A 144,179-nucleotide genomic window follows, 5' to 3' on the forward strand; every position below is an offset into this window, starting at 1 on the left:
TTTACTTACTGAGGTATATTTGAAGATACATATACAATGCCCTGCTGACAACAGAAACTTCTTATTATTCCACAGTGTATTTTGATAAGAATACTGCACTCAACTATTGAAACTTAAATCTATAAAGGTGTAATGGCAAGTGTGGACATACCATTATCTATCTTACAGCAGGTCTGTAAATATCTGATGTTTCACTTTCATGAAGTTATGTGAGTTTGAGATCTTGTAACAAAAATAATTTAAATACAAGTTAATTCAACCTCTGTGATGCTTTTGAAAAGGCTCAGAAACTCATGTTCATATGTGAACAACTTAAATTACTGCAATTACAATGTACTTAAATGTTGGTACACCATACCAGTACATAAGCCTTGACAACATTTATTACTTGTTACCACATGATTCCAATGACTAAGTTTAACACAATTCAGATGACTTCCTGTAGACATATTTACTTTATTTATTGTACATTTTCTTGCTGTAATTCAGGGAAGATGAATTAATAAGAATATAAAGTACAGTTTAAAGCAAATTGTTGGAGGGTAAAAGTATTAACAGTAAAAACTGCAATCATATAGAAAACTATAATCAAATATTTGAGGTTCAATGGCCAAAAACGTTTTCCTTAGTAGGCAATAATAAAAAGGAAGAAAGAATATGTAAACTCTGTAAGATTCAAACAAAAAAAAGGAAGTTACCAGAAAGGTGTTAGAGAGTACAAATCCGTTGACTGTCAATAAAATGATTGCTAAAATCAAGGTAATATGAACATTCAGATGATGAGAGAACTGATGAGTAAGCATGACAAACCTGACTGATAACATATATTTTGGTAAAATAAAGATAATGCAAACTTTTAAATAACATGATGAGTAAACACAAAAAAACTGATTAATAACATGGCATTTCAAACATGAAGTAGTAATGAAGACATAAAATGATTTAAAAAAAGAAAGCGTAGAAGCACAATTAATCATAAGGAGAGAGCAGTCAGGGAAAGATCCAAATTGAGATAAGAAATGGAGGGAATACTAAAGATTGATTGTTAACATATGTAATCACCCAACATTTGTGAGGTAGTTGGTTGAGAGTGAAATTCAAGGTTGGCAAAAGGAAAGTCAATGAAAGTTTGTACAAAAAAAATAGCAGTTGACAAACACATCTTAGGGAGACAACTGTAAGTAAAACTGCAAGTAATTTCAGTTAATTGTGGGGCGCAGTTAAATTAATGATGGATTTTTACATTAATTTATTAATGAAGTGGCAATGGTAAGCATCTCCTGTATTTATTTATGCATCATAGGAGCTGTAACTGAGTATGTCCACATACAGTGTTGAATGATGTTTGCTATAAACTGGAAAAATTAATGTACACTATAGTTTAAGAACAATGGATGCAGAAAGAGTGTATTCTGAAATTATATCATTATTGGACTACCGCTTGACATTTGTTTTAATTCTTTGCTAGTTGGTTCTTTTGGAAATACTGTTCCATCTGAGATCTGCAAATGAAAGCATCATCTTGGACAAATGTTTTAGTCATGGCAAATTTCCTGATTTCTCTTTGGTTAAACTGTTTATCTAAAGTAGTATACCTATTTCTCCCTCTCTCATACGTGAGGGAAGATCTGCTTTCTCTTTAATTTTAGTCACATATCAGTCACCCTCTGATCATTCTGTCTCTCCTTTCCTGAAAGAGAAACTAAATTTCTCTAGTTCTCCTTGCTGTATTTTATGTTGCACTAGTTTTACCGATTACAGTAAGTGATCATTGATTACTGGCTGACTGATTATAATCTAACAGCCAATGTACTATTTCTTGTCATGGGAAAGACTCCAGTTATTCTTTCTTTCCATAACAGTCTGTAAAGTCATCAATCTAATGAGTCTTTTTGTTGATGATACTGACAGCCTGTCTTTCCATTCACATACTTCCTGTTGCAAATGGAAAGAATTCTGTTCTGGTTCTGAAAGAGCAAGATAAAAAATTTATTCCTGAGTGCAGTTTTCACTTTTAATGACAGTGTACTATTAAGGAAAAAATCATCCCGTTTAAACATAATATTGCTTCTGAATAATAACGAATAATATTCCATTTGTATTGTACAACTGACTATAGCTTTTACTTCAGTAACATCCACATTCAGCCTTTAAGGAGACTGCAGCTTTTTGTCATGGTGAAACAGTGCTGCAGTATCTTCCAGGGAAAGTAAAAAAAAATTCTTTTTTATTTTCTTTTACTTAAGGCATGACCAACTTTTTCATGAACAAGAGCACGATTTCTGTTTGTTTCTCTTGCAATCATCTGATCTGCTTCCTTGTACAGCAGCTTCTTTGTTTCTTGAATTTTTTGTGAGCAAATATCTTCTTTGTAGCTAGTAATCTCATCTAGACTCTCACACATCTTCTTAGTACAAGTGGACAGTGCTTGTACCCTGTGTAAGGAGAAACTGCGTGAGCAAAGAAACTTCTAGTTTTTGGTACTATATTTGTAAATATCAAGTAAGAAATAGTTATTATTATAAATATTTTCTTCCACAAAGTTTCGTATGAATATGTGAACATAAAACAAATTTATACTAAATAAGGAGCAGTAAGAGCAGAGTTTACACATAGGTATGTAAATTAAAAACTGAATTCAATTTTTACCTTCAAATTTTTCAAGCACCTTCATGAGTATATGAAAAGACCAAAAAGGGAATAAAATGAAATAAAGATAAGTATGCAGCTGACATTCAAATTTCAGAGTACTATTAATGAGATGTAAATAACTAGGAAATCCAAACTGAGAGCTGGGTTTGAAAGAAATCAAAATGTTTACATTGAGAGAAAAATGAGCAAAGTAGAGTAAGTAAAGACTATATTGAGAATACATATACTGATATTAAGACAGGAAAGACTACAGTGTGTTAACAGCAATGGGTAAGTAGTAAACAAAGGACAAAAGAGTGGACACTGAAAAGAGAAATAAATTACTATAAGTAAATGTGCCATCTGCTCACTCGTGCTATGAAATACATGCAACGCCAGTCATGCTGCCATGTTTGGCTTGGTGTCATTGTCATGAACACTTACACCACTGCCAATGATAAGCAAGCATCCCCTCTGCAGATCTTAAGTTCAAATATTGAACCACAGGGTCGCTTTGTGTGTTTGCCATTTTGTAACACTTACAGACTTTCATAGTGGTCAGGGCTTTTCATCAGAGGAATAGTCATTGTATCAAAGATTAACTGAATTATAAACCTTTGTATCTATATATATTTTGACATTCAAATCTACTATTAGCAACTACAGCAAACAATGTTATGTATTTTCAGTATTACTTTTACTATTTGATCCAATAATGGAAAATCCAGGATAGAATGTAAAAATATTATGAGAAGGAAAGTAGCTACTCACCATACAGTGGAGATTAGTGTGTTTTGTCATAGGTGCACTTAGTAAGTGCAAACATCACAGAGATACTTACACAACTCAAGTGCAAATGCTACAAGAACAACATTCTGCATCAGTATGTGGTTTACTGTTAAAATTTCAAGAGTGTATGTTCCTAAATCCGTTAATCAATATGTTACTTCCTCCAATGTATATTTCACAAAAGGAAAATGAAGGCTAGATCTGAATGCATATGAAGGCTTAGTAACAACAGTTCTTCCCATGCATCTTTAATGACTTGTGCAAGAAAGTGAAGAACTGGCATTGGTACGCAAAGTACCCTCCATCACACTACATAAGGTGATTTGTGGAGAACTGATGTAGATGTAGATACATGCAAAACAGTTGAAAATAATACATTCAGTGGAAAACCTGTTGATAAATATAAATGGGAAATGACTGCCTGTAATTAAAAGGACAAGTGTAAAAGTGCCACAAAGAAAGAGGGTGACAAAATGATTTCCTGATAATAAGCAAATGATATTAAAAAAAGTTATTGCCAGACTAAGATAGACGTTCATCCTGGAATTCAGTTCCATCAGTTAAATAACCATTTTAAATGTACTGAGTGTGAAAAGGAACACAAACAAAAATGGAGACAAAACTGAAAACAACAACTCTAAGAGTGAAAATTCTTAGTATCCTCCCTACACAAAAAAGTGAGCTGATATGCATTCATCTTCAGATTCATGAGACATTGGCTGAGTCAGGGGGCACTGGCAAGTGGCACAGATCTAGTGGTGATCATCTGCCGAGAATGGAAATTGAGTGCAAGCCATGGTTGCCAGCTGCTTCTGGTTGGTCATGTGGAGCCCTTGAAGTAATAGACAAAAAGAAAATGTGACGATGTTTCAATGACTGGTTTTGAAAACAATTTTAATATGGTGATTTTTAGTTAGTGTTCTGTAAGAATTCGTTTACTGAGCAGAGCTCTCTCTCATTCTATGGAGGTCTTTTAATACATGTGGGAACAAACTCTATTCACAGCAGCAGCGAGGAATAAACTGTAAGAGAAACATGGAATCAGAGTGGGTTGACAAAGACTGTGTACATAGTATCCAATCTAATACTATTAAGTAGTATTATTTATTTACATTAACTGTATAAATACTGGTATTGAGAAATATTGTGACAAGCTTGATGTGGTATTAATTGAGCCAAGTAATTCTTTAAATTATAAACATGTGAGAAAAGATGGTCTACACTTTAATAGGTTAGGTTCTATGAATTTCAGTAAAATGTTTGTAGACATCTGACAAATACAGAAAAGCAAGGGAAAATGACACTTCCTGATGGATCAATAAAACCAAGATGCAAACTGAAAAAAGGCTTGAATTCAAAAGAAAGGACACTCTTTCAATCAAAGTAAACAAAAAAACAAAAAAAGAAAAATTCTCCACTGATGCAATGGAATAGCAAAGGCTTAACATCTAAACCTCAGAACATTTAACTCTCAAAATAACCCGCTTACCTGAACACTGGTTAACGCGAGATTGTATAAAAGTTTGAAATAGTATTAATAATTTACAAGTAGCTTGCAGCATGTGTGAGGCTCCTTCATTCTTACTGTTGCCTAAGTATGTTATAAAGTAGGAGATGATTTTAATTGTATAAACAGTGAAACTGTGGGTGAATTTCTCTGAAGAGTTAAGTGGTATGAATGCAGTGATTGCAGCAGTCTGCAGAATTTATGAAAGTGTTGCCACAAAACTGTTCTCAGTTAAATTCCAAAGTCATGTCGCAAATTCAGAAAGGAAGTAAGAAAAAAATTGTAACTGTAGTAGACTTCAACTTATATATCATCAATATAGGAAAGACAGATTGCTAGTTACTGTAAGGAAGACACATCAAATTTCAGACAGGCACATTAAAAAGACACTCACATATAGCTTTCGGTGAAAGCCTTCATTAGTAAAAGAGAGACAGACACTCAACATTCACACACGCACACAAGCAAGCACACCTCAAGCACACACAACCAAGATCTACATTTCAGGCCGGAGTGCAACATCCCTACATTTCAGGCCGGAGTGCAACATCACATGGGATGCAAGCAGCAATCTGGAGGGGGTGGGGAAGGGATAATAGTGTGCAGGTGGGGAGAAAGATGAGCACTGTCTGGTGGAGTGTACAGCGAACAGACTGCCAAAAGGTGCAGTGTCAGGAGGTTGTGGGGCAGGGAGGTGGGGCAAAAAGGAACAAAAAAGAAGAGTAGACAAAGACAGGCAGATGCAATGGCAGAAGACTGCGAATAAACAGGGTGGGAGATGAGAAAGGGGAGGAGATGATTGGGCAGACAGGGTGGAAACTGTTGGTTGGAGAGTGTGGGGACAGTTGTTACCGTAGGTTGAGGCCGGGATCATTACAGTAGTGGAGAATGTGTTGTAAGCATAGCTCCCACCTGTGCAGTTCAGAAAAGCTGGTGGTGGAGGGAAAGATCCAGATGGCTCAGGCAGTGAAACAACCATTGAAATCAAACATGTTACATTCTGCTGCATGTTGTGCCATAGGGTGGCCTACTTTGCTCTTGGCCTCAATTTGGTGGTAGCTGTTCGTCCTAGTGGACAACTGGTTGGTAGTCATACCAATATAAAAATCTTAAATATGTTAGTCAAAAGCAGCAAACTGACAAAATTTTATGACCTAATTCAGAAATCTAGTTTTATATTAAACATTTTTGGTGGTACTAGACAAAATAGTATATCAGTAACCTGAACTGATAATGTTATTATGACGTATCAGTATGAAAATGCAAATAAGTACTGTTTAGACCTAGGTGTTTCTGATTACTTGGCTCTATTTATTGACTTCCTGATAGCAAATGAGCTAAGGCCTTGAAAAATGTACACAAAAGAATTTCAACAAATGTAATATGGATTTTTTTTCAATAAACTAAGTGTTGTAAGCTCTAGTGCTAAAAGAAGACAGCTCAATAATGAGATCAAATCCAAGAATGATTTCATTATGTTTGTTAAGCACTATAAAACCACAGTTAGATTACTTGTACTGGCAGTGGGAAAAGTGTCAAATAATACAGTTACCCATTAAACATAGCAATATGACGAAAGTGCTGGGTTTTGTTGTTCAGTCATAATTAGGACTCAAAGTTAATAGTCAAGAGATTTTGAAAACTGGATTTGAAAATATTTCAGCAAATCTGGTTCAGATGTCAAATTGTTTCAATGAATTCTTCTTAAATGTAAAAACGATCAAATGTATGTATGGTAGCTATTGTAATGTTGCACAAATACAATATCAGAACTCCCATCAACCAACTTTTAATTCACTTCCGAATAAAGGAAGATACATAGACACTGAATGAGTCTGTACAAAAATGTGAAATCAGGGAGTACATTAAGGCACAGTCTAACAGTGAAGTACACATTAGTCATATAAACATTAGAGTGGCCGAGAGCCTAGGGCGGTGGCTTATATACTGCTATTTTGCACATGGTGCAGCACTTGCTGCACTGCCTATGCCTGTGTGAGGCAGCCTCTTTAAGCTGGCCATGGAGGCCTGTGCTATTCAATTATGCTCACTCACTGTGCAGGGTTACAACATTCCTTCCATATTCGCGAAAACTTTACCGTGGAGATGTCCATGTCTTCATTAGAAAAGGATGCTGTTGGAATAGGCGTCTTGCCGTCACAGGGGAATATGGTCTGAAATGGTGCAGGTATGAACAGGTGTGGTGCCCACTTCCCTATGAGAGACTGTCAGGAAACACAGTGATGGAGATGCCATATCCATGTCCACATCTGGGCAAGCACTCGGCAATGGAGGCAGCAGAGATGAAAGTGGCCTGGCACCAAATACTCTGTCTGGTGGTGGCGGCACCCGGAACAAAGATGACATAGGAGCTGAAGGGCGTGTGGACTGTGCCAAAGGGACAGTGGAGGTGGCCATATGGGCAGTGAGGTCTTTGGAGCTTGGTCAGTCTTGCATAGGCAGAGCTGGTCATAAGTGTCGTAACACCGAGCCATCGGAGGTGTGCACAGTGCAGAGGCAACTGTCTTGTCACGGATGGACAACTACTGGTATCAACTTTGTGTGTGTGTGTGTGTGTGTGTGTGTGTGTGTGTGTGTTTGAGGTTTACGGGCGCTAAACAGCGTATCAACTTGGGTCGCTGGCCAAACCCAAGGGCTCAGACAGTGGAGCCCGGATGGAACTGTTACAAGGAGGGCACCAGTGGGTATCCCGGTGTTGGTCAGAGCAAATGAAGCAGTGTATGGGACTAGCGGCCATGAAGCAGCTCCATCAGGCTATGGTCACCAACAGAAGAAGCTTAAGAAACTATCAAGAACTTCCTTGGGAAAAGAATGCACCTTGTATTTTTTCATCTGAGTTTGGAAAGTACAGACCAGCTGCTCTGCCCCAACATTGGACAGAAGATGAAACACAGGGATCATAACATGCTGGATGCCAATCTTTGCAGAAAAATCATTAAAATCCCAAGACACAAGTTGTGGGCAATTATCCATCAGAAGCCTATATGGTAATCCTTGGCGAGGGCTGTTGAGTGTATCCACCATGGATGTGGGCGGGCAATGAACCACATAAGGAAATTTTGAGAAAGCGCCAACTGCAACAAGCCAAAAGTAGTTAAGTAAGGCACCTACAAAATTAGCATGAATACACTCCCAGAGTTGCTGGGTGGTGGCCCATTGGGAAAGAGGCCCAAGGCACTGCTTGATGTGCAGTGCACTGTTGGCAGGCTCACACAACACGCATGATCTCATTGCCAACACACAGCTTAAACACATGTCGGCAAGCCAGCAATTTTGTATGAGAAACACCCTGATGGTCCAGTTGGAGAATGAACAAGATGTCCTGCTGTAATGCGGATGGGATAAAAATCCTGGATGCTGGCTCTTCAGTAGCCAACAGTAGCACCATTAAGCAGTGGTAGAGAGCATTATAATTATGAAAGGGATCCAGCACTTGGCCCAGTGGTTTATCTGGCCAGCCAGTGGACAAAATGAAAAACCTGACGAAAGACAGTATCAGCCATTACAGTTGCCAAAATCCAAGAACTGGATTTAAGCAATTTAGAAAAGATATATGTATGATGCAAAATGGCAATTGACCCTAAATAACAGAAAATGTGAAGTTATCCACATGAGCACTAAAAGAAATCCATTAAACTTTGGTTACATGATTTATCAGTCAAATTTAAAGGCCCTAAATTCAACTAAATACCTAAGAATTACAATTACAAACAACTAAATTGGAAGGAACAAACAGGAAATTCTGTAGGGAACACTAACCAAAGACTGTGTTTTATTGGCAGAACACTTAGGAAATGTAACAGATCTACTAAGGAGACTGGTTACACTAAGCTTGTCCATCCTCTTTTAGAATACTGCTGCGCAGTGTAGATCCTTACCAGATAAGATTGACAGAGTACATAAAAAAAATTCAAAGAAGGGCAGCATGTTTTGTATTATTGCAAAATAGGTAAGAGAGTGTCACTGAAATCATACAGGATTTGGGATGAACATCATTAAAACAAAAGTGTTTATTGTTGCGGAGGAATCTTTTCACGAAATTCCATTTACCAACTTTCTCCTCCAAATGCAAAAATATTTTGTTGATGCCAACCTACATAGGGAAAAGTGACCACCACGAGGAAATATCAGAAATCAGAGCCCTTACAGAAAGATATAGGGGTTTGTTCTTTCCACGTGCTATACAAGATTGGAAAAACAGAGAATTGTGAAGGTGGTTCGATGAGCCCTCTGCCAGGCACTTAAATGTGGTTTGCAGAGCATCCATGTAGATGTAGATGGTAATGGGAAAACCATCCATAGCGTTTTGGGCTTCAGTGTATAAATGAACACACAATGGTTTATTCTGATCAAAGGCAGGGCAGCGGCCAATCGGTAACCATGAAAGAACACCCACATCAGTGTGTTTTGTTGTGGGGCAGACATGAATCTTGTAATTATAGCATGACGAAAACAGAGCCCAGCATTGCAGGTGATGGCCATTTGGTCCAGAACAGATGCCGGAGGATGAAAAAGAAAATCCAGAGGATTATGATTAGTAATCAAATGAACTTTAGAACTGTATAGGAAATATGAAACTTTTTTAGTGCACACACAATAACAAGGACTTCCTTTTCTATCTGTGAATAGTGCTGTGGCACCTGATTCAGGGTTTTGGAAGCTTATGCATCAGGACATTTGGATCTGTCTGCATATTTTGTGCATGAGAATGGTCCCACGGCCATACTGGTAGGTGTCTGTGGGCAAACCAAGAAGTTGGCCTGTTTGGAATGTCACCAAATAAGGAGACGGGTGTAATTTTGACTTCAGCAGGGTAAACACATGCTTGCAGTTGGGCAATCAGTGAAAAGGAACATCTTTACGTAAGATAGCATGAAGGGGATGAGCCACTGTGACCACATCAGGAAGAAATCTGTGGCAGTATGCAATCTTTCTAAGAAAGATCTGCAACTCTTTAACATTGGTAGGACATGGCAGAGCCATAAAGACTTGACACCAGCCACGTGAGACTTCTATACAAATACAGATGATATGGCTTAAAAACTTGCGATTTGTCCAAGTTACATCAACAAAGCAGACTGCAGCACCATGAACAAAATACAATGGCTCTGCAAGTGTTCATCTATTGAGCAACTGGAGACCACAATATCATCCAGGTAGTTAATGCACCCCAGCACACAATGCTCCAAAAATCAATGGAAAATAGCAGGGCTGCTAGCTACACTGAATGGCAGGTGTTGTTATTGGTATAGTCCAAAAGGGGTATTCACTATGAGGATATGTTTGAACTCATCATCCAGAACCACCTGCAAGTAAGTTTCTGACAAGTCTATTTTGGAAAACTACTGGCCCCCAGAAAGCTGCACTAAGAGTTCATCCTGATGGGGTAAAGGATAGGTATCAATAATAGACTGTGAATTTACAGACTTTTTAAAATCTCCACAGAAGCAAAGGTTGCTGTTAGGTTTTGTGACAATTACTGATGTAGTAGACCATCCACTAGAGGAGACAGGCAAGACAACACTAAAGGCCATAAGTCAATCAAATTCTGCTTTGACTTGCTCCTGTAAAGTTATTGGGATTAGGTGGGCATGAAAAAAACAGAGGCATGCCATTGGTTTCATTGTGATGTGAGCCTTGATATCAGTAGCACACCCTTAACCTTCTGAAAACAGTGAGGAACATTCCAAACAGTGTGTGTTCTGTTGAATGTGCATACAGAGTGTTGGTATGCTAGTTGATCTGTTGCCAGATGCACTTTGTCAGAAAAATAAAATCCAAAAGTTTTGAAGGCATCTAACACAAACAACTTATCAGTGTTGCCATCATCCATGAATGGAAAGATCAAAGGCTGAACAAATGCTTTATACACAACAGGAGTTGGAAACTGTCCCAATATGTATTTGTCATTCGTTGTAACTTACTAACTGATGAGAATGAGGGGTCAATGCTAGTGATCAAAGATCCGTATAGGTTTGAGAATTTAAAAAAGCCACTGCCACAGCTGTGTCTATTTGTGTTTTTAACATCTTGTCCATAACACATACTCCAATATAAAGTTTGTTTGGAGCTACAATCACCTGTAAAACAGTGATCACATCCATGTCCATGTCTTACGATGGAAGTTTCAAACAGAAGCAATATGCCCCATTTCTTTACAATGGTTGCACATCACCTAATATTTTGGACATGTTAATGATGAACATGGGAGAGGAGCACATGGCTACTGCTGCTATGATGCTGACTATTCCTGCTGTTTAGCACAGCACACTCCCAGGCATTGTGAAGGCCGTGGTTGCACGGCCACAATGTCATCTTCCTCCCTTGAGCTGACTGACTGCGGCTGAGGAGGAGAGGCAATGGCAGCTACTTCACACCAAGATTCTATCTGATTTCTAGCTTTCCTAGATACCTCAGAAGACTGGGCATTATTCAAAGCCTCTAAGAGAGAGATTTTCACAGTGTCAAGTGCATTCACAAACTTATCATCAGGGGCCAAGCATATTACAGCATCATGAACACTGAATCAGCATGTGAGTCCTGGTGAGTTTCAGTAACAAACTAGCACTGATGGCTAAGCTCGTGAAGTTCCACTGCCGAAGCTCCGTACAACTGTTGTGGCCATTTTGACTATGGTAGAACTCGATGTGAGCAGCAATAACATGAGTACGTTTGCAGTGGTAAGTAGAGAGCAACTGACTCATTTCATCAAAAGAGGGTCTGGCAGGTTTCTGAAAGGAGCTAGCTAACACAAAAGGTGATTAATAATCCATGACAGAAAGAAAGCCTAGCACACACTGGGGTCAGCGATACCAAAAGCTTGAACATGTTGCAGAAGGCATTTTTCATATGCATCCCAAACTTCCATGGAATCATTATACAGAGGAAACAGTGTTACAAAGAGAGCCTGCTGCTGGTTGGTGAGAGCTCACTGCTTTCAACAAGGGATTGAAGAATTTCTTCCAACAACCTATTGGCATGAGTGAACCGTGAAATGAAACATGCAGAGTAGAATACTGCACTCATCACTACAGATACTGTAACATTACACAAACACAATATCAGAATTGCCACCAACCGACTTTCAATTCACTTCGACATAAAGGAAAATACTTACGACGCTGAGTGATGTAGTAATCAGTACAAATAAATGAAATCAAGATATATAGTAATGCACAGTCTAATAATTAAGTACTCATTAGTCACATAAACATTACACTGGCTGAGGACCCAGTGTGCCAGCTTGTATACTGTTGTTTTGCATACAGCACAGCGCTTGCTGCACATCCTGTGCTGATGTCAGGTGACCTCTTTAGGCCAGCCATGGAGGCATGTGCTATTTAAAGATGCGTGCACTCACTGTATGGAGTTACAACAGCAGCCTATCAGGACAAGGCAAATTTCATAAGCTTGGATAAAAGTCAGGACACATCTCCTAAATATTTTAGGGAAAAAAGGGTGAAATGGAGTAAGACATTCATACACTGCACCAATTATGCCCATTGTCACCGGACACTAGCACAGGATGACAGACCAAAACAATTAGTTGCAAACTGTTGTAAAGTTGTGAGGGAGAAGACTATGTATCAACTTAACTGTGAAATAAGTGTAACACAAAAACGCCGTGTGTTAAAATAATGACAGTGTCTGTTCAATAGTGTCACACGTACCGTATTATTCTGCAGGAACTGTGTGGTAAGGTTTTTACTGCTCATAGATGTTCAATAGTAAACTATTGTGGCAGTATGCTCACATTTGCCTGCAAGCTATTGATGAGGCTTATCTAAATTTACCAGTATTGAACTGGCCATATTAACTGCATAATATTGAGGAGTTGTGAAAAGTGAAAATAAAGAACTGTGAAACGCAACTGTGCAACTGCTGGCTACATCATTTACAGTAGTCAGTGTTGAACTTCCACCCTCCATTTCTCCGCCAGTGTAACAATATGTCGACACCAAGGACTATCAATGAAGAAATAAAGCAGGTGAACATCACACTATCAAGCCTGGAAGAAAAGTGGGTCAATTGGGATAAAGCAAAATGCAGAAGTGAGGAGCAGTCTGCAGATGGAATGGCACTTATGGTGCAAATGCTGCAGCAGCTGCTCCATAAGGAAATGCAGGGAAGTTGTCAAGAGAAGCAGGAAAGTTGTAAGGAAAAACAGCAGATAGTGGCAGGAAATGAGAGCAGCAAGATAGATGACTGTAGCAAAGAGATAATGAAGAAAGCTGAAGAAACTAATGAAAGGGTGGATATGGTCACTAAACGTTCAAAATAAGAAAAGAAGGAAGGGGGTTAAAATCCTTAGCGATTGGCAAGAAACATGCTGAAATGAGGGAGGAAGTGCAGCAGAAAATAGATAATAAACTGAAGAAAATGTGAAACAAATAAGTGTTGGAGATGCCCATGTGAAGTGGGAGAAGATGAGAAAGAACCTAGAGAAATTAAAGGATGGTTGCAGGAGCAAACTATGAATGTGGGAAACAGAAATTTAATAGTGAAAAAGAGTTGAGCGAACTTAATCAAGATGGAAATGTGGTAAACACATGCAGAGAATGTTTATATGGGGCTGTCTCTGCCATGTGCTGTGGTGGAAGAAATATTTTAAATAAATACATTAATAATATATTTGTATCAAATGAAGAACTACACCCTGTGATATTTTTGAGATGTTTGCAGGATTATATCTCAAAAGGATGGCCAGAAAATAGTACAATTAATTATGTAAGGAATCTTTTAACTGGAGACAGTGTATCATGATAGTGTGAAATCAGGGAAAGGTGTGCAACTTCTAAGGAATGTGGTGAATTGCTTTTTGAGAAATATTGGTCCAACAAGAAGCAAAGAAAGGTTAAATCTGATATCAAAAGAGTGGATTTCAAGAAAATAGCTAGTTACAGTATGGGAGGAAATTCCATGAGAGAATATTTGGAATGGCATGCCAATGTGATAGGTAATCATTGGCATGATAATAATGAGAGGAAAGGGAAGATTAAGAGGCAGAGGCCAATGAAGTTATTATCCTTTTTATAAAGAAAGAAGAGACATAAATAGAAAGAATTATTATGTTGAAAGATGTGATGAGAGAAATGAGGAAAACTAAAGGCAGCATCAAAAAGGCCTGCCACGATGCTGGTCCAAGAAGAGGGCCCCCATCTCAAAAGTATATCTGAGTAATGAAAATGCTAAAGGACAAAGAGAATTTAGTAACGGAAGACAATGTAAATAGTAAATATATTATACAAAATAGTAACACTGTGTATATGAATTAAAATAAAGTAAACAGCCAGGTAGCATATATACACTAGATGAAAATATATTGATATACGGAATGAAGAAAAATAGGACTAGATAAATTAGAAGCTATTGGTTCAGTTGAAGAAGACGAAAACAAATAACTGAAAATAATGGAGTGTAAGGAAGAACTAATATATCTTGATAATTTGGAGGAAACATAAAGAGTAAGAAAACTTCTAATTCAAGAAATCTTAGAAGAAGAAGAAGAAGAAGAAGAAGAAGAAGAAAGAAGAAGAAGAGCCTGTTTAACCTGCAATTGAAGAGGAAATAAATGGAAAAGAAGAAGTACTTCTTTTGGACACTGGCAGTGAATTGTCAGTACTGTTGTTGGTATTATTTGATATCATGAGAGAAGAAAGGAAATTACTGGTCCTGCCTACAACTGCAGTGAGAATTGAATGGGCAACAAGTAAGTTAACCACACTAGTAAAGTATCAAGTATTGGAAACTGTTGTAGTATAAGAATAATGGAATTCTTTGTGCTATCAGAACTAAATGTAAACACAATTTTAGTTGTGCATTTTGTGAAGAAATATTTTGTAAATATAGATTATGGCTGTAATGTTGCGACTTCAGTGAAAGCATCTCATTATGTATGTAAGGTTTTTCAGAAGAGAGATTGAGAAGAATAATGAACTGAAAAAATTAAAAATTAAAGAAGGCTGGAGAAGATATATAGTGAAAATTTAATCAGTTGGGTCTTGAGGTATGTGGTTCAGAAACCAATAAATAGAAAATAAAATTACTAAGTTTCAAAAGTTCAAACTATTACTGTGGTCCAAACACAAAAGCTGTCAGACACCTTGCTGAAGTATCAAGAACTATTTTCTCGCAAGCATTGGAAGGTAATAAATATAGAGTGTAATATCGAAGTGTGACTGACCATAATCCATATAGATTAAAAACTTATATTGTGTCATTGACCAGAAAAAAATGGTACTGAGGAGGAGCTGCAGAGAATGTTAAATTGGAATACTACAGAAAGTGCATAGAGTCTATATAACAGTTCTACTGTCATTGTATGTAAGGAGGATGGAAGTGCTAGGGTAGTCTAGATGCCACAAGACTTAACCAGATACAGACTCAAGCCAATCTGAAAACATGTATAAGACTTTGCAGAAGCTTACTGAGGCTGGATTTGTGACTAGTTTTGACTCAACTTGTTGATACTGAAATATTCAAGCTTTTGCAACACATGGTTGCTTCATCAGGAAAGAGGGAAGGAGAGGGAAAGAAGAAAGGATGTGGGTTTTAAGGGAGAGGGTAAGGAGTCATTCCAATCGAGGGAGTGGAAAGACTTACCTTAGGGGGAATAAAGGACAGGTATACACTCGCGCGCACACACACACACACACACATCCATCTGCACACATACAGACACAGGCAGACACATGTAAATCCAAAGAGGTTGGACAGAGATGTCAGTCGAGGTGGCGGAAGTACAGAGGAAAAGATGTGAGGTACGAGAGGTGGCAACTTGAAATTAGCGGAGGTTGAGGCCTGGTGGGTAATGGGAAGAGAGAATATATTGAAGGGCAAGTTCCCATCTCCAGAGTTCTGATAGGTTGGTGTCAGTGGGAAGTAATCAGATAACCCAGACGGTGTAACACTGTGCCAAGATGTGCTGGCCGTGCACCAAAGCATGTGATCCTCATTACCAACAAACACTGTCTGCCAGTGTCCGTTCACGCGAATGGGCAGTTTGTTGCTGGTCATTCCCACACAGAAGGCTTCACAGTGTAGGCATGTCAGTTGGTATATCACATGGGTGCTTTCACATATGGCTCAGCCTTTGATTGTGTACACCTTCCGGGTTACAAGACTGGAGTAGGTGGTGGTGGGAGGGTGCATGGGACAGGTTTTACACCGGGGGCAGTTACAAGAGTAGGAGCCAGAAGGTAGGGAAGGTGGTTTGGGGATTTCATAGGGGTGAACCAAGAAGTTACGAAGGTTAGGTGGACAGCGGAAAGACACTCTTGGTGGAGTGGGGAGGATTTCATGAAGGATGGATCTCATTTCAGGGCAGGATTTGAGCAAGTCGTATCCCTGCTGGAGTGCCACATTCAGAGTCTGATTCAGTCCTGGAAAGTATCCTGTCACAAGTGGGGCCCTTTTGGGGTTCTTCTGTGAGAGGTTCTGGGTTTGAGGGGATGAGGAAGTGGCTCTAGCTGTTTGCTTCTGTATTAGGTTAGGAGGGTAGTTGCAGGATGCGAAAGCTGTTTTCAGGTTATTGGTGTAATGGTTCAGAGATTCAGGACTGGAGCAGATTCGTTTGCCATGAAGACCTAAGCTGTAGGGAAGGGACCATTTGATATGAAATGGGTGGCAGCTGTCATAATGGAGGTACTGTTGCTTGTTAGTGGGTTTGATGTGGACGGATGTATGAAGCTGGCCATTGGACAGATGGAGGTCAACATTGAGGAAAGTGGCATGGGATTTGGAGTAAGACAAGGTGAATCTGATGGAACCAAAGGAGTTGAGGTTGGAGAGGACATTCTGGAGTTCTTCTTCACTGTGAGTCCAGATCATGAAGATGTCATCAATAAATCTGTACCAAACTTTGGGTTGGAAGGCTTGGGTAACCAAGAAGGCTTCCTCTAAGCGACCTATAAAAAGGTTGGCGTACAAGGGGGCCATCCTGGTACCCATGGCTGTTCCCTTTAACTGTTGGTGTGTCTGACCTTCAAAAGTGAAGAAGTTGTGGGTTAGGATGAAGCTGGCTAAGGTAATGAGGAAAGAGGTTTTAGGTAGGGTAGCAGTTGATCGGTGTGAAAGGAAATGCTCCATCGCAGTGAGGCCCTGGACGTGTGGGATATTTGTGTATAAGGAAGTGGCATCAATGGTTACAAGGCTGGTTTCCAGGGATAACAGACTGGGTAAGGATTCCAGGCGTTTGAGAAAGTAGTTGGCGTCTTTGATGAAGAATGGGAGACTGCATATAATGGGTTGAAGGTGTTGATCTGCGTAGGCAAAGATACATTCTGTGGGGCTTTGTAACCAGCTACAATGGGGCAGCCGGATGTTTGGGTATGTCCATTTTTGGAGGTAGGTAGAAGGTAGGGGTGCGGGGTGTCGGTGGGGTCAGGAGGTTGATGGAGTCAGGTGTAAGGTTTTGTAGGGGGCCTAAGGTTCTGAGGATTCCTTGAAGCTCCGCCTGGACATCAGGAATGGGATTACCTTGGTAAACTTTGTATGTAGCGTTGTCTGAAAGCTGACACAGTCCCTCAGCCACATACTCCCAACGATCAAGTACCACGGTCATGGAACCCTTGCAGCCGGAAGAATGACGATGGATCGGTCAGCCTTCAGATCAGGCCTTTGGATAGGACAGAGGTTTCGGGTTGGGAGAGAGGTTTAGAGGAAAGGTTAACTACTGAATTATGGTGTTGAAGTTCCAGATTGTGTTGATTAGAATTTTGAGGTTTTGGGGGAGGGGAGCTGGAAGTGAGAGATTGAGTAAATGGGAAATGAATTAAAATCCATGGAGAAGAAATTAAAACTTTGAGGTTCGCCGATGACATTGTAATTCTGTCAGCGACAGCAAAGACCTGAAAGAGCAGCTGAATGGAATGGATAGTGTCGTGAAAGGAGGATATAAGATAAACATCAACAAAAGCAAAATGAGGATAATGGAATGTATTCGAATTAAATCGGGTGATGCTGAGGGTATTAGATTAGGAATTGAGACGCTTAAAGTAGTAAATGAGTTTTGCTATTTGGGGAGCAAAATAACTAATGATGGTCGAAGTAGAGAGGATATAAAATGTCGACTGGCAATGGCAAGGAAAGAAACGAAGAAGAGAAATTTGTTAACATTAAGTAAAGATTTAAGTGCCAGGAATTCTTTTATTGAAGTATTTGTATGGAGTGTAGCCATGTATGTAAGTGAAACGTGGACAATAAATAGTTTAAACAAAAAGAGAATAGAAGCTTTTGAAATGTGGTGCTACAGAAGGATGCTGAAGATTAGATGGGTAGATCACATAACTAATGAGGAGGTATTGAATAGAATTGGGGAGAAGAGAAATTAGTGGAACAACTTGACTAGAAGGGATTGATTGGTAGGTCATATTCTGAGGCATCAAGGGATCACCTATTTAGTATTGGAGGGCAGCGTGGAGGGTAAAAATCGTAGAGGGGGACCAAGAGATGAATACACTAAGCAAATTCAGAAGGATGTAGGTTGCAGTAGGTACTGGGAGGTAAAGAAGCTTGCACAGGATAGAGTAGCATGGAGAGCTGCATCAAATAGTGTCTGGGCTGAAGACCACAACAACAACAACCAGGAATCTATCACAACCCATATGACCTACATGTTCCTTCCATTTTCTCCTATTTTCCTTTACTTTTTCATTTAGGTTATATATGCCTAAATCTTTCCTTATAACTGCATTTCTTTTTCACTCTTCCCTGGTATAACCTTTCACTCTTCTTAGAAATCTCATTTCTTGAGCCTGTGTTCTACCTTCTTGGCATCTTGTTGCTGCCCATGCTTCCCTTCCACTAGTAAGGGTTGGAACTGCTAATGTTTTATAAAACTTCAGTTGCATTTCTTTCCTGACTTCATTCTGCAAACTTTTTATGATGGTTCCACATATAATAACATAATAATAATTCTTAACTGCATATTTCAATAGATGTAAGCTGTCAATACCACACATGAAAGTTAAGACCTTCTGTGGGTATCTTTCATTGACACATTGACTTTCTGAGTGCCCTGCACAGAGCTGAGTGTATGCAATGTACGGCAGACAAGGCAATTATTATGCTATCACAAGTCCATTGTGGAGTCCATATTTCTCGTGGGCTCCAGGTCAGAGGGGGTGCAATGCCATACTGATATGTGGCCTCACACTGGCAAGTTCTTTGTAAATTTGACTTGATATCTTGGTTCCCACAAGCTATGTGGTTTGCAGCAGTGACCAACCTAATTTGTGTCAGGGTACAACACAGAATTCACCATTTGGTTACTACACTAGCCACACTTTGCACTTCTAGGCCTGCCCCATCATTTTCTTTCCATAATTTTTCTTTCGAAGATTCAGTTTATAGATTCACAATGTTGAAGTATGTGTGCACTTAATTCAGTTTTCTTTTTTGTCGGTGTGATGCCATTTAGGCATACTTCTGTTTTCATTGTGGACCTTCTCCATATGATTCAAATGGTTCAAATGGCTCTGAACACTATGGGACTCAACATCTTAGGTCATAAGTCCCCTAGAACTTAGAACTACTTAAGCCTAACTAACCTAAGGACATCACACACACCCATGCCCAAGGCAGGATTCGAACCTGTGACCGTAGCAGCCCCGCGGTTCCGGACTGCAGTGCCAGAACCGCACGGCCACCGCGGCCGGCCTTCTCCATATCCTTACATCCAATGCTTCTAATTGTTTTCCATTTCTCAAGAGCGTGCCCTGGCTTAAAGCACTTCTAATGAATTTCTTGATAAATTTCTTCCTTATTTCTATATTAAGATTTTCTTTTTAATATAAATTATTTTTGTTTCTGAAGTCTTGTTTGAACAGGATAAGTATCAGAGTCCACTGACTTCCTTTAGATGTCTAGTTCTTATTTTAATACTGCTCTCCCTTTGCCTGTGTAATTTATGTGTCACCACTGTTTACCTTTCTTTGTGCTTATACTCAAATTATGGTGATCAAGAGCATCAGTCAAAATTCATTGGTAAACTGTCAACCATACTTGACAATACCTTTAGAAAACAAAAACATTTGGGGCATACTACACTACAGAAACTGTAAACAGGAATCTGGTTACCACAGTCTCCCATGAAAAATGTTGTGAGGTAAGTTCAAACGCAAAGAGTGTAGTAAATTTTACATAGCAGATCTGCAACATGGAGATAGGTGCTGTCAATTGCAGAAAATAGACTCCATATTTGCACAGCACAGGTTAGATGCCAAATACAAATATTCCATAAATGTGCAAATTTGCACTCAGATTAGAGAGGACATATACTTTCAGGGCTCCAAATATTGGCAATTAAAAACCAATGGAATAACCATGCAAAGGTGCTATTGTGCAACCAAGCAGATTTTAATATCTTGCATTTCTAGAAGAACAGACATTCCTGACAATCGACAGCCGTACGAAATTCATTCAAATTCTGCTTTCTCATCGCTTCTAAATACTGATGGAACAGCTTAAGGCAATCAATCAATCAATCAATCAAATTTTATTATCACGTAACATGCCTTATACAATCAAGTATTGCGACATAGGTGACTTGTCAGTTTTTATACTACATACAAACTAATAAACTTAATTTTAGGTTATAATACATGTGTTGCTATACAGGTATTTTACACATTTGTCATAATAAAGTATTTTACACATTTGTCATAATACATACTGTGGTGATCTATACAATTATTTTTACATGGTTATCATTCAAGAATACTTCTACCGTATAGTAGCATTTATTTTTTAGATATGTTTCCAAGTCTCCTTCAGTATATTTTAGAGGTGGGTCACATTTCTCCTTCCAGATAGTATTTGTAAATTTCATGCCCATATAATGTGGAGTTTTTTCATATAGTGTTAGTCTATGGGTAGGTAACATGTAACTTGCTCTATGCCTGGTCTCATACTGATGCAAGAAGCAGTTGCCTTCAAAAAGTTGTGGGTTTCTTTTTGTGAATATGAGAAGCTCATATATATATAAGCTAGGTATGGACATTAGATCTAGTTTCTCAAATATAGGTTTGCAGTGTTGTCTCCTTTTTGCTCCTACCATGGCTCGGATTATCTTTTTTTGTAGCCTAAAGGCTTTGAGCAGATTTGTTTTCTCAGACCCCCAAAAAATTATACTATACCTTATGACTGATACAAAATATGCATAATATACAGTTTTCTTTACAGCTAAATCAGTAATGCTATATAGGACATTCATGGCATATACGAGACTGTTTAGTCGACTTAGTATGCTGTCTACATGGTAACTCCACAGCATATTCTTATTCACTAGTACCCCAAGGAATTTGACACAGTTTGCAGTGTCCAATTTTTTGTCTTTGTATGTTATTTCATTTATACATTGAGCCGATTGTTTTGTGGTGAAATGAACAATTTCTGTTTTTGTAAGATTTAATTTCAAGCTGTTATTTTTGACCCATTTCTCCACTTCTCCCAAGTGTTTGCTCAATACGATGGATTAAGTCTTTATCAGTTTTGCAGCATACTATTGCTGTTGAGTCATCTGCGTAGAGGATGGTATCGGACTGAACCTGGCATGGCATATCATTAATATAATACAAAAATAGTAGAGGCCCTAATATAGAACCTTGCGGTACGCCTAACTGAGTGTGTTTCCAGCCAGAGACTAATTTTTTGTTACTGTTGTTTACAAGTACTCTTTGTTTCCTGTTTGCCAAGTATGACGACATCCAATTAAGAGATTTTCCTTGAAAACCATAGTTTGTCAGTTTTTGGAGAAGCAGGTCATGATTTACCGTATCAAAAGCTTTGGTAAGATCACAGAAGATGCCCGATACACACAGTCTATCGTCAAGACATCTGCTAACTTTTGTGACCAGTTCGTTTATTGCCCGAGTTGTGCTGCAGCCTTTCCTGGGTTGATTCCATCCCTGCCACTCAGTATTGCTTAGCTATATAACATGTACCAAAAATAAAAATACTACCCTCAAATACTGTGAAAGTATCTGAAACAACCCTTATTCTCTGTTGTGTGGTAAATCACAGCCTACTGTCAACATTGGCTTCAGCTGCCAGATGCTGTGTGTGTGTGTGTGTGTGTGTGTGTGTGTGTGTGTGTGTGTGTGTGTATGTGTATGTATGTCAAAGGCCTTGTTTGCCGAAACCTATTTTGTGATAGCTGTTCTTTTTGTTGTGCCCACCTGCGACACAGAATATCTGCTATATGGTGAGTAGCAACTATCCTTTTCATAATATTCTTAAAATAATATTTAGTAGAATGGCCCAACAGATCACTTTCACAAGTCAAACCATGAAAATTTCCCTGATATTCTTCATGTACCACCCACTGTCACCTTCATTGCCTTGCTAATCTCTGTAACATCTTGTCAAACAACATGTCATACCCAGGCCTTTATCTTCAGACTAACATTCATACACTTCAATTCTTCCTCTTCAAAACCTACACCATGTACCCAGCCATTACCAATTACTGTACCCTTGCCAGTGGTGGATCCTAAAACATCAAATGTAGGGCAATATTGTTTACAAACTAACATATGTTTACTGTACAGTTTTTAATATAGGAATCAACACCACTAAAGTGGTTGAGCAAATGGATGAACATAAGGGAAGTGTTTGCCCTGAGGACACCAAGTAACCAGTTGATGAACATGCTCTACCACAACTCCAGGTATCTGAGTGCCTGCTGCAATATGTCAGCCATTATGTGCCTTTCGCCCGGCACTAGTTACGTGGGACTCTGCAGATGGGAAACTGCTCTAACAGGGTGTATAAGTGGGCAAGGAAAAAAATTCCCGGATTTCCTGGTTAAAAATACACTTTCTCCCAGGTGAAAACACCTTTAAGTGACAATATCTTCCCTCGGAAATGTAAAACATATCAGTCCTTTGAATGGTTATGGTTTTATACATGGGTGTAGAATTTCCCAGCACTTTGCAAAACGAAAACTCAGGGAAAAAAATATGTTTTGGAAAAATCTTTGATGTGCAGCAACCTATACACTGCATATTTTTGTGTTACACAAGTATAAATTCAAATACAACCAAACACTGCATGTTACTTTCCGAACCACTGAAATCGAGATTGCGATCTGCTTTTGTAAGCCAGTCATAGCTCATGTCACGTGATCTTGCCACCCGATAGCAACATCACTGTTTAAATTAATATACAGTGTTGCTACACAAAAAGCAAAGCTTTCACATGTAATGCTTTTTTTTTTTTTTTTTTTTTTTTTTTTTGTGCTGCACTTTATGATATATCACACACATGCGCCAGGAACATTTTTAAAACGACATAAATGTCAGATCTTTTGGGTTCAAAATTCATGTAAATGGCTCGTCTTCAAAGAGTTGGTTTTGAAATGAGAGTCAAACGTTCTGTGATTTAAGAAATTCATCATACATTCTTTTACATAGTTCATCTTGAGTAAAAGGAAATTTACTTTGAAAGTAACGTTTTTCAAACCACCATTCACAATATTTTCCCACGACCTCTTACAAATAGGTTCATTTCAGCAGTCGCCAGAGAGTGCCAGATAACAGGCGCCATTGTGTTTGCACAGCTACGATGATGTAGAAAGCCCATAAATTCGTATGTGTAAAACATTACAAGATCTTCCGTTATGTCATAAAACAAACAAGACACCTGACATACTCCAAGAGCATCGGAACATATTAAAATGTTCAAAGTTAAAGTGGATACTTAAAGTGCATATTTGTATGTCCAATTCCCAATGAAGTAGGCCTCAACATGATATTAAGCTTTTCAGTGTGTTTTACGGGATTTAAATTTTCTTGGAGTACCAGTACTGTATTATTTCATAATTCATTCTTTATAATGGCATAATGACATACTTTCTAGAAGATGAAAACGTGCACTTGAAATGCAGCGAACTGTTGAAACTAGCCAATTGTGTGGAATTAAACACTTTGTTTCAAATACATTGACTGCCTCAGTCGAAAAGATTAATAAAAGTCAAATTTCTTTAGTGAACTGACAAAAATAATTTCATTGTCCTGCAAGGCGATTAATGCTTGACTGTCAGAAAGGTGGAAATAAAATAAAATCTGAAACCACTAATAGCTTTCTGCATAGGCTAATCAGAATGGACATTAAACAACCACATAAAAAAAATGGGTTGCTTGAGGGATTAAAGTATCTTGTGAAAGGAAAATAAAATCTGTTGGAAAGAATATGTAGAGATCTTGCATTAGTTGCACACTAAAAAGCTGCTCAAAATTACTCAGAAAAATTATAACAAAATAAAAGGACATACATACTGAGCTGTACCGTGTCAATAGATCGCAATACGTCTTCCACATGACATCTTTGCCTCGAGTGGAGGGTGTTCCATTGTGACGTAAGTAAGTGGCAGTGTAAGGTGTGAGTTGGACAGTGGCTGGCAGGAAGGGCTCTTTAGTCACGGCATGTTGTGATTTGAGCCATATGATTTCTCTGTCGGATGACTGAACTTCAGTATTCTGCTTGGGGCCCCGTGTCCAAGAATAAGTTTCCATCCTGGCAGCTGTAGAGGACACAAGGCAGGCGAAGATATTCCTACTGTGGAAACCCGCAGTTGTGGAGCCTTAGACAAGAGGGAAACGTGCCATCTTAGAACTACGGTGAGGTACCTTACTTCTGTTGAGTGAATTTGGGGATGTGTGAGCTTTGCAAAACGTTTATTTCTACTGTCTTTCCCAGCGTGCCACCATCTGCTTATGTGTCTTACCTGCCTTCACGGCTATTAGACTCTAAAAATACCAGCTCAATCTTTATCCATGGTTAAGCCCCAGTTGTGAGTATGTTGATTGTGAGTTCAAGAGGCCAGCACATGTTTGTACAATCTGCCTATTACACCAGTGTAAATTTGTGATTTTCCATAATTAAGACATACTGAGTTTTACTGTCTGCTAATGGGTGCAGCCAGTTGGCGACGAGAATAAGGAAGTTGTTTCGTAGCATGGAAGCTAAATTGGTTAGCCTGCTCGAGTACATGCAAAAGTTGCTTCAGCTCTTGGCGGACAAACTTCGTGTGCAGGAGGCCACCATACTCCAGGAACTGGCAATCCCTGCACTCGAAGCCGCATGCCGCGCTCCATTGTTTTCTCCTTTCTGTGACACTATAGAGGACTGAGACACATATTTGCATTGACTGAAGCAACATTTCAAGTCATGGATGATTCATTGCAATGCTTGTTGTTGCTGCCTTGAGCATCACTGGACAAGTTTTCTTCTCCACCAAAAACTGGCGCCTCTGTCTGATCCAGTAGCCCTCACCTTTCAGAAGGTATATATGACTAATTATTATTCCCAGTGGTACTACGTGGTTGCCTCCAGACTAGAATTTCCTCAATACCATAAACAGCTGGGACAGTCATACAATTCATGGATCACTGACTTGCAAGGATTCAGCCAAAAATGTGATTTTACTTGCACCAATCAAGCATGTAAGGCTTTCTATGCTGACTCATTGATTTGTGATGTAGTGGTTCAACTAGCACTTGACTCGGAGGTTTGCACAGTAGCAATGAAGCTGGATAACGTGTTGTTAGAGGACAACTTGCCCATTGCTCATTCGTTCGGAACTGCACAGGCAGCTAATGAAAGGCTCATAACAAGGCCGCAAGTGGAGGCAGTTCACACACTTCCACAAGTGCCACCCCAGTGTCAAAACATAGGATGACTGAGAGACTGAAGCAATGTTGTGATCTGTCTTTGTCCGATGTCTCTACAACTTTTAACCTCCAGTCACTCCTCAATGACAGCTACGGGAGCCACTCCCTTCGTACCCACAGTATTTTTCCTCTCACTCTAGAGCAGACCGTCCAGATTGCTGGGGGTCCTGTACACGCAGTGGCAAGGAGGGGCACCTCCATTCAGTATGTCGCATTAGCATGACTTGCCTCCATCAGCACCACAACCACACCAGTTCATGGTACATGTGCTGCAGACAGTAGCCCCCAAAGCGACCCCTTCATGCAGAAATTGTTTCTCACATTTTTTATGTCCCACCAGGATGTTCATTTTCAGTTGAACACTGAGGCCACCGTCTCTTTGATCAATCAGGCAACTACGTCTGACTGGTTCACCATCATGCAATTTGGTGGCCTATGGAGATGGTGCAATTCCTCTTTGCAATTAGTTCTCGACTGTGGCACTTACAAACATGTTACTTGGCTATTGATATTCTTTGTTGTTGCACATTTGTTACTAACAACATTTTTGGCCTTGACACCTTCACTGCTTTGGATTATCTACCTTGTATGAAGTCAAGGTAGTCTCCACTGCTGTCCCTTTCCAGGAACTGGATGACCTCTGCATGCCCTTTTTAGCTCTTTTTCAACTGGGTTTCGGATGTGCTTGAATTTCAGGAGCACGTCACCTTGTGGCCAGATGCCAAGCCTTCTTTTTACTGCACCAAACTGATTCCAATGGTCTTGCAGGCTGCCGTGAAGCAGAAACTCGATCGTCTACAGGCAGATGGGGTTATCAAACCTGTCAAATCTAGAGTATGAGCCACACCCCTAGTCATCATCTGGAAGCCTAATGGGTCTCTTCGCTTGTGTGAGGATTTCAAGATGACCATAAATGCTGAATTACAGGCAGAAACCTACTCTATTGCTCAGCAAGAAGGTCTCCTCACCAAACTGGCTGGGGGAAAATATTTTTCCAAGATAAATCTCACTGACACATATCTCCTGCTATCCTTAGATGAGGTATATCAAAACACCGTCATCCTTAACACGCTGTTCGGGTTGTACAAGTACATGCAACTTCCTGTTGTCATTTCCTCGGCCCCTGCAATATTCCAGCAACTCCTGGAACAATTGATATAGCATAGTCCAGTTTCTGTCAATTGCCTGAATGACATTATTGCCAAAGGATCCTCCCACCAGGAGCATTTGGAAAACCTCCGCACCCTGTGATGTTTAGAGAAGTGCAGCCAGGAGTGGAGTACTTGGGGCATTGGCTTTCTAAAGAGAGAATCCAGCCTATTAATCAAAATGCTGCTGCCATCACTTCTTTACCTAGCCTGACAAACTTACGTGAATTACAAGCATCTTTGGGCAAGCTCAACTATTAGGCTAAATTCTTACCCCAGCTGGTCCACACAGCACAACCTCACAGTCAGTAGCGTAAAAAGGGGGTCCCTTATACCTGAACCCCTGCCTGTGACCAAGCTTTTGTCAAATTGATGAAATCTGCACCCTGCCTCACACCCTTTTCTCCCAATCACCCATTGGTTATAGCAGCCGATGCGTGCACATATGGTATCGGAGCAGTCTTGGCAGACAAGAATGAGGATGGTTCCGAACAGCCTATAGCATTCTCATACAAGATCCTGATGCCAGCAAAGCACAACCATTCCCAGATTGAAAAGGAGGTCTTGTCAACAATGATCGCAGCTAAGAAATTACATGTCTACCCTTTGGGACACAATTCTCTCTAATTACAGTGAATTGTGATTTATTTTCAAAGAATATTCTTAAGAATTTATTTTATTTACTAGCGATTCATCAAGAACATTAACTCATTTAATCACACTGTGTAAGCATGGAAGTAGTTGCCAGGGAGTAACTGATGAAATCATAACTAAATTCCTTTTAACAAATGGGAATTATATTCACTTTAATAGTACCTAAAAGCATTTTTTTTAAAAGAAACAGATTTAAAATTATAATCAGAAAGCACCCTCTAAACATCAAAGTTACAATTTATTCAGAGGCAGAAAAAAACCAAGTTTTGACTGTATGAGCTTTCGAGCAGAGAACCTTGCCGCTCCCTTTTGACACGGCTGTAGTTACAACCACTCACAACAGCCTCTGAAAGACTACACTGGTGCAAATCTACAACACACCAGATAACTTTAAACTAAGAGTTTTAAAAATTTACACAAGCACACAAACTATGCACCCCCTGCAGGGGGGCTGGAAATGGTACAAAACCCTAACAATTAAAATATTAACCTTGCCAGTGAAGGTGCAACTTCATTTTAACTTCTAAGAAAAGTCTTACGGTGCAAGGGTGACAACTTTATATACTAAAATGATCATTTAAATAAAAGCCAATGAAATGCAATCTTACATAAAATTCTACAAGGTTGGCCAAACAATATTAAGATGCTCTACAGTACACAGATACTGCCTCTCAAGATCATAGGCAATGATATCAAAGTTTCCAAAGATCAAAACATATTTCAGGTATTAGGCCATTACAATCCAAGCAATAAATATGTTAACACACCAAATCTGATAAACATGACAGAGGCAGCCACTAACGTACAGTAGATTGATAGGGAGATTACCGAACCACCCGAACCGCAGGTTGGTCTAACCTGCCCCAGCTCCACAAGGGAAAAATGGACCACCCAATTTATAAACAACCGCCTTCCTGCAGGTGGGCAAACGGAGAAGAATGGTGGGACGACCCCAAAGGAAACCAGCTGGTGACCTAACCAAGTAAACAAGTAGAATTTAACAAGTGTAAATCAAACAACATATCACCAATCACTTAACTTCTAATAAACTAAGATTTCTTGAGAAGATCTGGCGTAGCACCCCCAAAACGCTCTCCCGAACCATCCGCTGCCAGCCGCTTCAACGGATGCAGGAAGGCACGTGAATCGCCCATCTCATGACATCGCAGCTCGTACCGGCCAGACTGATGTCATGGGTTCACTCCTGTTGCTCTCGTGTCCACCACGAAGTCACTACCCCTCGCTACACGCCGTGGACTCATGTGGCGACCTCACATGCGCTGACGCTCAAGACGTACAAGTCATTGTGTGTCGCAGTGCAAGACCAACCAACCGATCGATCCAACCACCAATGACCACTGCGTGAGCAAACTCAAGCAGACTGGCAGCCTAACGCGCAGACTCAGATGCAGGAACTAAGCCCTGACCGGGTGATCACTCACTGAGTTCTCTTACTAGTGGAGTGGAAAAACTCATTCTGCCGGCTTTAAAGGTTGATCCGAATGACAGACATACTAGCACTCCAAACGACAGACAAACACTAACTGTATAACAAATGTGGACGAGAGACAGATTAGCAAGCTGGGAACGAGAGACTGAGCCAGACTGACCGACTGGCGAGCTCATAGCACCCCTTAAATGCACGTGAACAGGCAACCTTTCCCCTTCCCACCAGAGGGAGACACCAAAGCAGTGACTGCAACAGCAGCACCACCGCCAGAAATGGAGGGCGACTGCTTCATGCTCGCGCTGTGGCGCGCTCTTCAAAACAGCAATTTTTACTAAGGCTCATACAGATCACAAGTCATTGATGGCATTATTCAGATCATATTCCAACCTCCGAGAATGAACATCTCAATACCTCCAGTGCTGAGCGTTGTTCCTCAGAGCCTGCAATTATGCTATTTGGTACAAGCCGACAGCACAGCATTCTAATACTGATGCATTGTCCCATGAACTGGCTGGCCCGGACCATGATTTCAACCAACGGGTGGTTGTCCGCTTCCACACTGATGTCTAACAGTTTTCCCCTTACAGCCTTGTGTGTTGTCACTGCAATGTGCCAGGACCCTACCCTGCGACACGTCCTTCACTATGTAGTGCAAGGCTGGTCCCATTATTTCACTCGTTGGTTGACAACAGGGCTCCACTCTTGGAAATGGCTTTCTCACTGATTCTCAGTTGTGGATGATGTTAACCTTTTGGATACTGAGACAGATGCACATCGATTGGTTATTCTGGCAGAACTGCTTCGTCGGATATGGCGTTTGCTCCACAGGGGTCATTAGGGCGTGTCCTGCATGAAGATGCTGGCACGCCACCATGTGTACTGGCCCTGGATCAAAGGCGACATCAAACAGGTGTGGAGCATGCTTCCAACACCAGGCAGCACCCCGTCAGTCCTTTGCCCTCTGGCCTGCTTCTCACCTCCCTTGGAACCGCTTTCATCTTGATTTTGCAGGCTCATTCTTTTGTTCTATGTGGTTGCTCTTATGGATGCTTATTGAAAGTAGCCCTATGTCATATGCTGGCATCCACCATGGCCTAGGCACCCTTCCTGCCTCAGCCCAAGCTTTGGACATAAAAGGTTCACCTCACACATTGGTCTTTCACAATGTCCACAATTCACAGCCTCTGCCTTCATGGACTTCTGTGCTGCCAATGGAGTCAATCGTATCTGTAGTCCTCCGTTCCACCCTTCCTCCAATGGTGAAGCTGAAAGTCTGGTCTGGACTTTCAAGCAACAAATAAAGAAGGCTATTGAATCTTCCACCATTACGGCGACCCTTACTTTCTTTTTGAGCACTTATTGCACCACACTGATTAACAATCACAGCCCCGTGAAGCTCCTCCACGGTCGCCAGCCTTGGATCTTGCTTCATCTGCTGACACTATTGCTGTCAGAACCTCACTCACATCCCTCCTGCCATTACACCCTGGGCACGACAGTGTGGATACGCTCCTATGGGAGTGCTGAGGCTTGGACGCCAGCAACTGTAGTGTCCACTCATGGGCGACGAGTTATATTGGTCAAAACGCAGGAGGGGCTCGTGTGCCATTACCACAACCAACTACAGCCTCGGACACGAGCATCCCCTCAGAAGCCACCTTTTCCAGTGCCTATTAGTGCCGTTGGATTACAATGGCCAAAACCTCGGGTGGCTATGGTGGTTGTCCCATTGTTGCCCCAGCCCTCCCCACCTGTGGATCTGTGGTTCCCCTTGGCATACCCATCTCTGGCTCTGTTCTGATGGACACTGCTGACCATACTTCCTCCCCACAGCCTACAGTCAACCAGATCACACCTTGGTTCCAGCTCCAACAGCACTGTCTGGGTTGTGTCCATCCATGCGTACTGGTTCTGCGGGAGGGGGTCTGGTATCAGGCTGAGCAGAAGTTGAATGCCAACTGGAGCAAATGGCCCTCAATGGATAATAGAGGGCACTGTCACCACAGCACCCCCCTCAACTAGTGTGCCACTGTCTCACCACATGTATGCACTGGTCAATAGTGCCCCTTGCGGCTGGCATAAATAGCACCACACCTCAACTGCTCAGTTAGTTGTGTACTTCAACTGACTGTGTTCATTACTATCTCCACTGCACTACTTACTACTCGCCGGAGATTTCGCTTTGGTATTGGTCTTCCTCTTTGATCTCAATTTGGATAGTAACTTGTACTTGACCTGTTGATCACAATGTGCTGAAAGTTCATTGACGTTGTTGCTGCCTGTGCATTACTTGCTCTTGCTGCGTAGAATCTGCCATTCAGTCAGCCTTGTTACTTGACTTCATTGTGGGTTTTAGTCCCATCCGCAGGTGGTCTTCCCACCTTGTGTCATCATTGCTTATCTCCTGTTTTTCTGACTGGTATACAGCTACTCGTGGAGACAGCAGCCATTGTTTTAGTAGGTTTTCATTCCTTTGGTCAGAAGTGTTGTGGAATGTTCTGTGATACCAAGAAATTGTAAATCAATAAACAGGCTATCAGAAAGGTATGATAAGATGAATTGCTAAATTGTCTGAGAAACAAATTCTTCTTCTTGTAGCTGTAATTTTAAAGCATAAACAACATATAAAATTTTTGCATCGTTCTTCTGTCACATAAGCTTGTGCTAAAAAAAATTTCTGTGTCCTAATAATTACATGATATTGTGTTATGGAATTAAGTAATTGATTCTCAAGAAACTGTGTCAAATTTCTTTGCCTCTGTGATGTGAATTTTGAAAGTCTTTGCTTCCGTAACCGTGATAGTTAAGTGCAAGGCTCATTTGTTACCTTCTAATGTAGATATTTTCATAACCATATAAAACATTTTGGGTTTCCTATGTTTTTAACAATACAATGTGGGTCAGTGTGGCAGATTATTTGTCTTACTTGAATGAAAAGTAAATACTGCAGCACATGTTTGAGGATGTGCACAATTATGAAAATTGATCACTTTTGAGACTTGCTGTTGTTGTTGTTCTTAATGTGTTTTTTAAATTAATTGTTGAAAGCTTACAAGTAAATTTTTGTTAATTGGCTTGATTGATCTTTTAAGTATACATTGTTCAATAAATATTTTGGTCATAAATGATGGTCAACCCTTACTTGGGCATAGTCCTGCCCCTCCTAGACAACCCCTACACAACAGCTGTGTACCATTTTGGTAGCATGACCTGTTTGTCTTTGGATGTAGGGGATTTGTGCGGTATTGGAAATAATTCATGCAATCTTTTTTGTGCATAATTGATTTTATAATTAGGTGAGGATTTTGCTCTTTTTGGGTTTCGGTGTTGCAGATCCATTTCCTTCCAAATGGAGCCTTCATCTGCGACTGTGGTGGGGTGTTTGGATAATGGGGACATTTTTTGAGTTATCAGCATGATTGCGGGTGGTGGCGGGTGGTGGCGGGTGTTCTGGTGCAGGTAACAGTGGAGCTGGTTGTGCACGTAAGCATCACCATGCAACATTGGACTGCCTTCCTAACCAAGCTCAAAGAAATCTTGAACTTTTTAAAAAATAGTGTTCCTTCATGTCATCACATTTACCATGTGAAGATTCAAATTTCACGCTTGCTGCGGAGGATAATGACCTTACCATGGTTGCCACCAATCCCAAATTTCAATGTGTTATCAAGCATGAAAACTGGTTTGAGTAACTTAGGGTGGGGAGGCAACCAGGTTGGTGGGGAGAAAGATTCTGAGGTTGTCGAAAGGAAGGTAGTTCTTCTGGGACCTGGAAGTCAGGAGGCTGAGGATGCACAAGTGCCCTTTGCTAAGTTACCTAATCCATTTTTGCAGATTTTTTGTGAGGTAGAATGATTCAGTGTTGATACCCAAGAGGAACTAGTTGAGTTTTTATGATTTATTTTGATGTTAGTGGAGCACATAATCATTTTCTAGCTATCATGGGAAACTGTTTTTGGGTTACTATACCTGTTATGTCAAGGGTCCTTGGTGGAGTAATTGGGGAGGCCCTTGCCAACAGGGGGCCTGTAAAGGAATTGCATGTGCGCATACTCAGAGAGCGTCTAATGGCCACAGTTAAAAGTGCCCTTCTTAATGAATATTTCTACCATGCTCAGGATACTAACAAGAGTTTGGATAAGTATGCCTGGGAGGTGTGTGCTGCAGCTGTAGCCTTTGATTTACAACTCCCTGAGCAGGAAATTATTGCCAATATCCTGCAAGGCATGAAGCCAGAGGATCGGTCTAGGGTTTTGTTTGCAGAGTGCCCAAGGACTTCCTACAATTTGGATGATATTTTCATGCTTGTGGAGGGAGTTTAGTAAGTGGATCAGAGAAGAGGAGGAGCCAGGGCAGTTGTTTTAACACAAGTGGACTCCAGTCCGGAGGTTCCCTCTTTTAATAAAAAACACATTATTAGAGGAAATTGCTACCGTTGTGGTCAGCCTGGCCGTCTTGCCTGACAGTGCCAGGTTGATGTTAAACGTGCTCTGAACAGATGATGCCAGGAGTGCAGACAACAGGGGGGGTTTCTCCATCATGTCTACTCACTATAAGGCACTGAAAGCTGTAGCTACTAATCCTCTTCCATTTTTATTGTTTATTAATGATTACTTGATTCAGATTCCTTGAGGACCCAGCACTGGTACATTAGGTATCGCCACATTTGTAAGTTTGCAGATTTGCATTCAGTGGGTTTGTCTTGCAGGGCTGTTAATGGTGAAGACTTTCCTGTATTGGGGTGTATATGAGTCTTTTGTCATGTTGGTGGGTCTTCCTGACCTGTAAAGGTTTTGGTCACAAAGGATCTGAATGCTGATCATTTATTAGGTTGTGATTTTGTTGGTAAAACAGGGCTTGTGTTGAATAATGCATTTGAGAGGTTCTACTTTGATTTCTGTACAGAGGTGGAGTTCACTTTGTGTCATCATTCTGGGTGAGTTGTGTTGTGTAGCAACCATAGTAGTGTGACCAAGGGGGAGAAGGAGGGGAATTTTGATATGGGGCATTTGGAATCTGTACAATCTCATGCTCTCCTTAAGATGTTGTGTGACTTCCATGAGTTTCTAACCAATGGTGTTACCAGCCATGAGAGTATCAGATTTTGTTGTCTGATCAGGATCCAGTTAGGCAGACACCTTATCTATTGTCGCCTCCTACATCAAAAATATTGCAGGATTTGGTGAATAAGATGCTCACAGAAGTCGTTATATGGCTGCCCGTATCGCCATATGTCTCACCAATATTCCTAGTTCTGAAAAATAATGGAGAGGGCTTCAGGGCAGTTCATGATTACAAATCCAAGCCAGCCACCTCCTTTTGCACTGGTCGGAACCTGTATTAATTGAATCTGTTTCCATTTGGGTTGCTGGAAAATCTTAAGTTCAAATGCATCTACAATTATCTGGATGATCTTGTTATTTATAGTCCCAACTTTGATGATCCTATTCAGCACTTGCATTTGGTTTTGAAAAGTTTGAAAGGAGTTGGCCTCACTGTGAAGCCAACAAATGTCACTCTAGCTTGACGGGAGATTTCCTTTCTTGGACATTTGGTTTCAGCAGGCAGTGTTAGAACAGATCATTTATAGCTCTCATCCTCCCAAAACTAAGAAAAAGGGTAGTGCAGTTCATTGGGATGACCAACTATTTCAGGAAATTCGTACCCAGGTTCACCAAATCAGTGGCTCTACTGAATCTTTTGCGCAAGAAAGGAGAGTCCTTTGCATGGACAGAGAGTTAGCAAGCTGGCTTTGACTCTCTTAAGGTTGCCTCAAGTAATGCTTCCACTTTGGCAATACTTGATTTTAACTTGCTCTTCATCATTCAGACAGATGCCTCCAACTCTGGGGTGGTTGCTATTTTTCTTCAGGAGCAAGAAGGTGAGCGAAGGCCATTGGAGTATATTTCCCTATGTTTATTGGTGTCAGAGAGAAAATATTCTACTTATGAATTGGACAAGCTTGCTGTTCTTTTTGCCTTTGAGAAGTTTAAACACTATTTCAAACACTGAGAGTTTACACTAGAGACTGATAATCAGGCTCTCAATTGTGGTCTGGCCCATCCTCATAAAACTGGATACACTGCACAATGGGCAGTCAGAATAAGTGCCTTTCAAATCAATGTGCAGCATGTAAAAGGGTGTTGTAGCTGTTGCCCTGAATGACATGTCTGAGGAGAAAGAAGAAGGAGGATGATCTCTACCTACTGCTGAGCTGGTGGAGCAGCAGGTTAATTTTGTTCTTACCAATATTCCTGCAGTACTTGGTGATTTGGTTGGGCATTAAGAAGAGGGTTATCAGGGGACAGTTAGTGTCTGGTCAGTTGGTTCCCAGGTACAAGTTGAGGAGAAACATATTGCATACAGCCTTATTAGAAGTCAGACGGGCAAAGCCTGTGGTGCTTCAGTGGAACATTAATATAGATATGCAATGGGCATCATAGTGTGGGTCAGAGGCAGGAGGCAAAGATCTGCCTTCTAGCTGTGTTGATATTTGTGGAACTTAGGTACTATCATAGTGCAGTGCTAGGAGACAACCCAGCTCTTTATAAAACTATCCACTAAATCTCGGTATCCCTTTCGTACATTGTAATGAGATTTTAGGAGGATGGTTGCTCAGTGTCAGGAATGTCAGATGGCCAAACTGAATCCTGATGGGCAAAGGAGACTACTTCAATGAACCTGAGCCATGACGCCCATGAAATGCCTCTTTATCGATTATGTCAAGCCTTTGCCTCATACACAGGGCGGGTATCAATATATTTTTGTTGTTGTGATGGGTTTGCCAGGTTCTGCTGGTTGTTGCGAAGTAGGGGTATTATGGCTGCACAGGGTATTAACCATCTCAGTGGAATTTTTGCATGGTTTGGTCCCTCCTGATTTCTGATTAGTGATTATGCTCCTATTTTACTTCTAGGGAGTTTCACAACTTTTAATTCCACTCCGGGGTTAAGTGTGTCACCACTATGCCCTATTATGCCTAGCCATCATTTGCAGAATGGGTCAATCATGATTTGAAATCCTTGTTTGTTGGCCTCCACTCTGAGGTTCAAACTAGTTCAGACCGTACCTAACTCTGGTTAAATTTTGCTTTCAATACTGCTAGGCATGAGACCCATTAGACTACTCCCACTTCGCTTACATTATCTTATCTCATTAATTCTCCCTTGGCCAACCTGTGGTGCATACAAGATCTGTTGCCTGACAACCCCACCACCGAGTATCAAGGATGCCTCACGAAGGGCCAAGGCTAACATTCAGCACGCCAATAGTAGGGATGTGCCGCAGTTCAACACGAGGCCCATCCGGATAGAATTCTAGTCAGGGATGTTGTCTTTGTCAAAAATGTTGGAGGCAGGGAGTCATGAAATAGGGTACCTAGTAAGTTGTCTCCGCATTTTCTGGGATCATAAGAGTGTCAGAAGTTCCCACTCCAGCCACACTAATGGTCAAAAAGGAGGACAATGGAGACGAATTCAGGGCCCAACTGAGTCAAGTCAAATGAGGTCAGAAATAGTTGAAGGTTTGTAAACATTCACAGTGAGTTTCAGTTTAAGGGGGTGTTGTCAATTGGTCACATTACATCTTCCACATGCCATCTTTGGCTCTAGTGGGGGCGTGGTGTTTTGACATAAGCAAGTGTGATGAGAGAGTCGGACGGCAGCAGGCAACGGGGAGGCAGGGCTCTTCAGGCACGGCATGTTGTGACTTGGGCTGTGTGATTTCTCTATCAGATGACAGTATTCCACTTGGGGACATGCGTCTGAGAATAAGTTTGTATCCTGGCAGCTCTGGAATGACATGAGGCAGCCAAAGCTATTCCTACTGCAGAAGTCTGTGGTTGTGGCACCTTGGTTAACAGGCAAGCATGCCATCTTAGAACTATGGTAAGGTACCTTACTTATGTAGAGTGAATTTGGGAACAGAGCAAGGTTCCTTTCTATTGACTTTCCCAGTGCATCACTATCTGCTTACGTGCCTTACCCAACTATTAGAACTCTAAAAATACCTGCTCAATCTTCCTGCTTGCTTAAGCCCCAGTCATGGGTACACTGAGTGTGAGTTCACGAGGCATACACATGTTTGTACCAGCTGCTTACTATAACAGCGTAAATTTGTGATTTTCTGTAATTAAGACATATTGCATTTTTACCTTCTTATATATGATAGGTTCATGGACTTAGGGTTAAGTTACCTCATTTACTGCTGAGAGTGGCTTTGATTCTTGCTTGTTTACTTTTTAATTCTGGGAGTAAAGGATTCATGCCAACTGATTGATATTTAAGGTACTAACTCCTAATGTTAACTGAAGTTCATTTGCCAACCATGTGCATCCATTTACATTTTGTTGATTTTCCATCCCGCATGGTGGCCCCTTGCTACCATTATGTGATTGGACATTGTTTCAAAACTAAATTGCAGTTGGTAGGTGAGTCTTCTTGTCTCCTTGTTGAGATTTTGGTGTGAGTTTAATAATAAGGCCCTGAATCCTTTTTTATTTTTATTTTCTATTTGTTTTATGCTATTAATATTTGAGGGCTTGGTTTCTGCCCCCTTATTGGAAATACCCTTTGTTGGTAAAACTAGCAGTAACTGGGGTCATTCACAAAATTGTCTCAATTACCCTACCCCTACCCCTTCCCCTCCTAGACAACGCCATGCAATAGCTGTGTACCACACATGTCAGAAATCACTAGTTCTGTCAATAGACTAAAGGCTATATGAAATGTAGTGAAATGATGCACGCCACAATCAGACAAAGAACAGGATAACATTACTACTGAACTGAACAAAAGGGCTATGAATGATGAGCCACAGGTAGGAAATACATTCAATAATCATTTCTCAAGTATAGTAGAAGATATGGGAGCAAATATTTCAAGAGAAAAAACACATAAATATTTTCAAAAAGTATTTTTCATAAAATTCAATCATATGAAAGTATTGTGGCGACACACTCCCCAATGTTTGTGCCTGTCACTCGTTTTCCCTAGCAGATGAGGCAAATGATTCGGCAGGAGATGTGTGGACAAGAGCCAAACATTATATAAGTCCTGGAGGTATAGACTCTCTCCATGGCTGCCTCTTTGTCGTAGGTGGGTTTTCCAGGCTAAAAGTGCAGCTGGAATCTTGTTCCCCATAGCTGGCACTCTTCCTGTGGACACAGAGCAAGTGACTTTGTTCCCTGCTGCTGAGAGATATGTAGTGTTTAATCATGCAACAGCAGAACTTAAAGGCTTGGTACGAGCATCCAGAAGACTACGTACCAGTAAGTCAGCATGGTATGATTAAGCGGCATGAGCATTGCAGACTACTCATAAATCAATGAGAACCAGCGAGCCTTAGCTTCTTAAATGTAATTGGGCACCCATAGCCCTTCTTCCTAAACAGTTATTCTGGGTGCAGCTTGGGAATAGCTTATCAATTTCCGCCACGTTAACACTAGCTAGGACAGCAGCCCAGTGTGCCAAGACCCACTAAATGGTGCAGTTTGCGTGCCCATGTGAACATGTTCACGAGTCTTCACATACTTTCAACACATCACTTATACACATGCGTGTGACCTACAAGCACGCGAAATAATGTCATTGTATTATACTTTTTGGGTGAACTTATAATTACATTCATTCATTGTATACTTTTCCTTTGTGTAAATGTAAATTCTTATAGCTGTGAAGCAACCAAAATGCTGGAAGTGAAAACATTGTATATGGTGTTTTCAGTGTGTACACGCAAACCACAGAGAGAGGTCTCGTGCGATGCCCTGGTCTTGTTCTCTGGCCTGGAGTGAACTTGTAACTGTGCTTTTATTTTGACTCATTAGTGGTGTTTTGTGTTGTGCCAGGACATGGCAGCTTGACCAATGTACATGTGTTTTCCATACATTTTGTACCATATCTTGCCAACACCATGGACGCCATGTCTGTATGTTAATTCATTATATATCCCCTGTAATAGACATATCTTGTTCAATAAATACTGTTAGCATGTCAGTGCATTTAGATTGTTTTTTTCTCCTTAACTAGCGCACGCACTTACCCCTTTGCAATCTGCTTGTAGGATATTTCTAGCTGTGCTAAGGAGTAGAAAACCAATTCCTACAATATCAATAACTTCTCCTTCCATCTAATACAAAATAGAATTCACTATTTTTGCGAATGATACAGGTTTCGTAAACAGTCCAAGCATACATACAGCAACAGAAGAAATGATAAGTAATGTTCTTAAAAGTATCAGTGACTGGTTTTTCGTGAATGGTGACAAACCACTATAAAAGGATGCACCACATTCTGTTCTGCAAATCTACAGGTAATACAACAATGATAAGTGTAACCATTGCTGGGGAAATAATAACTAGTGTGGGAACATCAGAATTCTTAGGTGCCAATATTGCTGGGAATTTAAACAGAAAACAACATATTTTGAAACTCCTAAAACAACTTAGTTCAACAACATTTGCACTTAGAGTCGTTGCAGATCTTGAAGAGAGACACGTCAGGAAGCTGACATATTTTGCTTATTTTCATTCAGTATTGTCATATGAATAATCGTCTGGGTAAATCATCTTCAAGAAAGAAAGTCTTCACAGCTCAAAACATGCTGTAAGGATATTATGTTGAAGACAACTGTTTAACTAGTTAATACATCAATGAAAATAATAAATGTTCAATTTTTCAAAATATAATGTAACCAGATAGATAAAAAACCTACTCACCAATCAGTTTCAGGAGAACACACGCTGGCCTGTGTGGCCGAGCGGTTCTAGGCGATTCAGTCTGGAACCGCGCAATTGCTACAGCCGCATGTTTGAATCCTGCCTCAGGCATGGATGTGTGTGATGTTCTTAGGTTAGTTAGGTTTAAGTGGTCTAAGTTCTAGGGGACAGATGACCTCAGTTGTTAAGTCCCATAGTGCTCAGAGCCATTTGAGCCATTTTTGAAAACACACACATGTAAATGTTAAGGAAATCTGCAAACTTTTGGAACCAGTGAAATCTTCTCTTCACAGAAAGTTTGAAAAGGAAGGAATATAGATGAAGAAAAATAACGGGTGAGGTTTAAGAAATGGGCAAAGTTTGGAAAAATTGCTCAGAATCCCAGATCAGGGAAGATGTATCACATGGGATGAGAAGGGAAAGGGTCCTGGGTGACTTTTCTAAACTCTTCCCATTTCTAAACCATGACAGTCATTTTTCTTCATCCCTCTTCTTCCCCCTTCAACCCCTCTACCAAAAGAAATAGCCACTGGCTCTGAAAGCTTGTATATTTAAATACCTTTATATGTGTGTGTGTGTGTTCTCCTGCTGCCACTTGGTAAGCAGATTTTTTATCTATTCCTTTAGATTTTGTTTACAAAGTTAGTCATTTTGAATACTGTCTCACAATATATTTATTTCCTAATGAAGTTTGTTGCAAACTATCCACTGTAGTTTAAAAGGAACCATGATGTACATAATTACAATACTGGAAGAAAAAAGTTATGGTCATTATGCTACATTAATGTAGTCTTCAGCACAAAAAGGTGGCACAATGGCACAACCAAAATTTTTCATCAGATAGCCAATGATATAAAATGTATAACAGACACCAAGGAAACATTTGAAAATAAAATGAAAAAGTTTCTCCTTGACAACTCTTATTCTAGAGATGAATTACTATTATTGTAATGTGTAAGTAAAAGGTGGTGGGTAGAAATCTCTAATTCATATCTATATGCCCTTTAGATATAAAAAAAGAACAAAATGATCAGCATATATGCATATTTTCACATGAATATGCAATAACTTGTTCCTCATTATTACAATTTATCATGCAAATGGTCCATGGAATTTGAAACTACATCTACATCTACATAAATACTTCACAAGCCACCATAAGGTGCGTGGCAAGCAGTATCCTGTACCACGACTTCCCATTTCCCCTCCTGTTCAGCTTGCAAGTAGAGAGAGGGAATAACGATTGTCTGTACAGCTCCATATGAGCCCTAATTTCTAGTATCTTATCTTTGTGGTCCTAATGCATGATGCATGTTGGTGGCATTAGAATTGTTTGGCAGTCAGCTTCAAATACCAGTCCTCTGAATATTGTCAATAATGTTTCCTGAAAGGGATGCCACCTTCTCTCCAGGGATTCCCATTTGAGTTCCCGAAGCATCTCCATAACACTTATCTTTTTTTCAAACCTACTGGTAACAAATCTAGTAGCCCTCCTTGAATAACTTCGATGTCTTCCTTCAATTTGACCTGGTATGGATCCCAAACACTCAAGCAGTAGTCAAGAATGTGTCACACCAGCATCCTGTATTCAGTCTCCTTTACAGGTGAACCACTCTTTCCTAAAATTCTCCAAATAAACCAAAGTCCACCTTTTGCCTTCCCTACCACAGTTTTCACATGCTCATTCCACTTCATATCGCTTTGCAACTTTATGCTCAGATATTTAAATTACTTGACTGTGTCAAGCTGGACACTAGTAATATTGTGTCAGAATATTACAGGTTTGTTATTCTTACTCATCCAGATTAACTTACATTTTTCCACATTTAGGGCTAGCTCCCATTCATCACATTAACTGGCAATTTTGTCTAAGTTGTCTTGTATCTTCCTACAATCACTCAACTTCGATACCTGACAGTACACCACGGCATGACCAGCAAACAACCGCATACTGCTGCCCACCCCGTCTGCCAAATCATTTATGTATGTAGGGACAACAGCTCTCCTTTCACATTTCTCTGGGGCACTCCTAAAGCTATCCTTGTCTCTGATGAACACTCACAGTCGAGGACAACATATTGGGTTCTATTATTTAAGAAGTTTTCGAGCCACTCACATATCTGTGAACTTATTTCATATGCTCTTACCTTCATTAACAGACTGCAATGGGGCATCATGTCAAATGCTTTCTGGAAATTTAGAAATAAGGAATCAGCCTGTTGCCCTTCATCCATAGTTCTCAACATAGTGTGTGAGAAAAGAGAAACCAGAGTTTCTTACAAGTCATGCTTTCTAAAACCTTGCTGATTTGTGGACATAAGCTTCTTAGCCTCAAGAAGGTTTATTAAATGACAGCTGAGAATGTGTTCAAGGATTCTGCAGGAAACAGAAGTTAGGGCTGTTGGTCTGTAATTTTGCAGATCTGTTCTTTCACCTTATAAACTGGAGTCACATATGCTTTTTTCCAGTTGCTTGGGACATTGTGCTGGGTGAGAGATTCAGGATAAATGCAAGCTAGGTAACTGACCAATGCTGTAGAGGACTCTTCGTAAAATTGAGCTGGGTTCCATCCGGACCTAGTGATTTATTACTTGTCAAGTCTGTCAGTTGTTTCTCTACACTACGTATGCTTATTTCTATGTTGTCCATATGGGAATCTGTCTGATGGTCAAATGATGGTATGTTTGTACAGTTCTCCTATGTGAACGATTTCTTGAACGTGAAATTTAAAACTTTGGCTTTCATTCAGCCACACCAGACTGGTCAAACTTAAATAACCAACTAACTTTCTAATTTAGTAACAACATTATGAAAGGGTACATTGCTACTCACCATACAGAGATGCTGAGTTGCAGATAGACACAACAAAAAGACTGACAAATGAATAGCTTTCGGCCAAAAAGGCCTTCATCGGAATTAGACAACATACACACACACTTACACAAATGCAACTCACTCACACATGACCACAGTCTCTGTCTACCTAGGCCAGCACATAACGGGTGTAACAATCTGGGTGGTGTGGGTAAGGAGAAAGCTGGGCTGGCGAGAGGAAGGGCTAGCAGTGGGGGGAGGGGGAGGGGGGAGTGATGGTAAAGTGCTGCTTGTGGGAGAATACAGGGATGTGGTGGAGAGAGGGTAGGGCAGCTAGGTGCAGTTTGGAGGTTAGATGGTGTGGGGGAGGAAGGTGGGGTGTGGAGAGGCAAAGGAAAAGAAGTAAGAAGACTGAGGGTACATTGGTGGAATAAAGGACTGTGTAGTGCTGAAGTGGTGGGAACAGGGAAGAGGCTAGAATGAAGGTTGAGGTCAGGAGGGTTACAGCAAAGTAGGATTTACTGCAGGGAGAGATCCCACCTGCACAATTCAGAAAAGCTGGTGTTGATGGGAAGGCTCTAGATGGCACAAGCTGTGGAGAAGTCATTAAAATGAACAATGTTGTGTTGCACAGTGTGCTCAGTAAATGGGTAGTCCAGCTACTTCTTGGACATAGTATCTCTGTGGCCATTCATGCATACAGACAGCTTGTTGGTTGTCATGCCCACAAAGAATGAAGCACAATGGCTGTAGCTAAGCTTGTAGATCACATGAATGATTTCGTGGTAGTTCTGCCTCTGGTGGGATAGGTTGTGCTTGTGAGTGGGCTGGAGTAGGTGGTGGTGGGAGGATGTACAGGACAGGTCTTGAATCTAGGTCTATTACAGGGATATGAGCCATGAGGCAAGGGGATGGGAGCAGGAGTTGTTTAGGAATGGATGAGAATATTGTGTAGGTTTGGTAGGTGGTAGAATACCATTGTGGGAGGGATGGGAAGGTTAGTGCGTAGGATATTCCTCATTTCAGGCCACAATGGGAGGTAGTTGAAACCATGGCAGAGAATGAGACTCAGTTGCTTAAGTCTTGGGTGGTATTGAATCATGAGGAGAAAGCTTCTCTATGGCTGGACAGTGGGACTTTGGAAGGTGGGGGATGATTGGATAGATAAAGCAAGGGAGATCTGTTTCTGTACAAGGCTGGGAGGGTAATTACAGTTTGTGAAGGCCTCAGTGAGACCGTTGGTATATTTTGAGAGGGAATGCTGATCACTACATATGTGACGGTCAAAGAACACTGTAAGGAAGTGACTTACTAGTATGGAAAAGGTGGCAGATGTTGGAGTGCAGGTATTGCTAGTGGTTGGTATGTTTGACGTGAATGGAGATATTGATGTAGCCATCTTTGAGGTGGAGCTCAATATCGAGGAAGGTGACTTGTTGAGTTGAGGAGGACTAGGCGAATCAAATGGGGGAGACAGTGCTCATCACTACTGATGCCACTTCCATTTACACTAACATCCCTCACTCCCATGGCCTTGCAGCTGTTGAACACCGCCTTTCCCAAAGCCCTACAGCTTCCAAAACTACAACCTCCCTCCTAGCACTCATGACAATTTATATCCTCACCCACAATTACTTCTCCTTTCAATGCATCACCTGCAACAAATCAAGGCTACAGCAATGAGCACCTGCATGGTACCATTCTATGCCAATCTACTCGTGGGCCATCTTTCTAAGAATCCATAATCCCAAACCCCTCACTTAGTTCAGTGATGACTTCTTTGTGATTTGGATTGATGGTGAGGACACCCTATCCGCATTCCTCCAGAACCTAAACACCGTCTCCCCCATTTGCTTCACTTGGTCCTCCTCAACTCAACAAATCACCTTCCCTGATGTTAACCTCCACCTCAAACATGGCTATGTCAGTACCTCTGTCCTTATCAAACTTATCAAGCACCAGCAATATGTCTTCTTTGACAGCTGGCATCATGAAGTCCCTTCCATACAGTCTAGCCACCTGTGTTCATTGCATCTGTAGTGATGAACAGTCCCTCTCGAAATATACCGAGGGTCTCACTGAGGCCTTCACAGACCATAATTACCCTCCCAACCTTGCACAAAAACAGACCTTCCATGCCTTCTCTCTCCAGTCACACCACAACTCCCAAAGTCCCATTGTCCAGCCACAGAGGAGCATTCCCCTCATGACTCAGTGCCACCCAGGACTTGAGCAACAGAATGACATTCACCACCAGGGTTTCAACTACCGCTCATCATACCCCAAAATGAGCAATGTGCTATCTATTATCCTCCCACAGTGGTATTCTACTGCCCACCAAACCAACACAATATCCTCATACAGCCCTACACGATCATGCTGCCAACCCCGTGCCTCAGGACCCATATGAGCTTGATGTCTAATTCTGATGAAGGGCTTCTCAACTGAAAGCTTACTTGGTTGACAGTCTTTTTGATGTGCCTATCTGGGACTCAGCATCTCCGATATATGGTGAGTAGCAGTGTATCCTTTCCATAATATTGTTGTTATTCCATCCTACCTCATCTTTAATTCTCAGTGTGTTTTTCTAGTATCACTGGACAGTAATTGGCACACTGCCTACCAATGGAATATCTTGGGCCTTATGCTCCCTCTGACATATTTGCATTCATCATTGTCTACCTCGTCCTCACAATAGGTGTGTCTAACAGCTGTGAAATTTACAGAAATCATCCCCCTCCTTATAAATGAGTACATTAGTAGCACTTGGAATTTGCCTCCTGGAGCCAATATAATTATTTAAAATATGATCTACTGTGTCTCCACAAATCCATGCCATAAGTTAGAAATCCAAATTTTTCTCTTTTTGCATATTCAGTTGAAGTGAGGGAAAGTTTTGTAAAAATTAGAAGTCTGTATCCTTGACATTGACATTCCCTTGTTTCTTTAAAATTGCAAGACTAATTTCATCAAATAATGTGAAAATCACATGAAACAATCATTTGCATGAATAGAAACTTTTCAAATTCTGGTCTGGAACATGGTTTTAATCTGTCAGGAAATTTCAAATTAGCACACACTCCTTTGCAGAGTGAAAATTCACTTTGGATTTGCATTCATAATCTACTTATAAAGCTTTATTAACAATTTTGCTTATCACAAAAACACTGTCATTGCTTTCATCACTCAGTTTAAGCCCCCTTCCAACAGACAGAGCGGTAATCTAAATATCGAGACCTGTTATGTGGTTTAATATGTGATGCTCTGGAGAAAGCCATATTTGGCATCCAGCATTGATCTCCGTGACCTTTCTAGGTATAATTTCTTCTGTTAAATACTCTGAACAAAGTATTCAGAAGGAACATTTCACAATATTTACAAAATTACAATAGCCTTTTAGCCAAACATGTTACCTCCTGTAATCCATATTTACAAGACCATCTAATATTTATGTGGCTATCTACACAAATATTAAAGTCTCCTATTATCAGTGCATCATTATTTTTTTCTTATTTCAAGCAGTTTCTCTGTTTGATTATATATTTATCTTTGATTTATTCTCTTTTTTTCTTGGTGGAAAGTAAATTAGTAGTATTATGTGCATATTGTTGTGACAGTGCCACGACATTTAACAGTGCCGCCATGACAGTAAGCGCAAATGGTGATAGAGGTGCTCCGCAACTCGGCTGAGCGCGGGAGCGCCACCTAGCTACGAATGGCGCCGGCCGCATGTCACGGCACAGCAGTCGAATAAGAGATACTGAGTTGTTATCATGTAACCAGCTATTGTTTCTAAGTGAGTGTGTTTCAATATCCACGCAATTATTGGTGATTAAAGGTTATAAAACATATCAACTGCAGAAATCCTTAATGGCAAAGTAGTGGTGTGTGTGTGTGTGTGTGTGTGTGTGTGTGTGTGTGTGTGTGTGTGTGTGTTTGTGTGTAGGTATGCACACGGTGACCATCTGACCATCTGACTGGGTTGTAAAGTTGCTCAAGCATTGCTACTATGTTACAGTTATTAGGTGGCAATGAGGATGGGATATTTCCACTGAGTTGTGGTTTGTGTGATGGGGCAGACATGGGACAGCTTGTGCAAGCGCTCATTGAACAACAAACACAGCTGAAGGCTACTATTCAGGCACAACAAACACAGCTGACAGCTGCTATTCAGGCGTTGTCGACGTCACTTACTCATCGTCTGTCTTCCTCTTCTCTGCCTCCATTCCCTCCTTATGACGAGGCCGCTGAAGACTGGGAGGATTATGAGAAGCATTTGCAGCAACACTTCTTGGCTTTCGGCGTTGTCGACACTCCTACGTGTAAGTTGTTATTTCTATCTTGGATTTCTCCATGGATCTATCAGCTGCTATCTCAGTTAGCCCCTCTGCGGGAACCTGCCTCTCTTTCCTTCCAAGAAATGTGTGACTTATTGTCTAACTATTACCGAAAAAACACCAACGTCATTGCCACCCGCGTGGCGTTCTACCGGTGTCGTAAACAGCCCCATCAATCTTACCAGGCTTGGGCAGCGGAACAACACGGTCTGAGTAGGAAATGTCAGTTTGTCACGGACTCTCATCATGAGTCTTATGCTGATTCAATGGTTAGGGATGCTATTCTACGGCTTGCTCCTGATAAAGAAGTTCGGCAACGTGCCCTACAACTGCCAAACCCATCGTTGTCAGAAGTTCTAAGCATCGGTCAATCCTTTGAAGTGTCTCACACTGCTGGCGTGCAAATAGATGTGTGGTGTGAGGTAGGCGCTGTACATTCAACTTTCGACAAGGACAATTTGCCTGTTTCACAGGAGAATGAAGATGTGGTGGCAGTCCACTCATGTAAACAATGTCGCATTGGGCCGCAACGCTCGCAGCCAAAACAGCAACCACAGAAGCAGGTTCGTTCCGCACTTCCTTCTTGTCCACGTTGTTTCGTACAGCATGACAGGGCAGCGTGTCCAAAACGTTGGACCACATGTAATTCATGTAGGAAAAAAAAGGCCACATTGCTTCTGTGTGTCAGTCCTCTAAAGTTCCTGTCGACGAGGATGAGGCATCAGACATGGATGTTAACTGTGTGCTTTATCAAACAAGTAAGTTGTGGATAAAGACATTCGCATGCAAGTGGACACTGGCTCTGCAGTAACTCTCATTAATTCTCACACGTATTTGGAGTTGGGCTCCCCTCCCTTGTCTCCAGTTATGTGAAATATGAGAACTTATAATAAACAGAAAATTCCTATCATTGGCCAGTTTGATGCTTCCATTGCCTACAAGTCTGTTATTAGGCCCCTTACATTTTATGTGGTGGATCATGCGGGCACTGAAAACCTGTTCGGTTATGATGCTTTCCAGTTGTTCGGGTTCTCCATTGATGATGATGTGCACCTAATGTCTGAGGATATTCTGTATCAACAGCTGGATGGATTGTGTTCTGAATTTTCGTCCGTGTTCTCTGCTGGTCTGGGTCTTGCCAAGGATTTTGAAGCCCACATTACTCTTAAACCTACAGCTCGCCCTAAGTTTTTCCAGGCACGCCCTATTCCGGTGGCGTTGCGTGCACCTGCCAAGGCTGAGATAGACAGGTTAACAGCTTCAGGGATTCTCCTTCCTGTTACCTCCAGCGAATGAGCATCGCCAATAGTGGTGGTTTCTAAACCAAATGGGAGTCTGCGATTGTGTGGTGATTTTAAAGCCACTGTCAACGCTCAGAGCCTCATTCACACTTATCCTCTTCCCCGTCCTGAGGAGTTATTTACCAAGCTCGATGGGGGCAAGTTCTTTTCCAAACTTGACTTATCAGAGGCATACCATCAGTTGCCGTTGGATGCTCCTTCCAAGGAATTTCTTGTCATCAACACTCCTTGTGGGTTGTATCAGTACCAGCGGATACCATTTGGCGTCGCTAGTGCGCCGGCCATTTTTCAGCAGTTTTTGGAACAGCTCACGGCTTCCGTTCCCGGCTGCATAAACTATCTGGATGACATTGTTGTCACAGGGGCCTCCACTGAGAAGCACCTTCGCAATTTGCGTTCACTGTTTCGGGTTTTGCATTCGGCTGGGTTGAGGTGCAATCTGGACAAGTCACAGTTCTTCCAACCCTCCATTGTGTATCTTGATGTCCACTTGTCCCGTGACGGTATACGTCCTCTACGTCAGCACGTTGTGGCCATTAACGCTCTACCCCGGCTGTCTACGGTCAAAGAACTTCAGGCGTTTCTAGGCAAGATTGGTTATTATCACAAATTCATTCCATCCGCGGCGGTGGTAGCTCATCCTCTGCATCAGCTGTTACGCAAAAACGTCCCTTTCTGTAGGTCCGACGAGTGTGAGCAGGCTTTTGTCTGCCTGAAGGCTCATTTGCAGTCGGCGCCTTGTCTTGCCACATTCCGTCCGGGTCAGCACTTGGTTCTGGCAACTGACGCATCACAGTATGGCCTAGGGGCTGTTGTCGCCCATCGGTATGAGGATGAGTTGGAACAACCCATCGTCTATGCTTCCAAGACCCTCAAGCAACGGTATTAATCTCAAATCGAAAAGGAGGCGCTCGCTATCATTTATGCTCTAAAAAAGTTCCGCCTTTTTGTATAGTTCTAAGTTTCACGTCATCACCAACCACAAGCCGCTGGTCTCTCTGTTCAGCCCATCGGCGTCGCTTCCGGATATGGCAGCTCACTGCCTGCAAACGTTGGGCCTTATACTTGTCTCATTTTCACTATGAGATTCACTATCGCCCCACGGCCCAGCACACCAAAGCTGACGCATTGTCGCGATTGCCGATGGGCCCCGACCCGGTTTTCGATCGTGATGAACTACTCTGTTTCCACATTGATGAGGAAGAACGTCGTGCGGTCTAGGGTTTTCCCCTTACATATTCGCAGGTCGCGTCGGCTACTGTGCGGGACCCGGTCCTGCGTCAGATGATCGGTTTTGTTCAACGGGGTTGGACGGACAGAACCAAGGGCCGGGCATCGGATCCCCTTCGCAACTACCATGCCTTGCGCCTTCGTCTGTCTGCTTGTGATGGTGGTGTTCTTCTGGCCACGGATGGCGCATCTCCATGGGTCGTGGTGCCAGCCTCTCTTCGCAAAGATGTTCTCAGACTGTTGCATGAAGGCCATTGGGGTATTTCTCGGACTAAGTCCTTGGCCCGCAGGCACGTTTATTGGCCCGGTATTGATTCAGACATCGCCCACATGGTTGCTGCGTGTGGTCAGTGTGCTCAACAACTGGCTGCACCTCGTACAATGCCCTCTCCATGGCCTCATCTGGCGCAGCCATAGAAACGGGTGCACGCTGACTGTGCTGGCCCCTTCCTCGGTAGTTATTGGATACTGTTGATTGATGCCTTCTTGAAGTTTCCGTTTGTTGTTAGATGTCCATCGCCCACTACTACGGTGGCGATGCTGGCTTTGTCCAAAATCTTTGCGCTAAAAGGTCTTCCATCCATGATCGTCAAGGACAATGGCCCTCAGTTCTCTTCGCAGGTCTTCCATGATTTTTGTACTGGACAAGGGATTCATCATGTTACAGCACCGCCCTTCCATCTGCAATCGAATGGGGAGGTCGAGCGCCTTGTCCACACTTTCAAAAGCCAGACGAAAAAATTCCTTAGTGATTTTTACACAGATGATGCTCTTCTGCAATTTCTGAGTTCTTATCGCCTCACGCCTCTGGGTGATCGCAGCCCTGCTGAACTCTTGCATGCCCGCCAACCGCGCACTCTACTGCACCTGCTTCACCCTGTCAGGCCTTGTGCTGTGCCGTACGTGTTGATGCAGCCGACGTCGCTACCGATTCCGATTACGCCGGAACCGGCCCCAGTCGCGACGCCGCCTTCTCTGGGACCAATCTCGCTGGAGCACACCCCCAGGTCCATGACACCTATGGATGCTGCTCCAGAGTTTTCAGACATCATCTCGTCCAGGAGGCACGTTTCACGCACGAGCTTCCGTCCTGGACAAATTCGACCATACTCTTGTGTCTCTCAGCGGGATCTTCTCGGGGCCTCACAAGAGGCCATGGATGTCTCCGCACTGCCCATGTCTCCAAGGAAGTGAGTGGTTTTCTTTTTTCAAGGGGGGAAAAGTGTTGTGACAGTGCCACAATATTAAACAGTGCCGCCACAACAGTACACGCAAATTGCGATAGAGGCGCTCCACAATTCATCTGAGTGCGGGAGCGCCACCTAGCTACAAACGGAGCCGACCGCATGTCACGGCACGGCAGTCGAATAAGAGATACTGAATTGTTATCTTGTAACCAGCTATTGTTTCTATGTGAGAGTGTTTGAATATCCATGCAATTATTGGTGATTAAAGGTTATAAAACATATCAACTGCAGAAATCCTTAATGGCAAAGTAGTGGTGTGTGTGTGTGTGTGTGTGTGTGTGTGTGTGTGTGTGTGTGTGTGTGTGTAGGTATGCACACAGTGACCATCTGACCATCTGACTGGGTTGTAAAGTTGCTCAAGCATTGCTACTATGTTACAGTTATTAGGTGGTGATGCACAGGGTCCAGGACACGATTCCAACAATTTGCTATTATTTGTGGTTTCCCTCACTACCATCAAAAATTGCTAAAACAATTACATGAAAAGCTTGTATTATTGCTATTCATTGGATAGAAATCCTATTACAATACATAAAAGAAAATCAAAATAAATGATTTCATTTTCATTTTTTTTTTCATTCAATTTTGTTGCATCTAAATTGCAATCAAAACCAAGTCCAAAGGCAGAGTTGTCAGTGAAGTCCAACACTTAGTACTGAAAGCACATTTATTACCGACACCAACATACAGGAACATTTCTTGATTTCCTAGACAAAGAGTGCAGCTTTTAATACAAACACTGAACATTCCTGAATGTTGGAATTTATGTAAAAATTGTATATCCTGGAGTATGCAAATATTACAACCATAAGACCTATCAAGGACCTTCCAGAAATGATAGATAGTAAAAAACAAATAATTACTTGTGGTCAGCTTTGAACTGGTGATTCACAGCAAGTCAATGATGCTAACCCCTGTGCCACACTGCAAGCACTACAGCTCCTGGTATTGCTCCTTCTCCTGAAGAAACAGCAACCTGCTGTTTTAGTTGGAAGTTCTCACTGGATCCGACACCATCATCCTTGAGCTAGATCTTGTCAATGGTCCTCTACATGGTGGTGTGCTGTTGGCTCCTTGTTTTCAGGTCATGTTGTTACATCCTCTTCACTGTGATGATCATCAGAGGTAACTTGTCCCACAAAAGCTTGACAATCATCAACTGGGTCTTCAACTTCCTGTTTTCAGTTGTTCCTCTGGACTGTAGTAGGGCTTCGTAAATTGGACATGGATGTCATCTCTGCAGTTTTGTCTTCTTCACATAGGACTAAAATCCTTGTCTTCATATATGATGTCCAACAAGAAAGTAAGGATAACATACGGTGCAAAGTAGTGCTTTAGTAACTTTTCTGACAGTCCCACTTTCTGCACAGGCTGTTTCACATCTGCTGTTGCTTGACATTATAGTGGTCTCGGACTTTCTCCTTGGCATCCAGGGTCCATATGTGAATCAGTTGCCTTGCTTCAAAAAATATGTGAATCAGCTGCTTTGCTTCTTCAGTCATGATGATGAGGTGTTTCACGTAGCCATCCTGAGTATTGACCAGTTGAAAAGGAAACATTGTAACTCTTGCTGTTATCACCTCACAACAATGGAACAGAAAGAACAGTGTAAAGGCTGTAGTGACTTGCTTCATTGTGTTGTATACAGATGTCACAATGGGCAGTATTGCATACCAATCTCTTTGTTCAACATCAATGTATATCGAAGCCATATCTACTAATGTTTGACTGAAGCATTCTGTGACATTATTCGTACGTGGTTGGTAGGCAGTTGTCATCCTGAGGGTAATGTTGCAACGTGAAATTACCTCTGATACTAGTCTCGAGTGGGAAACTTTCCCATGATCTGAGATCGTCACACACAATGCTCCATGTTTCAAAATGTCTTCTAGAAGGAACTTTGCAATTTGCATAGCCTCAGCAGTCTGCACAGCTTTGGCGACAGCAAGGTAGGTGAGGTAGTCAGTGTAAACTATTATCCATTGATTCCTATTTGTTGACTTCAAGAACCTGCCCAAGAAGTAGATTTCAATTCTGTGGAATGGTGTTGCTGCAGGTAAGACATGTCCCAGAGGTAACTGTGGCACATGCGTTCATAGTTGGCATTCCTTACTGCAGCTCAGCATAGTGTCAGTGTCCTTGTGTTTGCATCTGCTTTTGTATACCATTGACGTAATACTATTGAAGTTGCAATGCCCACCTCATCAACTGACCTGATGGATGCTTCAGGTTAGTCAGCCACAGTGACTGGTTTGCCAAATAAGTATAACACAGAAAACACCATTTACTTTCACTATGTAATATTTTTATTGGCACAAGATAAATCAAAACACAAAGAAATAGTTTTCGACAATCATGGTAACAGTCATGACAAGTGTCTCACACCAACTAGTCAACATCCAAAGTAAGTAAAACAAAGTACAAAAAAGCAAAGATATTAATATTTTCTGGCAATTCTGCCAAGCGCATAGGAGGAGTGATGAGGAGTAAGTGATAAAGGGAAGGTAAACATTTAAGGTATGATGTAATCTTGAAGTCTGAGAGGTGGCCATACGGTGCGGCCAGCTCGGGTGATAGCAATAGGGGTGGGAGGATTCGGGGAGACGAAGGAGAAGGGGGGTTACTCTTATAAATAAATCATTATTGGCGTCTACATAGGCTGAAATGTCATTTTGTGAAGGACCAGAAGCCACATTGAAGCACTGTAATAGCTTAATGACTTTCTTGTCAGATGGCACAGAATTGTTTTGAATTTCAAATAAAAAAATAAATGTGTCCACAAGTTGTATTTTTATAGAGTCCACATCATAGTCACTCAAGTTCACTTGAAACACTAGTTCATTACTGCTGGCACTTGGAGGCGTGAAGTATAGAAGATGGGGGCCTTGACTTGCAGAGAGTGATTGATTAGCTTGTGGAGAAGGGAGAGGACAGGCCTCTGAAGTTTCCTGCAAAACAAATTCATTATCGTGTATGTTGGTGTCATTAAGGATCCATGCTGGTTTCAAGTGCTCAATGGACACAACAGATGATTTGTTCTTAAAGAGGATCGTATAAGTATTTTCAGAGCGTTACAGGACCCGGTATGGGCCAGTGTAGGATGGAGCAAGGGGTGGACGCACGGCATCTTCTCTAAGCATCACATAGTTACAAGAACTGAGGTGTGGGTGAATGAAAACTGGAGGGGTAGCATGCGATCGAGGTTGCAGAAAATGTAACATGGTGATATGCTATCGAACCTGTCATACCAACTCGGGAAGTTGATCCTCGGGAAGTAGAGGAGGATCATCAAGAAAATCTGCCAGAAGTGCAAGGTTTTCTCTGTATACCATCTCAGCAACTGGCGCTTTAAGGTCTTCTTTGAAAACTGTCCTCAAACCTAAAAGGACCTAGGGGAGTGCCTCAGTCCAAGAGGAAGAATGACAAATCAGAGCGACCTTCAGGGTACGGTGCCATCATTCTATTAAGCCATTAGATTGCGGGTGATAGGCTGTAGTTCTGAATTTGTTGATACCACACAGTTGACAGAGGCGATTAAACAGATTAGATTCAATCTGTGTGCCCTGGTCTGTGGTAAATGAAGTAGGGCAACCAAAATGAGAAAGCCAATGGTGGACAAAAGCGTTAGCTACAGTGTCGGCCGTAATGTCCGCGAAGGGGATAGCCTCAGCCCAACGTGTGATACGATCTATCATGGTCAGTAAGTAATGGAAGTTGTTTGATATTGGTAACGGACCGACGATGTCCAAATGCACATGACGGAATCTACCTGAGGGCACAGTAAATTTGCCTAATGAGGGCTTAATATGTTTGTGTATTTTGGCTCTCTGGCAAGGTATGCATGCTCTTGCCCATTGATTACAATCTCTTTTTACATTAGGCCAAACGTATCTCTCTGTAATGAGGCGCGTAGTCATGCGAATGCTCGGGTGAGCGAGATTGTGGATTGTGTCGAAACTGTCTTTCCTAAGAGCTTTAGGGACTATAGGACAAGGATGACCTGTTTTAATGTCACAATACAAAGATCAATCATCATTAGGGAAGGGAAGTAGAGCAATTTGTAAGGAAGTAGCAGAGTCAGAGAGAAGGTGCTGTATCTCTGGGTCGGATAGCTGGAGCTTGTGTAAGCGGTGGGGATCAATAGCTGTCTTCAGGGAGGACAGGTGTGACAGGTACTCTGCTGCAACATCGTCATTACCCCTGATATATTGAAAGTCTGAAACATATTGTAATACCAAATCTATATGGCGAAACCTTCTGGGTAGTACATCTAATGCTGGTTTGTGGAGAGCCTCAACAAGGGGCTTGTGATCTGTGTAAACTGTCACAAGTCGGGCTTCAATATCTGTACGAGAGTACTTTATGGCCTCATAATTGGCGTAACGTTCACGATCAAATGCGGACCACTTTCTTTGAGTTTTGGTGAGCTTTTTTAAAAAGAACACAGGGGTGTAGTACCTGTTGGTAGGGTCTGTTGCAAAACTGCGCCAATGGCATTATCGCTAGCGTCTGTGGTTATTGTCAGGGAGGCGTCAGGGTGAGGGTGAGACAGGGTAATAGAGTTCACCAAGGCATACTTAAGCGAGTTGAAGGCTTTCTGCATAGTCTGATCCCATTCTATGTGTCTGTCACCTGTGGTATTGCTTCCCTTTAAGGCCTCAGTGAGAAGGGCTTGGAGAGATGCCGCATGTGGACTGTGGAGTCTAAGAAAATTTACCATTCCGAGGTATCTACGTAACTCTTTATAGGTTTGAGGGAGGAGAAGGTCAAGTATTTGTTGTACTCTATCTGAGGTGGGACAAATGCCCTCATTATTGACCAAATGTCCCAGGAAAACAACCTCTGGCTTCTCCAGTTGGGATTTGTCATGATTAATCTCAACTTGGTGTCATGCCAATCTATCAAAAACCTGTTGGAGGTGTTGTTTGTGTTCCTTGGCAGTTGTAGAGAAAATAATAATGTCATCTAGGTAGGCATAGGAAAAATTAAGGCCACGTAGAATGGTGTCAATGAATCTTTGCCAGGTCTGGGCAAAATTCTTCAATCCATAAGGCATAAACAAATATTCATATAGTCCAAATGGGGTGAGGTTAGCGGTTTTGGGGATATCTTCTGGGTGCATTGGAATCTGATGGTATGCCTTTTTGCAGTCTAACACAGAGAAAAAAATTGCACTGAACATGGATTGTGAAAAATCGTGGAGGTGTGGGACAGGGTAGTTATCAAGTATTGTTCTGGTGTTCAAACGCCTATAGTCTCCACAGAGTCGAAAGGAATTGTCCTTTTTGGGAACGATCCCTGTCCGAGGGGTGGACTATACCCAAGCGTAAAAGTTCATTAATACATTCTTTGGCAGTGGTAAGTTATTTGCATTGAGGCGTTGGGGGCGAGAACGGACTCGCGGTCCCTCAGTTGTGTCAAGCTTGTGACAGGCACTCGTAGTAATGGTCTTGATTTTGTGAATAGGTGTGGCCAAAATACATGGAGGGACACAGGAAGGAGTGATGTTATCGTCGGTGTGTGGTAAGTATGAAAGGGAACTAACCTGAAATACGTTATCATTGAACGGTAGTTCAGTGAAAGCTGCAGTGTTGTCCGCAGAGCTGCTCTGTGCGACAGCCGGAGGGGTTCCATTGACTATGGTGTTAAGGCATGAAAAAATTGTTGCGCACATATGTGCGGCATTGCCTGTAACAGCTGTCGCCTCTGTGTTTTAATGAAAGGCGGATGGTGAAGCACAGGGTGGGGGTTTACTGGGTGGGTTGCCGTCTTTGCTGTCCTGGTTGTGGCAGGCACTGCTGTGGCTGCGTATAAACAGCGGTGCGGTATGCACGTCCCATGTAGTTTCATGTGTGTTATTACTTTTAATCTTGATCTCCTCTCTAAACCCACGCAATTCATCAGTCAGGACATCACAACGCTGAAGTAGCTTTGCATTGTCTTCGGACAGTTGGTTGATTTCAAGGCGTTGTGTAACTAAGTTCACAACAGCAGCTTTGACCTCCTCAAATAGAATAGAAACTGTCCCTTTGCTTGTTGACAGGACGTATTCGAGCTGCATTCTGTCAGCATGGATGGGGAAAATCTCGCTGAAAATTTTTGTATAAAATCCACTGAGCCTGGTTCATAGTGTGGGTTCCTGTGGTCATGTCCTAGTTCATGAACCACGGGCAATGTATGAGTGGCCAAGTAAGTGGTCCCGACAGTCGGGATACCAGTTACTTTGGAAGAAGGCTGGGCATCTCAGACATATTCTGAGTCGTGGTCACCTTTGTGCTCATACGGCAAAGACTACCAAATCCACCAGTTAGTCCCTCAACCGTTAGGGGTAAAACCCAATGGGACTTGGGGCAAGTAAGGCTAGCAACCTGCTTCCCTGGTACTTTAAATATGATGCTGGCAACAATCTGAGCAAAATGCCTCGGACCTTTGGAGGTGACGGAGTCCCACCTCTAACTGACAAACCAGGGACTCCTAAGATACGACTTGGCAAACAAATGGTAATGAGATGGGGAGCTTTTAATATCAATGGGGGCTACTCTGGGAAGAAGGTAGAGCTGGCAGAGGCTGCAAGTAAGATGGGGCTGGACGTTTTAGCTGTTAGTTACATTCGGGTAAGGGGTGAGAAAGAAGAGGAAGTGGGAGAATACAAGGTCTACCTGTCAGGAGTCAAAGCAGGAATAGCACAATGGGGTGTAGGGTTTTACATAAGGAAAGAAATGGAACCGGTATGTAAACGAATGACTGATGTGGATAGATTTGACAGTGTCTAGCAAGAAAATTAGGATTGTGTCAGTATATTCGCATTGTGAAGGGACAGATCAAGATAAGATGGATAGTTTTTATGAGGCACTCAGTGATGTAGTTGTTAAGAGTAAAGGACAAGGACAGTGTTCTGCTCATGGGGGATTTTAATGCCAGGATTGGAAATCGAACAGAAGGGTATGAAAAGGTTATGGGTAAATTTGGAGAGGATATGGAGGCCAACAGGAACGGGAAACAACTCCTGGATTTCTGTGCTAGTATGGGCTTAATAATCACAAACTTCTTTTTTAAACATAAGAACATGCACCGGTATACTTGGGAAGGCAGGGGAACCAGATCTGTCATTGACTATATAATAACAGATTCAGGAAGGCTGTGAGGGACACACGTGTATTCAGGGGATTCTTTGATGACACTGATCATTATTTAATCTGCAGTAAAATTGGGATTGTGAGACCGAAAGTGCAGGAGGTCAGGTCCATATGTAGGAGGATAAGAGTGGAGAAACTTCAGGATAAGGAAATCAGGCACAAGTACATGACAGCGATCTCAGAAAGGTACCAGTTAGTTGAATGTAGTCAATTACAGTCATTGGAAAAGGAATGGACAAGGTACAGGGACACAGTACTAGAAGTGGCAAAAGAATGTCTTGGAACAGTAATGTGTAAAAGCAGGATGAAGCAAACAGCTTGGTGGAATGACACAGTCAAGGAAGCCTGTAAAAGGAAAAAGAAGGCGTATCAAAAATGGCTACATACTAGAACTCAGGTAGACAGAGAAAGTTATGTTGAAGAAAGAAACAAAGCCAAACAGATAATTGCAGCATCCAAGAAGAAATCTTGGGAAAACTTTGGAAACAGGTTGGAGACTATGGGTCAAGCTGCTGGAAAACCATTCTGGAGTGTAATTAGCAGTCTTTGAAAGGGAGGTAAGAAGGAAATGACAAGTATTTTGGACAGGTCAGGAAAACTCCTGGTGAATCCTGTGGATGCCTTGGGCAGATGGAGTGAATATTTTGAAGAGTTGCTCAATGTAGGTGAAAAAACGATTAGTAATGTTTCAGATTTCGAGGTAGAATGGGATAGGAATGATGATGGAAATAGGATCACATTTGAGGAAGTGGAGAAAATGGTCAATAGATTGCAATGCAATAAAGCAGCTGGGGTGGATGAAATTAAGTCAGAACTCATCAAATACAGTGGAATGGCAGGTCTTAAATGGCTACACAGGATAATTGAAATGGCCTGGGAGTCGGGACAGGTTCCATCAGACCGGACAAAAGCAGTAATCACACCAATCTTTAAACATGGAAACAGAAAAGATTGTAACAACCACAGAGGTAACTCTTTAATCAGCGTTGTGGGAAAAATCTTCTCAGGTATTGTTGAAAGGAAAGTGTGAGTATTAGTTGAGGACCAATTGGATGAAAATCAGTGTGGGTTTAGGCCTCTTAGAGGTTGTCAGGACCGGATCTTTAGCTCACGGCAAATAATGGAGAAGTGTTATGAGTGGAACAGGGAATTGTATCTATGCTTTATACATCTAGAAAAGGCATATGGCCGGGTTCCTAGGAGGATGTTATTGTCTGTTCTACGAGATTATGCAATATGAGGCAAACTTTTGCAAGCAATTAAAGGTCTTTACATAGATAGTCAGGCAGCAGTTAGAGTTGACGGTAAATTGAGTTCATGATTCAGAGTAGTTTCAGGGGTAAGACAAGGCTGCAACCTGTCTCCACTGTTGTTCATATTATTTATGGATCATATGTTGAAATCAATAGACTGGCTGGGTGAGATTAAGATATGTGAACACAAAATAAGCAGTCTTGCATATGCGGATGACTTAGTTGTGATGGCAGATTCGATTGAAAGTTTGCAAAGTAATATTTCAGAGCTAGATCAGAAATGGAAGGACTATGGTATAAAGATTAGCATCCCCAAAACGAAAGTAATATCAGTGGGAAAGAAATATAAACGGCTTGAGTGCCAAATAGGAGGAACAAAGTTAGAACAGGTGGACGGTTTCAAGTACTTAGGATGCATATTCTCACAGGATGGCAACATAGTGAAAGAACTGGAAGCAAGGTGTAGCAGAGCCAATGCAGTGAGCGCTCAGCTACGATCTACTCTCTTCTGCAAGAAGGAAGTCAGTACCAAGACTAAGTTATCTGTGCACTGTTCAATCTTTCGACCAACTTTGTTGCATGGGAGAGAAAGCTGGATGGATTCAGGTTACCTTATCAACAAGGCTGAGCTTACGGATATGAAAGTAACTAGGATGATTGCAGGTACTAGTAGATGGGGAAAATGGCAGGAGGGTGTCCACAATGAGGTAATCAAAGAAAAACTGGGAATGAACTCTATAGATATAGCAGTCAGGGCGAACAGGCTTAGATGGTGGGGTCATGTTACACGCATGGGAGAAGCAAGGTTACCCAAGAGACTCATGGGTTCAGCAGTAGAGGGTAGGAGGAGTTGGGACAGACCAAGGAGAAGGTACCTGTATTCGGTTAAGAATGATTTTGAAGTAATAGGTTTAACATCAGAAGAGGCACCAATGTTAGGACTGAATAGGGGAACATGGAGGAATTTTATAAGGGGGCTATGCTCCAGACTGAACGCTGAAAGGCATAATCAGTCTTAAATGATGATGATGATGATGATGAATCCACTGAGCAGAGGGCAGGTGTAATTAAGTCCAAAGAAAAGTTATGAACAGTTAGGAAGTCCAATCCTAATACTAGCTTGTCGATTTCTACTACCAAAAATGTCCATTCATAATTATGTGTATCATCGAAGTAAATTTGAAGTTGCGTTGCACCATAAACCCTTAATGAGGAATTGTTGGCTGCTCTGATTTGATGAGGTGAATGCGTGATTGTAGAAGTGACCACTGAACGTGGAATGACGCTCACATTGGCACCAGTGTCCACTAAAAACCATTTCTGAGAAGCTATATCCTGGATATACCAACGTCTGAGAGAATAATTCAGAAGTACTAGCCTGTGATCTGTTAGGTGACTTGACATCACAGGGCGGACCAGTGTGCCTATAGCGGCCTGCCGTGCGTGTTTGGGCGCATTGCATGGGTGAGCGGCAATTCCTAGCTGTATTGCCGTAAACGGAGTGATACCAGCAGAGAGGATAAACTTGCTGATCCTGTGTTGTTACCAGGTGAAGGATATCACTTGAAGCTGTGGTACGGGATAGTGAAGGATGGTTTGGAATCTGGTGCTCAGCCAGTGTACTCTGTCTGTTGTTTTGGAAAGATCGGCTTCTGCCACGCGGGGGAGTCGTAATATTGACAGGGGCACATGTAGATAACTTTCTTCTGTTGATTATCTGATAGGCAGCGTTGGCCAGCAATAATTTCGCTTGTAGAGGTTCCTGATCGTGTGACAGGAGCTGCAGTTGGATAGCTTGCGGCAGCTTTGCAACCCAGAAAGAAAGTAAAGCTTCATCTGGCATAGTTTTGCTATCGAAGACTGCTCTAATACGTTGCCACAGTTGTGAAGGAGTCTTGTCTTTGAGATGTACATCTTCCAGTATGTATAAAACAGACTCTTGCTTAGTCTTAGCTAGACGTTCGCAGATCTGTTGTTTTGCCAGTGTGTAATGATTTGCAGGGGCCGCCGACAGCACTAAGTCCTGTACCCACTCAGCATGGTCCTCTAGGGCATTAATAAGCACAATAAATTTAGCACTGTCTGAATCAATGTTTAGGGTGGTGAATATAGTCTCTGCCAAAATAAACCACGTATGTGGATTGTCCATCGTGAACCTTGGTGATTTAGGAATTTTCTCATTCTTCTGTTGAGGATGTAACAGATTTGATAGCACAGCGGACGGGAGTGGCGGAGTGTTTATGAAGCTGTCGCTCGCGGCATTCACGGCAGCTGGTTTAAACACAGCTGGCGCGGGAGGTGTGGCAGGCGCAGCCGGGGCTGCAGAAACAATCGGGGTGGGACGACTGTCCAACCAGTAATTGTTGTCACTGAAATTTGTACCCATCTGTTTTTGTAGTGAGTCTTGTAGTGGGTGGGGAGAGACTGAGTCCAAAACCAATTTATCAGCAATATATGGGGAGCTCCAAGGGATCTGTGGGCTCGAAAAGTCTGTGAGGTTCATAGTGTTGGGGCACTGTTGCACACTACATGTTACAGGAGGTTTTACATACGACACACTGTGAATCACAAATTTAGGTACAACACTCATGATTGGTTTGTTATAGACAAATGTAGAAAAAGATTTCATAGCAGGTGTTATCACTGACAATGTTGAAAGAGTCCACAACGGCATTGTTGATGACGGAGAAAATTCCAAGGCGTTGTACTTATCTTCCAATTTTATCCCAGTTGTTGGTGGCGTTGTGCGTAGGAAACCATGGAAAGGCAATGTAGAGGCACCATTAGTATCATGTTGTAGTCCGAAAGGAGCGGAAGGTGAGTGATGTGGAGATGTCGAAGTAAATGGCCACATTGTCAAATGGGACGTATGTTGCACATTGGAGGTCACCAGTATGGCATGTGTTATACTTATAACACAGAAAACACCATTTACTTTCACTATGTAATATTTTTATTGGCACAAGATAAATCAGAACACAAAGAAATAGTTTTCGACAATCACGGTAATAGTCATGACGAATGTCTCACACCAACTAGTCAACAACCAAAGTAAGTAAAACGAAGTACAAAAAAGCAAAGATATTAATATTTTCTGGAAGTTACGCTACAAACTCTTTTTCAGTTGCAGAGTAGTTCATCTCATACTAGGAGAGAACTGCCAAGCATAAGCTATCACCTTTTCAATACCCCACTATTTTTGAACTAGAACTGTCCCTGTCACAAAACTGCTAGAATCAGTGTGAAGTTCTGTCCTGTCATTTTCATAGCTAGAACTGGAGAACATGTTACAGCTTCTTTAAAGACAAGAAGAGACCTTTCTTGTGCCTCAGTCCAGGATAATTTGCCATCTCCCTGCAGTTATTGCACAAGGCGTCCCTGGTCAGAAATCCTTTATGTGCATAGCCTGAGAAAACTTCTCATTTCACGAATACGCAAATAATTTGGAAAATACGCAACTACGCTTTTTTTGGTAGGTGTCCATGATTTTTATTACTTGGTCAAAGAAAAGACACTGTTTTCAGATTCAGTTGGAAACTTGCAGTCTGGACACACTTCAATATGTTTCTCAGGCAACTTAGATCATCTTCAAAGTCTTAAAAAATGAGAATGTCATCCAGATAGCAAAGACAACTCGTCCATTTAAGGTGTCAGAACAAGATGTATCATATTCTGCAAGATGGCTGGAGTGTAACATAGTGCAAACAGCATAACATTGACCTCGTACAGCCTGTCAAGTGTTATGAAGGCAGCCTTTTCAAGGTGAACCTTGTCAACTTCGATTTGCTAGTAGACTGTCTGCATGCCCACAGTTAAGAAATACTTTGCCCCTTTCACACAGTCCTGGGTGTTATCAATGTGAGGCAATGGTTAGACATCTTTTTCATGCAACTCATAGTCCTTTCAGCTGGATGCATTTCCTGTTTGTGACTTTCAGCACTTTTGCATTTGCATCACACAATGTAGACTTCTTTAGCTGATGACGATAAGTTTCTGACATTACAGAGAAGGAACACTCAAACAGGATGACCATCTATGGTGATGTCAAGGAGATCTCCTGACATCTTGCTGACTGTCGTTCATGCTTTTGTGGCAGCCTCGTCTCCACCTCACTCACTTAATGTTCCTGAAGTCAGCAGCTAGGTGAGTGGCTGGTTCCTCTGGATTGCAAAGGGGAATGGTTACTGCATGTTTGCGGGCGATCTCATCTAGTGCACAACCATGAACTTCATCCCACAGGTCAACTATAATTGTCTGCAGTTGACTGCTGTGAACAGAATTGTTATGATGGTCGGCATCGGGTGGTGTAATATCTGTGCAAAACTTGCCTGCTTTTTCTTCAGTATTCTACAGCCTGTCCAGCACATCCACAGTAGAAAAAATATGGATATGTTGTCCTCCCTCCTCCAAATATCGGTTCTCCTGTGGGGCATTCTACCTGTTGTAGGAGTTGATGGTACCTATGTTGGTCAGTGCTGGGTGTTATTTGAGGCTGTGGCTAAATTCAGAGTTGGCTGAGAACGTTCTTCCTGGCATGTTTGGCTGGTGGTGGAGATTGGTGCTAAAATCTGACACACCCCTTTCTCAACAATTTCTATTATGATAGCTGTAATTCAGCAACTGCAGAATAATTCAAGAAAGATAAAACATCAGTTGGCTTACTTTATGAGTTTCGACATTTTAAACTCTCATCTTCAGAATTGAAGTAGGTTCAAATCATTGGCAAGCCAACACCAAAATAAGAGTCTGACAGTAGTGTCCTTTGCTACACAATCAATAAAATAGCATGACATTGCAAAAAATGTATGATGTGTGTGATTAGAAGCAAACAATTAACTGTCAAATCTCACATTGTACATAGTATGTGCGACAAAACATGCCTACATGCAAAGTGGAAGCACAGGAAACTACTGTCTGATTCTTATTTTGACATTGGCTTACGAATGATTCAAGCCTGTTTCACTTCTGAAGATGACAATTTAAACTGCTGAAACCAGTAAAGTGAACCAAAAGTTTTCTTGTGCAGCTGATAATTGATTTTTTATCTTTGTTGATTCTCTATTACCCCCTGAAGTATTGTGCTGACACCCTGGGCTGCTCTCTCTTGAGTATTCATTCAAACAGTTGTGACTGCCATACCCTGCTGTATCTCTTACTATCTGGCATATGAGGGAGGTAAATTCATGGTGGTTTTCAAGAACTGTCATAGGACCACACTTGACAGACAATCATACCCCTTTCAGTGGAATTTTCTTGATTCACTGGCACCATTTGAATTTCTTGATTGTTGTGACATCCTTTTCTTGGCTCCTTTCCTTAAGTGTGACATTTGTCGGCTTTTGTCATCTTAAGATTAATGATGTCGCACAGGGCCAAAACATATATGTATGATTGAAGAACAGGGCTCAATGTCATGGGAAAATAACAATCATCCTTCCACTAAGTGAACTATCTACTGATTGTCTCCAATGTTTTGTTCAATTTGCTCTGGAATTTGTCCCAGCTATTTAGCTTTTCTTCACTTTTCTAGAACCACTGCTGGACAGTACCATCCAAGTAAAAGTACACATTTGCCAAACACATCATCTCATACCACTTGTCATATCTGCTGACATGGTCAAAGCCGTCCAGCCATTTTCTTGGGTCCTGACCAGCGCCAAGAAAGCTGATACATGCCTGACATGCAGCTGACCTACCACTGTTGGAATCAATCTGTTTCCTGAATATATTGATCTTGGTAACAATGTACTGCTTGTATACCCGTCCTACCCATATAGATGACTCCTTTTATGTTGCATAAGTGGAGAACAGATGATGTGGATCTTTTGAAGTACCCAGCATCTTCACCAAACAACGTCATGTTCAAAACACAGTCAAGTTCAAATAAAAAGACAGGGTCATCAATGAAGTCCAACACTTAGCATTGAAAGCAGGTTTATCAGTGACACCAATTTACAGCCAGAACAGAACTGACCTCCTGAATGGAGAGTACAGCTGTTTACACAAATACTGAATATTTCAGAATGCTGGTGTTTAGAAAAATATCGAATACCGCAGAATATACAAATACAGCAGAACTTTGATTTTATGTTTTTTTGCAGTTTTATGCCATAAATAAATAACCAGTGTGAAAAACCCATGAGATCAATGCTATAAATTCCCCAGCTTTACATTTCTTCTTAGCAAGGTCTACCTTGATTCTATAGCCTTACTTGACATCTCGCTTGACTTTGCCCTACTTTCTTCCTACTGACATCTGATGTGACTGGACGAGTTATAAGTGGCAAACAAGATGGACAGTTCACACCGCCGGTGGTGATGGAGTTATCAGAATATTTTAGGCCCTTGCAGAGAGGGGAGATGTGAGAGAGGAAATACTGAGGTGATCCGTGATCAGTGTTGCCAACATGAACTGCAACATTTAGCTTCATTGCCTAATTATGGTACAGCTACTGCTAGATTGCATCAGCAATGGAAAAACATAACAGCCAAAGCAAAGTGTTCTGGTTGAAGCCAGTACCTGACAAAGGGGACCAGCCACCACCATGTACTGTACTCAGCAACAATCTTAATCAGCAACCATTTAAAGTGAAACCCTGAGTCTCGAATAATATGCCAGGCCAGAAGCAAGGAAATGTCGACCACTTCTGGCTAGTGAGCTCTTATTGGCTGGCGTCTTGTTACATCGCCTAACAGTCAGTACAACCACAGCACCATACTAACACACTTTGTTTAGCTCACTATGTAATGAGTTTATGGACCTTAGCCTACAAAACATTCAAAATTCCTGAAGTATTGGATTATAAAGCATAAAAAGGCACAGCAACTATACACCAAAGTTGGTGCAAAAATTTCATTCTTCTCCTCCTCCTAGGCAGCAGTTTTCCCAACACTCATAATGTCAGCCAACATAACCAAATCACAAATCCATAAACAAACAACAAAGAAATTTCAAAATGTTATGTCATATACTAGACCTATTATGAAAAAAAAGTGGGTTTTGCCACTAGTAATACTGTAGGGTATGTAACTGAAAAGACTATCATTTTTGCTATTGATGTATAAGGTAATTCAGCCATTTCAAAATGTACTACTGCCACAAATTATAATTTAAAACACACACTTTTGAGTGTTGTTTCTTTTTATGTTCACCTTGAAAATAGCAAAAATGTATAGCCTACATGACGAAATAAACTGGAAACTGTGAAATATGGAGAAAACTGCCAGATTACAATATCTCAGATGTCTGTAATATCTTGGATGTTTATTTTCTGCATGCTGCCAATAGTTGTGTAAGATGGTGATCAACCGTTTCTTCATTCGTCATCGGCGTTGTTGTTGGTACCGTGAGACACCGTTATACCAAGAGGAAAGGCGCGTCGATCTTAAAGCATGAGATATGATGGCCTTAAGCCATTGACAACACACAACGGTCACAGCAGCACCTGATTCCAGAATAGCAGCAGTAGTTAGGATCTACAAACTATCCCCTCTTGACCAGGTCCGCAAAACTTAACTCGTAACGAGATCTCATCAAAACAAATTGTCACAACGATCGTCTATAAAAGCTTTGTACAACGAGAAGAAATGTTACAGTTTATGGAATAATAACAGATACGACCAAACTGTCCTGTCTCTTCTGCTTTATTTAACATAACTTCGTGCACAGTTTCATTTGCATTCATCACTCATTCATGGAAACCCTTTGATTAAGAGTTGTGGTTGCTTGACACCAACAGTCAATGATAATGATACCGCTTTTCTCCTTTTTATAAACTGAAGCCCGCTCTCCGTGATAATAAAAATAAAAAAATAAAAAACGGTCTCAATACCGCGTAACTCGTGGGATGCGAATAGACTTATCCCGGAATTGACCGCCCTGTAGGTGTACTCAGTTTAATGAGCACACTTCGTTATCCACTATTTATTGTAACTGAATGTCCATTTGTTAGTCTGATTATACACTGTAGCTATTTAAAATTCGCCCCTATATTTTTCACAACGCTCAATTAGCACTTCTTACCCCCCCACCCCCCGCAGAGTAAAAGGAAAAAAGAAGACGCCGTATCATTGACTTAGTCGATATAAAGCAAAACACCTTAATATGCCCAATTTTACCTCTTCTCATAGGATCGGCTACTTTACTCATTAATTTACTACATATTATTTCCAATAACACTAAACAGGTATCGCCGTTATATTTTAATGGTATTCAAAAGCATGTTACTATTATTATGACCAACCAAATCGTAACAAATCGCGCAGCGTGCGTTTTTAATGATAACTTTACGCTATTCAAGTTCTGTTACAGCTATCTTGACTGGTAATGTTACACTGACATTACGTTAATGCAGTGGCTTCAAGCATGTAGAGTGATAAAAAGCAAGCTTACTTAGTGGCCTGTTCCAAAGTGCAGCTGATGTGACCAGTGTGTAACAAATGGAGTGACTACAGCTTCAACTTAGGTTTAATTTATCTAGCTATACCTCATATGCCCTTCACTACCACACACCAATTTTACTTACAGTACTTCTGCACAGAGCATATCAACAGAATCCGGAACGTATTGTACCTCTGGTGGTTGCAGCCAATGTAGGGTACCCCATTTGCTATGTGCGTCACCACAATTAGCAGAGCATGTTCAGTGAAAATTTGTGTGATGGCTTTTTCATCTCTGTTGCACACCTGAATGCTGTTTAATGTGTTATTATGGCAGACATTGTTATAAATGCAAGACTGCTGGGACAGAGATACACTGAAATCACAGCAGGCTTAACTTTGTTTTATTTTCATAGGTATAAATAAGTACCACGTGTGAAGGAAAACGACAAGTTCAAAATGCAAACAGCACATGTCAGCATTACTGCAGAATGCTCCACTTAGACCACTCAGTCCAATGAACGAGGAAAACTTTATAAGTAATACACCAGAGGTCACCAGAGTATGCTGCACTGCCACTGGCTACAGAATGAAAACACCCACTCACACATCTCAGATTCTGACGCCTTTCACTGTACTTCACAGTTTTCGGTTTAATTCACCATCTTCATCACTTTTTGCTTTTTTCTATCTGAGCACAAAGGAAAGATCTCTCAAAAATGTGTGTTTTGATGTATAATTTGTGGTCATAACATGTCGGAAAACAGCTCGATGACCTTGTACCCATATACTAATTTTAATATTCTGAGGAGTTGTTACTTGCTGTTACACATTTGTGATTTTTTAAGAACTGATGAAATTTATAACAACAAATTATTGTATAAACATTGTATTGTACATTTCCTTCACTTATAGAGTTTTTATACCCGATGTATTGGAGGGTATTAGAATTTTTAATCACATATGCCAATTACAAATGTTTTTCCTCATATTTTGGGAATTTTAACACTGATTCTGCATTTTTCTCAATTTTGCCTTTTTAAAGTCTGGACTATGTGTAAATGTAAAATAGGGGTTTCATGACACTTATAAGAGTTATGTGGCATTGATGGAAAGCAGTGGTTGAGAAGGAAGACAGATAGTATTGTAGCCTATCCCCGATGTTATTCAGTATCTATGTTGAGCAAATGGTAAACGAAACCAATGAAAAATGTAGAGTAGCAATTGAAGTTCAAGAAGAAGAAATGGAAACTTTGAGGTTTCCCAGTGACATTTTTAATTCTGACAGAAACAGCAAAGGACTTGAAAGAAATGTTGAACAGAATGGACAGCATCTTGAAAGGAGGCTATAAGATGAACAAAATCAAAATAAGGATAACAGAATACGTTGAATTAAATCAAGTGATGTTGAGGGAAGACAATTAGGAGATGAGACACTAAAAGTAGAAGATGAATTTTTCCTATTTGGTCCGCAAAATAACTGATGATTGCCGAATTAGAGAGAATATAAAATGTAGACTGGGAATGGCAAGAAAAGTGTTTCTGAAGAAGAGAAATTTGTTACCATAATTACGTCTTAGGAAGTCTTTCCTGGAGTGTAGCCACGCAGGGAAGTTTAGACAATAAGAGAGTAGAGTCTTTTGAAATGTTGTGCTACACAAGAATGCTGAAGACTAGATAGACAGATTGTGTAATTAATGAGGAGACATTGAACAGAATTGAAGAGACAAGAAATTTGTGGTGCAACTTGACTAAATTTGATTTGTAGCACACAATCTGAGACATCTGAGGGATCACCAACTTAGTATTTGAGGGAAGTGTATGTGTGTGTGTGTGGGGGGGGGGAGGGGGGGGGGGTGATCAAGAGGTAAATACAGTAAGAAGATTCAGAAGGATGTATGTTGCAACAGTAGAGTAGTATGGAGAGCTACATCAAACCAGTGTTTGGACTGAGGACCACAACAACAACTATAAGACATTTCAAGAACCTTCCAGAAATGATAGATAATAAATAACAAACAATTGCTAGTGGTAAGGACTGAACTGGCAATCTGCAGCATACCCATCAGCAATGCTAACCACTACACCACTCTGCATACACCCCAGTTCATGGTATTATTATATTATTCCTTCATGTATTGTTCTTGGATCAGACTTTTATTTTTTGCATATACCTTCACAGAATGGTATGGTTGAGTCACATCCTACTTTAGAATTCATCACTATAGAATTCATCATTTATAGGACAAGTCAACAGATTGCCCATACTCTTCTTCTCCTCCTTTTTCTTCTTCGTCATTTGGGCCTATTGAGGACCAAAGGGTTTGTATCTATCCTCCAGCAAAATTTTTCTTTTTTCCATCTTCCAGTAGTCTATCTTTCACCTGTGAGCCAGCCTCCTCTCCTCCACCCACTTTGTTCCTGTGGCCTTCTTACTGGTAATGAACACTGGGAAAACTCCCTGCTGGATAACTCTCTGGAACCACAGTCAGCCTTGTGGTTTGTCCAGTCTGATCTCCGTTATTCCAAACCTGACTTTATGATGTGTAGGTTTTCCCTCTACCTTCACTTTGAAGATCCTGCAGGTGAGTCTGCAGGGATTCATGCAGGTTATGTTCCCACTGAAGGCCAATCACCTTTCCTTTTCACACTATAAGTCCTCCTGATGTTTGTACAGCTCGTCGTTGCACCAAATTCTGTATGCACTCACCTCTTCTCTTACACATCCTAGTATAATTCTCAAACTTTTCAACTCCTTCATTTCCAGTTTCCTGTCTGGGTCGCGTCTTGCCATTATGACGCATTCAGATGGATACAGAACAGAGTGTTTTACTGCCAGTTGTAGTGTCGGAATTTGAGGTTCTTGGAGAAGTACTTGAATAAGTAGATACTTCTGCAGAAGTGGTAATTCTTTTCTGATTTGGTGCATCTTGTGTCTATCACTAGGTTCTTGCTCTGGTTTGTTCAGATCCACTCTACTAGGCACTTGATTGTAGATACTTTTCTTATGGTGGTGCCTTCTAGTGGCATTGAAGAGGGGGTGCCTTGATTTTGGTCTTTAATTCATTCTCCTGGATGTTGATCTTCAGGTCAGTCTTACCTGCTACATGGTAGAGGCCTTGTATATTCTAAGTAGCCTCCTCTATACCAATTGCTAGTGAGGTGAGGTGAGGTCATCGGCAAAAGCTAGCACGGTACATTGAGGTTATCTTTCTTATAGCCAACTTTCAGTTCAGCTTCTGGTGATAGCAGTTCCATCCATTCTCTAACAGTTTCCTTTAGGATACATTCATGGTGAAAAAATACTCTTCGCCGATGACAGCAATAGTCACTGAGAAAACACGAGAACTCCTTGCAGAGGATGCAAATGAAACTCTCAAGGAAGTTTACAGTTTGTCAGTAAGCACTAAAGTGACATTGAACATAAAGAAAACTAATGCCCTAAATTTCAGTTTGAAGAGGGAAAATGTCCATGTTAAATTAAATGTAGATGGCACCTCTACAGACTGTGTAACATATGCAAAATTTCTAAGAATGAATACTGATTCTCAGCTGAAGTGGTGTGAACACACAAAGGTACTTACAAACAGAACGTTATCATCATGTTATGTCCTTAGAATCCTATCATCAGTGTGTAAGATGCAGTGTCATTTAGTTACATACTATTCATATGTACACTTAATTCTTAGCTATGGTGTTCTTTTTGGGGGGAACAAATACACAAAATATGAACACAATTTTCAAACTCCAGAAAAGAGCCGTAAGAATAACAACCAAAAACAGTAGTCAACCTCACTGTAAAGACCTGGTCAAAACACGGGATTTTAACTGATCCGTGTGAATACATTTACCAGTCAGTTGTACACATCAAAAATAACTTTTGTAATTACTGCACAAACAGCTCTGTCCATGACCATGGAACAAGAGCTACTCTACTTACATTTACCAAGAAAAATAAACATAAAACTCAAAACAGCATTTTCTACCAAGGAATAAAACTGTAAAATAAATTACCAAAAGAGATTAAAGAAATTACAAAAATACACTTATTTAAAAGAACAGCTAAAAAGTAACTGTCATGCAATAAATTTATATATTGAAGGATTACTTAGATAAAACAGAGTAGGGATTTGGTAACAAAATGTTATACATTACACATGTATCATTCAAAGTATTTTCCACTACTGGCCACTACTTTCTCCCATCTTTTGGGCAGTGTACAAATCCTGCGTCGAAAAAATTGTTCATCTTTTGAAGCGATCCATGAATCAATCCAATTTGTGACTTCTTCATGAGATTGGAAGTGTTCGTAAGCCAGGCCATGTGCCATTCATCTACACAACTAATAGACAGAGGGAGCAATGTCTGGAGAATACGGCGGACGGGGTAGGACTTCCCATGTTAATGTTTCCAAGTACATTTTGACCTCCTTTGCAACATGGGGTCGAGTGTTATCATGCTGTAAAATCACTTTATCGTGCCTCTCACTGTACTTTGTCTTTTAATGCTCTGCTCAAATGGATTAATTGTGTTCGATAATGAGCACCTGTGTTTGTTTCACTTGGGTTTAGCACCTCATAGTACATGGCACCGAGCTGGTCCCACCAAATGCAGAGCATGATCTTCGAGCTGTGAATATTTGGTTTGGCCGTTGATGTGAAAGCGTGGCCAGGATATCCCCATGTTTTTTTGCGTTTAGGGTTATCATAATGAAACCATTTTTCATCCTCAGTCACAATGTGATGTAGAAATCCCTTCTGTTTTTGCCTCTGAAGCAACTGTTCACAAACACACAAATGCTGTTCAACGTCTCTTGATTTCAGCTCACACGGGACCCAAGTTCCTTCTTTCTGAATCATGCCCATAGCTTTGAGATGTTTTGAAATGGCTTGCTGTCCCCCCCCCCCCCCCCCCCCCCCCCTACCCTATCATGACAATTCTTCTTGAGTTTGATGTGAGTCTTCACTCCGCAATGTCTCCAATTCTGCATCTTCGAAAACATTCTCTCTTCCACCACTATGCCGGTCTATGACGTTAAAATCACCGTTCTTGAAGTGTTGAAACCACTCACAACACATTCTTTGACTAATAGCACTCTTACCATACGTACGTGAGAGTGTTTGATGAGACTCAGCCACTGTTTTCTTCATATTGAAACAAAACAGTAACACCTCCCGCAAACAACAAGAATTAGGCTCACAAACTGACTTTTCAATCAAGAAAAACTTTATGATCCAGACACAAATTGGCTAATGTTTGAATGAGGTTATGTTGATCGAGGTCCAAGCTAACTGCATGACATCTGCGATCTGTTTCTTTCGATCACTACTTACTGTTGTCGACACCTATCGGCAAACAGTGGGAGCAAAGTTGTACACCTTCTAATAATAATTATTATAAAACATCCAACATTTCACATAACACCTCCACATTATGTTTTTCCCTTCTTTTTTCCTTTTCTAGAAAAACTTATCCCCAAGCTATGCACAGCACAATACTAACACCTCTTCCTCTTTCTGAGCTCAACATCTTAATTATTATACAGGGATGCTGACCCAGTTTTTCCAGATAGCAAATGGGAAACTGCGGTACAGAAAATGGCCCAAAGATCACCATTTTGTGTGTGTGTGATTGTGTGGGTAGTGAGTGAAGTGTTATGAAACAATGTGTGTATCAAGTGTGCAGTGACTGATAGTGAGATACGGGTGAACAGTGTGGCATTACATTATTTAGACATCACGTGCTTCAGGGTTGCATGGTCTAGTTTTAGGGTCTTCCCATCCAGATCAAGTTCCAACAGTGTGGAGAAAAGGGTTCACATATCTACAGAGTCATAAGCCCTCTATTATTATAATTATTATTCAGTTAATAATTTATAACTATTCACAATTTACAAACATGGGGATTAAAGCAGTATTCTCTCACACGAGCCCACAAAAACATAAAATATTTAAACCTCTTACTTCAACAGCAATAATTTGATGTGGAGAATATGTGAAATAAATTAAATTACTTACTCTTCCTTAATAGTCATATAACGCTTCTGTGACTCAGAGGAATATTTTTTCAAAAATTTATGAAATTCATTTTGATAACTAACTGACTCTTGGAGCATGGTGTTCACCTTCACAAAAGAATTTTTAATCTTTTCTTCATACTCTTTTACTGTATTTTGCCTGCAAAAAAGGCATGTTAATGTACAATCATAACATTATTAAGATATTGCTACATTTAACAAACTTAGCATTACTATTTAATCAAAGTACTTATATAAATGGGTTATGTCAGAACAAGCACATCCAGGGTGATTAGAAGTACTTTTGTAAACAAGAAGGGGGGGGGGGGGGGGGGGGGGGGTAAAATTTTTCATACCACAATAATGGCAAATGTCCAGCAGAGATATGTACAAAACTGCTTCATATCTGAGTAGTTAATGACAGAACATTTTACAAAGGCCTCCATTTATAAACACATAATAATTACAGTTTTTACTGTTGTCAATGTACTTACAGAAGTCAAACATCTGCCTTTCTATCTGTTTGTTAATATCTTCTGCCATGAAGCCTACAGCTAAAATATGGACATGCTTAACTACAATAGAGCAGTCTCTGCACCTGTTATAATGATAAATGGTGTGTTAATTTCTTCTATCTTTCAGCTTTCATAATAGGTGATGGATTAGCCCATTACTGATGACAAAGAAGGAAGAAGGACAATAATAGTGACGAATGATCTACACACATCAAAAAAAAGTTTTGCATCACCCTGGTTCCCAGAACTCCTGAAGACAGATGTTGACTGTGGATATTGCATCACAGACAGAGTCCCTTTGACTGTTCAGAGATGTCACTAAACCGGCCCAAAGATGTAAACAACAATGCATGAGCAGTGCCTATTAGACAGAGGAGGTCTATCAGCCAATCAGTTCCTGTCATTCCACCAGAAAGGAGATACACGGCTCGTGTTGCCTGTAGTTCAACCATGCCTACACGGTCAATGCCCACAGTTTGATCATGTCTGTGTCAGGAAGGGCTCTCAACAAGGGAAGTGTCCAGGTGTCTCAAAGTGAACCGAAGTGATGGTGTTTGGACATGGAGGAGACACAGAGAGACAGGAACTGTCAATGACATTCCTCGCTCAGGCTGCCCAAGGGCTACTACTGCAGTGGATGACTGCTACCTATGGATTATGGCTCAGAGGAACCCTGACAGCAATGTCACTATGTTGAATAACGCTTTTCATGTAGCCACAGGACGTCATGTTACGACTGAAACTGTGTGCAATAGGCTGTATGATGCGCGACATCACTCCATTTTTGCAACCACGACACTATGAGCATGGTACAGATGGGCCCAACAACATGCCAAATGGACTACTCAGGATTTGCATCACTTTCTCTTCACTGATGAGTGTTGCATATGTCTTCAACCAGACAATCGTCGGAGATGTGTTTAGAGGCTACCCGGTCAGGCCGAACGCCTTAGACACACTGACCAGTGATTGCAGCAATGTGGAGGCTCCTTGCTGTTTTGGCGTGGCATTAATGGGGGGCCGACATACACCGCTGGTGGTCATGGAAGGTGCCATCATGCCTGTATAATATGTGAATGCAACCATATCAGCAGCATATTAGCGAGGCATTTGTCTTCATGGATGACAATTTGCAGTCCCATCATGCACATCTTGTGAATGATTTCCTTCGCACTCGACTAAAGTGACCAGCATGTTCTCCAGACACAAACTCTATTGAACATGCCTGGGATAGATTGAAAAGAGTTGTTTATGGGCAATGTAACCCACCAACCACTCTGTGGGATCTATGCCGAATCGCCGTTGAGGAGTGAGACAATCTGGACCAACAGCGCCTTGATGAACTTGTGGATAGTATGCTGCAACAAATTCAGGCATGCATCAATGCAGGAGGATGTGCTCTGAGTTTTAGAGGTGCCTGTGTGTACAGCAATCTGGACCACCATCTCTGAAAGGTCTCGCTGTGTGGTACAACATGGAATGTGTGGTTTTCATGAGCAATAAAAAGGGCAGAGATATGTTTATGTTGATCTCTATTCCAATTTTCTGTACAGGTTCCAAGACTCTTGGAACCAAGGTGATGCAAAACTGTTTTTGATGTGTATATATTAGTATCCATCCACATGGGAAAAATATATTAAAAACAAAGATTCCAAGACTTACCAAGCGGGAAAGCGCCGGCAGACAGGCACATGAACAAAACACACAAACACACACACAGAATTACGAGCTTTCGCAACTGGCAGTTGCTTCGTCAGGAAAGAGGGAAGGAGAGGGAAAAATGAAAGGATGTGGGTTTTAAGGGAGAGGGTAAGGAGTCATCCCAATCCCGGGAGCGGAAAGACTTCCCTTAGGGGAAAAAAAGGACAGGTGTACACTCGCACACACACACACATATATCCATCCGCTCCCGGGATTGGGATGACTCCTTACCCTCTCCCTTAAAACCCACATCCTTTCATTTTTCCCTCTCCTTCCCTCTTTCCTGACGAAGCAACTGCCAGTTGCGAAAGCTCGTAATTCTGTGTGTGTGTTTGTGTGTTTTGTTCATGTGCCTGCCTGCCGGCGCTTTCCCGCTTGGTAAGTCTTGGAATCTTTGTTTTTAATATATTTTTCCCATGTGGAAGTTTCTTTCTGTTTTATTTACATCATCATTAGTATCCATCCAGATTGATTTAGTGTGATGACAAATTTTTGTCAGCTGAAATGGGCCAAAATTCAAAGATATCTTTGCCTGTTTATCTGGTTGCTGTTTTACTGAAACATGTTATCAGATTCACCAAGAACTATCTTTTCCATATTAAGATTCATTTTGACATATTTTATGGTAAATCACTGCAGAGTGAATTATATTTCATATGTTTTGAAAGCTTTAAATGTTTTTCATTTGTGAAATCTTCTATTCTTTAAGAGAGACATGGTGCTGCTCCACTTATTTCTACATTTTCTGCACTAAGACCTTTATGACTTGAAAATCTGTATCAAAGTATTACTTTTAAAGAGGTGCATAAAGTTACATAGGTGCATAAAGTTACAGAACCATAAAAAGCTAATCAGTAAAATAGGTCATTCTTAGAAATATACATTTTATTGTAGTTTCAGTCAACATAATGAGACTTTGCTGAATTTATGCTGCTTTCCCAAAAATAATTGCTTCTCTTGAGAGAGACTGAAAACAAATTATTGATGTGATACAATATTTTACACGTCATACACGTGCCTGTAAAGGATTTGGAGAAAATGATTACAAAATTTAAAGAAACAGGTTCTTTTGAAGTGCAGTGTGGTAGAGGCAGGTAAACAATTGATTTGGCATCAGTAAGAGATGTAGCTACAGCATTGCAGGAGGGGTTCAGCGATGGTGGGTAAATGTGCAGTGCACAGGGAGTCAGCCGAACTTTGGACCTATCAGTGAGCACTTTGCATTAAACTGTATGAAGTATCTTGCATTGCTATCCATAGAAAATTACTGATGTTCAATAGTTGCTTCATGCCGACATGGCTGGAAGACAAATGTCTGCTCTAGAACTTCTGACACATGGGTGTGAACATTGAATAGCCATGGGACATTCTGTGAACAGATAAAACCTATTTCCATCTCCAAGGACCTGTCAATACACAGAACTGGAGAATATGGGTAACAGAAAACCTGCTCATAAATCGAATGCACTTCATTCTGCAAAGGTAACTGTGTGGTGCAAGTTGACAGCATAGAATTCTCAGCTGTCATTTACCTACAGCCTGGCAGTCCAGATAACCTGATCTTAATTGATGTGACTTTTGGCTGTGGAGTTATCTAAAATATTCTGTGTAACTGCATCAAGGGCACACATTATGCAACACATTCAAACATGACCCCTGAGATGATCCGATCTGCTGTGGAACATGGTGTTTCTTGATTTCAACTTGTGACAGAAAATGGTGGACAGTATGTTAAACAAATCTTGTGCCAGTCTCACAATTAAAATAAAATGTCATTGTTGCTTTTTTATGCAGTTTTTGGCGTCATGAAAATTAAAAGCTAATGCTATTGTGAGTTTTAATGTGGGTTTTTTGCCTTAGGACAGTCAAAAACTGATTTTCCTCATCTAACATGGTATGACTGCGCCATGGTGGATGGGCTTACCTAACAGTGCCACAATTACTGAAAACCAAATTTATATGGTCTTGCGCACTGAACAGTATGCTTGGTTTAATATGTAACTCACACCATAGCTGTCATGCTGCAACTCTTCCGTCATTTGAAGCTTAGTATATTTATGTTATGATGCTTATAGGTGCCATCTGGTTTCCATAACATTTCCTCCTCCTTCAATAATATTCCGAACAGCAGTTCTTTTCTTACAGTGTTTTGAAACTGGAACTTTAATTATAATCGCCCTGTACTTCAAACTCCTATGTGCGTACAACGAAGACAAGATTAGATTGATCACAACACTCATGTAGGCATTTAACCAATCATTCTTCTCATGCTTCATACAAAAATGGAATGGGCAGGAACTTTAATATGCGGTACAAAGTGAAGTGCCCTCAACAGTGCACTTGACAGATGTTTGCAAAGGATAGAGAAAATATAGTTTTCCACTGTGGTTGACACTGAAATTTCTGGACACAGTTCAGCAAATACCTCAACTGTGACACAATGCCCCATCTTTTCAGTGTGACAACCATTCCTGCTTCAATCTGTGTTATTGATTAATTCATTCATCATGTACCATCGATCCCATCAAAGAGAGGAATATTTAGTGATGTGAAATGAGTCAAGATAACCATAACAAAAAGAGAACCAACTCTTAGAAATTTGGTCTGCACATTTTGCAGATGATAAACTACTGTCACACAGCTTAACACTACTCATGTTTGTACAATCCAAATGTAATCCACACCACTAGCAGGAAAGCTGCTGCTCCATCTGTCACATCAAACGGCTCCTGTTTACCCCCTAATTTAATTTGATTACATTGTCTGTTTTAATGAAAATAGTTGGGGCCTACTGACACACTAAAACTTGCCATGCAGGTATCCAATGAACATTGTAACGTGTCATGCACCTAAAAAGAATTTTCAGTCCTTGAAACTAATTAATTAGAAAATTTAGAGGAATTGCTAATGATGTATGTTTTCAACTTTCTTGCTTTATCTTTAATGAGAGTATGCTGAACTTCTTTGCACCAGAATAAATAACTCCACTCAGAACTATAGAGAAGCAGGCAAAATCTACTTGGAAATTATATATGAGTCTTTTGTTGTGACTGTGCAAATCACACTTCTGCTGATACTGATTTTATTATAAGAAGTTAAGACTGTTAAGAATGAAATGTATTGCGAAGTGAGCAAAAGAATTAGATGGTCCTCAAGGAGACTTCTGCAAGGCATTTGGTTATTTACTTTACACAATACTCTCATGACTCACTAATGATGGATGAATATTCCTTTTTTTTGTACAAGAAGATAATTTTATAAGTCAATGGAAAAAAATTGCTAAATAAACTAACATCCTCATCTTTAGTTCAACACAATGAAGGTTACTTCTAAGAGCAAAACATGCTAAACCAATCTTGGTGATTAGTTTATGTGATGGCTGCACTTTAACACATGATTCATTTGAACCCCTATGAACTTCACACACACACACACACACACACACACACACACACACACACACACAGTTTCTTTTAGTTTTTGACCATCAATGTTTACTTCCGTTGCTAGGAGGTTACATTAGCTATATGAGATTAAGACTTAAACTGCTTGCTGTGGACCAGTTGAATACCTGTACAACTGTAAAATCCCACAGTGCTGTGACTGAATAAAAATTTTCTTTAATTTACAGTCATGTGTGCGATTATACATTCACGTGCTTTTGGTTGAGTGCTTCATGGCAAGTGGTAACTCAGTACCATGTGGCTGCTGGCATCATCCTCTTAGTTTCTGGGACAGCACAATAAAAGAAGCAAGAGAGCTCAAAACAGCAAATAACAACCTTAGTAAAGATGGCAGCTTATGTACTGAACTTACATGGCTCAAGACGTAAGACAAGATTCTCACATAGATATAAAACCAAAGACCATTTATTGTAACAAGCAAAATAGAAATCATTCACAACAAGGTCCATAGATATGGGAAAATGCAAGATAAATTGAACACAATGAGTTGATCTTCTTGATTGATACACACTGAATATTAGTCTCGTGGAGTTTGTGACAAAAAACAAAATCCTGAAGTAAATATGTCCAGAGTGGACGACAATCACTGCAGAATACAAACAATACACGTCTAAGTCCAGTCAACCCACTATGAGGATGGCTATCCTTGAATATAGTTACCAAGTCAATAAACACCAGCAGATACCAAGTCCTGATGCCCAGCGTCCATGGAGGCCAATGTTGGAGAGGCTGAGGCTTATAGCTGATGGCTGGCAGCTTGTTGTGGCTGCTGAGGTGTGATGCCCAGTTTGGTATAACAGCAGGAAATTGGCAGGAACTGCCTGTTTTGTGGCAGACAGTTGCCTAAATGCTGTTCAAGCAGATGGATATGGTATGGCCTACTTGTGGCATGTGACACGGAGGAAGCAAATGACACAATGTTCATCGCACCTCCTAGAAGCAAGAAAGCACTGCCTTAGTCAAATCTGATGCTACAGTTCATAGTGGCAGCTACCAAAGTTGCTCATGAAAAGAAATCTGATGTTAGTGTTTTCACCTGGGAGATTTTGTGTGTTATTCTTGTGTTACCTGCAGGCTGGTGCTTCTGCAATCAGCAGGGAAGCCTGTTATTCTTTTGGGCTAAGTACTCCAATACAGCAGCTTATATCTAAGTACAGCATGGAACCTTGGCATAATTTAATTCAAGTGGGCACATCAGATGTACGACAAAAACAATGCAATAGGTTAATCACTGGCAACAACTTAGACAGTACCATGGCTGTATAAAGACAATGCCAGCAACCACATTTAATTACTTAACGACGTCTGAGGTATTCTAACTCAAGCTCATAAATTTGCAACACCTTGACACTGCTGGAAGCCACAGAAGATTGTTTTCAGTTGCAGGCTCACCTGGCTCTCGCATGAGCTGCATTGGGTAAGGATGAGTTAGAAAATGCTTGTCATCGGAAGACATAAAGCTTTTGTGCCTTTTCCTTAAGTCATTGGAATATCATTTATGTATGTTGAGAACAAGAGGGGACCCAGTTTTGATCCTCATGGGACATGTTACATTCCCCATTCTGAGGTTAATTTCATGTATATGATACAATCTGTCAGTGAGACCCTCTGCTTTCTGTTGTGAAGATAACACTCCAGCCAAGCAAGATGGATATCATTAATGTGATAAAATTTTAGTTTGTCATGTAGAATAATGTGGTACATACAACAAAAGGCTTTGGGAAGTTCGCAGAATATATCAACACAATATTTTTTTTTGTCTTGCTGGGCCAGGATTACATTTAGTGGGATCTTGTCTGGCTACATTGTGGAGAATCTTAATATAAACCAAACTGCAAGGCAATTAATAAATTCTGCTTAGAAAAATGAGTCTGTACTCTACCACAGTCACTAACTCAAAAAATTTTGAAAACACTGAAAGGAGTGAAACTTGTCATAATTAAAAGTAGTTCGTTTATTTCCAATTTTATATTTGGATGTACAGCATATTGTCTGTGAGGAAACAGACTCTTTGTCTTTGGTTTATGACAAAAACAGGGCAAGTTTAGTCCTATTACTGAGCACAAAATTTTAATATTCCATTAGAAACTCTGTCATAACCATCAAATTTACTATTTATAGTGGTCTGATAAGCTTTGTAACATCATTAGTTATGTTTTTGGAACTGCTGTCTGTTCCTAGTTCATGCAGTGTCTGCCAAAGCAGATCTAATGCATCTCTATTTGAATATTTCTTAGTGGGTGCTATGTTTGCTGTCATTATGAAGAAGTAATATTTGGTGGTCAATAATTTCATTGTGTCATCATTTGTGCTACAACTATTTTCTGGGGATTCAATTGAATATGGATCGCTGGTTTTGTCTGTTTACTGTTTGACAATGTTCCACATTGTTTTAGCTTATTCTTGGAGTGTCTTCTTTTTTTAGTATGCTGCATGCGTTTAGCTTTTTATTAACATGCTAGAGGATTATAAAATACCTGGGGCAATGGGGTTTCAACTTTTGAATACAGCTTGTTCTCTGAATTAGGTAAAGCTTTATGTTTCTAGGACAAGCTACTTTAATTCCAGTAGTTACTATTCCTTATAATTGCTTCTTTTCATTTTCATTTGTTTATTTTTTGGGAGGGGAAAAAACTGAACGTGGTGTAGAAATATGTCCAAGAAAAAGTAAAATTTTCTATCTACATTGTCTGCCTTACAAAATTCCTCCCAGAGCTGTTCTGTTTTGACACTTCTTGGCAGTTGATACTGTACACCAGCTAGATACTCAGACAGGGACATTGCATTTTTCAGACAATGTTCTTACCAGCTCAATTATCCAGGCGTGATTTTGATACTCCTTCACAACTTCTCCCAGTACCTCTCTCCTACTTTTCTTTCTACACAGAAGCTCTCCTGCATACCTTTTTCAACTAACATTCATGGAAGAGAGAATACTGTGGATAAATAGCTAAGCCACAGAATATTACATTCAAGAATCTGCATATTTTATTCCATGTTTCCCACTCATTATTTACATAAACTCCTTTCTTTGATGTTAGTGATTCAGATACTAAATGGATTTTGCGATCCTTGTAGTGTAATGAATACTGAAATCAAAGCGGTCTCAGTGAGTGTAGTTTAGTTTATTGTTTAATGTTCAGGTAAATACAACTCCATCATGTAGGCTATTCATCGGCACAGGATAAGTTAGTTGCTGTTCATAAGTAACTGTAAATCATTCCGAATGTTATCAAGTGAACAGAAGCTACTTCAACTGGGTGTCTTGGTCAAAACGCCAAGAATAATATACCAGAGATACCTCAAGTACTCTTTGCTCCAATGGACACTGTCTCCTCCGTACAAAGTGAAGTATCTGCACTATTAGAATAGAAATACGCAAAACACAAGTTCAAAAACAATTTATTGGACTCACCACAACAAAACAATAATACAATATCCAAAAGAACAACCAACTCGATCCCAACTGCGTGTCACCACAAATACAAAATAATAATAATAATAATAAAAAGACCTGACTCTTTATAGGGAGTGAACACAAACAGCTCTACAATATCCAGAGATTTATCGACTATACCAAGAGATCGACCAGCTCGAAGAAGCGTCTGGCCATGGCTGCAGCTCTGGATCTTTACGAGTGGAGCATTGAACCGCCCTTTTGCCGGCAGTGCGCCGCCTTGTAAAGCCCATTGGCAGATTTACCTGCCAGAACTATCTGCAATCACATGACTGGCATAGCAATGTAGTGCCTAGGCTAGCTGCAACCTCTGCTGAAGCTGTCTTGCAGACTTCGCAAACAGGTAGTGGTCCCTGGCCGCTGTTGGTGGAGACCTGGTGTTGTGTTGTGTTGTGGCTGCCAGTAAGTCTTTGTTTTGACAACACAGATGATATAGGTTTTCCTGGTGAATATACACCCTGTGATGCAGGCATCCCATGATGGTTGGACGTAAAGTGGGATGCTGATGCAGTAGGTGCTATGATGTCCGAAGTGTGCGGTCACGGCACAAAGTACTGGATCTATCATCAAACAGTCACTTGACTGTGAGAACTAAGAGTACCACAACCATTCCCACTAACAATAATTTTGGGGTACTGTCTTTCACTGAAACTGAGCCAGTGTAACACACTTCACCTGTAAGAGAGCTTGCTGTGACCCATGTCATGGGAGAGAAAGTGCTGAAGATGAAAGGTCTGTTAATCATCAGCAATTCAATACAAATAATAATATCCCCAAGGGAAATGGCAACAATGGATCAGAAGGCCACCCTGTTCAACCTGCTGAAGAGGCAACAAGTTGCAGATTGCGACTCACAATGGAATGAATGTGCCTATCATCTGTACTCTGAAATGTAACACAGATGATTTTTGGTATGATATTAATGTTACATATCCTGTGTATGATCTGTAACCCACATATGTTCTGTGTCAGTACATATACTTAGTAAAATTTCTCTTGGTTACCATTCTTAATGTTTGCTGAAGTGGCTCTACTGTTCAGTTCCATCTAACTGTGTTACAGCAGTCTTCACAGGACTCCATCTCCTTGTACATGGATGGTTGCTGACAGAGAGTGTTGTCTTCCAAGCTACTTGAATGATGTAAACAACTGAACTTTAAACTTTCTGTGTTAACACTTTCTGTAACAAAAACACTGTGTCTCAATTTCCAATCTTGCATACAGTGTGGGCTGGCAGACCTTTCTAATGCTACTGTAGCTTGGATAAGATCAAGACAAGATGTCTTCTGTACACAAGCCACTTCGACAGTCATTTTTCATGGCATTCATTGTAGCCATGGCCTTCCCTATTTCTCTTTGTCTTTTAAACACCTTCCCACCACAACACCAAGGAACAACTTGCCCCACAAAGCAAGTGGAGAGATCACTCGCTGTCTTGCCTTGTAGATGTGTTGGGTTCAAGATACTACCTCATTTGCACATAATGTAACAGTATCTGACATTCACACACTATGGAACATCATGAACATCTTTTGCCATCATGTAACCATGGGAGTGAGGCATGTCACTTCACAAAAATGTCATATCACACTTCAGGTTCAAGGTCATACTTGGACAGAGAGTTGAGAAGATTAGCCTAGTTTACAGGATTTCAATGCAGCTAACAATCTGCACCATTGCATCCAGACCTGATCTGGGAGCACTGGAGCTGAGGAGGAGAAGCCTGAACTGTGGCAGTGAATGTCATGTAAAACTGGGCATAGAAAGCTGGCAAAAAACCTGACATTGACAACGATCAGATTTTTGAGGCAAATTTAAGTGTACATCAAAAGGATAAGCTAATAGGAAATATAGGTGGTGTATTTTTTGTGACAGAATTGGAGTTCCATGCAAAATTGTTTGGGCGAGACATCGTATCAAGAACAGGCATAAACTTGTGATTGGATTTTTCAGCAGACCATCACTCATCCCCAATTGTAACTGAAAACCTTAGAGAACATCTCCGCTTGTTAGTATGAATGTTCCTCAATCATAGTGTCATCACTGGGGGAAACTTTAATCATTCAACAATTGATGAAGATAATTACAGTTTGTTAGTGGTGGGTGCAAAAGACATCCTGCAAAACATTATTAATGCATTCACTAAAAATTACCTACAACAGATAATTCATAAGTTTACTTACAATGGAAATATATTGAACCCAATGGCAACAAACAGACTTGACCTCTTCAAGGAAGTACAAGTTCAAACTGACTTCAATGACCAGTACGTAGAAGGAGCAACAATGTTTACTTAAGTACAGAGGGAAACGAAAACAAGTAGGAAGATTTATGTGTTCAATAATCTGGATAAAGAAGCTATCTTGCCATCTTTCAAAGAGGAATTCAAATCATTTACCTCTGGGCACAAGGATGAAGAAGACTTGTGGTTCAAGGATACAGAACAGTCGACAACGGACTGCATGTACACATATCTAGTTGAACAGTTTTTGAGGGGAAGGACCCTCAAAGAATTATAGTCACTATCAAGAAATTTCTAAAGAAGCAACAACTACTTCATAATAGGTGTGAAACACAGCAAATGGCCATAGAAAAAGAAATGCTGAATGAAACGCCATTGAGAAGGCAATGTGTGAAGCCTCCAATAACTAACACAGAAAAATCTTATCAAAAGATCTCTAAAAAGAACTACATAAATACTTGTCACGTGTAAAGGCAGTCAGTGACACCAAAATTAGTGTCCAGCTATACTGCAGAACCCTTGAACAAAAAACTGTGTCCACTGATTGGAAAAAAAGCACAAGAGCCAACTATCTACAAGATGGGTAACAGAAGTGATCCACAAAACTATCATCCACTCTCACTGACATCCTGCTGTGACTCAGCGATCTTTCAAAGTGCCGCTGCGCAGTTACGCACACCCTTCTACATCCAACGCTTTCTGCCAGCCATGCAGCAGCAGGGCGACCTAAGCGGCCAGCCAGCCAGCGTCCGCTAGACTCAGACTCAGTTATGATTTGACTGTTAAAGTGTACACACGTCTTAGTATGTTTACTTGATCTGTGGCTTTCATGTATTCCATTTTCCTTGAAATATATTTGTTCAACTTGAAGTTATAATAATTGGCGATGAGGTAGTGATTTTTCTTTTCCATCGTTGACCCACATGTTTCCATGGCTACTTTAGAACAACTATTGCAAGGTCTCATAGAATAGCAAACGCTTCTCACAAATGCGATTCGTGATTTTGTCGCGGGATCAAATGCGGGGCGTCTCTCGTCGTTGTCTCTACCGCCTGTTCCTCCTTATGACGAGATGGCGGAAGACTGGTATGATTATGAAAAACGTCTTCGACAGCACTTCTTGGAATTTCATGTCGCGGACGAACAAACATGTAAGTTCCTTTCATGGATTTCACCTCAAATGTATTGGTTGTTGTCACAATTGGCTCCTTTGAAAGATCCTGTGTCTTTGTCCTTTGCTGACATTTGCTCACTTCTGTCCATCTATTTTCAAAAGCAAACGCATGTGGTAGCCTCTCGTGTTGCCTTTTATCGTTGTCAAAAACAACCGAATCAATCCTATCGCACTTGGGCTGCTGAACTTCACTGCCTTAATAGAAAGTGTCAATTTGTTACTGACGTTCACAAAGAATCCTACGCCGATTCCATGGTACGGGATGCTATTATCCGATTGGCGCCCGACAAAGAAGTTCCGCAACATGTCCTTCAGTTGGCAAATCCGACTCTAGATGAAGTCCTATCCAGCGCTCAGTCTTTTGAAATTTCTAGCGCCGCTTGAGTGCAAACCAGAGGCATGGGGCGACGCCCAAATAGAGGCATGGGGCAACGTCAGGGAAATACAACCTTTGTGCGATGTTGACAAAGCGTGTGGCATGTCCCCGCCAGCCGACGTGGCCACAGTATGCTCCCAACTGCAGCCTCAGCCTAACCGTAAAAAAACCTCTAAGAAACTGCAGCAAAACCCAAGGCAACTTCCTTCATGTCCGTGGTGTTTTACGAAACATTCACGAGAAGATTGTCCACAACATTGGGCCGTGTGTCACAAATGCCAAAAAAAAGGGTCATATGTCATCCGTTTGCAAATCCGACCGCATACATGATGTTCATGAACATGATGCTGATTCTGATTCTGTGTTGTCAATTGTACTTCTTCCCTTTCAGGGAAGTTATTCCTTACTGTCCAAATACTTGGTCAAGATGTTCGCATGCAGGTGGATACTGGTTCTGCTGCCACTATCATCAATTCTCAGACGTATCTTCAGTTGGGTTCTCCAATCCTGTCACCTGTCACTAGGCAATTACGGACTTACAATAAAAAGAAGATTTCTCTCTTGGGACAATTTGATGCTGAGGTATCTTACAAATTTGTCGTTTGCACTGTTCCTGTATTGGTAGTTAATCATAGTAACATGGAGAATCTTTTTGATTTTGATGCCTTTCACATTTTTGGGTTCTCCATAGATGACTCTGTCAATATCATCTCTGATGCTATTCCTTATGCTCAATTGGATTTCTTGTCGACGACATTTTTGTCCCTTTTTTCTCTTGGGTTAGGCAGTGCAAACAACTTTAAAGCTCATATCACACTCAAAACCACTGCTTGGGCAAATTTTTTTCAGGCTCGCCCCATTCCTGTGGCCCTTTGCGATCATTTCAAATGGGAGCTGGATCGTCTCACTGATCAGGAGTCTTGCTTCCTGTCACTTCCAGTAAGACGTCCTCTCCTGTCATTGTCATTGCTAAGCCAAATGGTGATATTCGTCTCTGTGACAATTTCAAAGCCACTGTAAACGCTCAATACCTTATCGACACTTACCCTATGCCTCGACCTGAAGAATTGTTCACTAAACTTGCTGGAGGCCAGTATTTTTCTAAACTTGGCCTGTCAGCAGCTTATCATCAACTTCCTCTCGACGCTGCTTCCCGGCAGTTTCTGGTCCTTAACACGCCTTTCGGCCTCTATCAATACAAACAATTGCCATTTGGGGTTGCCAGCGCCCCTGCTCTCTTTCAGCGATTCTTGGAACAATTATTGCTCACTGTCCCTGGGTGTATAAATTACCAGGACGACATTGTCACTGGCTCTACCACTGACGAACATCTTCAAAATCTCCGCATACTTTTTCATGTCCTACAGACTGACGGTCTTATGTGTAATCTTCAGAAATCAAAATTTTTTCAGGCATCTATCACGTACTTGGGGTTTCAACTCTCTCGGGACGGTATTCGTCTACTTCAGCAAACTGTTGCCCTACATCTGTTAAGGAACTGCAGGCCTTCTTGGGGAAAATAGCATACTATCACAAGTTTTTACCATCTGCTGCTTTGGTGGCTCAGCCATTGCATTGCCTGTTGCATAAAAACATGCCTTTTCATTGGTCCGCATCATGCGATGCAGCTTTCCAGAAATTGAAGACTATGCTGAAACAGGCTCTGTGCCTGGCTACTTATCGACCTGGCCAACATCTTGTTCTTGCCACCGACGCCTCACAATACAGGGTCGGTGCAGTCCTTGCACACCGTTTTTCTGATGGTTCTGTACAACCCATTGCTTATGCCTCCAAAACGCTCATGGATGCCCAACAAAAGTATTCTCAAATTGAAAAAGAAGCTTTGGCCATTATTTATGATCTTCATAAGTTTGGTGTTTTTCTCTATGGATCCAAATTTCATCTTGTTACGGATCACAAACGACTTGTTTCCTTGTTTCATCCATCAACGTCACTTCCCGACATGGCTGCACACCACCTCCAGTGTTGGGCTCTTTACTTGACTCATTTCAATTATGAGATTCATTTCCGGCCGACGTCTCAACATGCGAATGTTGATGCACTGTCTTGCTTTCCCATGGGTCCTGATCTGGCATTCGATAAGGACGAACTTTTGTGTGTCCACCTGGATGTTGGCGAGCAGCGGGTTGAGGACGGGTTCCCCATAACCGGGGACCGGCTGGCGGCTGCTACGGATTCTGACCCTACCATCTCCTGGGTTTTACACTATATTCAGAAGGGTTGGCCAGATCGTCCGTCCGCTAAGACTTCTGATCCGTTGCGGAACTACTATGCTTTGCGTTACCACCTCACGGCTAAGGATGGTGTTATCCTCCTTTCCATCGCAAATGCTTTGCTGCGTGTTGTGGTACATGCGTCTTTGCATGCTTCGGTCTTGCGCCTCCTTTACCAAGGGCTCTGGGGTGTCTCTCGTACAAAATCTCTGGTGTGCCGTCATGTGTACTCGCCCGGCATCAACTCTGAAATTGCACTCATGGTCGCTACCTGCGGCCCTTGTGTGTCACAGGCCGCCGCCCTGAAGTCATCTTTGTCACCGTGGCCTTCGCCTGAGAAGCCCTGGGAGTGTATTCATGCTGACTTCGTTGGAACTTTTTTAGGTACTTATTGGATTCTCGTTATTGATGCCTACTCTAGCTTCCTTTTCATTGTCCATTGCATGTTGCCTACCACCTCGGCAACCACCAATGCTCTAGCTTGCATTTTCTCTTTGGAAGGCCTTCCCTCTACTCTTGTTACTGATAATGGCCCGCAATTTGCCTCTTCCGATTTTGCGGATTTTTGTGCCCGTCACGGCATCAGGCCCTCCGTTTCATCCACAGTCAAACGGTGAGGCTGAATGACTGGTCCGCACATTTAAGGCTCAGATGAGGAATCTCCTGACTTCTTCTGCTACTGATGATGTGCTTCTCCAATTTCTGGCGTCTTACCATTTCACCCTCATGGGCGACCACAGCCCGGCTGAGCTCTTACATGGCCGACAGCCCCGCACGCTACTTCATCTTCTGTGGCCTTCCACCTCACGGCCGCGGTTGCCTTCACTTGGCCGGTTCACCGCCGACGACCTTGTATGGGTACGGGGATATGCCAGGTGGCCAAAATGGAGTCCTGGCCGCATCTTACAACACTGTGGCCGATGCCTGTATGAAATCCAGACAGACACGAGTGTTGCAGTGCATCATTTGAACCGGCTTCAGCCTCGTGTGCCGGCAACGCCTGTTCCGGATGCTGCTACACCACCTTCGGCTCTACCTGATGCTCGGGATATTGGAATATCTCATTACTCACAACGCAGTCCTCTCTAAATCATATTGGTGCCAGCACAAGAACTGATGCCACCAGGAGATGTGCTCATGCAGGAACCAGATGACCATCATATGTCGGAGCAACTGTACTCGCCTCCTTCTCCTACGGACGCGGACACATCGCCCATGTCTCCTGTTATAACAACCAGACTTGCCGCAACAGGCAGATTGGTGCAGGGAGCCCCAGCAGATTCGACCCCCACATCTCCTGTCATCTCGACCCGTTATCATCGGAGACACTTCTGTCCGTGCGGGAAGCCTCCTCCTCGAGACTTTATGGCCAGTCAAACAACACCTATGGATGTTAGCAATCTACAGGCCACCTCCATCAAGACCTGTGTAAAAGCTTCAAAGAGGGGAAAAGTGTAGTAACTCGCTGATCTTTCAAAGTGCCGCCACATGGTTACGCATGTCCTATACATGCGGCGCTGTCTGCCAGCCATGCAGCAGCAGCGTCAGCTAAGTGGCCAGCCAGCCAGCGGCCGCTAGACTCAGACTCAGTTATGATTTGACTGTTAAAGTGTACACACGTCTTACTCAGTTTACTTGATCTGCTTTCATGTATTGCATCTTCCTTGAAATATATTTGTTCAACTTGAAGTTATAACACATCCATCTGCTGTAGAAGTGTAGAACATATTCTGAGCTCAAATACAATGAGGTATTTTGAACAGAATGATCTCCTACAGGCTAAGCATCATGAATTCTGAAAACATTGACAATGTAAAACCCAAATTCTTCATTTCACATATGACATCCTGAAAGCTGTGGATCAAGGCAACTAGGCTGATGCAGTTTTTGTTCATGTCAGAAAAGCATTGCATTCAACACCGTACCACTGATTATTGACAAAAATATGATTATATGGGATATCAAATAAAATTTGTCAGTGGGTTGAGATTTGTTAGTAGAAAGGATGCAGCATGTTATTTCAAATGGAGAGACACTGATAGAACTAGAAGCAACTTAACATGTTCAAATGGTACAAATGGCTCTGAGCACTATGGGACTTAACATCTGTGGTCATCAGTCCCCTAGAACTTAGAACTACTTAAACCTAACTAACCTAAGGACATCACACACATCCATGCCCGAGGCAGGATTCGAACCTGCGACCGTAGCAGTCGCGCGGTTCTGGACTGAGCACCTAGAACCGCTAGACCACCGCGGCCGGTAACTTAACATGTGCCCCGTGGAAGTGTGTCAAGATCTTTGTCATTCACATTGTATATTACAAAACTTGTAGATAATATTAATAGTAACTGCAGACTTTTTGCAGATGGTGGAGTTATCTATAATGAAGTACTATCTGAAAAAAGCTGCAGTAATTTGCAGCCAGCTACTTACACGGTTTGAAAGTGGTACAAAGCTTGGCAACACGTTTAAAATGTAATAGTACTCAATATCATGGTGGTAACATTGAATAAAAAGTTCTCGAGCCTCTAGCTGCATCAAGTGATTGAGCTTCACAAGCTTTTGACCAAGCTCCCCTTGGTCATTGGCATGTGGCACAACTGTCAGCGTGCTGTTAGTACTAGCTACCAGCTGTGACATCAGTGATGCTTGATGCATCGTCATACATGTGTTGTATCCACCTGATTTTCATTTCCTCTGCACACCATGGAGGCCATGTGGGCAGCTGCCCCCTCCCCTCTAACCAGGTGGACTTGCATAAACGGGTCTCATCAAAACAAAGATACACACAACAAAAAAATTTTGCATCACCTTGGTTCCGAGAGTTCCAGAACCTGTACAGAAAATTGGAATAGAGGCCAACATAAACACTATTTCCGCCCTTTTTAATGCTCATGAAAAACACACATTGCAAGTTGTACCGCCATGCAGTGAGACTTAAGAGGTGATGATCCTGATTGCTGTACACACCGATACCTCTAATACCCAGTAGCACATCCTCCTGCACTGATGCGTGCCTGTATTCATTGTGGCATACTATCCACTAGTTCATAAAGGCATTGTTGGTCCAGATTGTTCCACTCCTCAACAGCGATTCAGTGTAGATCCCTCAGAGGGGTTGGTCGGTCACATCATCCATAAACAGCACTTTTCAATCTATCCTTGGCATGTTCGATGGAGTTCATGCCTGGATAATATGCTGGCCACTCTATTTGAGCAATGTCATTATACTCAAGGAAATCATTCACAACATTTGCATGATGGGGGTGCAAATTGTCATCCATGAAGACAAATGCCTCACTAATATGCTGCTGATATGGTTGCACTATCGTTCAAAGGATGGCACTCACATATCGTACAGCCTTTACGGGTCCTTCCATGACCACCAGCAGCATACATCAGCCCCACATAATGCCACCCCAAAACAGCAGGGAACCTCCACCTTGCTGCACTCACTGGACAGTGTGTCTAAGGTGTTAAGCCTGACCAGGTTGCCTCCAAACACTTCTCCGACAATTGTCTGGTTGAAGGCATATGCGACATTCATTGATGAAGAGAATGTGATGCCACTCCTGAGTGGTCTATTTGGCATGTTGTTGAGCCCATCTGTACTGTGCTGCATGGTGTTGTGGTTGCAAAGATGGATCTCGCCATGGGTGTCGGAAGTGAAGTTGCACATTGTGCAGCCTATTTGCACAGTTTGGGTCATAACATGACGTCCTGTGGCTGTGCAAAAAGCATTATTCAACATGGTTGCATTGCTGTCATTGTTCCTCTGAGCCATAATCCGTAGGTGGATGTCATTCACTGCAGTAGTAGACCTTAGGCAGCCTGAGCAAGGCATGTCATTGGCAGTTCCTGTCTCTCTGTATCTCCTCCATTTCTGAACACCATCCACTTTGGTTCACTTTGAGACACATAGACACTTCCCTTCTTGAGAGCATTTCCTGACACAAAGTAACAATGCGGACACAATCAAACTGTGGTGTTGACCGTCTAGGCGTGGTTGAACTACAGACAACATGAGCCGCGTAACGCATGGTGGAATGATTGGAACTGATTGGCTGTCGGACCCCCTCCATCTAATAGGCACTGCTCATGAATGGTTGTTTACATCTTTGGGCAGGTTTAGTTCCATCTCTGAACAATCAAAGGGACTGTGTCTGTGATACAATACCCACAGTCAATGTCTACCTTCAGGAGTTCTGGGAACCGGGGTGATGCAAAACTTTTTTTGATGTGCTTATTTTCCTTGTATGGTCTGGGATGTTTACCAAAGACTTATGCATCGCCTCCAAAATGTCTGGGGATGCCAACCTCACCAACAGGCAATGTGCCAGTCACAGCAGGGAGCAGTGACAGCAGGGCATTATTTTGGTGCGCCATGTCACATGTGCCACAGTGTCCCATGGATATCCACCCATGCTGACTATCTAGGTCACCACTGGACCATGCAAAGTCGATTACATCCTATGCCTGAAGTTAGCAGTACCAGCAGGTCTGTCCATCAGCAGTCCAATCACAGTACTACAAGTTGGTGGTTGGAGTTTCATCTCAGTGCTCTATACCAGCAGACCCAGCCCAGGTTGTCATAGTCTGTACCAGCAGCACGTCAGACATCACATGCCGGCAGCACAAGCCCAGTAATGTCCCAGGTCTTCACGAAGCCACTTACTACGACTCTAGGGTTTACCATGTAGGCACATCACATACAAGTTCACAGGAGGACATTTCTGTTGTATGTAGTTGTATGGATATTCATCCAAGGACATTATAGCTGAGATTAATTTTGTTAATAAAGTTATTATTTTGAAGTGTCTTTGATCATTCCTCCTTATGGAGGATACTTCAGTTTGGATATACATTGACTCAGCATTCTATGTGTCCACTTTTTTAACTTCATGATTGCTGGATCCCACACCATGATGAGTTTCTGGCTGTCATCTCTATTAAGTGTGTTATCAGTTACATGGTCAATGAACTTTTATTTTGAAGGCATCTTTAACTGCTTAGTCCCACAAACTGTTTGTGCAAGTCACAAAAGATGTTTCATCAAATCTGTTCTCGTGACTGTTTTCTAAAGAAAACTCAGCTAAAGCAGATTTCTCAGGGTAGATAAAACTTCTCATGTTCCTTCCTGACTTGTTCTATGTATATGCTGTTGGTCTGATGTAAGACTAGCCACACTCGCAAGAGATCTTACAGATCCCTGGAGGTAATCTCAACAAGAATCCCAATAACAACATTGATGAGGAGCAGGAAAAGAAGCTTGCTTTTTTTGGTGTTCTGTAGCTGAAAATTGTTCAGGAAACGGTCACCAGCTCAAATCTGATGAAACCTCTGTCATGGCATTCACTAACAGCTTCTGGGACTGTATAATTAAAGAAGCCTTCTAAATAAAAATCACCAATATCATCCTTAACACAGTCAGTGGCCTGCAGCTCTGCATGTTTGGGGGATGCAGTAATCACAAAGTTAAAGTGGGCACATTGAACACCTAGTCAACATATGCCCATATAGGGTGATGAGGTGAACACCAGGATGTCACATCTGGCAGCTAATGTATATAAGCCGGATACCAGCAGCCCACTGCAGTCATACTACTTGTCAACAGCCAAGAGGAGCTTAGTCAAAAGCTCACACAATTTTGTGCCCTTGAGGCAGCTAGAAGCCTGAGAACTTTTCATTAAACATTTTAAATCATCAAATCTTTAAAAATGTACACTTTGAAACACACAGAAAAATAATATCCTATGACTACACCATCAGTGAATCACAACTGGAATTAGTCAAACAGCTCTGAGCACTACGGGACTTAACTTCTGAGGTCATCAGTCCCCTAGAACTTAGAACTACTTAAACCTAAATAACCTAAGGACATCACACACTTCCATGCCCGAGGCAGGATTCGAACCTGCGACCGTAGCGGTCGCGCGGTTCCAGACTGTAGCACCTAGAACCGCTCGGCCACTCCGGCTGGCTGGAATTAGTCAACTCTCACAAATATCTGGGTGTAACAATTTGTAGTGATGTGAAATGAAATGGTCATGTAGGTTCGGTTGTAGGCATGGCAGATGGTAGACTTCATTTCATTGGCAGGGTTGGGAAAATATTGCCAGTCTACAAACAAAGCCAGCTTACAAAGTTGTAAGAACCAATATTAAGTTGTGAATCCAGAGGTCTTCTTCAACACCAACAAATCACTCCCATAGGGTGTGAAGACAATATTAAAGTAATTACTAAAAGTAAAGAGACACCTCAGTATTCAATCTTTTCTGACTCCATATATGATCGGAGCAGGTAGAAACCATAGCTTATGGTACTATGTGAAGCACCCTCTCCTATGCACTTCACAGTGGTTTGCAGAGTATGTAAGTAGATGCAGAAACACAGCCATTTAGGAAGGCTGGTTGCGAGTGTGAAGCCAAGAAATAGAATGCGACATGACAGACTGAAATAAGCTCCAATGTGTCTTGTTTTCATTTGAGTGTGCTGCCACTTTTCTTTATGGTACTGTGTCATTTGATGGGAGCCTGTGGGGTGCGTGGTGCAGGAGAATCGACATGCTTCTGTCAGATTTGCCAGTGTCTGGATGTGATGTCACAAATGTCGTTAGCAGTTCACATAGCCACTGTGATACATATTTATGTGTGCATAGTGTAATCCATGAAACATACGGCAAAGCATGATATGTAAAAATAAAGAGCTCAATGAAATGCTTATTTTGATGTACAGATTAACTATGGAAGAGACGTGTAAAATTATTTAGTGAGTGAGAAAGGAATCTGTAATGATATTTTGCACAACTATAACAAGATTCATTTTAATTAAGCTACAGAGAAAATCACCCTACCAAATGAAAATGCTTGTTGAGGAAAACTGATTTAGCGGCTCAAATGTTTATTTATGTGCTTAATTAGTCACTGATAAGGCTCTAAATAAAGTAATTAATTAAAGTCAGAACAACTAGTAATACAAAACACATACAAATATAGCATTGAGGCACATGTTGGAAAAAGTAATCACACACTATGAACGACATTTATATTTCAAGTTTTTCAGCATTTAATTGCAGTTTTTACTTAATTAATCATTTTTGTATAATTTTGCATATAATTTAAATTCTACCAAATATACATAAATTTGGATAATACCAGCATGAAGAGCAGCTCATTTCCTACAGGAATGATGTGCTACTTTTATTTATTTATTTACATATCTAGTTCCGTAGGACCAAATTGAGGAGCAAATCTACAAGGTCATGGAAAGTGCCAGAACATGAAATTACAACATAAAAGTAATAACAGATAAAATAAAATGTTTATGAATCCAAAAAAGTCAAGCCATAAGTTTAAGTACACGCAATCAACCGTGTAGCATAGGAATCAGCTTAATTTTTGAAGGAACTCCTCGACAGAATAGAAGAGGTGCCCATGAGGAAACTCTTCAGTTTTGATTTGAAAGTGCATGGATTACTGCTAAGATTTTTGAATTCTTGTGTAACTTATAGAAAATGGATGCAGCAGTATACTGCACACCTTTCTGCACAGACTGGATTTCTGACTAGTATTAACTCAGTGAAAGCTGATAATTCTTGAAAATATGCTGATATTGTTAACAAGAAACAGCAGTGAAGAATATATATATCGAGACACCAATGTCAGAATACGCACACTAGTGAACAAGGGTTGACAAGGGGTTCACGAACTTACACCACTTATTGCCTAACTACCCGTTTCTGAGCTAAAAATATTCTTTGAGAATGGGAAGAGTTACCCCAAAATGTGATACCATATGACAAAGCAAATGAAAATAAGCAAAGTAGACTAATTTTCATGTTGAATGATCAATTACTTCAGATACAGTTCGAATAGCAAAACTGGCAGCATTAAGTCTTTGAACAAGATCCTAAACATGAGCTTTCCATGACAGTTTACTATCTATCTAAACGCCTACGAATTTGGACTGTTCAGTTTCACTAAACATATACCCATTCTGTGAAATTAAAACGTTGGGTTTTGTTGAATTGTGTGTTACGAACTGTAAAAAACTGAGTCTTACCTTCATTTAGTGTCAGTTTATTCCCAACAAGCCATGTACTTATGTCATGAACTGCACTATTTGAAACAGAGCCAATGTTGCACACAATGTCCTTTACTACCAAGCTAGTGTCATGAGCAAACAGAAATATTTTAGAATTACCTGTAATACTAGAGAGCATATCATTTATATAAATGAGGAATAGGAGGTTCCCGACACTGATCCCTTGGGCAACCCCATTTGACCATGCCCCATTAAGACCACACATCACAGCCATTCTCAACACTGTGAATAATGACCTTGTTCTGTCTGTTGTTAAAGTAAGAGGTGAACTAATTGTGAGTTATTCCTTGTGTTTCATAATGGTTCAACTTTTGGAACAATATTTTCTGCTCAACACAATCATATGCCTTAGTTAAATAAAATAAGATGCCTAGCATTCAAAACCTTTTGTTTAATCCATCCAGTACCTCACAGGGAAAAGAGGACACAGCATTTTCAGTTGTTAAAGCACTTCTAAAGCTCAACTGTACATTCGATAGCAAATTATTGTTGTTGTTGTTGTGGTCTTCAGTCCAAAGACTGGTTTGATGCAGCTCTCCATGCTAATCCATCCTGTGCAAGCTTCTACATTTTCAAGTAACTACTGCACCCTACATCCTTCTGAATCTGCTTAGTGTATTCGTCTCTTGGTCTCCCTCTATGATTTTTTACCCTCCACACTGCCCTCCAGTACTAAATTGGTGATCCCTCGATGCCTCAGAACATGTCCTACCAACCAAACCCTTCTTCTAGCCAAGTTGTGCCACAAATACCTCTTCTCCCTAATTTTATTCAGTACCACATCATTAGTTACACGAACTACCCACCTAATCTTCAGCATTCTTCTGTAGCATCATATTTCGAAAGCATCTATTCTTTTTTTGTCTAAGTAATTTATTGTCCATGTTTCACTTCCACATATGGCTACATTCTATACAAATACATTCAGAAAACACTTCCTGGTACTTAAATCTATACTCGACATTAACGAATTTCTCTTCTTCAGAAACGATTCCTTTGCCATTGCCAGTCTACATTTTATATCCTCTCTACTTTGACCATCATCAGTTATTTTGCTCCAATAATAGCACGGCTGAAAGCAAGGGGAAACAACAGCCATAATTTTTCCCGAGGGCATGCAGCTTTACTGTATGATTAAATGATGATTGTGTCCTCTTGGGTAAATATTCCGGAGGTAAAATAGTCCCCCATTCAGATCTCTGGGCGCGGACTACTCAGGAGGACGTTGTAATCAGGAGAAATAAAACTGCGTTCTACGGATCGGGGCGTGGAATGTCAGATCCCTTAATCGGGCAGGTAGGTTAGAAAATTTAAAAAGGGAAATGGATAGGTTAAAGTTAGATATAGTGGGAATTAGTGAAGTTCGGTGGCAGGAGGAACAAGACTTTTGGTCAGGTGAATACAGGATTATAAATACAAAATCAAATAGGGGTGATGCAGGAGTAGGTTTAATAATGAAATCAAAAAATAGGAATAGGAGTATGGGTAAGCTACTACAAACAGCATAGTGAACGCATTATTGTGGCCAAGATAGACACGAAGCCCATGCCTACTCCAGTAGTACAAGTTTATATGCCAACTAGCTCTGCAGATGAGGAAGAAATTGATGAAATGTATGAGGAGATAAAAGAAATTATTCAAATAGTGATGGGAGACGAAAATTTAATAGTCATGGGTGACTGGAATTCAAGTGTAGGAAAAGGCAGAGAAGGAAACATAGTAGGTGAATATGGATTGGAGCTAAGAAATGAAAGAGGAAGCTACCTGGTAGAATTTTGCACAGAGCATAACTTAATCATAGCTAACACTTGGTTTACGAATCATGAAAGAAGGTTGTATACATGGAAGAACCCTGGAGATACTAAAATGTATTAGAAAGATTATATAATGGTAAGACAGAGATTTAGGAACCAGGTTTTAAATTGTAAGACATTTCCAGGGGCAGATGTGGACTCTGACCACAATCTATTGGTTATGAAATGTAGATTAAAACTGCAGAAACTGCAAAAAGTTGGGAATTTAAGGAGATGGGACCTGGATAAACTGACTAAGCAAGAGGTTGTACACAGTTTCAGGGAGAGCATAAGAGAACAATTGACAGGAATGGGGGAAAGAAATACAGTAGAAGAAGAATGGGTAGCTCTGAGGGGTAAAGTAGTGAAGGCAGCAGAGGATCAAGTAGGCAAAAAGACAAGGGCTACAGTAAATGAAGTTCCTTGAAATGTTCTCTTGCCAGAATACCCTTGTAAACTTGTCGACCTATTAGGTCTTACCAAAGATCGTGTACACTGACAGAATTGTCCTTATTTGCCCCCATAAGTATCAGGATTCCTATAAAGGCATACAATTCTTTCTTATTAGTCAAAGTAACATTTCGCCTAACTGTCTCTTCATTTGAATGTTTTACTATAACATCCATGATGTCAGGTGTAAGAAGTAACTTCAAGGCTTCTCCAGGTGAATGGTAAACACCAGCTGGAGTTACACCTGCCTGCTCTCTTACTATATTAGCAACAGACCTCCGAGGAATTCTAGGCTGTGTGGTTATGTACCTTCTTCCAAACTTGGCCACAATAACATTCTGATGGTCACTGCCTGAAGCTGTGCTATCTTCATCTTCTCTAACATCCACATCACTTTCCCGATCTGAATCATACTCCATAACACCATCCCCATATTTACTTTCAGTCCCCGAGTCAGAATCTTCATCTAAAATTTCATTCAGAACTCTTTCTAAAGACGAGTCATGTATTCTTTTAGTCATTTCTAAGTCTGAGTGTGAACAGTAGGGAACTGAACTAACTCACTGCAAGTTTACAAGATAAATAACAGTTGACTGACATCAACAATCACTTCCTCTGAAAGTAAACAGCATGGAAGCCTAGGGAGGAGGGGGGGGGGGGGGGGGCGGCTTTGTTGGACCCATAATAAGTTTACTTACTTATTCTTTCAAAGCAGGAATTTTCTATAAAATATATTGACACCGGGATTTCATAAAATAGCCAACAAACAATAACTCAAAGGGAATATGTAGTATGAAAGTTACTTGGGCAAAAGCAGGGGACATAAAAAATTTGTGGCTATGAACCCCCCCCCCCCCTCCCCCCTTAGGCGTCCTATGGTTCAATACCAATGAAACCCAAAAACAAAGTTTTTCATGAAAGTCTGTATCTAACTACTGAGACAACTTTCTTATGTTCAGACCAAAAACATAATAAGTTGCTTAGTTACAGTATAAACTAATATTTAAAGATCCACTCAGGTAGCCACACGCATTAGCATACCACTTCCGGTATTCGGGGTAGTGGGATATTGCTACTCACCATGAAGATGATATGTTGAGTTGCAGATAAGCACAATGAAAAGACTATTACACATTGAGCTTTTGGTCAAAGCTTTCTTCTGAGAGGAAAACACACATGCATTTACACAAAAAGCACATTTCACACACACACACACACACACACACACACACACACACACACACGAGACCACCAGCTCTGGCTAGAAAACATCTGTTGAGGGATCGCAGGATATGGGTTGTGGGAGAGAAGATCACTGTCCAGTGGAGCATGCAAGGACTAGATGGCAGACAAAGCTGCCAAGTGCAGTGTCGGGAAGCTGTGAAAGAAGGAGAAGTTGGGGGAATGGGGAGCGAAAAAGGAGAGGAGCAGAGAAGGGAAAAAGACCAGTGACTACACTGGCAGAGATCTGCACACAGTGAAGGTGAAGGGATGTGAACTGGGAAGAGGTTGATAGGACGGGGAGGGAGAGGGGTGGGGGTGGAAACAGTTGGGTGGAGGGTGTTGGGACAGTAGGTTATCATAAGTTGAGGGCAGGATGATTTTGGAAGTAGAGAATGTCTTGTAAGGATTATTCCAATCTGCGCAGTTAAGAGAAGCAGATGGTGGAGGGTAAAGTCTAGATGGCCTGGATTGCGAAGCAGCCATTGAAATCAAGTATGTTATGTTCAGCTCCAAGTTGTACCACAGGGTGGTTCACTTTGACTACAGCATCATCAGCCAATAGTCGCAGATTGTTGCTCACTCTATACATCAGATAACTGATGCACACAGAGAACAAGAGCAGTCCTATCACACTTCCCTGGGGCACCCCTCACAATACCCTTGTCTCTGATGAACCGTCGCTGTCAAGGAAAATGTACTTGGTTCCATTATTTAAAAGTCTTCATGCCATTCACATATCTCGGAACCTATTCCGTATGCTTGGACTTTGTTAAGGGTTTGCAGTGGAGCACTATGTAAAACATAGCATAATTCTTTCATGTGTTTCATAGTGTGCCATTATACACTGTTATGTATTAATTTAAAATCTTATTAATTTAAAATCTGTTACCTTGCTACTACTGCCTTCTGTATGTGAAAATTTCCTTCAATGGTGAGTTTTTGGTATAGGTCATGGCTAGATTTTAAGTTGGATTAAGTCTGTATCTATGTTTGTTGACTAACAACTACCATGGAATTCTAATCAGGCACGCACAAAATTTACAATAATATTTTCTGAGAACCCAGAGCTCAGAAACACAATAGATAACACTCCATATTTGCTGATCACTTAATGGCTCACATAAAGACAGATACAAACTTAACAGTACCTAAATCTATCCACAACCTATACCAAAAAGTCAGAGAATCAAGCAACCTGGACTCAGTGTAGCTTTGCTACCGAGAAACTCTCTTGCTCATGTTCCTGTGCTTCATAAATATAGCAGAAATGGACTGCATACAAAATACTGCTTGATTTTTACACTAGCATATGATGTCATTAATAATTTTGACCCAAAACCAAAATTGATATTAAATGCTTTACAATTATGTGATCAAAAACAAAAACCAACATGAGTAACTCTAAAACTACAATTTCATTTACAAAACATCCCTAACCTTAGAAATGGAGTGACTACCTAGACCCTTACACCATATTTAGTGCCTGTTGCTTTTAATCCAGAGCAGATCTCGATTTCAAACAATTTCGATAAAACTCTAATAAATCCTGAACAAGAGCATAAAACACCATCTCCAAGGCATTTAGATATCCTGAACTGAACTCCGTAATCAAAATGATAGGTCATTATAGAATGCGATTTCAATAATCAGTAAAATATTTTAACAACTATAGTATCAACTGTGGTAGACATACACTCTATACCAATGGCCAAATGTCCTCATGGGCAAATGCCCCTGTTGAAAGATATGCTTGCTGATGTAACTGCAAATTCATTTCTGGATGCTAGAATGCAGCATCCCTCACATCCAAATCTTGCACTTACGAGCAGCTTGTTTTCACTCTTGTAGGGTGGATTATGAAATATAAGGCATTAACATAAATGAACTGCCATAAAAAGAGACAAACAGTTCAAAAGAACAGCTAGGTAACACTGTATCATATTGATACATTAAATGTATTCATAAAAATTGTGAATATGGACTACAATCAGCTGTAGAATGGAATGACGACACTGAAAATTTGTGCCTGACTGGGACTCAAACCTGAACTTCCCTCTTAACATGAGTGGTCACCTTACCATTTACCTATCATATCATATTGAGATCAGTCATTCTGAACAGATATCAAAACTCTTACACTTCCAAAGGCATATCCAAATGACAATAGGTTCTGCAGAATAAGCAGCTAATTCGGCTTTCCATTGTTATAGCAGCATTGTATATTGATGTAACTGTGTAACCAACATAATGTAATTGGATAGATTGTTGGGGACAACAATCAGTCTTTCTTTCTCATCCTGTCCGATAAGTCTCCCCTGACCCGTGATGCTGGGTGACTTTTCCGAAATCTACCCCTTTTCCTTGACATCTCCAGTCCTTTCCCTTCACTCTTCTTCTTTCCCCTTTGGCCCTTCTGCTGGAAGGAGGAGCCACTGGCTCTGAAAGCTTGCACAAGTATAATCTTCTTTTATGTGTATGTTCTCCTGCTGTCATTTGGTGAGTAGACTTTTTTATCTATCCAATTACAACAACATAGTCCGCCCCGGTAGCTGAATGGTCAGTGTGACAGATTGTCAGTCCTCTGGGTCCAGGTTCAATTCCTGGCTGGGTCCAGGGAATTTTCACCACCCATGGACTGGTTGTTCCTATCAGCCTCATCGACTGCAGGTTGCAGAAGTGGCGTCAAATTGAAAGACCGGTATCCGGAAAATGGCCTGCCTGACCCGGGGGGGGGGGGGGGGGGGGGTAGCCATATGATTAAATAAATACAACAACATACACACATAAAACAAGTAAATAGAAAAGGAAAGACAGAAACAGTAATATCCACACTATTACCACCACTTATAATATTGAGACGATACTGTACACCTGATTATTTTACTGAGCACACATTTTGTAGCCTGGCTATAGAGTTTCATAGCTTACCATTTATCCTGACAGCAAGTTGTCAATTCAACAGCAGTATTAGCTATTGTTTTAATGACAGTTCCACTGTAGTCCTGGTGTACTTTCATTCGTTTCCGCAATGATGAGGCTAAAAGGTTTTGCTGTAAACATATTAAAAATGAAATGTAATGGATATTTAAACCAAGAACAATAGTTTATGAACTACTAAATACTTGTAAATATCAAGATTAAAGGACTATTTATCTCATGATACACTGCTGAAGGACTCTCAATTTTTAGTATACAGGTCCTTCCTAACATAAAATGTCTAAGACAAATATGACTAGAAAAAACTGACAGAAACTAGGGAAAGAAATAAAATAAAAAATTAATGTACAGCTTGGAGAGGTGAAATAGTGAAGGAAATAGACTATGTAGACATTCTAATCGACATTTCAATTTTTTTAATGTTCTTGCTTATTTTTCATTTTCATACTCTTCTGCAATGTTAGAGTACAGTTCATTAAGACAGATGTGTTGTCACTTCAACAAAAGTTGTTTGGTCCTGTGAATGTAATCTGCTGAAACATGCTCACTGTTCACCCATTCACTATAACCAACAGGAAGCATGGGAAAGGAATCATGTGTTGATTGCCAGCAGCTGCCGAAGTGCATAAGCTCTCTCTGGCACTGGCTTTCAGCTAGCAATGACGCCAATTCTCTCCTGCTCTCCTTGTTCCTCAAACTTCATTCTAAGACTGAAATTAACATCTTCTCAACATAACCATGGCAAGCTGATGGCTTCACAGGCCAAAATGGGTGCACCCATATGTATTCCATCAATTGAAAAAAATAGGTTGACTTTTAACTATTTCATTGCAAAAACTCCATTCAGATGCCCGCAACCCTGACCAGCGTGGTCAGTTCCCTATTGGCACTTGCACAGGAGGATCAAACAGGGAAAAGGACAGTCCCCAGTAGAAATACTTGGGTAACAAAGGAGATACTGAATTTCATTGATGAAATTATAAAAGTGCATCAAATGAAGCAGGCAACAGGAAATACAAATGTCTAAAAATGAAATTGGTAAAATGTGGAAAATAGCTAAGCAGCTATAAGTAGTGGACATATGCAAGGCTGTAAAGTACACATGACTAGGGGAAAGATAGAGGTCACCTATAGGAAAATTAAGATCTTTGGAGAAAAGAGAGGCAGCTCTATGATTATCAAGGGGTCAGAAGGCAGGCCAGTATCATTAAAGGATTGAAAGTTGAAAGTAGAGAGAATACATAGACGGGCTACCAAGGGGAAATGAACCTGAAGACAGTATTATAGAAATGGAAGAGCCAGTAAATGAAGTTGGGAGGTATGACACAACGAGAATAATTTGACAGAGCACTGAATGTCCTAATTTGAAATGAGGCCCCTGGTGTAGGCGACATTTCCTCAGAACTATTGACATCCCTTGGGAGAGCAAGCCCTGACAGAACTTTTCTACCTGGTGTGCAATACTTATGAAACAGGCAAAACACACCCAGAATTAAAGGAGACTGTTTAATTATAATTTCAAAAAGGCAGGTGCTGACAGGTGTGAATATAGAATTGGAAGGAGAGTCAGCATTGCTCATATTATTTTTGTTTTATTATCACTAAGTGACCGAAAATCGATTTTGCAGATAATAAAACAAAAAAATATGACCAATGCTGATTCTCCTTCCAATTCTATCCACTATGTGCTCATGGTGCACAGTACACTCCATGGAGTCGCCAATCAATAGGTGTGAATATTGCAGAACCATATGCTTGATAAGGCATGTTCACAAAATATACAAATTCTTACTGGAAAAACTGGAAGAGACCAATCTCAGGGAAGATCAGTTTGGTTTCCAGAGAAATATAGGAACACACAAGGCAAAACTTACCCCGTTTCTACTCTCAGGATACAGATCTATCCTCCGCCAAGCCTTTTCATCTCCAAGTAACTACTGCAACCTACATCCATTTGAATCTGCTCAGTGTATTTGTTCACTGATCTCCATCTACAATTTTTACTCTCCACACTTACCTCCATTACTGCAATGATGATTCTTTGGGGCCTTTGGTCACTTCCCATAAACCAATCTCTTCTTTTAATCATTTTGTGCCAGAAATTTCTTTTTTCCCCAATTCATTTTAGTATCTCTTCATTAGTTATTTGGTACGATTATCATATCTTCAGCATTATTATGTAGCACTACATTTCAAAACTTTTTCTAGCCTTCTCTTGTCAGAACTGTTAATTGTATGTGTTTCACTTCTGTACAAATCTACACTCCAGAGAAACAGCTACACTTGTGTTTGTTATTAACAAATTTCACATCTGCACAAATGTTTGTCTTGCTACTGCCAATGTGCATTTTATATTGCCTCTACTTTGGCCATCATCAGTTATTTTAATAGCCTAATAGCAAAACTAGCCTACTAGTTTTAGTGTGCCATCTCCCAATCTCATTCCCTCAAAATTTTCTGATTTGATTCAACTACTTCCCATTACCCTTGCTTTACTTTTGTTGATATTCAACTTGTAACCTCTTTTCAGGTCACCATCCATGTTGTTCCACCTCAGTATTTTTTACATTAACAAACACTGCCAGAGGTAAACGGTGTGTTATATGTATTTATAGTTATTTGGTCCAGTAAATCTTACATGTACAATACAGCACATCAGATACTGGACAGATCAATGCAAATATATCTTCATGTTTATGATGTTTTCTAGTATTAATGAATACATTTCTTCAACTGTAACTTACAATTAAAACACTTTCACTAGAAAATTAAAACAGAATATATGAATAACATAATGTTAATGATCACAGTCTTTAAAAGCTACAAGTAGATAGTCATATTTTGATAATATTTTTGTAACTGATAAATGTATGATGAAATAAAAGAAATTATTCAGATAGTGAAGGGAGATGAAAATTTAATAGTCATGGGTGACTGGAATTTGAATGTAGGAAAAGGCAGAGAAGGAACATAGTAGGTGGATATGGATTGGGGCTCAGAAATGAAAGAGGAAGCCGCCTGGTAGAATTTTGCACAGAGCACAACTTAATCATAGCTAACACTTGGTTTACGAATCATGAAAGTAGGTTGTATACATGGAAGAATCCTGGAGATACTAAAAGGTATCAGAAAGATTATATAATGGTAAGACAGAGATTTAGGAACCAGGTTTTAAATTGTAAGACATTTCCAGGGCCAGATGTGGACTCTGACCACAATCTATTGGTTATGAACTGTAGATGAAAACTGCAGAAACTGCAAAAAGGTGGGAATTTAAGGAGATGGGACCTGGATAAACTGAAAGAACCAGAGGTTGTACAGAGTTTCAGGGAGAGCAAAAGGGAGCAATTGACAGGAATGGGGGAAAGAAATACAGTAGAAGAAGAATGGGTAGCTTTGAGGCATGAAGTAGTGAACGCAGCAGAGGGTCAAGTAAGTAAAAAGACTAGGGCTAGTAGAAATCCTTGGGTAACAGAAGAAATATTGAATTTAATTGATGAAAGGAGAAAATATAAAAATTCAATAAATGAAGCAGGGAAAAAGGAATACAATACATCTCAAAAATGAGATTGACAGGAAGTGCAAAATGGCTAAGCAGGGATGGCTAGAGGACAAATGTAAGGATGTAAAGGCTTATCTCACTAGGGGTAAGATAGATACTGCCTACAGGAAAATTAAAGAGACCTTTGGAGATAAGAGAACCACTTACATGAACATCTAGAGCTCAGATGGAAACCCAGTTCTAAGCAAAGAAGGGAAAGTAGAACGGTGGAAGGAGTATATAGAGTGTCTATACAAGAGTGATTTAGTTGAAAGCAATATTATGGAAATGGAAGAGAATGTAGATGAAGATGAAATGAGAGATACGATACTGCACGAGGAGTTTGACAGAGCACTAAAAGACCTAAGTCAAAACAAAGCCCCAGAAGTAGACAATATCCCATTAGAACTACTGATAGCCTTGGGACAGCCAGCCCTGACAAAACTCTACCATCTGGTGAGCAAGATGTATGAGATAGGCGAAATACCCTCAACTTCAAGAAGAATATAATAATTCCAGTCCCAGAGAAAGCAGGTGTTGACAGATGTGAAAATTACCAAACAATCAGCTTTAATAAGCCATAGCTGCAAAATACTAACATGAATTCTTTACAGACGAATGGAAAAACTAGTAGAAGCTGACCTTGGGGAAGATCAGTTTGGATTCCGTAGAACTATTGGAACACGTGAGGCAATACTGACCTTACGACTTATCTTAGAAGAAAGATTAAGGAAAGGCAAATCTATGTTTCTAGCATTTGTAGACTTAGAGAAAGCTTCCGACAATGTTGACTGGAATACTCTCTTTCAAATTCTAAAGGTGGCAGGGGTAAAATACAGGGAGCGAAAGGCTATTTACAATTTGTACGGAAACCAGATGGCAGTTATATGAGTCGAGGGACATGAAAGGGAATCAGTGGTTGGGAAGGGAGTAAGACAGGGTTGTAGCCTCTCCCCGATGTTATTCAATCTGTATATTGAGCAAGCAGTAAAAAAAACAAAAGAAAAATTTGGAGTAGGTACTAAAATTCACGAAGAAGAAATAAAAACTTTGAGGTTCACCGATGACATTGTAATTCTGTCAGAGACAGCAAAGGACTTGGAAGAGCAGTTGAATGGAATGGACATTGTCTGGAGAGGAGAATATAAGATGAACATCAACAAAAGCAAAACGAGGATAATGGAATGTAGTCGAATTAAGTCGGGGGATGCTGAGGGGAATTACATTAAGAAATGAGACACTTAAAGTAGTAAAGGAGTTTTGCTATTTTGGGAGCAAAATAACTGATAATGGTCAAAGTAAAGAGGATATAAAATGTAGACTGGCAATGGCAAGGAAAGCGTTTCTGAAGAAGAAAAATTTGTTAACATCAAGTATAGTTTTAAATGCCAGGAAATAGTTTCTAAAAGTATTTGTATGGAGTGTAGCCATGTATGGAAGTGAAATGTGGACGATAAATAGTTTAGACAAGAAGAGAATAGAAGCTTTCGAAATGTGGTGCTACAGAAGAATGCTGAAGATTAGATGGGTAGATCACATAACTAATCAGGAAGTATTGAATAGGATTGGGGAGAAGAGAAGTTTGTGGCACAACTTGATTAGAAGAAGGGATCGGTTGGTAGGACATGTTCTGAGGCATCAAGGGGTCACCAATTTAGTATTGGAGGGCAGCGTGGAGGGTAAAAATCATAGAGGGAGACCAAGAGATGAATACACTAAGCAGATTCAGAAGGATGTAGGTTGCAGTAGGTACGGGGAGATGAAGAAGCTTGCACAGGATAGAGTGGCATGGAGAGCTGCATCAAACCAGTCTCAGGACTGAAGACCACAACAACAAACAACAAGTGATAAAGAGCATGATGTATACATGTAAAATTAACTCTCTTAGGCTCTCAAAGATTTTGGAGGACCTCTTCCAATCTATAGAAGCAATGCATTAATATATATTGTCTTAATATGGTTTCCAAAATTTTAAGTCTTTTATTACTTTAATTTGTTTTGGCAACTTGTTGTAAATAATTTTACCATAGTTTAATGTTCCTTTTTGGCACAAATTGGCATTTATTTGGAGTAAGTGGAAGTCAGTTTCCTGCTTTGTGATGACAATGATGACGCAGATTTTTATTTTTGAAGACAGTGACAGATAAAAATCCTAGAACTTATCAAGGACTGATCCTGAGATTTTGGCATCCATAGTCTGTCACTTAATCACTGAAACACCAAGTCAATGTATCTGTTGCAAAAGCCAGAGTATAGCAGGGAGGGAAAAATGAAACTGTAAATTGTACACCATCATTCCCTATGGAAATCACATGCCACACCAAGAATTGTCAGCTAACTGCAGTAGTATTATAGAAGTGAAGAGTTATGTTTACTTTTCAAAGTTTTGGAATCAGTTGTGTCTCCCTCTACCATATGCACCCTCATATCCTTACTTTTCAATACCCCAACTTTCTGCTTTCAATAAACAATTTGAACATTCTAAAGCAACAGATTAATCAACTTTCCAATTTTTTGCATGAAAACCCAGTTCTAGTAATCTGTTTTTGGAAGTTGATGGTGCTTCATACCTCTGTGAAATAATGCCAGTATTAATTTTTAACCATTAATAACGTCTGCACTTGCACATAATATAATAGTGAACTTATTTTACAGCTTGTTATCAATTTGGCAAGTGGCAACCATGAAAGTTTTCTTCCTCTAAGACTTAGTTAAACATATATATATATATATATATATATATATAAACATACCACTACATTTCCTTCAGAAAGTTGGCAGCTGCTGTCATCTTCATTATCTTCATTTGCAGTTTCACTAACTGAAAAAATTGTTATTAATTATGAAACAGATTTTGAAAATTTTAATGAGTTACATCAGTAGGACAGCAGATAATTAATTCTAAAACTCCTCTCTAATTGAAGTAGCATTGAATTTTAAAGCTCTTTGTTAAAAGTCTTCTTGCAAATATTAGACCAAATGACAGTCTGACAAAGTATCCATTGTCATAATACTGCAGGGTGGGATGTGGGACTTAAGTCTGTTTCATCACTCACAATTACTTTTCGTTAAGAAAATAGTGAAACATATTTGTAAGAAACCACCTAAAGAGATAAAAATATCTTGTAAACAGAAAAGGGAAATGTATCTAATAGCTAGGAGGAGTAATGATCTAGAAAAAGTGAAACTTTATAAAAAAAACTACTGCACTGGTTTAAGAAATGTCCAGAAGTATGTGCATTGTGTCTGAGATTAGAACATCTGATAATAAAGTCAAAACAATTTGGAATATTGTTAAAAGGGAAACAGGCAACCGAGGGCACAGGAAGACTGTATTTCTATCAACCTCAATGAAAAGTTTGTTTAAAAAAATCAGAAGTAGAAAACATTTTTAATAATAATTTTTTTAAGTGTTGTAGAGAAAATAGCATCCAGCTATTGATTGGAAAATGCATGGCTGTATATGGAAGATTCCATGCATATGCAAATTGGAGGTAATTGAAATTCAGCCCACCTCTCCTACTGAAACTAGGAAAATAACAAATTCATTCAAAAGTAAGAGCTCACATGGAGTTGATGGCATTTCCAATAGAGTACTCTAAGTTTCTTCTGAAGAGATAAGTAGGACTCTCAGCTACATATGTAGTAGCTCACTGAAACAGGGCATTTTTCCAGATAGACTGAAATACGCTATTGTTACAGCACTGCATAAAAAAGGGGATAGGTCAGATGCTAACAAGTACCGCCCAATTTCACTTCTGACAGCATTATCCAAAATTCTTGAAAAATTTACAAGTACAGCACCACATATTTGTAGAAATGAAGTACTAACAAAATTTCAATCTGGTTTTCAGAAAGACTTTTCAACAGAAAGTGCTATATTATTTATTTATTTACTCAAATTGGACAACTAAGGGCTGTGTTACAAATTCTATTTCTTGTTCACTTTTTTCTCTCTCTTCTCTCGGGCTGCTCTTTTGCATGCTGCCATTTTTACCAGATGTTCAGCTATTAATTTCCTGTTGGTCTTCTGTTTTGGAGCCTCCTGAAAAACCTCTAATTCAGTTATTGCCTTTCTGTACTTGTCCCTGCTCATCGTGTCCATTTCTGTAAGTCCAAGTTCACTCAGGTCTTCCTTTATTCCTTGCAACCTCTGTTGAATTATATTGAAGATTTCTTTGTTAATCTGCCAACATCCATTCTCACCAGATGACCAAAGAACATCAGGCTTCTCTTTCTCATTTCCATTGTGACTGGTTTAATAAATTGGTAGATCTTCTAATTGCTCATCTTGACCCATTTTTCACCATTTTTCTTTTTCCCACCAAGAATCTTGCTCAGAATTACTCTTTCCTTCTTGTCAAGCTCATCTATTAGTCCTTTGTTCTTGAGGGAGAGTGTTTCTGCTGCATACCGAACTTCTGTTCTCGTCACTGTACTGTAGTGTAATAACTTTGCATTTCGAGATAGGTATTTTCTGTTGTACAGCTTCTCTGTTAAAATGTGTGCCATCCTAAGTGCTATATTTGCTTTCACTGATCAAATATTAAATTCTTCAAATAACACATCACCCACTGGGATATTTTGTGATCTCTCAAAGGCTTTTGACTGTGTGAATCGTGAAATTCTTCTAGATAAGCATCTTGTGGAATGAGTGGGACAGTGCACAAATAGTTTAATTCGTATTTAACTGGAAGAAAGCAGAAGGTTGAAATTAACAGTACAGATAGTCTGCAAAAATCATAAGAGTCCTCTAACTGGGGACGTATCAAGAGGTGTCCCATAGGATTCAGCCTTGGGTCCCTTATTGTTCATAATATATATTAATGACTTGCCATTCTGTATTCATGAAGATGCAAAACTAGTTCTTTTTGGTGATGGCAGAAGTATAGTAATCACACACAACAAACAAGAATTGTAAATAATGTCTTTCAAAAAATTATTAATTACAATCCTGGAAATTGAAATAAGAACACCGTGAATTCATTGTCCCAGGAAGGGGAAACTTTATTGACACATTCCTGGGGTCAGATACATCACATGACCACACTGACAGAACCACAGGCACATAGACACAGGCAACAGAGCATGCACAATGTCGGCACTAGTACAGTGTATATCCACCTTTCGCAGCAATGCAGGCTGCTATTCTCCCATGGAGACGATCGTAGAGATGCTGGAAGTAGTCCTGTGGAACGGCTTGCCATGGCATTTCCACCTGGCACCTCAGTTGGACCAGCGTTCGTGCTGGACGTGCAGACCGTGTGAGACGACACTTCATCCAGTGCCAAACATGCTCAATGGGGGACAGATCCGGAGATCTTGCTGGCCAGGGTAGTTGACTTACACCTTCTAGAGCACGTTGGGTGGCACGGGATACATGCGGACGTGCATTGTCCTGTTGGAACAGCAAGTTCCCTTGCCGGTCTAGAAATGGTAGAACGATGGGTTCGATGACGGTTTGGATGTACCGTGCACTATTCAGTGTCCCCTCGACGATCACCAGAGGTGTACGGCCAGTGTATGAGATCGCTCCCCACACCATGATGCGGGTGTTGGCCCTGTGTGCCTCGGTCGTATGCAGTCCTGATTGTGGCGCTCACCTGCACGGCGCCAAACACGCATACGACCATCATTGGCACCAAGGCAGAAGTGACTCTCATCGCTGAAGACGACACGTCTCCATTCGTCCCTCCATTCACGCCTGTCGCGACACCACTGGAGGCGGGCTGCACGATGTTGGGGCGTGAGCGGAAGACGGCCTAACGGTGTGCGGGATCGTAGCCCAGGTTCATGGAGATGGTTGCGAATGGTCCTCGCCGATACCCCAGGAGCAACAGTGTCCCTAATTTACTGGGAAGTGGCGGTGCGGTCCCCTACGGCACTACGTAGGATCCTACGGTCTTTGCGTGCATCCGTGCGTCGCTGCGGTCCGGTCCCAGGTCGACGGGCACATGCACCTTCCGCCGACCATTGGCGACAACATCGATGTATTGTGGAGACCTCACGCCCCACGTGTTGAGCAATTCGGCAGTACGTCCACCCGGCCTCCCGCATACCCACTATACGCCCTCGCTCAAAGTCCGTCAACTGCACATACGGTTCACGTTCACGCTGTCGCGGCGTGCTACCAGTGTTAAAGACTGCGATGGAGCTCCGTATGCCACGGCAAACTGGCTGACACTGACGGCGGCGGTGCACAAATGCTACGCAGCTAGTGCCATTTGACGGCCAACACCGCAGTTCCTGGTGTGTCCGCTGTGCCGTGCGTGTGATCATTGCTTGTACAGCCCTCTCGCAGTGTTCGGAGCAAGTATGGTGGGTCTGACACACCGGTGTCAATGTGTTCTTTTTTCCATTTCCAGGAGTGTATTTCTGTGCAAATGGACTCTCGCAAAATTTTGAGAAAACACAGTACATGCAATTCTGTACAGTAAATGGCATAAAACCGTCAATAAATATAGACTACAAACAGAATTTTTTGCTAAGGCAGAATATTTAAAATTTCTAGGTTTGTGCATTGATGAGAAATTGAATTGGAAGAAAAATATTGAAACAGGTTCAGCTACTTATGCAATTAAGAGTTATCACGAATTTTGAAGATAAACATTTTAGTAAATTAGCCTAATATGCCTACTTTCATTCACTGTTTTCATGTGGTATCATATTTTGGAACAATTCATCATTAAGAGAAAAGGTATTCATTGCATAAAAGCCTGTAATCAGAATAAGAGCTGGAGCCCACCCAAGATCACATGCAGACACTTATTTAAGGAACTCAAGATATTGATAGTACCTTCGCAATTCATACATTCCACTATGATTTTTTAAATTAATAACCCATCCTAATTAAAAAAATAATAGCAAAGTGCATAGCTAGAAGAAAGAATTATCTTCACTATGTAATACCTCTTTATATTCTACTAATTATCCTTGCACAATTCTGTGAGTGAATTACATTTCCTACCTGACCATCTGGATTAAATCTGACTGTGTCACAGAAAGGGGTAAATTATTATGCAAAAAATAAAAATAAAATTCATTAATTATTTTATGTAAAAACTTATGTTAAAATGACATGTTCAACATCATTATGAAATGTATTCATGACCCATGGAACAAGTATTAATCCATGTATGTATAACTTGTTGGTGTAGCTCAATGGTAATGTTGCAGTTCCAACGTTTGTACCAATGGGTGTCCTATTAAACATTTCCTGCAGAGTTATGTGGAAGTACCTACGGATCAGTTTTGTCATTGAACTTTAGTGTACTATCCAAAAAAATTTGTTCATGGCATTTAAAAGTATGGTAGAAAGCAAAGTTTAATAAAATTACAGCTGTAAAGCTAGCACAGACCCTTAAACTGAAAATCACTCAAATATTTGTGATAACTTACAACTGCTCTTCAAAATTGTTTCTGAAATATATCTGCAGAAACAATAATCACTGCAGCTAGGAGGAGTTGCTGACAAGTAAAACACTGTGGCTAATGGTTCCTTTGCTAGGTTCAACAGCATTTGTTATATTAAAGTGGATGTCATACATTTAAATTTTTCCCCATATGTGTTGTCATACCATGTACTTTACCTGAGGTTTTCTTGTGAACAGTGGCTCATTCAGAGAGCATTTCTGTTTTAAAATTCAACATTGTGTTATAAGATAAAGAGCTTGTGTGTGTGAGCTACATGGCACACTGCGTAAGTTCCTGCTACAGTGGTTCTGAAGTTACTTTAAACTCTAATAGCGAAAAGTATGAATTTACTTCTATATGTAGAGTTATTTCAAGAAAAGTTCAGAAGAAGGGGCAGGGATGGCCATTATCATTCATGTCCACATCTGAGGGATTATTAGAGAACATAATTGGTGCGATGAACTAAAATGTATCTACATACAGAGTGACTAGTGTAAAGTGGCCATTTTCAGAATAACTAGGCAGGCAACATGGAAAATCATGTGGCACTGGCCTTGCCATACAGTATCATTTTTTGTATAGTTGGTGTGGTGGGCAGCAGAGTACCACATGTCTGCTTATGATGTTCACTCTAAGACAAAATTGGGCATAGAACATCGTCGATGTACCACTGTACAGTGAGAGTGTCATGGATGACAACCAAAGGGATCCTGTTATAAAATGAAATGGCACCCCACTTCTGGTTTCGGGCTCTATAGCAGGCAACATTCAGGTTGGTATCTCACTGCTGTCTGGGGCATTTCCAAACACCTCATTGTGTGGTCTTTGGGGCTCAATTCGAAGTGAGACTCACCACTGATGACAATTCCTACTACATTCAATGAGATTACATGCTGAAGATGTGTCTGGAAATAACCCCGACAGTGGTGGGATACTAACTTGACTGTCATCCACCATACTGCATCACAACCAGGAGTGATGGTCTAGGGTGGCATTTCATTTCCTAGCAGGACCTCTTTCGTTGTCATCTGCAATTTCCTTACAGCATAGCAGTACAAAAACAATATTATACGCCCATTTTTGTTGCCCTTCATGGTAAGATATCCTGGGTATACATTTTAGCAAGATAATATCCGTCTGCAGACGATGAGAGTTTCTACTGCTTGTCTTCATCCTCACCAAACCCCACCTCAGCTAGCAAGGTCGCTGGATCTCTCCCCAACAGAGAATGTTTGGAACACTATAGGCACGGCCCGCCATTCAGCTTGGGATTGTGATGATCTAACACACCAATTGGAACAGAATTTGACATGTTATCCCTCAGGAGGTCATCCAACAATTCTATTAATCAATGCCAAGCCAAATAAGCCTGCATAAGGGCCAGAGGTAGAGCAACATACTACTGACTTTCTCAATTTGTGAAGCTCTTTCTATTGAATAAATCACTCAATTTTTCTGAAATTATCATCATTTGTTTATCCATACTTTTACATTACATATACCGATTTTCATCCCATTTGGATAATTCCTTTTACTGCAATATTATACTCTAATGGGTACATAGTCTAACTTCAAATGGAAGAATTGCCAAGAAGAAGCCTTCTAGCCTGAATAACACTTTATGGATTCTGGGAAATATCAAGAGAGTGAGATAAGGCCTCAGTGATCTGCATGAAGATACACTCATGGACTGAGATTAAATCATGAATCAGTGTGCACAATTTTGAAAGAGGATTTAAAGTCTCATCCATAAAACATCTGTGTTGTGAAGCATCTCAAGATATTAGATTATCAGCAACAGCAATTGCTGGCCGAAGAAGATGAAAATGTAATGATTATTGGAGTGATCAGGCTTATTTTCATTTGTGTGTGGGAGTCAGTAAACAGGATTTCTGCTGCTGGACCAATGAGAATCCTCACAAAATCTGTGGAAAACCTCTCACCATTCAGAGTGTATAACTCTATGAAGGGTAGCTGTCATTTTCAGACAACTGGTCCATATTTATTTTGAAGATGAAAATTATGGTAATGTGACAGTCACAAACTGCATACTACATTCCACGCACAACATTTACATCTGACGTGATGATAACCAATCAACATTTATTTCCAACAAGAGGTGCAACCCCATACAGTGAACAATTGTCAATGGATGTAGTTCATCCCATATTTCCGGGCAGGGACACCCTGAGTTTTGGCAGCATTCCCTGCCATCCATGGTCCCATGATTTGACCACTTGCAATTTTGTTTTGTCAGAATACCTCAGATCACATATACACACTCACAAAATCTCCACTCAGCTGAATTAAAGGAGGCAATCCACACTGATAGAAATAATCACAACACCAAATGATAATTAAAATATAGTAATGAATTTTGGAAAAGCACTAGATTAGGCAACATATTTAAGTGATTAACATTTCAAGATCACAGGTTAATGTAAGCATGAGACAAGCTATTGCAAATGTGCAATGCTGGTACGTTAATAATTGGTATAACCATCAGAACACTGAATGCAACCATGCATTGTGAAGTAAAGGTGATGGATGTTAGTTTGTGGGATGGAGTTCCATGCCTGTTGCACTTTGTCAGTCAATACAGGGACAGTTAATGCTGGTTTTAGATGACACTGGAGTTGTCGTCCGATGATCTCCCACATGTGCTCCAGTGGAAACAGATCAATTAGTGAAGCAGGTCAAATCAACATGTGAACACTATATAGAGCATGTTGCATTATTACAGCAGTATATGCAATGAGCGTTATCCTGTTGGAAACCCACCCCCCTCTCCTCCCCCTGTGATGTTCTTCATGAATAGCAGCACGATGGGTCAAATTACCAGATCAGCATACAAATTTGCAGTCAGGATGTGTAGGATAACCACAAGAGTGCCCATGATAATATACAAAATCACAGCCCAGACCACAGCTCCTGGCATAGGTCCAGTGCATCTACATGCTGTCAAGTTGGTTGCAGGCTATCAAGTGGCCTCCTCCTAACCAACACATGGCCATCCACACTGCCCTCCAATGGGCAATGGTTTGGTATCGTGGAATGCATGCTACAGTGCATCTGACTCAGAGCTATCCTTGTAGTAACCAATCTGTAACTGTTTGTGTCACTGTGGTGCCAACTGTTCCTTAAATTGCTGCTGCAGGATGTGGTATGATGCGCCAGTGCCATATGCTAAACATGAGTCTTGCATCTCTGGCTGTCTGGAGCCCAGTCTTCTTGCAACCATACATTCTCATGACTACTGCTGCCAAGAACCATGCACACTAGCTACATTCCTGCCAAGTGTTTCTGCAGTATCAGAGAAGGAATATCCAGCTTCTCACAGCTCTACTACACAACCACATTCAAACTTGATGAGCTGATGATAATGCTGCATTTGTCTCCTTAAAGGAATTTTTGGCTAACATCAACTCACCATATCCAATCTCAAAAGTAACTAATGTTCACAACAATCACAGTGTGTATTTAAAGCAAATGTAAAGTGCAATCTCATGTGATGGGCACAATATCTAAATGGACATCATCTTTCAGATGCAGAAATGCACCTACCAACTTTCGTTTATGTCACGCAACTCCTTCTTGGTGTTACAATTTTTGTTTCCATCAGTGTATTTACTTATTTCTATGTACGAGCATTTTGCATGCTATTGATGTTAATAGTTATACAAACTGAATAAAACAGAATGACACATGTAATAATAGCGAAGAAAACAATTAAATTACATAGATTTGCATACACACATACAATGAGTTAAGTTAAAATTTTAGATCTTCTTTTGTACTGTGGTGTAGAAAGCCTTCTTTTTAAGCCAGTTTTGTAGAACATATCAGAAGCTTTTAAATGAGATAGCGTGTGCTTCAGGCAGTAGCGCACTGAACAGATTTAGTCCAAGGTACATATAGATATTGTGTGTCTACCAGAAGGAGGTAAGCAGCAACTGATTTTGTAACTGCTCAAGAGGCCTTTATATAATTTAGGAAACAGCTGGTTTTTTTTTTATTTTATTTTTTTTAGGAGCTGTTTTCTTGTTAATTTACTTCATTACATTAGCTAGCACAAGCACAAATAACATTAAGCAATGCAGTGTATAGGTTATGACTCCCAGAGTTGACGTTATTTTGTTAGTCTATATCTTGACTCATTCCACATCCCTCATGGTTCTCCTCCTTGATGGGATCCATAGAACAACTTAACGATAAATAAAGGAATGAATGATCGATGGAGTAGTGTCCACAGCCAGGCTTAGCAGCTTAGATGTGATTGACGAGAGATCCATGGTTTTGCAGTAAAGAGACAAGCTAGTGGAAGCAGAGAGAGCTACATCTGCTATATTGAGCAGGCCAGGTGCAGATGGAATCAGATTAGATTAGATGTACTTTTAGTTCCACATATCCATAGTGAGAAGATCCTCCTGGATGTAGAAAACATCAGAAAAAAAGACCACATAAAAAAAAGTTAACATATCTTGCATATATCTCGAATGTAATGATCCTATTCAATGTGAACTAAGCCAAAAAACTTAAGCATATTTTCATTTAAAATGTGATAACAAACTTGTCACAAAACATGTAAATTTCAATACGCTGATGTGCATATGACAATTCTTAGCATATTGTGATCAGACATCATTAAATAAAAAAATTTACAACATTTATTGATACTGATTACATTACTGCACTGAAGTTGTATGATGTCACATAATACTCATATTGTTTGATTTTAATAATAAATATACACATCAGATGGTTCTACTAAGAAATTCATCACTGGAGTAAAAGGATTTAGCCACCAATAGGGACACCTTCCTGGACCAAAGTAGGTGACTTTAAATCTCTGAAGATTTTTCTTATTTCTAGTATTAATTCCATCAATTGACATGTTAGTTTGAATTTGATATACACACTGATGTAAGAATGAGATAAGCTATTGCAATTGTGGAATGCTCATACATTAACAACCATTGTAACCACCAGAATGTTGAATGCAAGTATGCAAACATGCATGCATTGGGTTGTAAAGGTGCTGGCTGCCAGCTTGTGGGACGTAACGAAGTGCCATGCCTGCTGCACTCGGTCAGTCAATACAGGAATGGTTAACGCTGCTTGAGGATGAAGCTGGAGTTGTCGTAGAGTGATGTACCATATGTTCTGGATTGGAGACTGATCTGGTGATAGAGTAGGCCAAAGCCACATGTTGACACTTTGTAGAACATGGTGGATTACAACAGCAGAATTGGGTGAGTATTATCCTGTTGGAAACCTCCCCCCCCCCCCCCCTCCCCCCTCAATGCTCTTCATGAATGGCAGCACAACAGGTCAAATCACCAGACTGACATACAATTTTGCAGTCGTCAGGGTGTGTGTTATAACTATGAGAGTGCTCCTGCTGTCATAGAAAATCACACCCAAGACCACAACTCCAGGTGCAAGGCCGAGGGGGTCTCATACATTCACAGGTTGGTTGCAGGCCCTCAAGTGGCCCCCTTCTAACCAGCGCATGGCCATCACTGGAACCGAGGTAGAATTAGCTTTCATCAAAAAACATAATAGACCTCCACCCTGTACTCCAAAGAGGTCTCGCTTGACACAACAGAAGTTGTAAATGGCAATGGTTTGGTATTAATGGAATTCACATTACAGGGCATCTGGCTCAGAGCTGTCCTTGAAGAAATTGATCTGTAACAGTGGAAAATCTAGGATAGAATAGTGGAGAATCCAGGATAAAATGTAATAATATAATGAAAAGGATAGTTGCTACTCACCATATAGCAGAAATGCTGAGTCGCAAAAGGCACACCACAAACACTGTCGGAAAGTTAGGTTTTGGCCAACAGCTGTCAGAGACTGTGATCATGTGTGTGTGTGAGTTATATTTATGTGAGCATGTAATGTCTATTTTTGACAAAGGCCTTATCGGCTGAAAGCTAACCTTCCAACGGTATTTTTGTTGTGCCTTTCTGGGACTCAGCATCTCTGCTATATGGGAGTAGCAACTATCCTTTTCATCATATTGTTGATTTGCACCAGTTAGTTGTGTCACTGTGGTGCCATCTGCTGCTCAGTTTGCTGTTGCAGATACAGTATGATGTGCCAGAGCCATATGGTGCCACGATGGTCTTGCCTCTTGGTGGTGCCACCTGGTGGTCTGAGGCAAGGTCTTCTTGCAACTGTACATTCTTGTGACCATTGCTGCCAGCAATCATGTACACTGGCTACATTCTTGCCAAGTCTTTCTAGAGTATTGCAGAAGGTACACATAGCTTCTCGTAGCCCTATAACATGACCTTGCTCAAACTCAGGGAGGTGTTGATAATGGTCTCTTCATCACCTTACAGGCACTCTTTACCAACATCAACTCATCACGTCCAATCTCAAAGGTAACTAATGCTCACTAGTATTACAGCATGTATTTAAAGCAAGCCTGATTTGTATCCTCATAGAAGTGCTACCAGTGCTACTCCTGTGCAACTGGCACAAAATTTGAATAGACATCATCTTGCAGACATAGAAACACACCTACCAATTTTCATTTATGTTGCACAACTCTTTCCTGGTGGGGCAATTTTTTTCTGTAAACGTGTTATTAATAATGAGTTTCATTAAGGAATTATTATACTGAAAAGCAGTAGTTAGTACTCCAGTTCCTTGAACAGATCTCTGCCAGATGTTCTTGAGCTGACAACACAAATAATGTATACTATACATTTTTGGACTTTGCTAGCTTTATATTGGCTTGATGGGTTATCTCAAAAAATTATCCAGTGTGACATTCATATTGTAGATCTGTAGTATGCTCCTCCCAGCTGAATTTATTATCAAGCTGTAATCCCAAGAATTTAACACTGTCAACCTCTTTTATCTGTATGTCATTGTGTTTTAGGCATATATCGAGGAAAAACCTCTTACTAGTTCTGAAGTACAGATATAGTATTTTTTCCAAAGTTTAGTAACAAAGAATTGACTAAAAACAATTTGCCAACTATTCTATCTAAAATGTACTTGATTTGCAATTTTTTTGCAATGTTTGTATCATCTTTAAACAAAGCAAACTTGGCATCTGACAATATTACTTACTGAAGATAATTGATGTACCAAGAAAAAGTATGGATTCTAAGATGAAGCCCTGTAGGATGTAAAATGTAATTAGTTCCCTTTTGGGTGATGCTTGACAGTTTAATACAGACCTCTTTCTTAATGATACCCTTTGTTCCCTATTAGAGATATATGGGAGGGGTTGATGGACAAAAATATGCAAGCACCACATACACATCACACTCATCTCGAAATGAATAAATACTGCTGTTGTGTGGTTTTCTACGGTATCTTATATCATTACCCCTTCAAAATACGGGCAAGTTCAGATAATGAGAATGGGGGTTGACAAAGATCACACCCTCCCCTTCAAAGTAAACCACAAAGGTTCAACAATACTCAGATTTGGTGAGTGTGGTGGTCAGGTGAGAGGCAGCCATTCATCCTCGTGCTCACAAAATCAGTCCTGGACTTTGTGAGCTGTGTGAACAGGTGCCCTATCACCTTGGAACACCGCATCACCACTAGGGAACAACCACTTTGCCATGAGATGGACTTAATCACCCAAAATGGTCATATACTCCTTGGCAGTAACACAGCTTTGCAGAGTAACTATGTGGCCCATGAAATACCATGATATGGCTGCCCAAATCACCATTAAACCCACGCCATGTTTCACTCTATAGACATAAACTTGGCCAGAGGTTGAAAACAGTGTGAAATAGGACTTTCTTCCATTTCTCCATAGTCCAGATTGTATGGCTTTGACACTACATTTTCCTGCTACAAGCATTTGAATCACTGATGAGTGATTTTGGAATTCCAGCTCGCTCTGTGTTTCCCAGCTTCTGGAGCTCCCTTTGTGTTGTTCTGGTGCTGACAGGGTTTGTGAGTGTGACATTCAGTTCTGCAGAGACTTTTGCTGCCATTATCCTCGTATTTTATCTCACAATCCTCTTTAATGACCATCCGTCACATCACTCAACACACTTTCGTTCATGTTGTGACTTAGTGAATGATGTTTCACTGCTTTCCCTGTATGTGGTATAAATCTTCAGTAGGATGTCTCTTGAAACACAAAAGACTGTGATTATAGAAGGCCCCACCAAAGGATCACCCACAACTTGTCCACATTCCAATTCACTTGGGACTGACATAGTACACTCACAACTACCACCATTCATGGTCAAATACAGCAGTGCTACCTGCAGGCTTGGATAGTATCTGCACTTAGGTTCAAGCATGCATTTCTCATGTGTTCCTATATTCTTGCCCAATCCCTGTACTATTTCAATTATTTTGTTGCATCTCTTGTTACACTGCAACAGTCTAATTTATTAAACAGGTATTGTGATTAATACAATCCAATACCTTTTAAAGATTACAAAATAAACCAGTAATATTTAACTTCAAATACATTAAAAAAATCCTCACCGTATGTGTAAATAGCATTTTGAATATCAGCACACTTTAGAAATCTGAGCTGTGACTCCAACAATACATTCCTTTAACAGAGACTGTTAAGCCAGTTTAAACAAAAATGTCTGTTAGATTTCAGTTTTGACAGCACTTGGTCACAACAGACAAGATTAGATATTTTGTGAATGATAAATTTATTAACAGTGCATAACAATGTTTCATTCTGACAGTGTGTTAATTCTGTAAATATTAGCTGTTCCAGTTTACCGCATTGTATTCACCTATTTTGACAATCTCCTGACAAATTATCAGGGTAGTAAGTACTTTATTCAAATGTTTTTTGTTATACTTCATGACATGTCTCACACCCACAAGAACCATTTCATTTTTTGGGTCTATCGAAGGATAACTGTATCTAATCTAATTAGATGGTAAAGAGGCTATTTGTATATTAGCATTCCTAACATTTTTGAGAATTCTAGCAAATGTGAAACTGAAAGGAAATTTTGGACCTTTAAGAATGTTTCTTTACCTCCTTTTACACACAGGCTTCATTTCAGTGTAATTCAGCCATTCATGAAACGTTCCAGTGACAAATGACTGGTTACAGAAAAACTTAATATGGTGTTAAACTCATAAGAACATTCTTTAATTAACTATACTGCTATTTCATCACAGCCACTAGTTTATTTTATTTTAAAGATTTTATGGTGTATATTACTTCTACCAAAAGTGAGAGTCATATTCACATTAATGAACGTATTTGTAATGGCTCATCAGACATGTACACATCATCATCTACTGAACCAGACAACCATACATTTCCAGTAACAGTCACGAAATGCTTGCTAGAAAGTTTTGCAACACTGCACCATATCTGCCGCCAATGAATCATTTATTCTTAATGCTTTCTGTTCTCCCTCGTCTCTGGTTCTACCAGTCTCCTCCTTCACTATATCCCATACAACCTTTATTTTATTGTCTGATGTGACTACTTTTTTTTCATAACACATATGTTTTAATGACTGTATTATTGTCTTCAACATTTTGCATTATGTCTTGTAATGATCTACAACAGCAACAACAGAGCTGTCCGTTTTTGTCTTAAGCAATACCTTTTGTCCTTCACAGTAATCCACAGTTTCTTTGCACACTTTGGTCAACTCTGAGTTAGATTAGGGGGTAAGCAGCTTTCAAATGAGGTAAGAACTTTATTACTAAGTGTTGTGTTGTTCATTCATGTCATGGCCAGTGTATGCATCACCTCATTACATATTTTTGAGGAGTTTCCTAAAATTATCAATTTTTGGCTTACTGTCTACACTCTTGGACTCAGATGGAAATCTGCTCCATGGTTTAATAGTACATTCATTGAACAAACACTAGTATGGGCACAACACTACAAGCACCTAGTCTTACAAGCAACTAATGCACTTCTAAGAGTGACTTGATTAAGAGAAACTAAAATGATAAAAAAGAGAAAAGGTGCTCTGTAGAATGCACTTGGAAATTTCTGAAGTAGATCAGAAATTCCAGGAGGCACTTTTCATTTGATTTAGATTAGATTAGATTAATACTTGTTCCATAGATTATGAATACGACACTTCGTAATGATGTGGAACGTGTCAGGTTAATGAAAGATGTCTGTACGCGATATTACATTATACAAAATATTGCATGACACTAATGTTTAAGTTAGTTTTTTTCCCTCCCTTAATTTATATCTAAAAATTCAGCCAATGAATAGAAGGAGTTGTCGTCTAGAAATTCTTTTAATTTATTTTTAAATGTTGGTTGACTATCTGTCGGGCTTTTGATGCTGTTTGGTAGGTGACCAAAGACTTTTGTGGCAGCATAATTTACCCCTTTCTGTGCCAAAGTCAGATTTAACCCCGCATAGTGAAGATCATCCTTTCTCCTGGTGTTATAGCTATGCACACTGCTATTACTTTTGAACTGGGTTGGATTATTAACAACAAATTTCATACGTGAATATATATACTGTGAGGTTACTGTGAGGATCCCTAGATCCTTAAATAGATGTCTGCAGGATGACCATGGGATTTTCAAACAATATAGAATCTTTTAGGTTTTGTCTAAAGGTGGTGTAAAGGTAGCAATTGTAACTTAATAAAACTATGATAAAAACTAACATTCATCACTTTATTTTATAATAGTATAGTTTATTTGTATGTTTGTTATTGTAACAATTAATTAAGAAAGACAACCACAAGTGAAATCAAAATGGTAGATACCCCCCTCCCATGAACCATGGACCCTGCCGTTGGCAGGGAGGCTTGCGTGCCTCAGGGGTACAGCTAGCCGTACCGTAGGTGCAACCACAACGAAGGGGTATCTGTTGAGAGGCCAGACAAATGTGTGGTTCCTGAAGAGGGGCAGCAGCCTTTTCAGTAGTTGCAGGGGCAACAGTCTGGATGATTGACTGATCTGGCCTTGTAACACTAACCAAAACGGCCTTGCTGTTGTGGTACTGCGTATGGCTGAAAGCAAGGGGAAACTACAGCCGTAATTTTTCCCGAGGGCATGCAGCTTTACTGTATGATTAAAAGATGATGGCGTCCTCTTGGGTAAAATATTCCGGAGATAAAATAGACCCCCATTCGGCTCTCTGGGTGGGGACTACTCAAGACGATGTCGTTATCACGAGACAGAAAACTGGTGTTCTACGGATCGGAGCGTGGAATGTCAGATCCCTTAATCGAGCAGGTAGGTTAGAAAATTTAAAAAGGGAAATGGATAGGTTAAAGTTAGATATAGTGGGAATTAGTGAAGTTCAGTGGCAGGAGGAACAAGACTTCTGGTCAGGTGAATACAGGGTTATAAATACAAAATCAAATATGGGTAATGCAGGAATAGGTTTAATAATGAATGAAAAAATAGGAGTATGGGTAAGCTACTACAAAGAGCATAGTGAACGTATTATTGTGGCCAAGATAGACACGAAGCCCACGCCTACTACAGTAGTACAAGTTTATATGCCAAGTAGCTCTGCAGATGATGAAGAAATTGATGAGATAAAAGAAATTATTCAGGTAGGGACGGGAGACAAAAATTTAATAGTCATGGGGGATTGGAATACAAGAGTAGGAAAAGGGAGAGAAGGAAACATATTAGGTGAATATGGATTGGGGCTAAGAAATGAAAGAGGAAGCCGTCTGGTAGAATTTTGCTTAGAGCATAACTTGTTCATAGCTAACACTTGGTTCAAGAATCATGAAAGAAGGTTGTATACACGGAAGAACCCTGGAGATACTATAAGGTTTCAGATAGATTATATAATGGTAAGACAGAGATTTAGGAACCAGGTTTTAAATTGTTAGTCATTTCCAGGGGCAGATGTGGACTCTGACCACAATCTGTTGGTTTTGAACTGTAGATTAAAACTGAAGAAACTGCAAAAACTTGGGAATTTAAGCAGATGGGACCTGGATGAACTGAGTAAACAAGAGGTTGTACAGAGTTTCAGGGAGAGCATAAGGGAACAATTGACAGGAATGGGGGAAAGAAATACAGTAGAAGAGCAATGGGTAGCTTTGAGGGATGAAGTAGTGAAGACAGCAGAGGATCAAGTAGGTGAAAAGATGAGGGCTAGTAGAAATCCTTGGGTAACAGAAGAAATATTGAATTTAATTGATGAAAGGAGAAAAGATAAAAATGCAGTAAATGAAGCAGGCAAAAATGAAAACAATACGTCTCAAAAATGAGAACAACAGGAAGTGCAAAATGGCTAAGCAGGGATGACTAGAGGACAAATGTAAGGATGTAGAGGCTTATTTCACTAGGGGTAAGATAGATACTGCCTACAGGAAAATTAAAGAGACCTTTGGAGAGAAGAGAACCACGTGTATGAATATCAAGAGCTCAGATGGCAGCCCAGTTCTAAGCAAAGAAGGGAAGGCAGAAAGGTGGAAGGAGTATATAGAAGGTTTATACATGGGCGATGTACTTGAGGACAATATTATGGAAATGAAAGAGGATGTAGATGAATATGGAATGGGAGATATGATACTGCATGAAAAGTTTGACATAGCACTAAAAGACCTAGGTTGAAACAAGGCCGCGGGGCTAGACAACATTCCATTAGAACTACTGACAGCCTTGGGAGAGCCAGTCCTGACAAAACTCTACCATCTGGTGAGCAATATGTATGAGACAGGTGAAATACCCTCAGACTTCAAGAAGAATATAATAATTCCAATCCCAAAGAAAGCAGGTGTTGACAGATGTGAAAATTACCGAACTATCAGTTTAATAAGTCACGGCAGAAAAATAGTAACGTGAATTCTTTACAGACGAATGGAAAAACTGGTTGAAGCTGACCTCAGTGAAGATCAGTTTGGATTCCATAGAAATATCAGAACACGTGAGGCAATACTGAGCCTATGACTTATTTTTGAAGATAGATTCAGGAAAGGCAAACCTATGTTTCTAGAATTTGTAGACTTAGAGAAAGCTTTTGACAATGTTGACTGGAATGCTCTCTTTCAAATATTGAAGGTGCCAGGGGTGAAATACAGGGAGTGAAAAGCTATTTACAATTTGTACGGAAACAAGATGGCAGTTACATGAGTCGAGGGACATGAATGGGAAACAGTGGTTGGGAAGGTTGTGAGACAGGGTTGTAGCCTCTCCTTGACATTATTCAATCTGTATATTGAGCAAGCAGTTCAGGAAAGAAAAGAAAAGTTCAGAGTAGGTATTAAAATCCATGGAGAAGAAATAAAAACTTTGAGGTTTGCCGATGACATTGTAATTGTGTCAGAGACAGCAAAGGACTTGGAAGAGCAGTTGAGTGGAATGGACATTGTCTGGAGAGGAGAATATAAGATGAGCATCAACAAAAGCAAAACGAGGATAATGGAATGTAGTTGAATTAAGTCGGGTGATGCTGAGGGAATTAGATTAGGAAACAAGACACTTAAAGTAATAAAGGAGTTTTGCTATTTGGGGAGCAAAATAACTGATGATGGTCGAAGTAGAGAGGATATAAAATGTAGCCTGGAAATGCCAAGTAGAGTTTTTCTGAAGAAGAAAAATTTGTTAACATCGAGTATAGTTTTAAATACCAGGAAATCGTTTCTGAAAGTATTTGTATGGAGTGTAGCCATGTATGGAAGTGAAATGTGGACGATAAATAGTTTAGACAAGAAGAGAATAGAAGCTTTCGAAATGTGGTGCTTCAGAAGAATGCTGAGGATTAGATGGGTAGATCACATAACTAATGAGGAGGTATTTAATAGAATTGGAGAGAAGAGGAGCTTGTGGCTCAACTTGACTAGAAGAAGGGATCGGTTGATAGGACATGTTCTGAGACATCGAGGGATCACCAATTTAGTATTGGAGGGCAGTGTGGACGGTAAAAATCGTAGAGGGAGACCTAGAGATGAATACACTAAGCAGATTCTGAAGGATGTAGGCTGCAGTAGGTACTGGGAGATGAAGAAGCTTGCACAGGATAGGGTAGCATGGAGAGCTGCATCAAACCAGTCTCAGGACTGAAGACTACAACAACAACAACAACAACAGATCTTAATTGATAACCAGTATCTAATAAAATGACAAAAGGATTTAAGAAAAGGAGAAACAGTCTGAAATGTTCATGGGGGCTGAGATGTAACTGATGACACAGCAAATTAATGAAATTTCTGATACTGCCATATTATGAACTGACTTGTCTTGCAAAACAGAAAACTGGTTATGTATTTTTGTGCAATGGTCATAAATATCCTTCTGAAATGTAAAAAATACTAGTTAAATTTAAGGTAAAACTAAGAAATAAAATACTCCACTGTAATATTTTTGTTTCTTGGACAGTGAGTTTGATAATCTATTATAATTGCTACCAAGGACTTTGCCAGCAGCTGACAGAAAGTGACTATAACTGAGAAATGAGGATGGACACTGACATTATGCAGTGCATGTAAATGACTGTTCCACATGAGACTGACTCTTTGTATTGTGCCGTGATCTGCTACTACCCTCTTTCTGATGTTGTACTTACATTACCTGGCTGTTTACTTGCATTTCTCTTCTGATTCTCTCTGGATTGCTGTACACACTACTGCAGAACTGGGAATGGTAACAGACTCTCTGGATAACTCTCTTGGATTGATTTCCACAAAGTCATGATGACCCGACATGTCATGATGACCCGACATGTCATGATGACCCAACATGAAGAGATTTCTGTGAACTGCTTGTTTCACTTGTATAGCAACCCAAACTGTGTAATAAACTGTAAAGTTACATTGTAGCAGATGTAATACTGGTGATGAGACATAAATGTAGTCTGTCTCTCTCTCTCTCTCTCTCTCTCTGTGTGTGTGTGTGTGTGTGTGTGTGTGTGTGTGTGTGTGAGGAGAACACATTAAGTTCAGTGACCAGAGCAGCAACACTAAATGTGACAGCAGGTACAGCAACAACAACAACAAGGGCAGCAAGGTAAATACTGCAACAACAACAAAGGCTGCAACAGCTTATACTAAAGCAGTCCACTGTGCCAGCACAGCAGCAACCAGCTTTTTGCACCATTTCACCCAGAATATGAATAATCTAAGAACAAATATGAACATGTAACATACTCCAAATAGATCAAAACAGAGACAAAAATAAATAAAAAATAAACCTTACACAGTTGTGGAAAAACATTTCACAAACCATGTCACATTGTCATTTGCTGATGTGGTGTAAGCACATAAGGCATCTCTTGCATTCCTCTATTACCACTTTTGATCTCTTCCACTCTCTCCTAGACCTAACATCCTGTGCTAGTAATGATACTGGCACTTGCAGCAAAGCATCAACAGCTGCTGTAAATGGTTTAACACATCTCATGTGCAGAAAGGAGGTTGGTTTTTGTTGGCAGCTGCAATGTGATGTCATCTACACGACCTGATATTTGGTCAAATCTCTGTCTTGTCTTTAGGCATCCAGGGGTCCATCAACAAAATGGTTCAAATGGCTCTGAGGACTATGGGACTTAACATCTGAGGTTACCAGTCCCCTAGACTTAGAAGTACTTAAACCTAACTAACCTAAGGACATCACACGCATTCATGCCCGAGGCAGGATTTGAACCTGCGACCGTAGCAGCAGCAGTGCGATTCCGGACTGAAGTGCCTAGAACCGCTCGGCCACAACAGCTGGCGATCCATCAACAAAAGCCACTGTCTGACACTGTAGTGCGGTAATTTACTGACAAACCATCCTACCCATTCCTGTCACCGCCATACATCGCCCATTACTTTTGTGAATTTCTTTACTGAGTTTGCATTTTTCCCAGTTTTAGGATTTATAACTCCAAACTGAAGTCATCTTCCTTCCACATTCTACAGTGTAAGGTGAAATCGCAATACTGTAGTGTATTTTAGAGTTATATTGTTTACACAATAACTCAATATTTTTGCAACCGTACAATGAACATGTTCTGTTCTTCCACTTGATTGAGGGTGCAAAGGACTAGGCCTATGATTCCGAATGTGTAGCATGTGGCATGACTGTTTGATCAGATCAGACATAAAATTAGTGTCCTGATCTGTCATTATTGTGCTGGGAACATCAAATTTTAGTAACATATTGTTCACCATGGCCAGAGCCACTGTATACACCAGCTGATCTGGAACTCCAATTACAGTGAAAAAAAGATGGAAAGTGATCTATCATGCTCAAAATTTAATTTTACCCTCTCGTGTTCAGTTGAATGGACCACACTCATCCCTATCCACCATTTGAATGGTTTTGATATTTCCAGCAACTTTCATTATGGCACCCACTGATAGCTGAGACTAGCAGCTTGTGAGCACAGTATGCAGATCTTAACATATTGTTCAATGTCCTGTCTTCTTACCATCCATCAAAATTTTTCAGCTAACAATTGATCAATTACTGTCCAAGCTCCGTGACCTGCCAGAAAATTGTCATGTGCTTTTCTTAGTATTTCATCTTTGAAACTGCAAGTACAACAATGCATGGTCTGCACTTTGACATTCTACACAATAAGCCTTCATGCATCATAAAGTGCAGTTGTGCTATAAATACTTGGCAGTCAGCATCAGCAGACTGTGCCTCTTGCCTCTCAGCAATGCCCCTACCCAGTGCTCACAAGACATTGAGCTTTCTATTTATTTGACTGTATGTTGGATCAGCAACTGCTAAGGTTGACTGTTAAGGTTACAACATAGGCTCTTCTGTAAATTTAAAAAACATATTGTATGCAGTAAAAGTGAAGATATCTGTTGGAAGTTATCATCACAGTACATATACACCTTACAGAAAATGTTGTGGTATTATGATATGGGCCTACAAGGTGCAAATAATTTGCACTGATGATGGTCACACAGAGACCAAAATCAATCTGTAAAATAAAGGATTTCAGTATATATGACTATGCTGCCATTTGTTCAAAATATATTGACTTTCTATTTAAGGTATCAGCATTGCCATGCTTTTTGTCACGTTTATGCACTACCTCACAATCAAACTCACTTAATTTTAGAGCACATCGCATTACTCTGTTTGTAGGATATGTTACTCCTAGCAACCACTTCGTTGTTGCAGGGTCTATCACATCTTTAAATTTTCTTCCACACAGGTAACAATGGAAATATGTAAAGCTGTAGATGACAGCCAATACCTCCTTCTCAGTTGTCAAATAATTATGCTCTGTTTTATTCAGCTGTTGTGATGTATACGTCACCAGTGTTCCTCGCCATCCGTAATTTGGCTGGGAATGCATCTGATCACCAAATTACTTGTGTCACAGGATAAAATAAATTATTTTTTCAAGTTTGGAAACACCAATACCAGACCTGTCATTAATACATGTTTTAAGTTTTTAAACACAGTCTGAGAAATAGCAGACCACTGAAATTTGCCCTTCCCCTTAAAAAAACTGTTCAGCTATTCAGCAACTTCAGTAAAACCTTTCATAAAATTTTGTACAATAATTACAAAATCCTAAAAATGATTTAAGTTGCTTTGTTGTCTGTGGCTGCAAGAAATCATGTGCTACGGAAATTAAACAGGGATTGATTTTCAGCCTCTCTAGACTTTATACATGACCTAGATAATTCACCTCTGTTGCTCCAAAGTGACACTTATCAACATCCATTGTTAAAAATTCTGTACACAGCCTCTTGAATACGTCCACCAAGTATTGTACATGCTCTTCCATGACTTTAGAAAATACAATTATATCATTGACATAAACCACAGACTGCTTTAGTTTTAGTCCTTTGAGTACTCAATCTAACATCCTTTGGAAAGTAACTGGCACATTCTTGAAACCAAAAGGCATCTGATGATATTGATAGTGCTGGGAGGAAGAGGACAACGAGGTCATTAGAGACGGAGTGCAAGCTCAGGTTAGGAAAGGATGGGAAAGGAAATCGGCCATGCCCTTTCAAAGGAATCATCCCGGCATTTGCCTGAAATGATTTAGGGAAATCACGGAAAACCTAAATCAGGATGGCTGGAGATGAGACTGAACCGTCATCCTCCTGAATGTATTGATAGTGCTAGCATTGGACAGTGGATGCCATGTGTGACAGGTCTTCTGGAGATACTACCAACTGGTGACAACCATTTTTTAAATCCATTGTCAAAAATTATTTACCATGACCCAATCTGTCCAGAGTCTCCATTTTATTTGATACAGGATATGTATTGGTGATAGCTCTTGTACTGAGATAGCTGTATATGCACCAAAATCTACACTTTCTTATTCCATCTGATGATTTTTTGGGAACAATTACAACAACTTTACCCCACAGACTATCACTGTTCCTTAATACCAGCAGCCAACTGCTAATTGATGAATTCTTCCATTATTAGTTATAGATGTTTTGGGAGCCTGTATGGTTTCCTGTACACTGAGTGGAGCATTATTCCCTGTTGCTATCATATGATGGTGCTCCTGGTAATGGTCCACTAGGATTAAACAGGTCTTTGAATCACAGTAATAGAGCTTCCATTGTTTTTCTACCTTTTTCCCTAAGTGCTTCACTTATTCATGTAATGCAGATGCAATGATTATCTGCTTGCAATGAAGGTCTCCACTCAATTTATTTAAATCCTTCTCCTTCAGGATGGAATCCCTTTCGCAGGGTCACACTGCCTATGCCTAAATAATTCACACTCACTCGAATGATATAATCTGCATTTACTTTTCTTACCTGTACTGACACCCCTACACACAAAACAATGTGATGTATCCATCTCGTCTTTGCACTCTAGTGGCTCTACTACACAAAACATCTCACTTGGTAGGTCAGCACCTACACTCACCCAGCCCATCTTTCTTGTATCTCCTGGTATCTTCTCATGTGAATTGACCTTTAGTGGACATGTCTGCAGTTTATTTGGTATCACCATCATGATAGGTGAATGTTGTGCCAATGTAGCTGTTGCAATGGCCCTTCTCGGCTGCAATAATGTTATACTGAGATCAACTTTATACTGCAAAAGATCAATTTTTGCATTATACTTATCAGAAAATCTAGTCACAGGATCACACAATACCTCTGACCAATATGTGGCAACACTTCCATGCCTCCTGAAAATCAATTGCTCCAACATTGAAACTAAGCAACATTGGCTCTAAAGATGCCACATGAATTTCTTCCACGCCATACAACCTATATCTTGGAGTCTTCAGTCTCCTTTTGCCTACAGGGTCCTAACTGGCTACCGACACATGAACGCCTTTGTCCATCAAAAATCTATCTTCCATTCCATTTACCATGACCAACAAGCAGGATTCCACTTCCGCAGAAATTTTTACAAAACTTACTTTTTAGCAGATCAACTATTTGCCCCTTCAAATGTTCAACTGCTTCACTTATTTCTGGCATTTGTGCAACATCTATCTGATAACAGAAAAAATATTGGAGATCACCATAGTAAACATAAACCCAGCAACATAGTAAGATTAATACTTATCCTGTACCATGCACAGTGAGATTCAGAGCACTGTTGTGCTTCATAGCCAAATCTTCTACATGTGCTACATGTAACTGGCACCACCTCAGTATGCGGCAACTCATGCCCAAACAAATTACAGTATTGACACCTCTGTCCAAACAGACCTCTGAAGGCCCAATGGTACCAACCGACTGCTGTGTTATCCTCAGTCAATAGGCATCACTGGATGCTGATATGGAGGAGCATGTGATCAGCTCACCACTCTCCCGGCTATTGTCAGCTTTCATGACCAGAGCTGCTACTTTTAATCAAGTAGCTCCGCAATAGGTCTCACAAGGGATGAGTGCATCCCAATTGTTAACAGCACTTGACAGACCCAGACAGTCACCTATACAAGAGCTAGCCAAGCCTGACTGCACTTAACTTCGGTGGTCTGACAGGACTGATGTTACCATTGGGGCAAGGTCATTAGCAGTATTGACACCTAACCTGTTCTTAATACCATTCCCTACAACATCCTCTAAACTGTGAAAGATCTGCTGGCTACTGCAGCTTCAGAAAAATCACTTTTAAGTCAGTGTGATTGTCCTACCTGAGAACCATGGCCATAAAACAAAAAAACAAAATTGCCTAAACCCAGACTCACTCACTAAACTGTACTGTTGTACTTCGAGGTGAGGGTGAAAGTTGTGGTGTTGGATTAAGCTACACCTTGGACTCTAGATGACTTCTGACACCAGATGTAATGTCTGTGGGGTTTTGTTGTTATGTTGGGTGGTGGTTGAAGGCATGGGTAGCAGCTTGGTGAGTGTATTGCTGTCAGACACTAGCAGGTGTCAGTGAACCAGTATTAAGACACCAAACACTTACAATTCGTAAAATACAATGTATGATGCATTGACGTCACTGGCAGTAGGCGCTCACCTGGTATGTACCGATCAAGGCATAGCTAGCAGCCGGGATGAGAGCATCAGCTCCAGTAATGTCACGAAGTTGTTAGCTCTGCGAAGCTAGCACACATCATCATCCATGCCATCCAAAGCATCTAGCAGAAGTTGGTGACTGTGGTGTGAATGATTATACTTTAGACTCTGTACAGGAGAGGCAGCCACCGACAGCAGGTTCTGTCCTCAAGAGCAGGAGGTCAGCAGCTGAGATGGCTCACCACTCATGAGACAGAAGAACAGTCGCATGTCCCTGGATGGTAATCGGGAACCCGCAGGGCGGAAGGCAGCAGTAGTCATAGTAGAGAAGTCCAAATGGCATACTTGTCAAAGGAGCCTAAGCTTCGCACCATTCCCAGTATGGGTCATGGTACTGCAGTTAGCAGTAATCACAAAATAAATCTCGGGTGAACAGCCTGGTATGAGTGTGCATAAAACACAATATTTCGGCAATCAACGATGTTGCCATCATCATGTGTGCTGATTTACTGACCGGCGGTGTGCTGGCGCCAGGTATATATAGGACAATCCCCCTCAGGCGCTTCCTATGAGTTGGTGCAGTCCGCAGGCCACACGTGGTCCATATACAGTGCCCATTCTCCTGCCATCTAGGCACTGCGCCCTGGGTCTTTTTGTTCAGGAGGGTCTGCTGACACCACTCTCGTTACTCTTCCCTCCTCCCCGAAGTCGGTACACTCTGGGAAATATCCTTTTTCTTCTTAATCTGGGTGATTGCAGGTTCCCACGCCTTGCTAAGGATGTAACAATTGTCACGATTTAGTTGTGGCTCCCTTACTCTGATCTCTATGGCTTTTTTTATGACAAAGTTCAAGTATTTGGAAGTCTGTGTCAGGACTTTGATCATAATCCATGCTGTGGAGTTCCGACAGGCAATGCTCAGCGATTGCCGACTTACTGGGCTGTTGCAGTGTAGTGTGCCGTTGATGTTCTTGGCATTGGTCCTCAATGGTACGAATGGAGTGACCTATGTATACACTACCGCATTGGCAAGATATCTGATAAACCCCTGATTTACATAGACCAAGGTTGTCCTTGACACTACCAAGAAGACTCTTGGTTTTTCTTGGACGACGGAAGATAGTTTTCACTTGGTGTTTAAGTAAAATGCGTCCAATATTTCTGGATAAGGCCCCACAAAACGGATTAATAGCTAAGGCTGCCTCCTGAGGTTCATCCTCAGTTTCCGCTGGTGCTGCAGGTGTGGGATATAGAGCCTTCTGAATTTGCCCTTCCTTGTAACCATTCCTATGAAAGACAGTCTTCAGATAGTTCAGTTCTTGTTGGAGACAGTCCCTGTCGGAGATGGTGTGAGCTCTATGTACAAGAGTATTGAGCACACCATTCTTTTGTGCCTGGTGGTGGCAGCTGTCCGCATGTAGGCACAAATTGGTGTGTGTCTTCTTCCTATAAATGCTGTGGCCCAAAGTGCCATCAGCTCGTCTTCTAATCAAAACATCTAGGAAAGGGTGCATTGCATCCGTTTCGATCTCCATGGTGAATTTAATATTCTCGTGTCTGGAGTTGAGATGTGTGACGAAGACTGCCAGTTTATCTCTTCCACATGGACAGATAACAAAGGTATCATCCAGATATCTATATAAACAGATGGGTTTTAGATGTGCTGATTCAATAGCTTCCTCCTCGAAATGTTCTATGTACATATTTGCGAAAAACGGTGAGAGTGGACTCCCCATGGCTACTCCTTCTGTCTGCTTGTAGTATTCACCATCAAATAAGAAGTAAGTTGATGTCAATACATGTCTGAAAAGGTTGGTAGCCTCTTCGTCAAATTTTTGGCTGATGAGTTCCAAGGATTCTTGTAATGGAACTTTAGTGAATAGATATACCACGTTGAAGCTCACCAGTATGTCAGATTCCTTAAGCACAAGGTTATTGATGCGTCCCAGGAAATCCACGGAGTTATGGATATGGTGTGTACATCTCCCAATGTAAAGGCTAAGCAGTTGTTTTAGATGCTTGGCAAGAAGGTACGTTGGGGCACCAATATTGCTGACAATGGGACGTAACGGAATCGATTCCTTGTGCACCTTCGGAAGACCATATAGTCTAGGAGGAACAGCAGCCCTCGAGTGTAGCTTCTCGGTAATCTTGTCAGGGAAGCTGGAATCCTTGAGAAGTGCCAGAGTCTTCCTCTTGACCCTCTTGGTAGGATCGGTGTCAGTTTTCAATTTTGTGATATGTGCTGTCACCAAGTAGGCCCCGCATCTTCTCAGCATAATCCTGTCGGGACAGGACCAGTGTTGCGTTGCTCTTGTCTGCAGGTAATATTACTATGTCTAAATCTTCTCTTAGCTCCTGTATGGTGGCCACCTCCCTGTAGGAAATGTTCGGTTCCATCAGCTTTGTTTTGGTTAGAGTTCTGCAGATTTTGCGACGTACTTCTTCAGCAGATTCAGGTGGAAGTTGAGCAGCTGTTTGTTCCACTGTGCTAATGATGTCAGCAGTGGGTACATCTTTAGGAGTCGGGGTGAAATTCAATCCTTTCTTAAGAACCAAAATAGAATTATCATTGAGTTCCTTGTTAGTGAGAATGATGATAGTGTGCTCAAAACTCTTGTACACAGAGCTCACACCATCTCTGACAGGGACAGTCTCCAACAAGAATTGGACTATCTGAAGACCGTGTTTCGGAGGAACAGTTACAAGGAAGGGCAAATTCAGAAGGCTCTACATCCCACACCTGCAGCACCGGTGGAAACTGAGGATGAACCTCAGGAGCAGGCGGCCTTGGCTATTATTCCGATTTGTGGGGCCTTATCCAGAAAAATTGGACGCATTTTACATAAACACCAAGTGAAAATTATCTTCTGTCCTCCAAGCAAAACCAAGAGCCTTCCTGGTAGTGTCAAGGACAAACTTGGTCTATGTAAATCAGAGATTTATCAGATACCTTGCCAATGCAGAAATGAATACATAGGTCACACCATTCGTACCATTGAGAACCAATGCCAAGAACATCAATGGCACACTAGACTGCAACAGCCCAGTAAGTCGGAAATCGCTGAGCATTGCCTGTCGGAACTCCACAGCATGGATTATGATCAAAGTCCTGACACAGACTCCCAAATACTTGGACTTTGTCATAAAAAAAGCCATAGAGATCAGAGTAAGAGAGCTACAACTAAATTGTGACAGCGGTTATATCCTTAGCAAGGCGTGGGACCCCGTGATCACCCAGATTAAGAAGAAAAAGGATATTTCCAAGAGTGTACTGACTTTGTGGCACGAGGGAAGAATAACGAGAGTGGTGCCGGCAGACCTCCCTGAATGAGAAGACCTAGGGCACAGTGCCCAGATGGAGGGAGAACGAAGGCTGTACATGTACCGCGCGTGGTGCGCGGACCACACTGACTCATAGGTAGCACCTGAGGGAGGAGTAGGAGGGGGATTGTCCAATATATACCTGGCGCCAGCCCACTGCCAGTCAGTACATTAGTGGTCCTGATGATGCCAACATGGTCTATTAGCGAAATATTGTGTCCTATGCACACTCATACCAGGCTGTTCACCTGAGATTTATTTCGTCATAAAATATGCCTGGAGAAATTGAAGAATCATAGCAGTGATTAGCTGCACAGTGAGATACTTCCATTGGAACTGAGTAATTTTTTTGTGAGACTGGCCCATGTTCATCATGCTACTGTGAGACAACAGTTACATCACTTGACTTGCTTTCCCTATCTGATCAGCTTTAACGAGAACTCCATGATATCCTGACTTTACATTTCAGGCACTCTGGCTTGTATATTCTGTAGTGCGAGTGTACTGAATAAATACTCTTGTATCCAAGTGGAGCATTCTTGCTCTGTTTGGCATGGTAACCAAAATGATGGAACCACTCTCCTATGAAGTCACTTTGCTGCACTGGTGTCAGACAGTTCACCATCCTGGTCATGGGCATTGTTCAGCTCTCTGCCATCATGTAATCCTTGCATTACCAGAGAAGGCATCCCAATTTTTACTTGTCTGCACCATTATATTACTTCACAGTACAACAAATATATTATTTTCAATTTATTCAAATTATGGTTTAATGATATTTGATACACTATAGAAAATACTTTCCTAGAATTTTGTTCAAACCTTATTGTTCATGAAGAAACAAGAGTTAACTACTAATTTAAAATATACAATGAGCTAGTGCAGTTTGTATACCAAATTACAATTGATGAATGCAATAATGTCTATTGTAGGCCAGTGGAATATCAATTAAATTATAATAAAACATCCATACTGTAACATTGGTTGTTGAAAATAGTCATTAAACAACATTTCATACTGAAGGACTCTATTTTTTATGAGAATAATTATGAAAAATATGTATATGTTTTCTGTTGGGCATCTTGTCACGCTTAAATGATTTACTTAAATTATTTTGTACAGGTCTTATTTTGTTTTATTTATTTACTTAAATTGTTTAAAATATTGTTTCTCATAATACCTAAGGTTGTTTGCATTGTCAAAATGTATAAATGATGGTGGCTATGAATAAATGACATCGTTGTTGTTGTGGTCTTCAGTCCTGATGCTAGTTTGATGCAGCTCTCATTGCTAATCTATCCTGTGCAAGCTCCTTCATCTCCCAGTACCTACTGCAACCTACATCCTTCTGAATCTGCTTAGTGTAATCATCTCTTGGTCTCCCTCTATGATTTTTAACCTCCACGCTGCCCTCCAATACTAAATTGGTGATCCCTTGATGCCTCAGAACATGTCCTACCAACCGATCCCTTCTTCCAGTCACGTTGTGCCACAAACTTCTCTTCTCCCCAATCCTATTCAATACCTCCTCATTAGTTACATGATCTACCCACCAAATCTTAAACATTCTTCTGTAGTACCACATTTCAAAAGCTTCTATTCTCTTCTGAACAAAAACTATTTATTGTCCATGTTTCATTTCCAAACATGGCTATACTCCATACAAATACTTTTAAAAAGGACTTCCTGACACTTAAGTCTATACTCGATATTAATAAATTTCTCTTCTTCAGAAGTGCTTTCCTTGCCATTGCCAGTCTACATGTTATATCCTTTCTACTTCAACCATCATCAGTTATTTTGCTCCCCAAATAGCAAAACTCTTTTACTACTTTAAGTGACTCATTTCCTAATCTAATTCCCTCAGCATCACCCAACTTAATCTGACTACATTCCATTATCCTCGTTTTACTTTCGTTGATGTTCATCTTATATCCTCTTTTTCAAGACACTGTTCATTCTGTTCAACTGCTCTTCCAAGTCCTTTGCTGTCTCTGACAGAATTACAATGTCATCGACGAACCTCAAAGTTTTTATTTCTTCTCCATGGATTTTAATACCTACTCTAAATTTTTCTTTTGTTTCCTTTACTGCTAGCTCAATATATGCTTGAATAACTTCGGGTAGAGGTTACAACCCTGTCTCGCTCCCTTCCCAACTGCTGCTTCCCTTTCATGTCCCTCGACTCTAATAACTGCCATCACGTTTCTGTACAAATTGTAAATAGCCTTTCGCTCCCTGTATTTTACCCCTGCCACCTTCAGAATTTGAAAGAGAGTATTCCAGTCAACATTGTCAAAAGCTTTCTCTAAGTCTACAAATGCTAGAAACGTAGGTTTGCCTTTGCTTAATCTTTCTTCTAAGATAAGTCGTAAGGTCAGTATTGCCTCACGTGTTCCAACATTTCTACGGAATCCAAACTGATCTTCCCCGAGGTCGGCTTCTACCAGTTTTTCCCTTCGTCTGTAAATAATTCGCATTAGTATTTTGCAGCTGTGACTTATTAAACTGATAGTACGGTAATTTTCACATCTGTCAACACCTGCTTTCTTTGAGATTTGAATTATTATATTCTTCTTGAGGTCTGAGGGTATTTCGCCTGTCTCATGCATCTTGCTCACCAGACGGTAGAGTTTTGTCAGGACTGGCTCTCCCAAGGCCGTCAGTAGATCTAATAGAATGTTGTCTACTCCGGGGGCCTTGTTACGACTCAGGTCTTTCAGTGCTCTGTCAAACTCTTCACGCAGTATCGTATCTCCCATTTCATCTTCATCTACATCCTCTTCCATTTCCATAATATTGCCCTCAAGTACATCGCCCTTGTATAGACCCTCTATATACTCCTTCCACCTTTCTGCTTTCCCCTCTTTGCTTAGAACTGGGTTTCCATCTGAGCTCTTGAGATACTCCTACAGGTGATTCTCTTTTCTTCAAAGGTCTCTTTAATGTTCCTGTAGGCAGTCTCTATCTTACCCCTAGTGAGATAAGCCTCTACATCCTTACATTTGTCCTCTAGCCATGCCGGCTTAGCCATTTTGCACTTCCTGCCGATCTCATTTTTGAGACGTTTGTATTCCTTTTTGCCTGCTTCATTTACTGCATTGTTATATTTTATCCTTTCATCAATTAAATTCAATATTTCTTCTGTTACCCAAGGATTTCTACTAGCCCTCATCTTTTCACCTACTTGATCCTCTGCTGTCTTCACTACTTCATCCCTCAAAGCTACCCATTGCTCTTCTACTGTATTTCTTTCCCCCATTCCTGTCAATTGTTCCCTTATGCTCTCCCTGAAACTCTGTACAACCTCTTGTTTACTCAGTTCATCCAGGTCCCATCTGCTTAAATTCCCAAGTTTTTGCAGTTTCTTCAGTTTTAATCTACAGTTCAAAACCAACAGATTGTGGTCAGAGTCCACATCTGCCCCTGGAAATGACTAACAATTTAAAACCTGGTTCCTAAATCTCTGTCTTACCATTATATAATCTATCTGAAACCTTATAGTATCTCCAGGGTTCTTCCGTGTATACAACCTTCTTTCATGATTCTTGAACCAAGTGTTAGCTATGAACAAGTTATGCTCTAAGCAAAATTCTACCAGACGGCTTCCTCTTTCATTTCTTAGCCCCAATCCATATTCACCTAATATGTTTCCTTCTCTCCCTTTTCCTACTCTTGTATTCCAATCCCCCATGACTATTAAATTTTTGTCTCCCGTCCCTACCTGAATAATTTCTTTTATCTCATCAATTTCTTCATCATCTGCAGAGCTACTTGGCATATAAACTTGTACTACTGTAGTAGGCGTGGGCTTCGTGTCTGTCTTGGCCACTATAATACGTTCACTATGCTGTTTGTAGTAGCCTACCTGCACTCCTATGTTTTTATTCACTATTAAACCTACTCCTGCATTACCCCTATTTGATTTTGTATTTATAAACCTGTATTCACCTGACCAAAAGTCCTGTTCCTCCTGCCACTGAACTTCACTAATTCCCACTATATCTAACTTTAACCTATCAATTTCCCTTTTCAAATTTTCTAACCTACCTGCGCGATTAAGGGATCTGATATTCCACGCTCCGATCCGTAGAATGCTAGTTTTCTTTCTCCTGATAACGATGTCTTCTTGAGTAGACTATTTTCCCTCTGGAATATTTTACCCAAGAGGACACCATCATCATTTAACCATACAGTAAAGATGCATGCCCTCGGGAAAAATTACGGCTGCAGTTTCCCCTTTCCATAAATCTATAAGAGTATGAGGGGGTGGACATCTCTTCTGAACAGCACATTGCAAGGCATCCCAGATATGCTCAATAATATTCATGTCCGCTGAGTTTGGTGGCCAGTTGAAGTGTTTAAACTCAGAAGTGTTCCTGGAACCACTCTGTAACAATTCTGGATGTGTGGGGTGTCACATTGTCCTGCTGGAATTGCCTAAGTCCATCTTGATGCACAATGAACATGAATCGATGCAGGTGATCAGACAGGATGCTTACTTACATGTCACCTGTCAGACTCATATCTAGATGTATCAGGTGTTCCATATCACTCCAACTGCAGATGCACCACACCGTTACTGAGCCTCCACCTGCTTGAAAAGTCCCCTGCTGACAGCAGGGTCCATAGATTCATGAGGTTGTCTCCATACCCATACATGTCCATCCGCTCAATACAATTTGAGACAAGACTCATCCAACTAGGCAACATGTTTCCAGTCATAAACAGTCCATTGTCGGTGTTGATAGGCCCTGGCCAGGGATGAAGTTTTGTGTCATACAGTCAGCAAGGGTACAAAAGTGGGCCTTCAGCCCCGAAAGCCCATACTGATGATGTTTCGTTGCGTGGCTCATCCTGATACCTGTTGATGGCCCAGCATTAAAATCTGCAGCAATTTGTGGAAGGGTTGCATTTCTGTCATGTTGAACGATTCTCTTCAGTCATCATTGGTCCCAATCTTACAGGATCTTTTTCCCATCGCAGCGATGTTGGAGATTTGATCTTTTACCGGATTCCTGATATTCACAGTACACTAGCAAAATGGTTTACATCTACATCTACATCTATATGATTACTCTGCTATTCACAATAAAGTTCCTGACAGAGGTTTCAATGAACCACCTTCAAGCTTTCTCTCTACCTTTCCACTCTCGAATGGCATGTGCGAAAAACGAGCACTTAAATTGTTCTGTGCAAGCCCTGATTTCTCTGATTTTATCGTGATGATCATTTCTTCCTATGTAGGTGGGTGCAAACAGAATGTTTTTGCAATAGGAGGAGAAAATTGGTGATTGAAATTTCATGAGAAGATCATGTCGCAACAAAAAACGCTTTTGTTTTGATGATAGCCACTCCAATTCATGTGTCATATCTGTGCACCTGTCTCCCCTACTTCGCGATAATACAAAACGAGCTGTCCTTCTTCGTACTTTATTGATGTCCACCATCAGCCCCATTTGATGCGGATCCCAACACTGCACAGCAATACTCCAGAATAGGGCGGACAAGCATGGTGTAAGCAGTCTCTTTAGTAGACCTGTTGCACCCTCAAAGTGTTCTGCCGATGAATCGCAATCTTTGGTTGGCTTCACCCAGAACATTATCTATATGATCGTTCCAGTTTAGAGTAATTGTAATCCCTAAGTATCTAGTTGAATTTACAGCTTTCAGATTTGTGTGACTTATCCCGTAATTGAAATTTAGCGAATTTATTTAAGTAATCAGGTGAATAACTTCACACTTTATTCAGGCTCAATTGCCACTTTTCACACAATGCAGATATCTTATCTAAACCATTTTGCAATTTTCTTTGGTCATCTGTCCACCCCGACAGCTGAGTGGTCAGCGCGGCGGTCTGTCACACAAAGGGACCCAGGCTCAATTCCCAGCTGGGTCGGAGATTTTCTCCACTCAGGGACTGGGTGTTGTGTTGTCCTCATTATCATTTCATCATCATCAGTCGAAGGCAATGGGAAACACCACTGGAATCACTTCCCTAAATGCTCATGTGGTTGACCTCTCTGACGAGGCTTCCCCCATGACAAGGCCTGCCGTACGGCAGAAGACAAAGTTTAAAGTTTGGTCATCTGATGACTATACAAGATGGTAAATGACAGCATCATCTGCAAACAATCTAAGACGGCTACTGAGATTGTTTCCTATGTCATTAATATAGATCAAGCACAATAGAGGGCCTATAACACTTCCTTGGGGAATGCTGGATATTATTTCTGTGTTACTCGATGAGTTTCCATCTATTACTACAAACTGTGACCATTCTGACAGGAAATCACGAATCCAGTCACACAACTGAGGTGATATTCCATAGGCATGCAGTTTGGTTAGAAGATGCTTGTGAGGAACGTTGTCGAAAGCCTTCTGGAAATCTAAAAATATGGAATCAGTTTGTCATCCACTGTCGATAGCACTCATTTCTTCATGAGTATAAAGGGCTAGTTGTGTTTTGCAAGAATACTTACTGGATCCGTGCTGACTATGTGTCAATAAATCATTTTCTTCGAAGTACTGCATAATGTTCGAATACAGTATATCTTTCAAAACCCTGCTGCAAATTGACATTAGTGATATGGACCTTT

Source organism: Schistocerca gregaria, chromosome 6 (assembly GCF_023897955.1).
Source record: "Schistocerca gregaria isolate iqSchGreg1 chromosome 6, iqSchGreg1.2, whole genome shotgun sequence".
NCBI lineage: Eukaryota > Metazoa > Arthropoda > Insecta > Orthoptera > Acrididae > Schistocerca > Schistocerca gregaria.